Genomic DNA, 123,419 nt, shown 5'->3' with positions numbered 1-123,419 from the left:
CATATATATATATATATATATATATATATATATATACACACACACACACACACATACATACACACACACGCATACATAAACATATATATACATACACACATATATATATGCACCCTCATACATACATACATACATCCATACATGTACATACTTACATACATATATACATAAATCTAAAACGTAAATGCTGTTGTAGAGCACTCACCTCCCACATGATTAGGATGTCCTCGAAGGAAAACTCTCTTTTGAACCAGATGAGCAGCCAACGGAAACAGAAGCAGAGAGAACCGCTGTCCTGAGAGTCTGATGGACACGGGAAATATTTCTTTTTTGAATTTTGTTGAGTGACCAAGAGAAAAAGATTGAGCTGCTTTTAAATAAATAATATCGAGAGTTACATCTTAGAAGGCCCTGAACACCCACACGGGGTTTTATGTGAATCTGGCTGATATGACCCCTTCCCAGGACTGTTGGTGTTGGTGTGTCTAAACTGATTGTCTGACATCATTCTGAGCCACTTGTAAACCATGTTGCATCATTTAGAGCAGGACAAATTACAGCTTTACCATTCTCATTGATAAAAAGGATATATGACCAAATAAGTTCCCATCTAAGCTCCGGCTTTAGCCTGAGCCGAGGTCTAATCAGCCACATCAACTGATATCACATGTGTGGGTGTTTGGAGGCTTTAAGCTAATTTTGCATGCCCTATATCCTGGAAATTCAGGAATTGTCTCTCATTTAGCATACATTTTCATACTTATCATGCATATCCAACTGATGTGCGCCCCATCAGCAGAAGCTATAAATGTGTAAATTTCAATACATCATCATTAAAAGAGTGATGTATGTGCTTGAGGCTGCAAACTGCAATGTAAAATACCTCATTTGCTTTATTTTTTAATTTCTGCCCTACTTTTTGTTGCATTATCCTCAAGAATTTGTGCGCAGCTTTGCCTCAGGACTGCATTTTAATCTAATCCAATCGGACTGCTTGGGCATTTGCTGACTAACCCAGGAAGTCGCACAACTCCGGGTCCAGAGCCTTCAGCAGGATACTGAGCTGAAGGAGCTGCTGCTTCATGGCCTCCTGAGACTCTTCAAAGTTCTGGTGCTGCGGAGGAAAACAGGAAAGACATGTAATGTGACTGTGCAGATCAAACGTCTGAGTCACACATTTTTGTTTTGGTTTGTCACTGCTGAGCTGTAACCAGCTGTACTTGTCCACAGTAAAGCATGGTTTATGGTCCTGTGGAGGCTCAAAGCTGAGCTATCGCCGTAGCCTACGTAAGTGGCCTGATGTTTATACTTGTGCGCTGGTATCTGCGTAGATATCTTTAAGAGAATTGCAGGGCCGGCATGAGTGTGTGTGTGGGGAGTGAGTAGTAGAGCGAGTGAGAGAGTGACAGCGAGTGCAAACTATAGAGTCACAGTGAGAGAAAAAAAGTGTTTCCCCTCTGCTTTCTGACCACGGTGGGAAATGTAGTAGCGGGAAAGGTTAACGCTCTCCAGGAGTTCCTGTTGTTTATGGAGAAGGAGAACCAGGAAATGAGCAACACTACCAAGCCACAGCCAAGCAACATGTAGTTACATTTACCAAGATGTGCACGTCAGGTCACGTGGTGTCTCCACGTACCTACGCACAAAACCATGGCGTGGATTTAACACAGAAGCATAAATCACACTTATCACAGCTGTACAGCCTGAAAGAAGGTAGAGGAAGGAGCAACCCAAACTAAACTTGTTTCTGAAATTCAAAGATCCTTAGAAATAGAGAATTTCTACTCACCACCAGCTCCATGAAGCCGGTCAGACACCAGAAGGACTCCACCTCGTTCTGGGTGACGAAAAGGAGAGGAGACAGGAGATCACTCATCCCCTGGACATAACCTGGGCGGATGGAAACAGATGTGTCAGGGTGACATGGAGATCATGGACAAATGCCTGAATGATCATTAGCTACTTAGACGATCTGCAGCAGAGGTTTTCATAATGGGAGGCAGGCCTCCCCAGGGGGACACCAAACTCAGTATTTGTATTACTGTAGAAGGTTGGTATTATTTTGTGGGGTAACTTACGATACATGTATAGGTACTGAGCATGTGTGTGTAATTCAGGCCTGTGTGTAATAACAACACAGTGTAAAATTGTAATTTCCCCTTGCAGGATTAATAAAGAATACATTAGTATTATTATTATTTGGTTCAATTAGCGCCTGCACTAAGCTAATAAACTGATAATCCTAACTTGCCCAATGTTTGACCCAGGTGAAAAAAGCTTCAGGGGGGTTGTTTGGCTCGAGGTCGTGGTGCAAAGGACCCTAGGGTGAAATTTGAACAAATATGCTTATTGACCGATAAAGGATTTTTAAGGCCGATACCAATACCGATAAAAATCAGATATTCTGAAAAAACATCCAGAAATGGTTTACAAAACATAAAGAGATTTCCCTTAGTTAGTTTTTTGTAGTTATTCATTAGTTCTCACTAAAATAATATGATAGTCATTTGTTTTATTGTCACAACAGAACAGAGGAACATCAAAATGTATTAAAGTTCTGATAAATAAAATCTATAAAAATCCAAACTTAAGATATGAAACTTAAAGTCCTTTAAACAAAAACACACTAACAAAAAATGAATACTTAAAAAAAAAAATTGAACAGTATATATTTTTTATCAGCCATTATTAATGCCGCAACCGATAGATTGGGAAATGCCTAATATTGGCCCATAATATCGGCCCGCCAATATATCGGTCGGCTCTAATGATTTTTGAGATTATTATTAGGCCCATGTGAACCCCTAATCTGACCAAATAACTAAATGGCACCCAGACCTTGGCCAAGGCGTGCCCTGTTTCACGATGTTAATGCTGTGTGAATTGCTTCCAGTTAGAAAAGCATTTTTCCGATAATTCAGACACCACATATATATATATATATATATATGCATATATTCAAGACCAAAACCTCAAGTTTTTTGAGTGGGGGCCTCACTAGCAAGACCCGGGACCCCCCATGACATTCAGTATTGGTGCACCTGTTCGCCAACAGTTCCGACATACTGTACCTACCAAGATCAAAGTTGTACATGCAGTATGTCATCAGCACATCATGCAGCAGAGTCAGTCCCGGGTTGTCGTTCCCAGAGAAGAATGTATTGTGTCTGTCTGTCCTGCTGACGTCTCTCTCTGTCACAACAGAACAAAGACAATTTAAAGTTCAACATCTATTATTAGCTGCCTGATATGATGAACACATCTTCTGTTTCATGCCAGATTGCGGGGCGGACCTATCAGGCTTCTGTATCCTCTGAGGAGGGAGTTCCTCATCTCCTGCTCTTCACTGACGGACTTCCACTGCACCTTCATTCTAAAGTACTCGTCCCTGAAGACAGAGAAAGGAGTTTAAGTAACCGACTGCCTTAAAGGAATAGTTGAGACATTATACATAGTTAGATGAGAAGATTAATACCACTCTCTGACATGGAAGTGCCAATTCTCTGCAAGAAAACAAATAAGAATATATCCCAAAATGTCAGCCTATTGCTTTAAGCCTCAAAAAGAAATACTAACGTCTTGGCCCGCAGAATGTCCTCTCTTTCCTTGAAAGTGCTGTTCCATGGATAAAAGCCCAGGAGAAACTTCCAGACCTCCTTCCTCAGGTGCGGTGTGACACCCTGCAATGGACAAGAATGGCATCAAAACACAGCCGTCAGGTAGATAGAGGGTTGAAAACAAAAAGTATATCTTTCACAGAGGAGGTATAATGTCGCTGTATTCACTGTCTCACCCCTCTGAATATGAGCTCTTTGATCTTTTCTGGGTTCTCCACTCGTCCCTCTGGGTCCAGAAACTCTTGCCATTTGTCCAGGGGTTGTCCCCTGGTTACGTCTGGTCTGGGACCAAGCTCTACCCCCTTAATGAAAAGACAGACACAAACTAAATTCTCATGTCTCTGAACATTGTAACAATCTGTAGTCTTAATATATTAGACACGACTGCATGCTTTAAATTGTTCTTTTTGTTTTCCTTTTCTTACACAGTTAATGAGTTCGAAGCCGGGCTCTTCATCAGACTGCGGAGGCAAACTAGGATCCTGAGCAGTTCGCAGGTGACTGGGGGACCCTGGAGGCCGAAGTGCCGCCCTGAAGAAATTGGTGACTTTGGAGAATCCACCAAATGTAGTGGCATAAGGGTCCTGGATAAATCTCTGTGCAGGTAGACAAAGGACAGGATCAGGATTTTTATTTTTACATTGAGTGAGAATTGCAACAAGAACAATAGAGTTCATCTACTCCCAGTGATTGTGAGTGGAGGTGAGGAGTGGCAACGTCACTGATTAGATTGTACATTTGAAATCCAAAACAGAGTATGGGCTGGAGTGGGACTTTGATCAGTCAGTCATTGGTACCGATCAACAAGCTAATAATAAAGATTTTATGATCAACAATAAAAGCCAATTACCGAAACGAGATCCGAGCCTCCATCATCGAAGAGCTGGAGCTTATCGAAGGACTGAGACAGAGCACCGGAGTCAAGAGGGTAGGCGAGGAAGAGCCGCCCTTCAACCGGCGACCTGGCGATACCAACAGAAACGGTGTGATGTTTTTCATGCTCATGTGATTCATCAATAAAGATGTAAACAGCTCTGTCGGAGACTGTACGTCAGTTGTTTCACAAAAACAGCCATTAGATAAATTCTAACATGTTACAAAGTGACAACAAGATAGAAACTGCTGCTAGAAAGTAGGGTGATGATACATACTGGTCCAGGATGATGTAACGTTGCAGGGCCCTGAACAGCTCCCTGGTTCCTCCTCTGTGGAAGTGCAGAGGGGGCAGTGGGTGGCCCCCTCTACTAGTCAGCACCAGGAAGTTTCGGCCCAAGGAGAACCGAGCCCTCCGAAGAGAGTATAACTCTGACAGAGGCAGAGAGAACGACCACTGACCTGCGGGCGAAATAGGCAAGATTTGGTTTCATGCACCTTTTTGTGGAGGTAACTATTTGGCCAAAGTGGCAGACGCTCAAGCGGCACCTGAGTGTTTGACTGGGACGTGTTCTCGATCTTTCTTCACTGTGCTGATGACTGCCCAGTCTGGCTCATACCCAGGATCAAAGTTTGTGTCCTCCTCCCCTCCTTCTCCATCCTAATTAGGATGAAGGGGTGTCATGGGAATTATATTTAAGCTAGAAATAAAATACTCTTACTGTTCATGTGTAGCAGATGATGACTGACCTTTTTGGTGTAGAGTACAGCGGGGGCACTGCGACCCTCATCCTCAAGTGGGCTCCACTCTAAAGCTGGCACACCAGTCTAAAACAAGCACGTCGTTAATATGGTTTGATTTTCCTCTTTGTATTTGAGAAACTCACACAGATGTGCTTACCCGCTCTACAATTCGGATGAACCCTGGGATGGTGGTGTCCTGGTTGCTCCTCTTGGCATTTGTGTGGAGGTACACTCCCTCCTTCTCAAATATCAACTGAGGGAGGAGAAGGAAAAACCCACATAGATGTCTCCAAATCAAACAGAACATGTAAGATGAAATAAAGATAAATAATTATTTTCAAGAGAATCTTCAAGAATCCCTGAAAAAAAAAAAGAAGCATGGCTAACAACATGTTTGGTACGTGATGATTACTTTTATCAACAACGTCCTTAAATCCTATTTCTTCGACCGCAGAGCTTTAGATGAGATCTTCAAATCTCTATGACGTATACTGTATATGACAAAGAAAAAGCAACACATCCTCACACGTGTGACATATGGGATGGTCCCTGGCCAGATTTACTCTGGCTTGTGCTACAATTATGTTATATGGTTTAACTACTATCTGAATATGGTGAACATAAATCTGGTCATCTGTATGGTGTGTAACATGGTACTGATTACATAAAACAAAAGAATAAGCCTAGGCCTAAAGTGGCACATCAGCTATAACCTGTGGCAGGCGAGTGAAATCACATAACAAAGAGCTTGTAAATGCCTGCAGCACATCATGTGATTTCGGTGTGTCAGGTCAGTCGTTGAAGATAAGCCAACCAGATACACTACATAGGTACAGTGAGCTAGTATCGACTCACTTTGCTGGCAAATGTTAATGTCCGTATGGTTATAGATACCGACAACAGAGTCCGACATCTTGTATCCAGCCAGATGAAAACACAAAGCTGACTGAGTGCTTTTCATTATCGAGCGATATTGAAAACCGATAGCTAGCTTGAAGTATTTGCAATAAGCTATCCCTGACAGCAAGCTCGAGAGGTTTCACCGACAGTGTCACAGACGAGTTCTAGTTAGGAGAAAATGTCGACATTCAGAAATTAAATTGATGACAGTAAGGTGTTGTTTAAAAAAAACAACCTGTGAATACCTTGTATTCCTCAACGTTTTGCTCCATTATTCCCGTCACCTCTGTGTCGACGTCGTTTTACCAAAATAAATTACGTCAGACTTCCTGCTTCTGGATAGCCACGCCCCTCCAAGCAACGTCAAGACAGAACCGCGAGCCAATCAGACTGCGTATACTGCTTTGTTATTACATTACGTTTTTAAAAGACACTCGAATACGCTTTGTGTCAGCACAGTATATTTAAATGTATGCCTATGGTAATAAAGTTAGAAAAAGGACTACTAATTTCTGTTGCTTCAGCTTAGCCACATTTGTTTTGACAGAAGCACATCACAGCGTGGGTATTTATCTTATATACTATAGGAAATGGTGTTAGTTAAGAATCAGAATGAGGTTGATGAAGTATTTTATTTTATTTTTTTCATTTTTTACATGTAAGACATTTACCTTGGTGTTTTGGTGCATAACAATAAACAGAGTCTAAAAGTGTACAGTGTATCTCTCAGATGGTCTCTCTGAGGTTTTCCTTATCTGAATCAAGGGTAGAGTGTCACATGCTGCACAGATTTTTCCACAGCACTGTATGTGTTTGTATATATATATATATATATATATATATATATATATATATATATATATATACATAAAAACAAAGTGTATGCAAATGTGTTTCATGTATAATTATATATGAGACAAATTTGTGAATTGCGATAAGGCCATGGGAGTTATGGAGCTGTGAGTGACTTGTATTAAGAGAAAACAAAAAAAGCAAGCGCTGCAAAAGTAAAAAAAAAAAAAACGGCTTTGACTCCTGCAGTACACTTTTTCCTGCTTTCAACATGTACATATGAACAGATATTCTTGGGGGTTTCTGCCTTTAATTCTTGAGAGGACACTTTGCCACCCTGGACCTCTGTGTTGAGGCATAAACCCCTCAGAACATGTGTGCCTGCTCCACCACAGACCAGCCTGGCATCCTGGATTTTCATTGGGATATTTTGTGATTACATTCTGAATCTGCCACGTTCTCTGTCAGGTGAAGACAGTAGCCCAGTCAACACGTCTTCCTCTGATGTAGACGTAGACTACACTGTCAGTCAACAGAAGGCTAGGACAGCTGCACATGAAGTGGTTTTGGGTCCTTCTATAAGTAATTTTGATTTTGAAGAATTCTTCAAGCAGCATTATAACACAGGCCAAGCAATCGGCCCAACAGGCACTACTAATCTGTTTTAAAATCAAAAATCTGTAGTAATTGGGGGATGTGCAAAGATCTACAGTATGAAGTAGGCCTAAAGAACATGTGCAACGTAAAGAAACAACACAGCGAGCTACATGACGTTGGGAAATCATCTAGGCTACCACTGGATTTATATTTTTTTGAACATAGCTATGTCAGAGGGGTCTTGCATGAAGTTTTATTACTACTGGAATAGAATTAGTGAAAAACTTGATTTTGAAAGAGCATTCCCGGTATTATTGCAGGGCAGTATTTTTGGAATTAATTACTCAAATTGTTTAAAAACAAAGTGTATACAATTAATATAGATAGGCCGGCTAGTATTATTAAAATTACTATTGATACCATTCTTACATGACTTGTGAGGAGGTGGGCTCATACATATGATCATGATTGGTGTGCAGAAGTAGGTGGGGACGTACAGTTAAAGAAACCAGAGAAGACGAGTGAGAGAGCTCGTCCATGGAGCTCAGATACGTGTACGACGTGCGTCCGATTGGAAGTCAGTAACAGGTGACGTCAGAGCTGCGTCAAGTTTGAGCTAGTTAAAACACAACTGGATAAGAATAGATGTAATTTACTTTCAAATTAAAAGTCAATTCAATACAATTCGGTTCAATTCAATTCAATTAAATTAAATTCAATTCAAATAATACAACTATTTAATACATTTGGTTCTAACTAAATGGAATACAGGATTTTCTTACTACTTTTGCATATTCAGCTGACTAAACTCCACCTGGAATACAATAGTTGATCCCTGCTCACATTATTGCAAAAAAGTATCACTAATTCTTTCAAGAATTCTTTTGGAACGTTTTTAGAAAATAAATCAGACATTACATTGAAATTACAGACCTAATGTTCTGTAGATGCCTGATGACAACAGAACGTGTATCATCATCAACTGTCGCTTCAGACACAAAACACATATTAATTAATAGTCAACTAACTGCCACATAATCCTCACTTTAATGTTACACTTTCCTTTAATTATAGCTTTGCCCTACACTTTGTGTTACTCCACAAACACTGTGGAGACGTACTTCTTGCAGCACACAAACGCATTTATGGACACGCTTTTAGTTTTGAAATTCCTAACCGGAAACGTGTCGTTATTAATCCTCGCCAGCTTGCTACTGTGTCGAGTTTAGCTAGGGGAGAGAAACCGTGGGAGAATGTAGATTATGTTTTGACCAGAAAGAAATAAAGTTTAGGATTGATAAACATCTGGCAACGTGGAAGAAAGAAACTGGAAAGGTAGGTGAACGTCTTTCCTCGTTTCTGTAATTTATACTTGCGCGTCTCGGCTCCAGCTAAAGCCTGAAAAATGGAGGTGAAATGTGGTTCCATCGCAAGGAGGTTGCACACAACAGAATAAACAACAAGATGAACACACAACAGCTGCAGTAGCGACAGTAACCGCGCAGGGAAGTCCGTAGAAGGCAGTTAGAGACGAGACAGAAACGACTGCAAAGATGGCAGTAAAGGGGATCAATAGGGAGCGGAGTCATTCTAAAGCTACAGCAGCTAGCTGACGTTACAGGGACGTTAGCTGTGGTAGCATTATTTAGCAGAGATTGGTGTCAAGCAGCTGAGGGAGGTGGTGAAGATTAAGTAACAATCCTGATAGATCCTTTTAAGTAGGTGGTTTTTCGGTGTCTATCTGCACATATTTACATTTGCAATGTCTCTCAACTCATAAATATTCCACCCATTTACAATAAGTAATATGTAGTGCCATTTTCAAGCTAACTTTGATTTCTTTTTTTGCTTTTTAATGTTGTACAGGTATCACCAGCAACTTGGAAACATCTCTTCTCTCCCCTGGCTCTCCAGTGTGTCAGGACAGGGCTCAGCGTATCATATCTTAAAGTCACCCAGTGCCTCTCCACCCGATGGATCATTATTTTACCCTGTATCTTCACCAGTGCTAAAACTAACACCAGCAGGACAGAGGAAACGCGCATAAAGAGAATTTTTCAACAAATTCAGGTACACCGCAGCTACAAAAGTTACCTGTTAATATTGTATTAAGTTTGGTAACCCCCCCCAAATTCAACAACGCTTCTTAAAAGTCTAAACCTCAAAACCCATCATTCATCAGCATTACTCAGTTCTCTCATCAGGTCAGTCCATATTAGAACGCTGTAAACACTACTTTGCACCATTATGGCCTCCATCGCCAAGTCGTCCGACCCTGAGATCCCAGACAACCACAAAGAGAGCTGGCTGGAGCTACTTTCTGCCGCTGAAAAGTATTGCCAAACATCTGGCTGCGACCTGGCCATCCTAACGGCGTGTAAGAAGTTCCGGTCCTCGGCTGGAGGCGGAGACGGGATGAGGAAACCGGAGAGCAGCAGTGCCTTTCCAAAGGAGTGTGATTTCTCCTACAGCGTATGGGGCCAAGGGTTTCTGGCCGAATCGGCGCGTCGCTACATGGATGACATCGGCGTGCTGCACTCCATGACCATGCTAACAGCCCAAAAGCACACACGCCAGGCGGGGGGAGAGGGAAGAACCAAGCTGGTGGGTGACCTGACCTCTGACCCCACAAACAGGGGAGTGAGTGCTCATTCTCATGATACGCATTCAAAATGTCCACATCCATAACATGGTGGATTTTGTTGTTGTTCCAGAGCTTTACAGGAGACGGCGGGGTGGGCGGAGTGGGCGGAGTCAGTCCCAATAGCAGACTGTATTCCCAAAGCTACCCGTCAATCTACAGCTCAGGAGCTGTGATCGGGCAGGGCGGCGGGCCGAACGGCAACGGGGAGAGGGAACGGGAGAAGAGTGCACTGGAGGCCGAGCAGGACAGACAGAGGTCTGGGATTGAGGACTTGGAAGAAGAGTGTGAGGACGAGGAAGAGGAGGAGGACATGGATGAGAGGAGACCCTATGGGAATGAAAGTGCTGGTGAGGGAGGGGCGACGCGAGTTAACCTGTGGATCTAAATGCTTTGATGTGCAATCCAGTCATTCAGAATATTTATCGTCTTTGTGCCTCAGGTGTGTTCTCCATGGACGAGGACTCTCTGTCTCGGGACTGCGAGCCGTTCTTTGAGTCCGACGGGGAGGAGGAGAGTACTGATGGTAAGAGTTTGCTATGTCACATGAGAGCACTCATCCACATTAGCGCACCATCCACATGGATTGTTTCTACCTGTCCTAGGCTCTTTGAGCGAGGACGCTCCTCCGCCGACGCGTGGCATGGCTATGGGCCAGGCTGCGTACTCGGCTCGTTACGCCCACTCCCACCCCATGGCCCTGGCCCGCTCGCTACCCGTATCTGTGCCCGTGTGGGGCTGCAGAGGGAACCGAGCTCAAGACAGCAACAGTGGAGAGCGGGTGAGCACACATAACTGTACAATAGGACAGATGTGTTCTTGGAGATCTGTGGGTTAGCCAGCTGTCTTTGGGGTCAACTCAAGTTAGTATATTAGTTTTTAAATTCCTTCATGGTCTAGCTCCCTCTCCTTTACAGGAATATATAGAAAAAGAACTCAAACAGCTCAACCCCAGCCTGCTCCATAGATAACTGCACTGTTCCATTTAGGAGAAGTGCTTTTGGCCAGACCCGGGACTCATCTGCTCTCACCTCATCATCCAAACAGTTTAAAAATCCAACCTGTTGTCATTAGCTGGGATCATCTGTAATTTGTCCTCTGTTGTTGATATGTAATTTATTTAATTTTTTTCTGATGTTTTACGCTGATTTGTTTTATTTATTAATAATAGTAATACATTACAATTTACACTGTGTTGTTATAACACACAGTCCTGAATTAGACACACATGGTCAGTATCCATACATGCACTAAATAGAGAGATGTCAGAGTGGGGGGCTGCCCATGGAAAGCCCCCCCCCGTAAATGTACTTAAGTTTTCAGATAGCAGGAAGCTGCCTTGCTTTAAATGGTTGTAGAACACCATGGTAACCTATTCTGCGTGGCTGACCTACTCTGGAGCAGTGTAACTTAAGAAGTTAACAGCCTGACTATTGACCAATCAGAACACTGAAAAAATGTATAAAATACTGTATAACCAGTTTCCATCAGCCTGATTTAAATATAAAAGCAGACTTTGTGAAAATTAGAAAAAAGAAGATAAGATTTGATATTTAAGTGAGTTATTGTTGTTTCTGGATGGCAGTTGACATATTGCATGCTGTCTGGAGACAAAGGAACTATTCAGGTCTCAGTATTCTGACGTGCCAACTAATGACCGCAGCGGCTCCATCGGTTCATGTGACCTTTTTAAGTGTGTGTGACAATTGTGTGAGGTCGTGCCGGGCAAATATTTTACAAATAACTTTTCAGAATGTCAAACAACATTTTCTTAGAGAACAAAAAACAAGTCCACAGGAAGTTGGCATCACTTTCCATGTTTGTCCAGATTACACCTTGTATATAAAAGTGCTTGGATGTATCTCTGCCAGGGCTTGTGTTTTCCCTCCTGCTAACATACGGCCCCTGTGTGTCTGTGTCTTCAGGTGGGCTGCGCTGACCTGGAGCACATCGCTGCCAGTATGAAGGCCCTGCTGGTCCCCGGAGCCAATGATGGGACGGAAATGTTTGGGGCCCTGCCTCGGCCCCGTCTCAACACGGGGGACTTCTCCCTCAAGCACTGAGAGAAAGAGAGTGAGTCGAGTGGAGAGTAGGAGAAAGGGATAGAGGGAGAGATGAAGGTTGTCATGATGAAAGGAGAGCTGGACTGGCTGGCAGATGTGGCGTGCAGTATGTGAAACGGTGTCAAAGCTAGTACCGCCATTTATTTCTCACTAACGGAAACGAATGCTTTGAGGAGAAAACAGAAGTTGTTATGAACACTAACATTTTCAACATTATACCCCCCCCCCCCACCACCACACACACACACACACACACCTTGTCACTTCACATTGTCACAATACCAGCTACTACACATCACAGAACACTACGTTAGATTTGGACCTCAGTGTGTGTGTGTGTGTGTGTGTGTGTGTGTGTGTGTGTGTGTGTGTGTGTGTGTGTGTGTGTGTGTGTGTGTGTGTGTGTGTGTGTGTGTGTGTGTGTGTGTGTGTGTGTATATATATATATATAGTGCCCTACTGTACTGACCAACAAGGACACTAAAACCGGGTGTGTAGGAGTCAAACTGTCGCGGCTAATTGCTGCGCGCCTTTCGTGCTGCTGATAAAAGGTTCAGAGGTTTTGCCCTTTGGTAAAATTACCAAGAAGTGATGAGAACTTGGGGAGCAGCCATCTGTACCTGGGGGGGTCGTTGGCTCCTGTGCTACATGCTAATGCCTTAGCAGACACTGTTTTGATCAACTTTAACGTTTAGTAGCTCTAAAGCTAAATGCTAATCTACCCTAGACGACATATGGCTAAGAGTGGTGGTTTGGTCCCTATTCTGGAACATGGTATACAATTAGCTTAAAAGAAATAGGCTGACCTTTGACTCTCTTATGTCTGTGTGTGAAGTCTGGAGCTCGACCTGGGAGATGGTTAGTTTAGCTAAGCGTCGGATGGGGGCAGAGGGAAACAGATATCCTGGCTCTCTCCGAAGCTCAAAAACACACCTGCCAACAACTCTAAAGCTCACCAATTAACATGTTGCATCATGTTTTGGTACACAAGCAGAAATGTCAAATAACAAGTTAAGCTGTTACTCTTTCTTGACAAACGGTCGTGTCTCCACCCAGCATCTCCTGCTGCACGCTGCATTCATGGAATGTGGGACAAATTTGGTTATAACAAGAACAACCCTCCCCCCACCCATTTCTACTATTACCACTTAGCTACTTTTGCAATGTTACATACTTTTAACAAGTTAAATTAGACACAAACAAACAGTGTGTAGCTCCTTTAAAAAAAAAAAGCAATACTACTTCTTAGTCCGCTTTAAAAGTGTAGGTAAGTGTATTTCAGAACTTTGAAGAGAACCAGGCCAGCTGTTTTCCTCTTGCTTCCAGTCTTTATGCTAAGCTAAGCTAACCATCACTAAGCTATAGCTCATTGCCCTGCCTTCATTTGGCTCAGTACATGGTTACGTTTTAGCATGAAGCACAAGAGCCAGCCATCTCCCAGGACCACGGATGTTTCCCCTGCATGCTCCCATCGTTTACAGGCTAAGATGACCCGCAAGCCAATCGTTGATGTTGCCCCCCCGCAAGAAACACACCAATCTATTCCTTAATGGGGTAGAAACCACAGAAATGGTTGACTTAACATGAAGCTTGTGGCTTTTCAAAGTGTGAGGAGGAAACCAGCACCTCCTCACAATCTGCCTACTTATACTTTTACTTTTGCCAATGAATGACTGACTGATAGAATGATTGTAAATCAATACTGAGTTATAGTGTTTTCTTTTCTTTTTTTGCTTTAGATATCTTGTTGAAATGACTGAATGAATGACAGTGACTGTGTTTGTGAGAGAGAGAAATGGGTTGAATTAAAAGAAACAAATGTCCATCTCTGACATTTAAAAAAAACAGATACATATTCCGTTAAGTACTTGTATGTTTCAAATAAAGGAGCAACACCAAGAGGAAAAAAAACAACTTTGTGTATTTGTGTGATATTTGAGTCTGAGGATGTAGTATAACGAAGGCCTCCGGAGGGCCTCAGCACTCTACCGAAGTGAAGATCAGCTTTCTGCTCAGCCCTTGAATGCAGCAATGCAACAGTAATGCAACCTCAGTGTTATTACACATTAGTTGAATTTATTGACTACATTCAGCAAATAAAAAAGATGCAGGCTCTTAAGTTAAACAAGCACTCTGGTGTATGTAAAGTCCTTCGTGTTACAAAAACATACTGACCGCCTAAAAGTCTGAGTTAAATCCAATAAATCAACAGATACACCAATAAAAATAACTAGCAGTCGTTGGATATAGTATGAATAAGCTTTCTTCATGCAACACAGTCTACAAAGGTGTCACAACAACTCCAACACTTGTTCCCCAACAACATTAGCGCTCCATCTTCCGCCCTGACACCCCCCCAACCCATGCTCAGCCCTCCACTTTGTCACTGATCCCTTTTCCGAAGAATGCAATAGGAATCTGAGCCGATCCAGAACCCGGGGAAAACCTTCTCCTGGGTATTTGCTTTGAACTTGTAAATCAGCCGCACCTCCTTCTTGTCCTCTCCCTCCACGGCGAGGAACTTGATGATGCCGGCGGGCTGGTCCACGTAGATGCCCATAGTGGAGGACAGGGGGAGCTGGATGTCCACGTTCTCGCTGTTGTGCCAGACTTGGTAGCAGGAGCCGGACCAGCCAACGCCCCAGGAGCCGCTGTTCTCCCCGAGGCCGCAGGGTCCGCGCCCTTCGTTTCCCTTCCTGGGTGCGCTCTCAAAGACCACCCCGACCACCACCCAGCCACCGTAGTCCACCTCCCAGTAACCCCGGTAGCCCATCACAGCCTCCTTACTCAGCACCTAAAGAAGGGGGACACACGTGGATTTGCTGATTACTTGATCAACATGAAATGCTGAAATGATTGATCGATTCTGTTTCAGGCAGAACTTTCCCTCGTTCCATCTTCTAAAATGGGAGGGTTGGTTTTCCTCATCCATATCCAAATATGGCAGTCAGCTAAATACAGTTAGTTTTTAGACTGTTGGTCAGAAAAAAGACTTGCAAATTGAATATATCAATTTATCTTATAATAATATATATTTTTTATAGATATTTTACAGGTAAGTAAGTAATTGACGAATTAATCCGTATTAATTAGTTTACTTATTAGTTTACTAGTTCAATTAGTTTAAGTACTGTACTTAAGTACAAATGTTGAGGTACTTGTACTTTGCTTGAGTCTTTTCACGCCACTTTCTACTTCTTAGAGTACTTTTTACTCCACTACATTAATCTGACAGCTTTAGTTACTAGTTACTTTACAAATTCATATTTCTGCACACAAAATGTGGTACCAAAATAATGTAGTTTATAAAACCCGAGGTTTTTATTATACTTTAAACTACCTAACAATATAAACACTTGTTACAACAGTTTGGATTGTTTCCAGTTTCTAAAATGTGAGGAGTTTTCTACATTAGGTACTTTTACTTTTAATACTTCAAGTACATTTTCCTGAAGATACTTAAATACTTTTACTTGAGTGACATTTCAATGCGGGTCTTTTACTTGTAATAGAGTTTTTTTTTACAGTGTAGTATTAGTACTTTTTACTTCTTCCACCACTGGTAATGGGATGCCAAATATCTGCATAGCAGTGTAATACAGATTATTGAGGAGTGAAAATGTATTCTCAACTCATTGAGAATACATGTAGAAAATGTATTCTCAATTCATTGAGAATACATTTTCATTTGTTTAACAGCTGTAGTTACTATTGAGTATTTTTACATGATTGTACTGGTACTATAAGGACCTGAGTACTTCTCCCAGCGCTGAAGGAGCTCCTCATGCTTGAAGAATGACTTTTTGAACTGAGGATGTCATACATACAATTCTGTATATAATAACAGCAAAAAGAGCATGCATGTCTATTGTGTTTAGCTCAGTTGTGCTGTTTTGTGTTGTGTGAAAAAAAATTCCCATACAAGAAAGATAACTTATTTCTACGCCGGCCAGGCCTACCTGTGGAGAGTGTTCGTATCTCTCAGGCCTGTTGGGATATGGGCAGACAGCGTCTGACGTACGGGCCACTTTGGACCCCCCTTCTGAAATCCACAACAGCTTCTGTGCAGTTTTATCATCCAGAGTGAGCGGGAGCCAATCTAGGAGAAAAGCAAGCAGAAAGTAGGAGACTGGAAGTGAAGGAATTGTTTACATAAGGATGGGATCTGAAGAGTAGAAAGCCGAAAGGATGGGAAGAATCCAGTAAAAAAAAGGAATAGAGTCAGTGTAGTAGTCTCCTTATCTTCATAGACAGATTACTGAGTAGCATTGGTGGCGGTTGCTTTGTTACAGGTGTCACAGTGTTCATGTCGACTTTGTTATTTACAAAAAAAGGACTCCAAAATGCTCCACTGTACTAATCATCCTACAGACTGCCTTATTCTACCTTAATGGATTTATTCTAGGAAGCTAAGAAGTTTAAGCAAATAATTATGATGGAAGATCTTTAGTCCAAAAAACACTTCTGTAGCTTGTCATCTGATCATCATAGATGATATTAATGTTATGTTATTTACTGGTGAATTTTATAAACAGATGAATTTCACAATATATTTAAATTTAACTAGGCTTATTAAATTTATGTTTAAATGACCCAAGAAACAAAAGGTTATTGGTAAATGTATGATACGATATGATATGACATGATATGATATGATTTACATTAAGTGGTCTGTTCCACACGGAATTGCATGATACATATTCAAAAGACATATCATCGAAGGCTTCCGGGCCGATGTCCACACACGACATACTCTACTTAGCACAAAAGGAAGAAGAAAGAATATGTTTCACGACATCAACATCATATTGTAACCCATAAATTGTCCAGCTAGCACTTAATATTTTATAAAACAAAACTACAGCCACAGAAAAAAGTAAGTAAGTAAATGTAAATAAATGTGTGAAAAAAGAATTTAATTTCAGTATTGTCATTAATTCTCGATTTGTTTTTAATTGTTTTATTATCTTTGCAAGTATTATTGTCTTTTTTATTAATTGTGGCTTTAAACTTGAATTGAACGTTTTGTTTTCGAAATTGTTTTAATGAACTTTGTTTGTATGTTTCATATTAAAAGACTCCACACTCAACTCCATTTCTAGTTTGAATTCATATCGTGTTGCATTAATTAGTCTCAAAACTGGTTTATTTTTCTTAAACATGAGACATTTAACCAAATAAAAATAAAAAAAGCCTCACATTTCATGAAGTCAGCTCTGGTGGTGGGTTCAGGGATATTTGGCTCATATGGGGGGGGCTTCACTGAGGTAACAGACGGGAGAGATAAGAAGTAGAATTATTTAATTTTATAAATGATATAACTTCCCAATTAATACAGCATTTAAAGGTGTTTACCTTCCCCAACACTGCTGTTTTTTCTTCCTGCAAAAGAAAAAGGTAGTGTGTTATTTCACTGCAGTAATATAACATAAAGGACAAAGACATACTGTATATGTACAGTGGTGAAAAGTACCTAAGTACGTTTACACAAGTACTGGGCTTAAGGCCTACAACCATTTTTAACATTCAAGTGACCTCACTGCAGCCCAAATAGTCTAATAACCCAGTTTGTCCTGAAAAACTAACTTTAGACAACAGGGTTGATGTTTTACAAGCTTTTTTATAAAATAAATCCAGACAGACAATGATCTGTTAAAATGGCCTTAGGGTTCAGAGGGTTAAAGGGGAACTTTGCCCATTTCATAAACTCATACATGTTATTCATATGGTCAAAATACAGTGGAAACTCTTCCAAATCCAAAACCTAGAGTGCTAAAACTCAAACTGCTCCATAGACAATGAATTGGGAAAGATGTCATAGATGACACAGGGAGTATTTTGTGAGTATATGGGTACATTCATTCAACAATTCACTTTAAATCAATTCTATTTTTTTATAGTGTCAAATTATAGCAGAAGGTATTTCAGGACACTTTACAGATGTTGTAAGTCCAGACCACACTCTAGATCACATCGATAGAATAAAGCTCATGTGGGTTTGAAAAGAAAACATTCTGTAGGTCCTCAAGGATCTGAGTACTTCCTCCATCACTGTATACATAAAATATTTCTTATGGCCTCTTCTTGCAGGTTCTTTTCAATCTCGACACTCTTCAGGGTGGCATCAACCAAAGAAACTGCAGCCAGCTACTTTAAACCTTCCCATTTTCCTCTGTAGCCTCTCCCTTCATCAATAAGGCTTCTGTCAGGTAAAACAACTGCTCCTCTCAACATAAAGTAGATTATACAGACGTATGTGTGCTATGTCGGCTCAGCACTGATTTATTTAGGTCGTAGGATTCAACATAAGGAACCCGGAGGCCAGCGCACGCATCTGAGGACACACATCATGGCCGCTGACAGCGGGGTGTCTCATTCTAAGAATGATGCCGTTACTTCACACCACCGGAGGCATGTGTGTCATGTTGTGGGCTGGTGTATGATCTCAGTTTGTTTGCTCCTCCTTCAGCGTATGAGTCTTTTGACATTCGGCGAAAACTGCTATCCAATTCTGGCCAGTCAGGTCATCCTTCCCCCTCTCTGCATACGTAAGTCATCCATGCTCAAGTTACTGTTCCTCACATTTATCATTCTTACTTTGATATCAGACCGTTACATCCCCACATTAGCACATTTCAAGTGTCCTTTGTCAAAATTAGACAGAACAGCCTCAATTTTTCTGATTCCATATAAGGGCGTTTCAAGTGGGATTTTCACATAGCTCGTGGCTGTGTTGTAACACGCTTTGTAATCTTAATGTGTGACTTTGACCATGTAAATATCGTATTTTTCCTCATATTTCTTTTACTTTCACATTTTTACTCTGATAATTATATACTTCTCTATATTTCACTATCTCTATTCATATTCCTTTTTGCCCTTTGTGCAATGTGTGCAACTGCAACACAGAATTTCCCTTTGGGGATCAATAAAGTAGAATAGAATACAACAGAATGCCTTCATTGTCATTATACACAAGTGCAACCCATTTACAGTGTTGACACAAAATATAAAAATATAGCATGTAAGAATATAGAATATAAAAATGTAAAGTATAGGTTTCTGATTCTGATTTCTGAAACATTTGGCTCCACTGTTTCCCACATGTTTTCCCTTCAGTGTTAAAATACCATTTTCCTACTAAGTTCAAGAACATTCGACACACATATTCTGTATCAGCATGTTCAAACTCATTGAGGTTTCATTGAAGAAATATGTTGATTCAATTGAGATAAATGTTACTACATTGCTACATTACAGCAAATGGAAATATTTGTTACGGTGTTGTCATTTTATACACTTCTCTCTACTTCAGTTGGACAGAATTGATATATATTTATGAACTATTAAATGTATATAAAGATTTGGGGGTTTAAACAGTGTTTGGGCCATTTGTTGGCGCAGTGCTGGATTACCACATGGTTCAGGGTTGTTTATGGAGCTATAACTATGGTTGCTTACAGTTTGTTTGTCAGTGATTTGGTAGTCTATATCCACAACATTCCACTACCGAGATTGCTCCGGTGCCGCAGAAAATTCAGCCGGATGCATGTCTTTCCGGAATGATTTATGAGGACAATGGTCAACTGCTCCTCAGATCTCTGCAGGATAAATCCAGACAGCTAGCTAGACTCCAATCTGAGTTTTCTCTCGCACGACTAAAATCATTTTTGAACCTACAAGATTTCCACCAAAACCAATTCCTTCCTGAGGCTATTTTGCCCCGGCTCCGTGCAGAGCTTAGGACAGCCCAAGACGATTGGGATGTGTTTAAAGAAAGGCCTATAAATCACGTTTTTCTCCCATTCTAGAATGCTGTGTGGATTTGGCCAGACCCTCCTCTGCCGCACTGTGGAGGAATGTCTGGCCGTGTGAGACTAGTGATTTGGTAACTACAGTTTGAGCTGAATGGAAGCAAATGATAATCAGGACAAAATACCATTATATAAAGCTTTTTCTCAGGAAGAGCAGATGGGAAGATGGGACTTTGAAAAGCTCTATGACCTCTAATAACCCTGCAACACCAATCGCTGAATGACTACATGACAATTGGCAGTAACCTGGTCCCCTACAGAAAACCATATCCCAAACAGAAAGTAAAATAAAGAAATAGACATTAAAGTATAATTTTACAGATCAACACAAAGGAGGGACGATCTTTTTTCCTACGTTCTTGTAAAACACCAAAGATATCTTGCAGTTGACGCTGAATGCATCACAGTAAATTTAAAGCTTTAGAAGTCTATTAATGGACATGCCTTCTCTATTCACCTGCATTAGATAAGTGTTGTAAAAAACAGTAAAAAGTAAAATTACACAAGTGATATGAGTGAACGCGGCATTTCACTGTTTTAGTAGGTGTTGAGCTGATTTAACTATTTTACACACTGTTGGGTATTTTAATCAATGCATGATCATGTATTTCATATGTAAAGTCTGAATTTGGCATGTAACTGGTAACCATTTTCTAGTACAAAAAAATATTTACCTCTGAAATTAAGTGGAGCAGAAGTATAAAGTAGCATGACATTGAAGTACAAGTGTTTCAATTGAGTACCTTATGTACAGTACTTTAGTAGAGGTACTTACTCAATATTAAATTGGATGTGTCATCCTTCAGCTTCATGCAGAACACCTTGTTTATGTGACATGCTATTTACAGTTTTATTTTGTATTTTGTGTTTCTGCATTTTTTGTTGTTGTTTTTTTGAGTGTTATGTGACATCTTTATGTTAATGTCTTTACATACAGTATGTAAAGTGTGACCTTTATATGGTGCTATTGGATTATTAATATGGATGTCCATGCACTGAATGCAGTTTTCAAACACGACGGCTGGCCTTTGATCACAGCGCTGCTTGTGCTAATATATTTATGTCATGACATGGCGCAGCCTGAGGAAACATAACCTCCCCGGCCTGCATGGCCCCCCCTCCGGGGACGCCAGCAACATTACAACCAGGAGGATAAACTTGGAGTCCGGTATAACATCTGCAGTCATCGGATGCGATTGAAGGAGTGGCATGGCTTTCCCTGAATTGTGTTGGCCTGTGGTTCTCCTAAGTGTGGCTAATGTGTTGTGAGAGGGCCAACTTCCAAACTGTTGGCTTTAAAGGGAGAGATCCTTGGCTCCACCTTTAGAGCCTTAAATACTGTGCTGTGATTGAAAATCTAAATATATACACAGTACTGTTGTGCAGGAGACCATTATGTCAAAGACAATAACCTGACTGAAGCCAGTGAGACCAGACAATTTGATAATTGACTGGGCATGTAGGATTATTAATTGGACCCTACTGAGGCTTAGGGTCTAATTACAGAGCAGATTTGAGTTGGATATGGTCCCCGTGTCCTCACAGACTTCAGAAACAGGTCCACTGGAGCTCACTCTGACCAGCAGATGGACAGAGTGTGAGGAGGGGAGGACAAATTTGGCAGGACAGAAAGGGGCAGAGTGAAGGTCATGTGGTCGTCTTTTTGAAATTGGTGGAGCAGAAAGTCGGTGGTGACAGATCACTTCATTTGTCTTTCTCCCCCTTCCTTCTCTCTGAGTGTGTGCATTAAAGAGCACAGCAGGGGAGATGAAAGCAAAGCCTTGTGGAATAGTGCTGGGTTCAGAATAGATTAGAAGACAGACATATATATCATCTTGAAATCTTTAGGATGTTTTTTGGAGGGAAATGAAGCGAACACCTTGGGTAACCTCGGAGTGAGATAACAGGCTGGCAGTGAGCGCGGTGGGTGACTGGAGATATGCAAGCTCTGGGAGCAACAGGAAAGCCCCGCAGAGATAAACAGAACAGTCAAAAAGATTCATCACTTCACAGCAATAGAGACATGGGAGAGACGGACAGGGATGCAAGAGTGGGGTGAGAGGCATTGAGATATGTCAGGACAGAGGGACCAAAACAACAGACTCCGTGAAACGAGTTGGGAATATTGGAAGAAGTTTTCTGACGAAGCTGTTGGAGTTTGAGCGAAAACGGTCAAAGACTGAGCTTGGGTTGTGTTGGATTTCCAAAGGAAGAAGGTGGGTTGGATTTTTGTATGGATTCACACCAATGACAAGACACAAAACATGAGTTTTGTACTCCTGAGCACATGTTTGAAGGAGTCAACAGCTCAGCAGTACCCTGTCAAAAGGTCAGTGTTGGATTTTGTTTGTTTTGGACGCCCATTTTGGACTTTTTCCCTTCCCCGGTTATCTGTGCAGATCAGGTTCGAAACATCCCACTGAGACAGCACGATCAAAAGACAGAGAGAGGAGGTGGAGGGGGATAGATGAGCACATTTGGCATGGGCCCAGGGTCATCCCTCTGGTTCCTGTCAGGACTCCCTGGCTGGAAGGCCTGCGCACATGAGAGCTTGGAGATGGGAAGGGAATAAAACACAGGGATAGAGCGATAGATGAAGGATTCTTGGCAAAAGGAAGAATTCAAGATGAAAAGCCTCTTAAAGAGCCTGGCGCGATTTATAAAACTCTCCTGTGGGCTTCTGCACGGAGTCGTCACACTAAATGAACGTTATTCAATAATGGTTAGGAGATTTAATGGAATAGGAAACACTGAGCGTGGATTAGAAATATCCAAAAGAAGCAGGAGAGGGATGAAACTACCTGCAGTAGTGACAGAGCTGAGACAGGTGTGTCGTGTTGAGTGGACGGACAAAAATACGAGCTCTGAAATTGCAGCTGGCTTTGACATTAACGGGAACTCGGTAGGCGACGGCGCAAGTGTAGAAGAAACCATAACCACCCCGCGAGAGGATCATTCATGCACTTTGTTGACATGAGTAATGATCCAGGGAAAACTGACAGAATCCAAGGTGAGACAGAGGTTTTGGCTTGGTGTTGACTTCCAAAGATGGTCAGCATGAGGTAACTTAACAACATCAAATCAACAACATACAGAATATAACATGTAATAAGTATGTTCTAAAACACTGTGACAAGCAGTAAATCACTTGTATCTGCTTGAGTGGTGACACACTTTCCATACAGTAAAAATGGCTAAAATACCACCGTGTGGTACGTCTCTATGTCCTGTAGTTATTGATGTAATCTTAGTGTGACATTTGGAAAATAGAGAAAATAGAGAACAAAATAAATGATGATTGTGATTTTTAATGTGAAAACCCTAATGGTTAATGCTGCTAGTAGAGAGCAAATAGTTCTCATTTGTAAATGCATTTCAGTCATAAGGAGAAGGAGAAAAAGCTCCGAAAGGCGAAGTTTAGAGGCCACATGCTGCTGAGCAATCAAAGGCTAATTCTTTTCAGATTCAAATTGCAAAATTGCAATATTTGAATCACTGAATAAAACAAACAAAGGTATTTCTTTAAAACGAAACAAAGTGTAATAGATTTTTACCTCTGTATTTGCAAAGAAATATCAGTGCAACTTGGTTGTACTTTGTGTGATGTACTAACAAAGGCAAATTATAATATAGTTTCAGTGATAAATGACAAACAGGTGAGGCTTTTACTCTCATGATGCAATGGTCCCCATAGAGACTCAGGTGAGTGGTTTCTTACCTGCTTTCTTGGGCACAGGCATGATTCCCTTGGTGCTCACGGGTCTGATTGGCATCAAACGGGGACGTCTTGATGGTGTCTGTGCGTCTCTGGAGGCTCTTTCTTATGGACTCTCTTTAATCCTATTGGGGGGGGCTGGGGGACCCTGGGATGCAACGGCCACCCTAGGGGTCGGTCCTGCCACATGACACTCCAGTTCCTTTCTAGGGTTCAGATAGTTGGAGACAAGCAGACACCCGGTACATCCCAAGTATGCATGCTCATCTGCATACACATGGGCTGAGCATGTGCCTGATGCCCCTAGATCTGAGCAACACATTCATTAGAAATGTTTATTTTTTATTTTTTATTCATTTCTTCAATCAGGACAATGCACATTGATGAACAAGCACAGCAGTACACGTAAATATGCCAGATTGTAGCCCGAGAGCTAATTTCTCTGCAGTCCAATAGGCAGGTGGGAGTTACAGTAAAAAAGACATAGGATAGTCACAGTTAGAGTATATAAAAAAGGATCAACAAGAAAAGAAGAAATGACTAACTAATTTGAGTCATTGAGGGAAAGTTGATTTTCGCAGCCATGTGGGGGTGCCTATGTTTCTGGAATACATTTTAGCAACTGAATTCACATATGTGCAGTACATGTACTTTTGCTTTGTTTTTGTCACTTCAGCAACAGGAAGACCCCTTCCAAAAAACACGGCCACAGATTTTAAAATCGCAACTTAAAGGGACCCTGTCTGCATGAAAAGTGCATGGGGGATCGGTCCGTATTTAAGATGGCGACCGGTTACTCACCAGAGCGCTGTCATCAATCTTAGATCTCATCAGTCAGCAGCTGCTGGGAGTGCACTTTAGCAGATAAGTTGGGGCAAAGTGTACCGAAGTGCTGGTGTGGTCAGAGCATGAAAATAACTGTAACCAGTCTGTCTGTTCGCACAGAGGCTGACATTTTCATCTCCAGTAACTACTTTTTATTTGAGCACAGATTAATCTATTCTTTATTTTGTATGCAATCAGGCCATTCATTTAGAGTGAACAATAAGACTTAATTCAACTGCATGAAAAAAAGATTTAGAGAAGAGTCTTATGGGAATTAGACCCCATCGTGAGTTGTATCCAGTAAATTATATATTTAGGGGGGTAGTGATGCCGTGACTAGTTCAGGACATTTCCCAGCACCAGTACCACCTGTGTACTGGTGCTGGTTGGGGGGGGGGGGGGGGGGGGGGGGGGGGGGGGGGGGGGGGGGGGGGACTTGACCTGGATGATGGAATGTGGAGCAGGACTTGTCGCTGATATGAGAAAGAGGTGAAAGTACCTAGGAGGGCATACTCAAATGACAACTGACAGCAGCGGAGAGGAGAGCTGATTTTTAAGGTTGACAGCAAGGATATGATTGGATAAGAGAGACTGAAGCAAGCTCTGGTTGGACTGCTTACTAGAGGGAACGCCCACAGAGTAACAGCTGGAGAGAGATGAGAATATATCAGTAAGGAAAGTGATTCTTCCTGAATGAACTTTCACTCAGCTTCATGATTTAGCATTTGCTTTTTTACTTGTAAATCACTTTATCTCTGGTTTTGATCAGAGTTTCATCTTTCTTTAATTCAAATTATTCACTTGATCTGATGCAATGGTGCTCCTGCCCTTGCATTAGGACATTACATCTTGTGCCCACATTATGTTGTTGACATGGGTCAAATGTCTTGCCTAACAAAATCCATATCGATCCATATTGTGTTTGCACCACATTTAATAATATAATCAAATGTCCAGCAAAAGCATGACTTTGCAATTACTTAAACAACTGCATACCTGAGAAAAAGCTTTGCAGTTAAGCCTTAAGAATCAAATAGAAAACAGGCAATCAGACATAAAAATGTGCTATCATGTGCGTTCATTACATTTCTCTCACTCTCAGTGAAATGGATCTAAAAGTATTATCAAAAAAGGAACTCAAAAGTAAAAGTATTCATGAACCAGAATGAAACCTTTCAAACTTTTATACTCCATTAATTATATTGTTGGATTACTACCAGGAGGAACAGAGTGGCAGAACCTGACAGGAATCAGATAACTGAAGTGGCTTTTGGGACATCATACGTGTGATCTGTAATCTGCATTTTAATGTTGTGGGTTGTTAAATTGTAACTTTTTCATATACTGTTTGGTAGTTAAATCTATAGCACAATGTAACATTTATTTTTGCATTTCATTTCCTATGTTCTTCTTCTTCTTTTTTTTTTAAAGTGTTTTTACATTTCCTTTAACAAATGTTTTAATTGTTTTTAACCACTCTTTGATGGTCTATGTCCAGCATTTTGAATTGCTGTTGCTGAAATGGGATCCTTTACTTCAGTAAAAGAACCCATGCATCAATGTAAAAAAAAAAGTACAATACCGGTCAAAAGTTTGGGGTCACTTATACATTTCTATTGCACTCCATTATAGACAGAATCCCAGCTGAGATCAGTTGCATTGTTTTTTTTTACCAGGGCAGCAGTTTTCAGATTAAATTATGTGCTTACATAATTACAAAAGGGTTCTCCTAAAGTAGTTTTTTTTTTTAATTATATCAGATTAGTGAACAGAATGTGCCTTTGGAACACTGGATGAATGGTTGCTGATAATGGGCAATGTAGATATTGCATTAAAGATCAGCCCCCCACTCAGATCAGCTGGCATTCTGTCTATCATATGGGGATAGATATTCTGTCTATCCCCATACTTTTGACCGGTAGTGTATTTCAACTAACTGATACAGTGTTAAACACTGCTGTTGCCGCTTGAGGTGGAGCTAGTTTCAATCATTTTACACATAGTTAGTTTAGTCCAGTGGTTTCCAACCTAGGGCTCGGGTCCCTCAAAAGTGTCACCAGATAGATCTGAGGGGTTGGGAGGTGATTAGGAAGAAAATAACATGTAAACAATAACTTGACGTGCATTATTGTTTTTAACCAGTCCTTGTTTTATGTGAAGTAATGTAATGTGATGTAATGTAATGCATTTATTCCAAGACAGGGACAGCGCACAATAAAACATTAGTTTTGTATAACAAGGGAACATATGCGTTGTGCCAGGTTATAACAGATTGCTATTTTCCGACTGTGGTCCATGGGCAGGTTGATACAGATATACATAGAAAGCACATTAAATTGCCTGTATCTGAAATGTGCTAGATAAACATTGCTGTCTTGCCTTGCCTATAGCTCTATATCAGTCACATACGTACGTATGTATTTACTGTACATGTATACATACTGTATATATACATACAGTTTACATTGTAAATTTACATTGTAAATGTTTTTAACTGTCTGTGTTGTATAACTTTTATAAATGTAATTGATTGTGTTTTTGCCTGCCTCTTGGCCAGGTTTCCTGGTTAAATAAAGGTTAAATAACAAAATAAAATAAATACATATATACATATATATACATATATATTGTATACGTGTTTGCAAAATCTTAATCTGCAAAGTTATTAACTATCAGGTAAATGTATAAATGTAGTGGAGCAGAAATAATAAGCGTAAGTATTCAAATAAAGTACAAATATGTCAAAATCGTACTTTAGTACGGTACTTCAATAAATGTCTTGTTCCCTTGTTATTAGCAACCACAGGCAGTAATACATGTTCACCAAGTGAAAAGCAATAAAGAACCAGATAACGTTTGGAGGGTTTCCTTTACTGGCGCGTCTTTATTGATACAAGAAAATTAACTGCCTGTCATGAGACACTGTCTCACTGCTATTAGAAGAAGAATTTTAATGACGTGTAACTACCTGCTTAGCGCTGGCTCTCACAATACCAGATATGGTCTGTGTGAGGCACGAAAAAAATCTCATCACCTGCTGCTAGCTGCTGTCAGTGAGAAGGCCTGAATCGTATTGTGGCCTGACCTTTGGGTGTGTTTAGTGGCGCTGTGCCTCTCATTATACAGTCAACCATCTCTATGTAATATCCCAGTGGGCATTACCTCCCAGTTTGGCCATTGAATGTCCTATTGTGTTACTTCAGTACATGTTAACGTGGTGGTGCTGTGGTGACATGTATAGCATGATTGGGTGCGGGGGATACAATAGGTGTGAGGCTGTAATCTGAAGGCCTGCTGGGACGCTTTTCAGGGACTTTGGAGTTTGCCAGGCTGTCCTCTGATTGACAAGACAAGGTGCTTTCTCCTTCTCACACCCCTCTCATTGTTTTTGTCGTTTTCAGTTCAGTTCAATTAACAATGTGGAGTGTGTTTATGTCACACGTTTGTGTTAGGTCCTGTTATGCCAGCAAAAAAGTGTTTCCAATCAATCCCCTATTAAAAAAAATAATTAAATAATAGATTTGAACAGTACTAAAAAACTAAACTCCACTCCAGCCGGATTCACCTGTAATTCTTTTTCTTTGTCCTTCCTCTCCTCTGCACCTGTTTCAGATGCACCTTTAACCATCCTGTGACCAATCCTGAGCTGTGGAGGGGCTGTGGTCCAGGCAGTCACAGCTGATCCTCATCACCTTGATTCCCAGTCCAACAAACAATTAAGAAAACACAGAAAACAGCCAGAAAACAAAAAGTACAAGTACCTCAAAATTGTTCTTGAGTAAATACTTAAGTAGCACTCTCTTCATTAAATCACAGCAGCTCTGAGAAGCAGCATTTGTCATTTGGATGTGTTAACTTCATAAAGCAAATGACAGATTCGTGTTGCAAATCATCTTTAATAAAGCATGCGTAGTTAAAGTGTCTGGATTTACAGTGTGATAATGACAGGCTCAAATCAACTGGGCCCCCACAGCTTTAGTGCAACATAAACCTTGTAACTGCTCCTAAATCACAAGATGTCATGGGGGGGGGGGGGGGGGGGGGGGGGGGGGGGGGGGGGGGGGGGGTTCTGCCTATCAGGGTGTTATGCCATCCATGACATTGGTCTCCAAGCGACAGAGAGCCTGAGATTTATGAGTACTGTAGCTGCTGCTATGCACGCGGCAGCCTGTTTCATGGTAAGCTCCCCTCCAGTCCTCAGCCCCCCCCCACTCTCTGCCATCATGTTTTTGTCGGCAATATTTCTCTGCATTACATCATTTACCTTTTATCCTCCCTCTGTGTTGTTAAAACCATGTTAGCACTTGGTTTTCTTGTCAATTCACTGTTGACAGGTGATACGTAGCATCATATCAATAAATCATTTCAAAGGATGTACATTGCATCATTTAACGTTCATTTTCTTCAGCAAAGCCAAGGATGCGATGGCAGGAAGGAGAGACACAGTTTCATTTGTGTTGTAAGAGGAGGAAAGAGACTTACCCATGATAATTCTGCCTGTATGAACAAGGCTACCAGCTAATTTAACCAATATGTCATTTATTTACAGTGGTCAAATGGTTGCACAATGACTCAAGGCCAAATTAAATGACTTTTCTTTTTTTGTTTGCATCCACAGTGACTGAAGATGTGTTCTGGTGAAGGTAAAGGGTTTCCCTTAGTTCCATAGTACCGAACCCTCTGAGAATCACCAGCCATCTCTGCAGACCGATGCAGACAGAGGAACATGTTGAGTCTGAAGAGGCGACAACAACTGAGTTGGTGCAAAGAAATGGAGCTCAGCCAAAATTCTTTCAGAAAGACTTCTAAATAACTTCATTCACCACTATCTCTTCCTAAAACTATTCAGCTGTTAAGAGGCGTTGGCCACGAAATTCATGAAATCACAGCACGACATCCTGCTTTAAATGTCTTCTCTCTTGCTACCAGCTGTCTTTTTTGGCAAACATGCAACCCTCCTCCACCTCTGATCGTTGTCACATGTCTAGCTTCTCTACCCCCTTTTAAAATATGCTTAACAATGGAGTCTAATCCCCCAACACTCTGTACATTTCGTGTCATGCTTATGTGCAATAAATCTTTGCAAATCTGCAACGAAGTCTCCTCGATTGAAATAGAACATGAGCAGACATTGAACTGTCGGCCGTGGTTATTTAATAGTAAGAAAATGGCGATTGTCGTTAGTTGTTATGTTGACAACACAAGCCAGTGGGCTGTAAAGTGTGTCCCAGCCAGTGGGGTTTGATGACATTTCAATAGAAGTGTAAAGCAATTAAACCCAGCAATCCTCAGTTCATCTCTAGCACCAAGCTTCAGACATGGTGAACAAAACACGCCTCTCCATGCTTGGTCCTACTCCACTGCTCGATTGTAGCAAAATCTCACCTCAGTGAGTCTGTGACTTGCCGCAAATGGGTTGATATGGAAGTTTATGCACAAGTTGGCCCATTACATGTTCTAAAGTAGACTACACATGAAAATGGCTGCCACTCTGACCATCCTGCTCTGTGGATTTGAATGGGAATGTCAGTCCTACTCTTATCATTCTATTTCACTATAGTTGTTAACTGAGCTCAAAGTTACAATCTTGAAGATCTCCGTTTGGTTGTCTTCGGTAACATCTATGGCGATGAGCAGTAATTGAAGGTGTGTTTTTGGATCTCACATCCCAAAGATCCAAACAGGGGTTAGGGTGAACACCTAGATCATAACACTGAAAATGCAAGGGCTTTAAATCATTCACCTTTTTGTTACTTCATTCAGAGATAGATAGGAACGTATAGCAACAGTCATTACTTTAAATAAAAATCTGAGATTAATTCTTTAAAGACTTTAAGTGAAAAAAGTATTCTGACTGCAAAAGTCACCCTGGGGGAGACGGTGTACAACTATCATGAATACAGACTTTGGTTGGAGCATTGCTTACCTTTCATACATCAGGATGTTAAAATACAGAACTCCAATCGATGTGTCAATGACTTACCTCAAAGATATGTATGGTAGTAAAGTCAGTAAACATGGCTAGACAGCATGGTTTTTATCCTCTGTTGTAGCAGTTTCTGTAGAACTGACATGTCAAAGAGAGATTTGTTTTTTAGGCTGTAAATGTTAAAGCATAAGGAGAAGCTGTGGCAGAGCGGTAGGATTCAAGACGAGAGGTTCTTCCTAGATGATAAAACAAAAACAGAAATCCTGTCCATCAGAACAAGGGTCTTTAACAAGCCAAGAACCCCAACTGAAGAGACAGAACAGGGACCCCCTGCTACTACATATGTATATATAAAAGTTGCAGTTACGTGTGAAACTAAAAGTTGAACCCAACCGCAAACAACGAAAAGACAAGTGACAGTTTAACAAGTTTATTCCAAATGTCCAAGTTAAGAAATGCAAAGTCCAAATCTAATGGATATCCTGGGTACAGAGCAAGAGTGTTACAGTGTTCTTTATTCCAGAGATCCAGTGTAGAGAGGAGTGGTGGAAGGCAGGAGTGAAGTGGCAGCAATTGAATTTTATTTATAGTATCAATTCATAACAAGAGTTAGAGACATTTTACAGATAGAGTAGGTCTAGACCACACAATTTACAAGGACCCAACCGTTCTAGTAGTTCCCTCCAGAGCAAGCAACAGTGCGACAGTGGCGAGGAAAAACTATTACAAAATCCACCGCAAGACTAACATTGTCATCTTGACTGATCTGACAAAGAGTGGTAAGTTGACCGGTATTTGAAGCAGAGGTCTTTAGTGTAGATGAGCTGCAGCTGGAACCCTGACTCCCGCACACCAGGCTTTACTCCTGAAATTAAGGACAGACAGAGGGGACGGAGAGAGCAGAGACAGAGAGCTACCCAGCAGCAGCAGCAGGCCAAACAGCTGTATATTAAACTGAGCCTACAACAACGTGTAGGGTTGCCCAAAGCCTTCATGCTAGGGATGAGCAACTACAGCGTTATCTGTATCTGTATCTGTAACTGTTTACCACATGAATTATCTGTATCCGTATCCGTACTCGGACTGGGCGGGGCCTAAACCGGAAGAGGTCAGATTTAACCCGACAGTTGGTCGGGTTCTCTTGAAATGTTAGGGTCTTTAACCGGTATGTTATTTAAGCATGCAATTGATATGAGTTGATCAAAAATTGTTATATTTATTGCTGATTTGAAAACTATTTACATGACAGCATCAAGCTTCAGATCAATGGTGTTGGTCATGGTAACAAACATACGATATACAGAACGTTTTGCAACAATGAATACAACACATGCAATTGCAATTATGAAGTAAAATGTAATGAAAAAGAGTTTTCATACTCAATATAACTTTCTTTTTTTAACTTTTTATTTTTATGATCAGTGTGATTTTTTTTGTTTTTGGTTCTTTTTTATTTTTTATATTTCCACACCAGGTATATGTGTGTGTGTTTGTGTGAGTAAGAGAGAGACACAGAGAGAGGGGGGGGGGGGGGGGGGGGGGGGGGGGGGGGGGGGCAGCTGACGGTAAAAAAAAAAAAAACTCCAATGGCAGAGACGCAACGGGAGATGCATTTAAACCAAGCAGCTTGTCTGAAACCCCCGTTCACCAGAAACCTACCGGTGACTATGTAAGTACTATAAACCGAAGTTAAAAACCAACCTGAAGCTAAAGAAACCCTAAACGTTAACGGAACAGATCCGCAGACCCGATTGACTGCCTGCCTGACGGAGCGGGAGCGAGAGAGAGACAGAGAGAGAGAGAGATAGAGAGAGCGAGAGAGAGCGAGAGAGAGAGCGAGAGAGAGGCCGAGGGAGCGCATTTCTCCGTGTTCTGTGTGTGTGTGTGATTGATCCGAGCGGGTTTGTAGGGGGGTGGGCGCTGTGTTTATCACAGAACGCTGCGCGGCCAGTTGAGAAGTTGTATTCAATCCGAGCACGGATATTGACTCATATTACTCGTATAATACTTGTACTCGGCAAAAGTGCTTTATCCGTACCGGATACTCGTTTCAGCCGGGTACTCGGATCAACCCTACTTCATACTAAACTTTTTTTGCATGGAATACTAAGCTTTTAAATGAACAATTGTTGGCTTGATTTTATAAATCATCTTTTAACATAAACATACATGTGGCACAGTGAATCCTCATCCGTATCTGTGAATGGTTACCTTAGTGACTACCCATAGTAAGCCAATCATCAGCGGGGATTTACACCCGCTAGTAATATGTTGGATTCACGTTAAAACCTTAATATTTTTGAAAATACGTTAAAAATACATAAAAAAGTAATAAATATGCATGCCTTTGTAATACTATAATTTGTCATTGGGTCCATTTTACTATTGTTTACCTGGCTCTAATTTAATTTAATATTTTATAAGCGAATGATAATTTCAGCCTGCAGTCTGTTATACACTTGTTAAAAGCAGCATGTGTTTACTGTATGTGTGGCCTCAGTGTAACTGCACATGACACACATGATTCCAGTGTCAGTGTCCTCTGGCTTCCTGGTAGAAGAACATACATCACATCTCTGCTGAGAGGCCTCCAATGAGTCATACCTTTTGCGGAAGGTGGAATAGCTGAGTTGTTGAGGTTTGTCAAGTAGATTAAGGAGCTGGTATCTTTTGGTAGGAAACCTTTTAAAACATGTTCTCACGGCTCACCATGTTACTCTGATGATATCACATGAAAACACACAGACTCCTCTCACGGCCTCACCTCTGCATCCACGTGACAGAAGCAGACCTCTTTACAAACGGATGACTTTTGCCATCTGGCTCACTTCAGTCTTACTCTCCTGTTTCCCTCAGCTGTTATTATCACCTAATTTCTCACATTGTACAGCGAAGCAGCAAGAGGAAGCGATTGAAGAGCAGTCACAGAGTGTGGGACTTGGGTCATTCTGAGAGGGCCTGGCGGGTGATTGGACGGGGCCAGAGGGCACTCAAGTGTTAAAGCTCAATGCTGAGCCTCCTAAAATAAGAGGATTTTCCTCACACTTTAACACTGCGACTAAAAGCAGCCAGACTGACTGAGTGACATGAGGAAGAGGATAGGCGATGTTGACACATGGACTTTGGGACATTCTGTTTCTAAAGCCGTGCTGTTTTGAATCCATGAGCTCTCTTCCTGACTCATAATTATAAATACACAGATAGGTGGCAGGAGGATGCGGTGGAGACACGGGTGTTCACATTGGCTCCCCAAAATGGATATAGTCAGGATCCCAGGCAGGCCGGTGGCTGCCCTTTAGTTCGGACTGTGAGCTTGACTGTAGGATTTAAAATGTGAGTGTTTACCTTTATGACCTTTCATTTAAACGTTTGTCGTCTTAAAGGAGAGTTATGGCCAATTTTTAAGCTAATCTTGATCGCTATAAATAAGTTAGTGCAGTCGATAGAAAAACAAATGAGCCGAATCGGTGCGGTCAACACAGAGTAGCCGCAGCTATGTCCACGAGTTTCCACTCAGCTAAAACAAGACACAGCTGCAGCTACTCAGTGGTGACTACACCGATTTGGGTCACTTTTTTTCCGACTGTCATCGCATATTCATAGTGATCAAGATTAATGTAAAAATTGTCCGGAATTCTCCTTTAAAGGTATGAGGGTCAATGCTATTTTTTCTTCTTCGGGTGTTTACTTGTAATTTTACTTGTATATGTGCATTCTCGTGTTTTTTTCTGCACAGAAACCTAAGAGTAAAGACAGTGATGAAATTGCCGACAAGCACACGGTACGGCCCTGTGTGGCTTCTGGTTTGAAAGAAAAAGTAAAGCAACAACAGATTTCCCCTTGAGACTGTGATCTAGTCTAGTGTGTTTCTATAATTCTCTTTGAAATGTTTTGTATTTTCTATAAGTCATTTTACAAAATCAAATACATTTAAATAACTGATGTACTATATATTTAAGTACATATGGAATACACTCTTTCAAAATCTCCATCAAAACCATCAGAGGATGCTGAATAAAGGAAGGATGGGAGAGACCACCGCGCTTCAGAACAGGAAAGTAGAAACAATCTATATACATGATTTGAAGCATTTAGAGGAATATTAGGACATTCTGTTGATATAAACAATACATACTCAATACGGACAGCCACAACAGTTGACACTTGTTGGGGGGACGTAGCAGCTGCTCTTATCCCAATAGGGCACAACTCCTTGTGGCTGTATTAAAAAGGATTAACAGCTGAGTGGAGTCTTTCCAGTATGAATGTGACAAACACAACGTGACACAGAAGTGGTCCAGGTTTCCTTCATCAGTGGGTCCAGAAGAGGCCTTTTTATTTCATTTGCTGAATAAGGAATATGTGTCATTTTTAAATGTTGTCTTCATACTTTTTCCATTTGCAATATAAGCAAAACTTTTCATTTTGTACATGCTTAAGTTTTTATTTTTCCAAGGAGAAAAGATTTTTGCACATATTAGGGAGTCTTGGGTGGAATGGGTATTTCATTTAGAGTTTTATATTACTGTACTGGTGTTAAACTAAATCCGAGCATCAAAGGACAACAGGAACTGTGGCTGAGAATAAAGAGTCTGAAACTCTTCAGACTGAGTGACACACAAAAAAGGCCGTTCAAGTAATAAATACTTTATTTTCACATTAGTATGAAAAATGCAGTCATCTGCAGGGCACAATATCTCCTCTATGCTGTACAAGTTTAAGTTAAGTGTGTGTGCGTGTCTGTGTGTGAGACAGGTATACTACTTAAATAGCATTATGTACAGCAATTAAAATCTGTTCAAGAGAATTATTGTTCAGGAAATGTTCACCAAAAAAAGAGAAAAAGAAGCTGTTGCGTGTTGATCATCGGCCGCCTCCATTGGCTGCTCCGCCCCCGGCTCCTCCACCTGATTGGTCCTGAGCCCCAGACATCATGAGGAAGAGAACGAGAGGCACGATGTACATCCACTGGAAAGGACAAGGAAAAAAAAGGTAAACGACAATATCTGATTTACAAGACAGTTTAAATTAGACAACAGATCACAGAGATCAGTCCCAGATTGCTCATCCCAGATTACGGTATACTGTATTTATCTTCTTAACAGAACAGAAGAAAAGTTAAAAGTGGGTAAGAGGGTAAACACAGACAAAATCTCAGGGTCAACACCAAACACACACTCAACATTTACACACCAAGAATTAAGAGCTAGGACTGACTGATGGTTTAGCATGGAGGCTTTCTCATGCAAAGTACTTTGAATTCAGAAAATGTAGACAGGCATTTATCATGCTGAAATGTATTTGGCATTGAACCTGAGGGGAAAAAACATCAAAGATTGCATAAGAAGGAACAGGAGGGAAACAAGGTGGTGGGTTTCAGTTAGTCATGTTGCTTAGAAGTTAGAAGAAAATAAGTTGACAGAGGAGGAAGGAGGACAGAACAAGCCACAAGTAAGAGAACAGTACTTCAGCGGGAATCAGCTCTGCTCTCTGCCTCCCCCTGCTGGGGGCTGTGCTGAGTTGGTGACCATGAGGAAGATTGCACCTCCCAGAATCAAATACCACTGGAACACAGCACAGCACCAAGTCAACACACTGTCACTGGATGCGGCACACAGCACAGACTCACCACAGGTCACTGAACACCGCAAGATACACAGAGATCATAAAAAAAAGAGCTCAGACGAGCCTAGCGACAGGACTGAAGCCCCGGGTTCTCCGTGGGAATGTTTCAAAACATGGAGCTCACTCAAAATGTCAAAAGACAAACAAAATCTCACTGCTGATTTTAAAAGAGGGCTGATTTTCAAGTTTAACTTAATAATCTTGGATGACTACAGCAGCATAGCAGGACAGAGCTGGGCTTGGGCTGGGGCGACAGCTGTCAAACAAACTCTGGTGCGGGGCCCCCTTCTTGAGCCCAAGGCCACCTTAAAAGGCTGGTCTGGCACCGGTTCCAATCGGACTCTGATGCAATTGGCTTATGGTGTGAAAGCCAAACAGACCAACCACTGGACTGTGTGAGAATATATATATATGTATAGCCTGTGTTACTACAAGATTATTTGGTTACCACAGTAACATATACTGTACATTACATACATGAGAATGGGGATTTTCCCTAATAAGCCAGAAAGTGTAATTGGAGGAGAAAAAAGAAAAAAAAGAAACTGATTTGACTTTCTCTGAGATATTCGTCCTTTTCTGCAAAATATAATGGCAAATGAAACAGAAGGGAAAAAATCACCACAGTACTGATGTGCCCGGGACACTATATTTTAACACATGCTGCAAGCATAGAAAAAGTTAAGGTAGGTCTGGTGGAGCAAAAGAAAATTAGTTAAATATGCATTTTCATGTATCCATTAAGTCTATGGGCCATTGCAACCGAAAGCAGAGGGAGTACATCTTAGTTTAGACACAGCCTGCAGGCCTTATCCGTACGAGTACTTACATATTTAGCAAAGAAAGATTTCTGCTCTTGTGGATTCTTCCCTTTCTTCTCAGATTCCATTTCCATTCGCTCAAGGAACAAAGCGGTCTCAGGTCTGGAAGAAAGTCGGCGATTAGTATTCAAAAATACCCCAAAAAGTAAGAAAGCCGAACAGTGCAGAGAGAATGTTTCTACCTATGGGGAAATCATGTAAAGATGCCTCGCCAAGGCAAATAGAAGTGAATCAAAGACATCTGAAAAAGCTACCCAGGAGTCACTCTCACTCACTAACGCACCGACAGCTACAGACATGGATGCTAGCAATGTGCTAGCGTAAAGCTTCATCAAGACGTTGAGATGGGAAGGAAGAAAACCAAAACAAGAAACTGAAAGGCAGCAAGAATAAATAAATATAAATAATCACAACAAAGCTAGATTTAGTACTGACCCTGGTGCATTGACAGGAGCCATGATGCTGAGTGTGGTGTTGAAAACCTCAAGATCCACTTCATCCTCAACCTCAGTGCCCCTGCAGGCTCCAGGTAACGTCACTATGGAGACACCGATGAGGTAGCCAGAGACGTCAGTGTGGAGGGAGATGACGTCGCTCAGATGGGACTCAACCATGGCACACTGAGAAGCAGAGCAGAATGAAGGTTTGTGTTAGAGTTACACCAATATTAACCAGTTAGTATCACACACATCCAGATTACATGGTGCTTCTTCTGAATTAAGTGAATAACTAGATACTTCTGATTTCACACAAATTCTAATGATTTTCATTTTCAAATAAAGTGGTGTCTACACATATATAATTGAATAAAGATAACACTAAATAATAATTGGCTGGCTATATAATAGAATACAACTTTAATGTCTTTGGTTTACCAAGACATAAAAGCTGGTAGAGCCCGTTATTAGGCCTTTCCCAAACTATTGGTATTGGCCTTTATAATTGACGATGATTTTAAAGAAAACTATTCATTTATCAGAATCATTTATGACAAATACATGGATCTAATAAATTAATATTTAAAAAATAAAATATAAACGGATGGTCACCCATGTTGTGAGTGTTGTCATTGAATGGTTTGTCCACCAGAGGGCGCTCTACAACTTCCCTGTTGGAAACACACTGATTATGTCTTTGTTATTCTGTTTTTGTTCAAAAGGACTTTTAGTTTCATATCTTAAGTTTGTATTTTTCTACATTTTATCTATCAGACCTTTAATATATTTGGTTGTTCCTCTGTTGTGACAATACAAATTCTTTTCATATTACTTTAACTACAAATAACTAATGTTAGGGAAATCTGTTAATTTTTATCCTTATTTTTATTTATTTTTTATATATATCAGCCGATATATTGGAATATCTGATTTTTTATTAACCAAGTATTTATATCGGTATTGGCCGAGCTCTACCTGACATAACAGTCCAAGGCAGCTCGGGACCCTGTTTTTATCAGTTTCAATTAGTCCCATTAATGGTACATATCTTACACAGAGCAGAGAGTGTTTTAGAAATACTGATGAAACTCTTCATGTACTAATACTCTCAGTTCCCTAATACAGTCTGATTGGGCAATTTTAAGTCAGTATTTTAGTGAACATTTTTTGATGGCGAAGGTAAGTGAAATACATACGGCTCTGACAAATGCTGTGAGGTAACCTTCCATCTGCCGCTCTGACTGTCTGTCTGCCTGCAGGAAAACACGAGGCACTCGGACTCTGTACAGCCCGTCCACTGCAGCCACTTCCTGGGGTTCAAAACAAACCGATGTTAGAGATGCAGGTTGAATCACACCATACCATAACAGCATGCTGATCACACTGGCATCCTCTGGCTCTCGGACCAAGGATTTTATGTCTGTTACTCAAATCTGTTCATTTTAAAATTGGAAACAACTTTTTGCTGCAGCACTATTTGGTCTGTGGTTGTCCGTGAGCAAAACATGTCCCAACAGAGCTCACATTTGTTTTTGAAAAAAGAGGAAACGCACAATCTCTGTGCTGTTTTGGTAGTATTTATTTTGGACACAACTAAACTACAGTACTTGTCAGTCCACATCCTGTAAACCGTATCATATCATCTTGCCTTCAGTTTGGTTCTGTCTTCCTCTGATAGCTGGCTCTGAGTTAGTGAGACGCTGGGCTCCCTTCCAGCTTTTAAAGCCAGTGCTCCGCGCACTCGAAACTTTGCTACATCATCTGAAACAAGGACAACAGACAGAACAGAGCATGAATGATAGTAGCTATATAATGTTGCAGTTTACTTTGCATGCCGAATATCAAAGAACCCGCTGGCAGTTCTGAAGATCTCCACTTATGTTGAAACAGGTAAATTAACGTATCGATATATTTCCTAAAAGATTCAACTGACAGATTTTTGAATGAAGTTTGGTGTGTGGGTTTCATCATTCGGAAATGGCGTTAGCGCTGGTAGCACAAGCCTGCTTAGTTAGCTTGCTAGGTAGCTATACTGTGTCTTACAGCATTATGAAATAATAACACTTTCTCACCGACTTCAAATGAGTGTTCAAGAGGTACGGAGAAACCACTGAATTCAGTGTCCATGACATCGCCAACCTGCCATAGAAAGCATAGAAAACATATTGTTAGCCTTCACCGAGTCCAAGCTAATGCTAATTGCTTGGCTAACAGGTTCTGTTGCTGCTTTACCGTAATAAAATGGTAGTGTTAAATTAATACATTTCTAACTTACCTTTCTACCGTTATTACAACATACAGAATTCATGCATACGATAAACAAAACACTGGAAACAACGGCAATGTTAAATGGTAGTGGACGAGCCATTTTGACAGAAATAGAAACCCGAAGACAGTCAAGTGTTCTACAACAACATTAGCACTTCCGGAGTGTTTTCACAACAAAGGCTCAAAAGTGTCTAAAATACATGACATGTAAATCGTGTTTTCTTTTCTTTTGTTTGCTTTTCTCTTCTTTTCTTTGTTTTTATAATGCTCATTCTGGAGCTTTTTAGGTGGTACAACACCAAATTATTATTGATTATTAAGTCTCCTTAAAAATGTTACCTAAATATGCATTATAATTGTGAGAGATTGAACAAACGTTTTTGTTTTAAGTTGAAAGTTACACTCACTCACACACACACACACACACACACAGACACACACACACACACACACACACACACACACACATTTATAGTTCATTGTTGGTGGTTTAATATCATTCAGCCAAAACAAAATACGTCAAACACACCATTTCACTCTCCTGTTTCACAACATCAGAATTCATAAATCCAGGATAACCGATAAGGCGAGGCTTGACTTAGTCTGATCCTAACCCTGAGGAGGAGCGACTAGGTCCAGCCAGGCTGAAGTAATTCATATAGATGTGAGTTCACGGCTTTCATTAACAGACTGCAAGGTCGATCATATATTTGCTGAAGCTAAAATGGAGACTACGCATTGTTTATACTTTTTACAGAGTGAGCAGCAGCTTCTTCTGGAAGTATGACAATGTGAAACACAATATATGTAAAAAGAAAAAAGAAATGAAACAGCGAGAGAAAGTGTGGCAATCAAACCAATTGCAAACAGACTGTGTATATGGATATCGCAAAGAATGACCCGGAAGAAATTGGACTCTGAAATCTAGAAACTATAAAGATGATTAAGTGATAAATTCCATGCACACTATAAACATGAATGTAATATTTCCCCCCAGCAAAACATAAGGTCAAAACAGCCATGCATTGAGGTGTCCTCTCCCTGTTACATGAATGTACAGTAGCCTACAACACTATTTAGTTACTGGTCCAGTGAACTAAGACTGTAATTTGGGACGATTGTACAATTAGGATATGTTGTTAAAATTGTAAAATCCTCTAAAATGATAGTCCCAGTTTACTTGACAACACAAATTGTGTGCAAATAATTGCAAATACAATGCTGCTGAAAGAGGAACATACATGGTCCTTTATTGTTAAAGAATACACAAAAATAATTTAAGTTGCATTGGTCCACCATAGAAACATACATGTGTTATCCTTAGTAACAGACATCATTTCAAACTGCCATTAAATACTTATCAAACCTTTAACAACAATATGAACAGAGGTTTAATCCAACAATATAAAAGTAACAATGACTGTCACATGAATAATTATGAAAAAAATAATGGTCAGAACTTTAAATAATAACAGTACTTAACTGAACAGCAACATTGCACCTGTTGTATTGTGATGCAGGCTGATAATGATAAGCTAAAATCCACTGCTGAGGGAACAGAAAAGCCTCCAGGATTAATAAATACTGGCTTGCTGCACAGAATAAGTCCCCAGGCTAACTTGAGCCAGGATAACTGGGAAATCCTGGCTTAATTCATCTAGGTTTTGTGAAATAGCCCTCTGACTATTGAAAGATGAACCGGTCATAATGCAGACCTGTTGGGAATATCAACGGATCTCCTCTTGGTGGATGCAGGGACACATCCAGGGCCAGCAGAGGCTGCTAACAGACCAGAAAAGACCCTCAACCTCCCTCTCCACCCACCCCTCTCCATGGCCTCTAAATTTAATTTAGAAGAAGGGTAGTTGGGGTGTTTTTAAATTCCTAAAATCAACATTCTATGTTCTACCTTAGCCTGCGTTTATTTACCTAAATGTCCTAAATCTGTACTGTACTAAGTCACACAGACAGACACACAGAACGAAACTGCAGTTGCACTTCTTATATTTATTTTGTGTCGTCATCCAACTAGATTGCAGTGGCTGTTTGATCTCTTGCCTCTGACTCTAAAAAAACCTGTCTGAGTTGTCTAACAGAGGCACATCTACTATAACCAAGTGTGTCCGAGAAGCTTGTAATGTACGCAGGAACCTCCTGGTGGCCTAGGGCTTTAGATGCTGACCATGTAATCACAATTTTCCCTGTTCGAATCCAGACAGGGCCTCTCTGAGTCTGCTCATTTTTTGTTGTTTCACTGCTATCCGAGTTAAATAAAAAAAATAGCAGAAAAAGAAAAAAAACATATACAAGATTATTGATATTTTTGCGCTTATTTTGGGATGTGTTTCTGAAATAATAAAGCATCGAAGCGCCCATATTATGCTCATTTTCAAGTTCATAATTCTATTTTGAGGTTGTTCCAGAATAGGTTGACATGGTTTCATTTTCAGAAAACACCATATTTTTGTTGTACTGCACATTGCTGCAGATCCTGTTTCCCCCCTGTGTGTTTAGGTCTTGGAGAGCTACAGAGTAAGACATCTCACTTCTATACTATCTTTGTTGGGAGTCACACACGCACAGTAACTAGGTAAGATCACTTTAGCTAGATAACTCTTTCTCCAACTTTGGTCAGTACAATGCAGGATTAGCTGGGAGACTTCTTCTAAACGAGGGACACATGTGGAATACCTGCGGAACAGGGACATGGAAGTAGTTCTTTAGTAGGTCCATGGTGAACTAGTGTGTGTTGTAGCAGTGTTGAGAACAAGCTAGAATGCTAGTGCAAGCATATGCTATGGTTAGCCACCTCGTCTCGGTTAGTGATGTAGAAAAGTATGCAGATTTTGAACAGCTCACCTAAAGACTGAAGGTGAAAGACGTTCAGAAACCTGGATCTCACTCAAAACCGCATGGATAGTTTTTTCTTCTTCTAGTTTTTATCTCTGTGGAAGCACCAGAGACACAAAACAACAACCAATATTCCAGAAAAAGTGATTTTTCAGTTCAGTTGCTACCCCTTGACATGTTCTTGTGCTGTGTTTTGTCTCCAGAAGGTTAGTGTCTAGCAGAGCTCGGCCTGCAAAATAGATAACAGGTCTCAGACTGCTACTGGAGAGGATCTTCACCCAAACACAGGACGTGTCCCTAACCACCCTTGGCCCTGCTTTTCAGAATTGACACACTCGGCAGAGCTATGGTTGGACACATTGTACCAAAACAACTTATCATAAGGTCACAGTAAACTTATGAACTATATTCTTCTTATTTAGAAGTGAACCTAATAATCACACTGAAACCATCAGACTACGTTTAATGCTTTTGCTCTTAAGCTCAAAATATAATGAATTTAACACACGTGATTAATATAATGCACTACGTGAATATAATGTGTATGAGCACACATGATATGAATACATATTTATTCCAAGAATAGCCAGTTTGGAGAAGCAGACAGGAACCCAATGTGTTCCCAGTGGTTTTGGGGTATTTAGAGCTGCCTACGTGGGCAGATCAAGACACATTTTAGTACTCAGACAATCCGTTTTAACAATGTGAATGTACCAAATATCATTAGAATGGGTATCACATTCACATCTGTGGTCTGCACGGACATGTTTTCTCCTCGTTATATGGCAGCGACTCAGGCCTTGTTTGTTTGCAGCATTCCCTGAGCGCAACAGGTTCAGTGAACATGGCTCCAATATTTTGCACCTCCAGACCAGAATCTGTGGATCGTTGTTTCTCTGGACCTGTGTGCAATGGATCCTTGCTCAAGTTACTAATTTAGCTTTATTTCCAGGCGCTAAATCCCTGTTAAATGGTCCAAGGGTCAACTAAGGGGCAGAACGTTTGTAACTCCACTTATCCGGGGTTGTGGCCAGAAGAGCCCAAAAAGTTAGACGTATCAACTGAGAGAGAAAGAGAAGCAGCAGCTGCAGGTTTCTGCCAAATGTGATTGATGCGATTTATTTCTCAATGCTTATTCCTGGCTGAGGAGATCTGCTGACGTGCAAGAAAACCTCTGTGGATACAAGTGAAAGGCATCCATCATTTTAAACTTCAACATTTACCCATCAAAGTGCTTAAAATAAGTTTTGAATCCAGTTTTAATCCTTTAAAGTTTAGAGAATCAAGAAGTCAAGACTTAATGTGGAGAACTACTTTGTTTGAGGGTGTTGCATGTTCTCCACTAACTTCTTTCCCAACATTTAATGTCAATCTGGCTCACATTAGAGTCACTGACAACATATTAAACACTTTTAGCAATGAGTAATGTCCTTGATGAATTAAAAAGAAATGTGCACAAAAACACCTTTCCACATGTCCTAAAGTTCTTTCTTGACTAGATTTAGTTTAAAGAGACACTTCACCCCAAAATTCCGAGCTTCTTGGCCTTGATTACACTTCCCTCTGTTTGGTGGGTGTAGTTTGGTAGAAAGAAAGTAGTTCCTACATGGAACCGCTTACATCCAGGTCTGTGAATTATCTAACCGGGTCATGAATAAGTACTGTGTCTGGGTCATGATTTCTGGAAAGAGACATTGCTGTTGAGTGACGTTGATTGCTGCAAAATAGGCTTGGGACGGAAGTTGTTTTTGTTGTGCGAGAGAAAACTCTGATTGGACAGATAGTCTCGCTAGTTGTCTGAGATTTACCCTGCAGAGATCTGAGGAGCAGTTAACCATAGTCCTCAGAAATCAACTGGAGATTAGAATTCTAACACAAAGAAAGCTGAATGTACCTTACATGCTGCTGAAAAGAGTGAAATACAGGTGAATTCCCAGAAGTGGAACATTGTGGCTATAGACCAGAAGCACCACAACCAAATACCATCTAAAGTCATCATACTTGAGAGAAGGCAGACATCTTTAAGTCCGATATCTCTAGACAACTCACACCTGAACTATCTAGATTGATGAAGAGAAGGTAAAAAGGGAAAAACAGATAAAAAGGAAAAATATGTATTTTTGATTTTAGGGGTGAACTGTCCCTTTAAACTACAAACACTATTCTTAAAGTATTTCCTCCCTTGAAGTTCAAGCCCCATCTCCTCTTGAGACTCGGTCATCAATAATAAAACAAATTATAAACTAAAAGAAGACAACAACTCATAGTGTCAACATGATATTTTTTACACATTCAGTTACACTTACGTGGATATATCTTTTGTTTTTGATGCGCATCATTGTTATCATGATACTGTCTGTATGAACCAGTGTGTCTCTCTTTAAGGTGGGGGGTGCTTTGCATGGAGCATATGGTGACTGTGGCATGTGATTCCCCGGGGCGCTGCCTTTGAAACTATATGCAGGCCTATACAGTATCTATCCCCCTTACTGGGACAGCCCATTACTCTCTGTCATCACCCTAAACAACGGTGTCACCTTACTATTCTTAGTCAAATAGGAAAGCATGTACAGTATATTTATGTGAAACCGTGACTTTCACTTTGAAGGAAGACACTGTCATGTCGTGTCTGCCTGTGTGCTGTTTAAAACAGAGCATTCTGAAATATGAGACAGAAAGTCAACAACATATTTTCAAACACGTCCGGAATTGGGATTAATCACTGAAAAATCCTTTTCTCCTCAGCCTGTGTGGACAGAGGTCTTTGTTAATGCATTTCATGCTGTAGGGTCGACAATTTATCAGATGAGTCAACCAAATACTGGAATTAACATGAAATTGTTTTAATTATTTTATCAAGGTCCAGAAACGGCTTATGTATCCCATTATAGTTTTTATTTTCTTTACCATAATGACCCCAATTACATTATCAGGGACAAACTGAACACTTTAGGTCCCATATAACCCCTAATACGGAAACTCAAAAACACACCCGTCTGAATACTTGCCTTTTTGTTCATTTTTAAACACCTTCAGTAATCCGATCGTAGTTTTGGCTTGATATAAACCACAGATCCTTCGCCATATTAACTATGCTGTACTACAAACATAATTTTGTGAAATAAGGTACAGCTAAAATACCTTTGCTCACCTAGAATAAGGAATTTTAAGTGTATATCTACTCAATAATATGCAGATGATATTTAATTCTACATCTCCTTTAACTCTCAAAATGTAAAAAGGGATGGCTCTACATTTACTTCAGATTTTAGCTGTGGTACAGTAGACACTTTATTTTTGGCATTGTTGGGCAAAAATTCCATAATGACCAATCAGTATGTTGTAATTCAAGTGGTCTGAGAGAAATCTAAACAGCTGCATCTGCCCTTGGCTATTTTTTCAGGCTTCATAAAATCTAGCCTGTGACGGGAGACTTTGGCCAATCACAGGTCATTTCAGTGAGAGAGATGCTGTTTCCTCATTTGCTCTCTCACTATTCCCTATATAGTGTTCATTAAATAGTGAACTATATAGGGAACGACCAAATGAGATTTCAGACATTGACTGAAAACACATTGTTGCGTGACCTGCGTCAGGAGATGCCCCCGTTGTTTGGGTTGTGACCGAGGCAAACCGAAACTAAAATACTAATATGTCCCTGAAAACAAACATAGCGTCTTCATTTTTTGTGATGATTTCTGCATCTTCTTCCTCTCTAGGAAAACACGGCCACGTTGCATTGTGTTATGTGGGAGTAAAATGTAGGGTACAAATCAGAGACGGTTTAGAACCGAGACATCCCAAAAATGTTTCCCTGCTGAGGAATGTTACTGACTTCAGGCCTGTTGTGTCTTAATAAGAGATGGAGATGATAATTCATCCTTTCATTTCATATTGTAACTCCCTCTTCTTCCCTCTGTCTTAGCAAGACATCCCTAATCTTGATCCCTTTAAACTTGCTCCACCTCTAATTCAGAATCCTATTGAAGACCAGTTTCAGAGCTCTGCAGGGTCTGGTATCCAAGTCTCTAAGGTCCCATGATCAGGGTGCTTGTTCCTCAATCCAGACTGAGACTAAGGAGACTGTACTTTGGGACTCTCTCCAATTTAAGATCTGTGGACACCTTTCAAAAAGCAACTAATTTCATTAATTTCTAATTTATTACCTTCTGACTGTGTCTCTATCATTTTTTTAAATCTTTTATCATGAAGCACTGTGTAACATCCTAACTGCATAAATGAACTTTACTGTTGCATGGAGCTGTCCCAAGTCAGGCCTATTATTGAAAAAGTTTGCCTTGGTTTTTGCAAAAAAGTTGATTCACCATATTGATTTGTTATCTTCCTTTTAACAACTACACTATAAAAACAAATCCGTTTGAATGCTGTTGAATGCAGTTGACTCAACCTGTACTGCAGTGAAGCTTAACCAATGCAAGCGTTAAATAACTCTGGTGTCATCGGACAGCGGATCACTGGATCATGTAGGACACCTAAAGTTAGTCTCCTGTATCCCCTTTAAAGCCACAAAATATTCTGAATTTTAACATTTCCAAAAAGTCACAGTATAAATCACCAAAGATGAACTGTGATTGGATCAAAATGACTTATTAAAGACAATTCAGTGTAATGTAAACTTAAAATATAAATTAGGTCTAACAGACTCAAGGACATTTTATGTCCTATTAAAAAAAAACAAAAAAAAACTCTGTAATTATCCTTGAGGGTATTTTGTCCTCCTTTAACATCTGAATCTCAAGTTTCACTTGCCTTAAATAGCCAATCTCTCTTTCTGACTTTACCTCTCTCTGCCAAATTAAAGTATCAAAGAATGTTTATTGTTGTCGCCAAGGTTATGGCAGCCCGGGCAACTTGTGCCGCAAGAAAACGAGCGCAGAATTAAAAAATAGGGACGTGTGTATGCAGACAAATGGAAAGTAAAATGCTGCTTAAATGCATGATTTAACACTGATGTTTGTAATGACCATGTTGGGTCTGCCTCGTCATTTGGACTCAAAGGAAGGAGGATAAAGGCCGCAGTCGTCCATCTAACACTTGAATGTACGATGCTAGTTACACTGTTTATTTACTCGACAACAGATATGAAATATATGGCAAATAAACATGCGTGACTGTGTCTATAGTTATGTTTGTGGGTTAGGGATTTTGTATTGTACCTCTCCAGGAATTTATAAGGTCGGCGACCTCCTTCTACTGTCTTTGACGGTGTTCCTCACATTGCTGCAGAGGGCTTTGGGTCCCATATAAAATACTCCCTGTTGACAGCTAGAACAAATGGGATTGTCAGAGCCTAATGGAACGCAAGGCTGCTGCTGCTTGGCTCTCGTTTTTATTTCAGAGTTCTTTTTCTCATCATCTTCAGAAAAGGACTGCACAAAGTTATTGGGGTTGGAATTTTTACCCTCCTCAGTGTTATCGATAGTTGGGTTGGACATGAAAAAAAAACACAATTTCCACCAGTTTCTCTCCTCAACCCTGATTTCAAGCTTTGTGTTTTAATACAGTATATATTTAAATATTTATTTTTAACCCTAATGCAGTGACATGATTGTTTTCTTCTGCATCTGATCCATGATGCAGAAAAAATGTGAATGCATCTATTCAACCCTTTAGCCCCAGTATAGGATTAATTAAAGACTCCTCTGCTCTCCCAAAGAAAATCAGATTACCGTCCCTTTAGCAACAACAAAAATACTCACATTAACTCTGAGGCCCCTTTCCTTTCTAACAATGCCTGTGCAGTCCACTAAAGAGATTTAACATGTCAGTGAAACGCTAAACATATCAGAGCACCTTCAGCCGCTGCTGCATCACTCCATCCAATTGTCAGTCAGGGGTGATTAACATCAGTCAGTTTGTTAATGTTCCGACTCCGGGGCCAAATGAGTCAATCAGTTGGCAGGTTTCCTCGAGGGCTGGACTTTTTTTTCATGACTTTGGGCCGCTTTTACCCCTCACGGTGTATTTCTTCTGCTCCTCAAAACTCTGCAGCTCCTGCAAAGGTTTCAAGTGACAGTCACTCTGTCACTCTCTTCCTTCCTTGTTCCACTTGTTGGAGGTGAGGATGAAGTCACTGACAGTGATAGTGTGATGGGGTGGGGGTGGCGGGGGTGCGAGCGGAGGGAGGGTTGAGGGGGGTGTTGCAGTGATAAAAAGGGATGAAGGAGGAAATGCAGGCAGATCCACAGACAAGGAGGGAGGAAGACGCTATCAGAGGAATCTTTCTATAAACAGACAAAGACATGCCTGAGCCCCAGAAGCCAGGTAAGATGGTCCAACCTGTAGGATTATAGCTGGAAACCCACTGGGCAAAAAGCTAAAGTGGAAACTGACGATGCTGTGAAACGTTCAGATGAGTCAATAAGAAAACTACAAAGCAATTTGAAACCATTACTTTAACATACACTTGATAAGAAATGCTTGGAATGTGAAAAAAATGAGAATGAAATTGCATCATGATGCTTTAAACAAGTTTTTATAAGATCATTAGTAATTATTTAGTCTATAGTTCACTTGTAACACAGACTTTTTGTACTACATCTACTATTGTCAAGCTATATGTCTTATGTAAAATTCATTAGTTGCCATTTGAATCAAAGCTGTCCAGCACGAGCGTTACTCTGTGGTATGAGTTTTAGCATTCAGTAGTCAGTGACAAGCTCATGTCTTCGTAAACTCACCTTCAGAGTATCTTTGTTGCTCAAGTTGTCTTTTAAGGGGTCAAACTCTCAAGCTGTCTTTCAAGTAATGAAGACATAAATGCAAAAGGATGAAAGCAGCATGTGTACAAATGAATAATTGACCAATATTTCTAATGCTAATTGGGTGAAAAGATGATGTGAGTGGTTTAAGTATTTACTCTGTGTTTGTATCATTTAATTGAACGTTCTTTAAAAAGTACAGATCTCTCAAAAAAGGAGCTATAATGGTAACGATTGTTATCTTTTAGGCTCGTATGTGTGAGGGGGAATCCTCTCAGGTCTTCATGGTTCATTAAGATGAGGAAAGCAGGAATGGTGAAGGGGCAAAAGTAGGCATGCCTACTGTAATGTCTGTTGTAAGGTTAAGGTTTTAACTGAAGAAATGTGATTAACCTAGTTAATTATTTGTGTTTGTATCTTGTAAGTAGAACTGAACATGTTTGAATAACCCAATGCTGCAAAATTCACCCAAATGACCCAACATTTGCTAAATGTGTTGTGTGGAAAAAGCCACATTGCTGATATATGCATGCAGTTTATAGTTTTCTGTTGACCTAAAGTGGTAAAAAACATTTCAGTTGAATGAAGTTTGAGAATTAAAATGTGATAAAATGTAATACTGGGGTATACAAGTTAGTAAACGCCTTTTTTTGTCACTGATACGCCCTGATACGCACTGTAAACTACACATGTGAGATTCGAGCAGCCTAGCATAATAACGTAACCAGACAATGTGCCATTAATACAACACCGTAATATGTGGCATTAAACTGTACAGGCTGTAGTGTGTGTCGTAATGTTTGCGTCAGTCTGAAATATGCTCTGTTGCCTTTGTGAATGCTGACCTACCAGCACTGTAAATCAGCTGTTCTCTTGAAACCCGAGAAACAAATGCATGCACGAGGAGAGGTTGGAACGAAGGCAGAGGGGAGAGGAGAACAGAGGAGAGGAGGAGGTAACAGATAAAAGACGATCAGCGTGATTTGTTAGAGGGACCTCTGGCAAGTCAGGTGTAACTACCTTGCGTCGTATCTCTGCACCTCAGACACCTAATCTATCTGACCCCGATTGCCTCCCTCATTCTGTTAGGCTGTCTCCTCCGCTGGCATCCATCTCCCCTTGCCAATCTGCAGGAAGTTTACCGTATCACTGTTATTGTGTGGAAAAAGCCAGATTTTTCTTCTTGTTGTGGATATTAGTTGAGGTGTCACATTCTCTGTCATGGGCTGAAAGAAGTGCAGTGATCTTTTTCTGCTTAGGGAGCAATTTCAAACTCCGTTGCAAGAATCCGTAACACCGGATACAATCAAAAGTATATTTTTTCTTTAAACCTTTACATTGGAGACACATGTTCATTTAATAGACCTGAAATCTTTTTCCTGGCCTCATGACTTTGCGTAAGTTGTCGCGAGAAGAATGTGTTATTGAGAGAAGAAGACTACGGTTGAGTTCAGGAAAAGAAGAATGGGGTTGGGCTTAGTAAAAGAAGAACAGGGTTGGCTTTGGTAAAACAAGACCGGGTTGGCCTTAGTAAAAGAAGACCGGGTTGGCTTTAGGAAAAGAACAGGGTTGGCTTTAGTAAAAGAAGAAGGGGGTTGGCCTTAGTAAATCAAGACCGGGTTGGCCTTAGTAAAAGAAGACCAGGTTGGGTTTAGTAAAAGAATAACGGGGTTGGCTTTGATAAAGAAGAACAGGGTTGGCTTTAGTAAAAGAAGAACAGGGTTGGCCTTAGTAAAAGAAGAGCGGGGTTGGCCTTAGTAAAAGAATAGCGGGGTTGGCCTTAGTAAAAGAAGAGCGGGGTTGGCCTTAGTAAAAGAAGAACAGGGTTGGCCTTAGTAAAAGAAGAACAGGGTTGGCCTTAGTAAAAGAAGAACAGGGTTGGCCTTAGTAAAAGAAGAGCGGGGTTGGCTTTAGTAATAGAAGAACAGGGTTGGCCTTAGTAAAAGAAGAACAGGGTTGGCCTTAGTAAAAGAAGAGCGGGGTTGGCTTTAGTTAAAGAAGAGCGGGGTTGGCTTTAGTAAAAGAAGAACAGGGTTGGCCTTAGTAAAAGAAGAACAGGGTTGGCCTTAGTAAAAGAAGAACAGGGTTGGCTTTAGTTAAAGAAGAGCGGGGTTGGCTTTAGTAAAAGAAGAACAGGGTTGGCCTTAGTAAAAGAAGAACAGGGTTGGCCTTAGTAAAAGAAGAGCGGGGTTGGCTTTTGGGTGTTATACCCATCCCGACCAACCTCCCTATCATACCACTTGCTGCGGCCTAAATTCACACGTAATCGCAAGGTAATGTAACTCAATGGAGGCTAAACAGCGTTGATACAGACGCTAAAACGCAAGTATGCGTCTTGATAACACGCCAATAATGGCATACAAATTGGAGTGTCATGCATGCGCCATTTCATGAGATCAGACTGCCCCTCCAGAGCACTTTATACCCTTTGCCTTTTCATTTTCCATCATGCGGTAATTCCATCCCTACATTTCATTATATCTTACCAATGTGTCGCCAATCCAGCATCCTGACATCACACATATCATATTTCCAACAGCACATTAGTCCTTCTCTCAGGCTTCTCTTCTTCTTGTGTTTCCACCTATCCCAAATCGTTGCCCCTTTCTTGAACTTCATCACACTTTAGAGCCCCTCTGCCCCTGTCTATCAGCTGGTTGCAGTCTCATGTGACTCCCCCCCATGGCGTCTTGCTCTTCATGGTTAAGGCCGTCCTAGGACGTAAGGATCAAGAAGAAGCACGCATCCCTTATAAACAGTCACGAGAATAGTTCTCAAGTGTAGTGGCTGTGGCCTTGTGGATCCGCGAAGGAAACGAGGCCTCTGGGTTTGAGGGTGTGTATCTACTAGTTAGTGGCAAGTTGACCCAATAAAAAAGAAAAACTAAAACAGCGCAGCAAAATCATTCTCAAAACAGCTATGGATTATTGACTTGTTTTTTATGATGAACCGTAGGGCTTATTGGAACGAGCCAGATGCACAATAATTAGACCTCATGCCCCAGTGTTGATGCTGGTAGTTGCAAGGTGCCAGGATGGCGGCTCGCTGGCGCTGCTCCATTGCTGAGCATGTGCAGAAATAACAACCCAATTTTTAATTACCAGTAATGCTGCTACAGGCCAGCATCTCTACCCAAAACACACCGCCCTCCCTCACTCCCCTCTTAAGACGGGGCAGAGCAGGAGCCAGTTGTACAAAGACGGACTTTAACTATGGCCTTGATAAAACAGTGAAACTGAAGACGTTTCTTTAGACAACATGTTGGCAAACCACAAATGCTGAACCCTGTTAATCAATTTTTTGTCGTTTGGTGCCACTTGTCAGCATGCAATGATGGAAGTACTGAGATCCTTTACTTAAGTAAAGGTACTACCATGCTGTGAAAATACTCAACTACAAGTAAAAATCCTGCAGTGAAAATGTTACTTGAGTAAAAGTGTGCAATTAGGAAAATATAGGAAACTATTGTTCGAGTATGTTATCACTATTTGTTACCGTGAAAGCATGGCTCTTAGTTCTGAGGTTGGCTAACTTCTAAGGCTTTAAAATAAGTCAGTATTGTTTGCCTAGACCAGATATCTTCAACAGGGGGTCTAGTGGGTCTTCAGAGTGACTGCAGGGGGGCCACCATTTTTTTTTTTTTTTGGTTGTCAAAACCTAAAACATGTCTTAAAATATAGGCTACATAAGCATAAGTCCGACACATTAATAGCAAAAATAAATTGGCCCATTTGTGCTAAATTTTTATTAACACAGTATTGATGACAGGCTTACTAGCCTGTAGTTAAGGTAGCCATCCACAGGTACAGTTAAGCTTCAATGGTTCACTGTGCTACATGCATGATCAACATTAAAACATGATGGACAGTATAAATATATATGAATATGTCAATAATTCTTATTTTAATGGATTAGTATTGTAGGGCACTGAAAAAAGGTATGAATCAAGGCTTTAGGCCGCCCTACACATTATTGCAGTTTATTATGCAACCCATTTTTATACAATGTATGTAGGAAAGGGTCTATGCTCTGTCTCTCTTTCAGTTTAAAGCGCTGAACCACTTACCCGATAATCGGCCGTCAGGACTTGAGTCAGTCTGGTGTGTTCTGTTGCCGTCAGCTTTAATTTGGGCTAATTTGACTTGTTGAACTAGCAGGTGGGCTGTCGGACTCAATCACCAATCTGATTGGTGGAGTGCTAGCCCTTGACTAGCGAATCAGTAAACCAATGTTAAAACACTTCCGGAAATGACAAGTGGGATGAGTGCAACGAACGCCTCTCAAAATCTGAAGAAAATCTTTCAAACTGACCTTTGTCGATTAAAAAAAAACAGACAGATTCAGCAACAGCATGGCCTATTTCTCGCCTCAAATGTCTTTTTTGTAAAATACAAGATCGTATTCCGAATGAGCTGCAATTACAGTAGGCTTCGGTATTAGGGACAAGCCAGAACCACTTGACACTTCTGTCCAATAAGCTGCCTGTTTTCATTTTTTGGGCGACATTACAGATTAGCGCCTCCTGCTGTTATGTGTTTCAAGGCACTTTTTAGACCCACAGGAACAAAATGATCAGTCCGACTGCCGTTTCTTTTGATAGTCGGCTGTTGGGTTTGTGTGTCAGAGCCTTAAGGGGTCCTTGGCCTAAAAACAGTTGAAGACCCCTCATCTAGACTGATCTAATGGTTCTAAGTTCTGAAAGTTAGACTGAGGCTGGTTAGAACAATATTTAAGACTGTTCTGTAGTGATTTCAGCACTGGGTTGCACCAGCACCAGCTGTGTAAGTCCAACTAGTTTTTACGTTCTAACTTCAGAGTTTAAGTGCTGCTAACATGCTAACCTGCTGGCTCGTGGACATGGGTTAGATAACCTTCTACTTAACAACTACGGATCAGTTTGATCAATCAACAATCAGAGACCCCTGTGTCAGGGACACCTGCTGACCAGCTGCCCCTCATGACGAAAAATACCAGAACATGGCTCATTATTTGTGGTTTTCTAACAATTTTGTGGAGTAATCAGAAGGGAAAGAGTTTTTAGAAGCCACAGTAACCTGTTAGAAATATGGCAACAGCAGGTCTGCTACAAGTCTTCACTGCTCTGAGAATTTATACTACCACATGTTTTTTTGTATTGTCACAGTCTTCAATGAGTTTTACCAGTAAAATGTTCTTGCAAGTGTTGAATTCTTCCAATAGATCAACATTCTCTGCTTGAGTGGTCAGAGCCGAGGGGATTGACGCGGTTACTCCGTCACCAATGGGTTTTGTTTTTTTAAAAAGAGTTTTAATTTACACTGAATGAATGGCAAATTAGTCCAACATGAGATCTAGAAGAACTAGAAAACTTCAAATCAATGAATCTAGACGTCTCTCTGGAGTGAAACTACCTCTGTGACCCCCCCAACCCTTTAAACCACCACCCCCCCGCCACCCCCCAAATAAAAAATAAAAAAACACCATCTCCCTACTGGTCCAGTGTTGCATTACCTTATACCGAGGCTATCATCAAGTTCTCACAAGTATGCACCCGCTACTTGATGGATTACAGACAGATGCAGAGTCAAGCAACTGTGCTATGAGGTCCCACAAAGAGAGGGTGAAAAGTGAGCCCCGATATATCATTAACAAAGTCTCTCTAAACACAGCCTAAATAACATGTTGTGCAGCAGATACACAGCCAGAGTGAGTTCCTTATTCCAAAAGCATCCTCTGTGATTAGAGAGAGGCCTTGGCCTATTTGCAGTGCAGGCTGCGTTAATGTGAGTTGGAAGACAATTGGAAATGAATTGAAAGCTGAAGTGAATGATGGTATTTAAAGCTGCCTTTGTTTACCAAACACCACGGTTTCCTTATCCTTAAATTAGAGTTGCATTTAGCAACTGTTTTTTTCTCATGTTGAGACTGCTCTATTCACATGATGACAACTCATTCAAATGGCCAGGAAAGTTTACAGCAGTGCCATAAAATTGAATTTTCAGTTTTGCAACCCTTGTACCAACCCTATTACCAAATCCTTTTCTTTTCTCCTCCCTGGTTCATCCATGAATCTTCCTCCTCATGTGTGGCAGAGAGGAGAGGGAGGGGAGGGAAGGGGAGAGAGACATCACTGGTGGAATCCAAACAAGCCATAATTCTCACCATCATCACTATAACCAGTGTTATATGCAGCCGTCCAGTCTCTCACTTTCCCTCCATGGGCTCGCATGTCTGATCCCTCAGTCCTCAGCCACAACAGGCTCATTGCATGACAGTAACAGCATGTATACATGAAATAACAGCAATGTCAACACCTTTAACGCTTTATCAACTTGTCTCAGTGGGACAAACATGACTGACCTTTTTTTTTGAGAGGTGTCTGTAGAACTCAGTGTATTCTTCTGAGATCACCATGAAACAGAGTAGTATAGTGTCATATGTTTGGGATTCTATCCCTCCTGCAACAATAAAATAAAACAAAGATACCGGCTCTATGAAAAAGACAGCAGAACAATCATCTGAAGACTGAACCTCCAATAAAATCTTTGGGCTGCGACAACCCTTTTTTCTATTATTACTTCCTCTGGTGATTATGTTCTGGATGAATTGATGTATCATTTGTCTACACAGTGTCTTCAGAATGCTTGTTATGTTCAACCAACAGTCTAGTCTAGTAAAAGTCTACAGACACTAATACCATAGAGGGCTCAAAGAAACAACAAATGGTCCCATTTGTCACATTTGGAGGCAGACTGAAGAAATTCAAAGCATTTTCATAAACAGCAATTGTGACATGAGCTTGTTTGTCTGACAGTTCCTCACATTTTATCTTCTCAACCAATTAAATCCTTTAAAAAAAGTGGTCCAGACTGCCGAATTTGACCAGTCACTGCAGGTTTTTTAAGCTGTCATTTGTCATGAAAGAAATTATAATCATAAACTGTAAAAACTACATCTCTGTTAATTCTGTTGTCAACGAAAAAACGGTCTAATCCACGCAGGATCAGAGTGTTTGACCGGCTCTACCAACATGTTTTATCATCCAGCTATGCAAACACTTCTCCTGTTCCATTCCTGGTCAGTGTGTTTAAAACCGGGAGCTCTTACACTGTGAGCAGCTCCCTTTACCTTGCAGGTAGTTATTGTTTTTGATGTTTGACAGGAATTACTGAAATATCTGGTTTTACAACAACCATATCGAATCTGCATGTCAAGCTACCATTTAATCGTGACTCTGAATGTGTCCTCCTGCAGGCGGTGTCATGATGTAAGTCACATCATCAAGACTGTCAAATTAACTTGGCAAATGATTGAGTGATAGAGAGGGCAGAGGCTTAAGTGTACCCGATTCTGCCGACAGCACCGCTCTTCATCCTCATCATAAAATGGTGAAACTCCATCAGTCACGCATGCCCCCAGCATGGATGCCAGCCAAGTACCAATAATACCATTGATACTCATCCACACACTCTGGCTTATAAATAGAGTGTTTGAATATTAATCTTCTCTTTATGCTCCACTGCCAATACTCCCCATTTAGATGTATATTTAAATCTTATTCAAATACAAAAACACATCTCAGTCATCGCGTGGTTTAAGTACAGTAGCAGCAGCAGCAGCTTGGCCACATGTGATCACGGGTCAAAATAATGAAATGTGTTGCTTTTAAAGTGGGATTAAGGTGCTTAAGGCATTGAGGGATTCCCTGTTGAATAGCTCTGCTAAATGTGCGTATAAATTGGAGCGGATGTTTTGTTACTTAAAATATCACTCAGAAGCAGAGCTGCTCTTAATGCGCAGCAATGTGAGTTCAATCTAAGTAGGAGGAGACAGTTTTTGAGTTTTTGAAATCGTATTCTGAAATCTAACCAGTTAATGGTTAAATTATATATAAAAGACAGGCGAGGCAGAAAAGGGCTTCCCAGCAATCTAGTACTGTACTTCCTTAAAGTTCAAGGACTTGCAAGAGATAGAAATATTAAAACCAATGTGGTCCCTAGTTAAGCTCCAAAAAATGCTGGACCTTACACCTCCCACAATGCAACTTGATAGCAGTCTCCAAGCTAAGATGATCCTGATGACACATTGGTGTTATTTTTAATGACTTTTGAATGCTTGCTCAGGAGAAATCAAAGATTTTTTTAAACGAGCTGTTAATCTTGATTTGTGGAGTGTCCCTTTAAAAATAATCCTCTCTTACAATTAATCTTTTTTATTGGGCTTCAGTTTACTTCAATCTAAAAAAGAAAAAGAGCAGCTGGATATCGATTCTCAAAAGCTGATTCTGTGTCTTCTTGGAAAACTAACTTTCATAGAACATATGCGCCGACCGACGTGTGTATGTGAGATGGTTTCAGCTTGATGGTGTGTGATCAGTTAAGATGCACAGATGTTTATTTTCCTGCATGGTTGAAAAAGACAAACCCCTTTTTTGTGATATACCTCAGGGCTTCTCTTCATTTGGCTTTTCTGAGTTGCCATCTGCCGACAAATACATTTTTAGCATCTAAAGGAAATACTAATATTGGTTCTTTGGCTGTGCACTTTGAGGTTTATCTCAAACATTTTGCCTCCGGAGCAGATCGGACTCTTGAAGTAACTTCAAACTGAAAGCTGCTCCTTGTCGGGTCTGCATGTATACAGCTACACATTGTAACATGAGCTTATAGTTTCACCTGGGACTGTCACACTTCAGTTCAATTTAGAGGGCAGCCTGCAGGCTGCATTTACAGAGTGTGAGCCGTGCGAATATGTTACCACCAATTGGCGTTGTGCTCAGCCAGAGAGGAGGCCGCGCTGGCCCCACTCTCTAGTTAACACGTCTGCTGCTGCCATAGCTTACGGTTGTAGACACGCTTAAGTGACTTAATTTATTCAGCAGTACTCCAACATCAAGCTCCAGCAGAAACAAAACCACTTCCTAAGTGGTGCATTCCTCAGCAGCAGCATTAGACGTCCTTTCAAGACAAGTGCTCGGTACCAAAACACACATTCAAACGAATGCACATGCCGATGTTGTGCCCTTTCTTGGCCTCCTCGAACGATGAGAGACACAGATTTCAAGTTTCTAATGTTTGGCTTGGGCCGACTCCTTTGGCTTAACCGACTGAACAAGCAGGAGACGTACGCAGCAAAGGAAGACTGGGAAATGTCAAGAGAGATTAACGAAGCACATTCCACAGAGGTTACCCTTCAAATGCAAACCGGAGAGAGAGCTAGAGGAGGAGAGAGGGAGAGAGGGAGAGACTGTGGAGACGATGAGCGCACAAATGCAAATCTACTCTTTGTTTTTCAGTATTTGAGATGCTGATGTTTGTTTTCCGCCAAGATAGTCCAAAAGAAACATGATACAGGTTGTCGGTTGTCATGGTTATCAGCTCTGGCATGATAATTCACAAACAAATGCCTGTTGAGCTGTACAGTATATAATATGATGTGTATATGATTGTAACATGATAGAAGAAATAGTGTTGACTGAAAGTTGGCTGTAGAGACTTTGTGCCTGTTGCTGACAGATGCATTTTGGGAAGCAATGGACAGCTAGGGGCATTTCTAGGACTTGAGGAGATTCAGGGCTTAGCTGGACCCATTTAACTAAACTGAATGGAATGCAAAACGTGGTTTGGCTTGACCAGATTGTTAATAGGCAGTGCATGTTTATTGTAGTGGTCCAGTTTGTAGATGTTAGCCAAAACTGGCCTGGCAACAAGGTTTTTCCTCCGGATTTGTGTGGTGAACTATGATGTTGGGGGTCTTGACGTCCTGCATTCTGGTGAAGTCTTATGCCCCTAGTTCTACCTTTTTCTGAATCAACATATGCTGGAAATATCTTTATGTAAAGCAAAACATAGATTACAATCCAAATATAAAAATTATAATGTATTGCTTTACTATTTATTCTCCTTTACTCTAATTATATCTGAGTCAGCACACATGTAGCCTAGCATAATTTATTCTCCCTCTTTTGCATCTTTTGTCGGGGATGCACTTAAACGTGCGTATGACTATTATTGAACTCAATAATAAAATAATTCATTTTATTGAATTAATAAACCCCTGGACTGTAATATTTCAGATGTTTGCGCAAGATTTCTGCTCATGTTCAAAATTTTGTAAAAATTCACAATATAACTCATCTGTGTTCTCTGAGATTTGGAGGTGATATTTTTAGAAACATTAATTTATAATAGGCTAGATGTGGTAGATGTCAGACCTTCTGACTCAGAGCCCTGTTTGCGTCTCTGGTCTCTGAAAGAGACACAGTTTAGGGAAATGTCTGTACGCTGCTATACGTCGGAGGTGGAAAGCCAAAACTACCACAGAAATACACAGAGCACAAACGCAGCATGCCCACGGCAGAGCGTGTCTATTACCTGAAGCACAATGAAATAAGGGATCTTATGATTTCAGGGCTACACTCAAAACATTCGGGGCTGAAGCCCAGGCAAAAATCGTCTGACTCCATGTCTGTGAACAGCTCTTAAATATGTTGGTTTCGGGGTGATGGGTTTTTATGTGGCAGGCCACAGCTGGAAGTAACTTCAATCTTTTTCTATATTTTTGACAGTTACACGCTGTGATTAGAAAACATTTAGAGAATCTGGTTAGAATGAAAAATGCCTTCTGTCAAACACCATTATAGCATCATAAATAACGGGGGATATGTTGGTTTCCTAGTGAACCAACAATAATAACAGCTCAGCGGATGTCAGGGATTCCTAAAGCGGCTATGATCCATATTTTAATATCAACAAATCTACACAGAAAGGTCTTTCAGCTATAGGTAAGAAACAAATCCTCAACCCAGGGAGTCTTTTAAAAACCAACACGTACTTATTTTACAAAAAAAACTCCCCCTATGTCTCTATTTTGGTATTATTACTTTATCTTAATCAGTTCATGGCTGGAGTCATGTTGCAAGCCCTTAAAACCCTCAAGTTTAAAATGATATTAGTGATAAGCTTTTGGAAATAAAAAACGGTCTATAATTACGGTGCAGAGAGCATCAAGTAATATGTGTATTTAAAGGCAGTATCGAGAGTGGTGGGATCAGCAAAAACTGAGGAAATAAAATCATCTCACATATTTGTTAAATATAAACGGTCTCATCTTGCCCACTTAAGAACCCAGTCCTCCTTAACGTGAGACTTCACACCATCCTTGACCCCTTTTGGCCCTGCTCATTTTTCGCCTGTCTCCCCCTTTTTTAGTTCCCACCTCTTGGCTCACCATCTTGCTTAACTTTTTTTTCTTTTTTCTTCTCTTCAGAAGTAAGTTGAGATTAAAGTAGGACAAAGAAGTGGTGGGTCAAAAAAGTGCTGAGAGTAGGGATTTGCATTAAGTGAAAAAGAAGAAGGAATGGAGACTGCATGAGCCATTTAACAGATACCTAGAAGACAGGGAGACAGACGGCTGAAGAGGGAAATGATCTAGGCCAGGGAGGACTGTCGATGAAGCGTGGACGGAAATAAGAGAAGAGATGGATCTGCTCAGACGCCGTGTTCATCAGCTGGGCATTACCTTCAGTATTAGCACCAAGGGGTGAAAGGGCACAGTTGTCGGGGTTCTGACTTAGCGGCTGCTCACAGGTTTTCTCATAGAGCAGGACAGACAGACAGGCTGGTGATAGAGGAAGACTTTAGAGAGAGGACCTCATAAAGGGGGCTGAAGGAGAAACACTCCTTATGGATAATTACAGGGAAAAAAATACATTTCTGAAATACATCTTATCAACCTCGAGTCAAGATCAAGTGGAGATAGATAAGAGTAAGGAGCTGATGAAACTTACAACCAAACTGTTAGCCCTTTTCTGATCTAGATCATAACTTTCTATCATTTCCTTTCCTACTGGTCCATCACTTTGGTCCAGCTTACTTAATTATTATTAAAGATTGGCTGGATCGTGATGATGTTTTCAACACATTCCTTTTCCCCAGAGGATGAATCCTACTGACGTTGTTGATCCCACAACCTTTCCTCTAGCACCACCAGCAGGTTAACATTTTTGATTCTGAGTGAAATAGCGTGCAAACATTTGAATGGATTAGCATGCAATTCGGTACAGATATCCATTGTTACTATATTAACATACCCGACATATCCTGATATTGCGGTTTGTATGATATCTTATGAAAAATTATGCACAATTTTCCATGCATTGCTGTATCCTACGAATGTCTAGCAACATAAGGGATCAGGGTGGCCCCTAACAGTTACTGTTTAGGTTTAGGAAAAGATTGTGCTTTGGGTTCAAGAATTAAGTTTGTTGACTCACGTTAGTTAAGTAGGCTACGTGAGGTATGTAACAAATGTAAGTTAAAATAAGTAAATGTTGAGTTTTCCTTGCTAAGCTAATATATATATATATATATATATATATATATATATATATATATATATATATATATATTTCCTCACCACTGTCGCACTGTTGCTTGCTCTGGAGGAAACTACTAGAACTGTTGGGTCATTGTAAATTCTGGAGTGTGGTCTAGACCTACTCTATCTGTAACATGTCTCGAGATAACTCTTGTTATGAATTGATACTATAATTAAAATGTAATTGAAATTTAATATATACATATATATATATATATATATATATCTGTTTAAAATCAGCACGTTGGCATTGCCAAAGTGAACATTCACATTTAGTAAAAGTACAAGCATAAAACAAAAACACACTGTCCAAAGTTCAAAAACCAAAGGCAGCCAAAGCATGTCGTTAACATGTTAACTAATGAGCACGACACAAACGTTGTCGTACACAGCAGAAAACGAGTTCAGGGCCAGACGGACTCACCATTGTAAGACTTTTGTACCTCTCATCCCTCGGCCATCCTTTTATAAATACAAGTGTTTTGTGTGCATTTTACCTCACATCTTGTCCTTGTTATTTCTGAATATTTAATTTCATTTTTTTTCACACACTTGGAACTGCCAACATAAAATGGGCCTTGAACGACTTTAAATATTTCCTCTGCGTGGTATTTTTGATGTTGCTTATTAATTAGCATTTTATTTTCTCTTGTCATTTGCATAAAATCTTTCACCTGGGACATACAGAACCTCACGCTGTAAACTATATAACCAGAAGAAATAGACAAGACTGTGCAGTGGAAATCTTATTAATTAAATATGAAAGGATGATCCCGATGACATCTATAAAATCCATGTGATATCATCTGCAGAGGAGGTAGCCGCAACGTTGACGTTCTAAAAAGTATTCTGTGGAAACTCAATTTACTGCACACAAAATGTTGCTGGAAGTACGGCACAGTGACTTCAGAGAATCTCACCTTATTTATCTTATCCCTTTACAGTGAGACAATGCCCCGAGGCATGGTAAATGGTTTGTGATGTTTTCTCATCATATGTTTAATTAATTTTAAGTTGTAAAGAAAAAGGTTGTCAGTTGGAATATGAATTAATCTTTTTTCACCATCTTTCAGACATTATCTAATCTCCCATTGACGCTTTAAGGTGTTTTTCCGGTTTATTGCGTGAATAGAATAGTTGTTTCATTCATGTATTGAATTTTGAAATATTGGTTAGTAGAGCTTGCACTGGTTTTCGAGACGGCTGAATTTTGCCATCAGACACAGTAGCATCACACACCACATACACCATTCATAAAGTCAAAGACAGTCGAATAAGAGTTTCTGAGCGTTAATAACTTTCTCTCAAATCTTGACACTGACATTTGAGATGTTATATCGACGTGCAGCTGCTCCACTGACAATGAATGAGGCCCTGACTGGGTATTCATGACGATTGGGACTTTTACATGGAAAAAAGCTTAATAGAACCAGTTTGTGACAGTAGATAATTAGACAGATGGATGTTTTTTTTCAGTTGTCTTAGGGTGAGGGTGTTTTCAGTAGAGAGGTGGGATGGATGCTTCAGCAGGAACCTAAGAAAGTTTTTACTGCCCGGTGCGTCACCAATCCCCTCTTGGATTGAAGTGCTGACAGAGGCATTAACAGATTGCGCCCTGAAAAACAAACCTTATCCAAAATAGAAGTGTTGCCCCCCCCCCCACCCCCACCTCCAGTATGCCAGACATTGTGCCAGCCTGGAACCCATGCAGAGTGCCAAGGCCGGTCCTTGATATCTTAGACCCACTGATAAGTAGGCTCATGGGGACACTTGCTCTGCAGTTGTGGCTTGTGGTCTGTGGTTCGGAGAGATGATAGCTAAAGAAATATGTCCTCCGTCATTTCTGGGGCTCTGCCCTTTGATGCACGTTTTACTTTCCTCTACAGAACGTCCCAAAACAGGGAGGGATAAAGGCACTAAAACCTTCTTTATTTATCTAATAATTATTGAATTAGATGGTTAAGATGTGAATGCTGCCAAAGTTGAATTATTACTCAGCAGCTGCAGTTTGTCTGGCAGACAGAAAGTCACGCCTAATCTGCCATCTCATTAGACACCCTTGAGCTTCTAAAGTAACCTAGATCTGGGATCCTGGAACTTTGATGTACTTATCCTATCAAAAGCATTTTTGTCTTGAGGCCGCATTTTTTAAGCCCAATTATTCCTCATGATCTCTGAAAAATGTACTTATATTTATCTCAGCCTCACTGTTTCTGTAAACCTTGCCTCATTTGAATCATGCACTATTCCCCTGCTGGAATCCAGTATTCTCTCTTTTGCCAGAGGCAAACCCTACAGAAATCAGCAAGAGATGCATAAAGCAAGGTTGCCTTAATGTAGTTTCCCTGTGCGGGTACTTGTCAATGTGTGTTTATGTTACTGAAATGAACCTGTTCATTGTAACGTGTATATTTTGTGCAGTTTTGCATTTTGAACAGTTTTGTATACTGATAAAGGTGCCGGATTTCTATTTGTAGATATGAAGTGTCAATATGTTGTATGCCCTCTCAGATTATACACTATATATATATATATTAATATATTATTATTTTTTGTCTCCTGAGGATTCAGATCACAAGATGCGTCTCTTCAAACAGTTTACCAAGTCTCCGCTCTGGAAGCCATGACTATCCAAACACTGTGCTGCTGGTGCTGTGTGATATGAAATAATGAGGATGTACAAATAATTTTACATAATTGTTGTTTAATTGCAGCAGCCAAGGGCGATAAGGCTGCAGCAGCCCCTGCTGGTAAGTACCTTCATGACATCTAATCTGAGGCCACAAACCGTGCTCCAGAAATCCATTTTAATCCTGAGTTACGCATAGAGTAATCAGCTATTATACAATTGAACTACAATTAGCCCTGAAAAACGAATACTTTAATAAAAGCTTCTTATAGAGAGTGTTTAATGTTCTAATAAATGGTTCTTCTTTTTCTCTTTTTCAGACAAAACGGGTAAGGATACCACTGCATTCAGTGTCTGTGTGTCTGTGGGTCTGAGACTGTCTATAGATCATCATCATCATCATCATCATCATCATCATTTTCATCATCACTGTCATCATCCTCATCCAAAAAATAATGCGTTTTTCCCCTCATTCAGAAAAGCCAGTGGAAGAGGAGGGTAAGATTTGATGAAAAACACAGAAGCAGTAAACTTTTGTGGTGATGGGACTGAGTGTGGACATATGAATCATGCTAGACACACACACACACAAACACACACAAACACACACACACACACATACACACACACACACACACACACACTCCTCCTTGCACCAGAGATGATAATTAAATTAGGTGGTATAGGAGCAAAATAGAAGGTGTTTAATTTATGTGTAAGCATCACACTGCATGCTAGTACAGCATGTATGCACTGTATGATATATGAGGTACTGCATGTATGTGTATTTGACTTTCCTGTTTTGTTCCAGTTGGGTATACTTGAATCTTCACAGACCCACAGATAATGCAAATTTTTCACATTTGTCCTTTAGCTATCATTGTAAAATTGTCTTGTTAGCAGTGTTAGCTTTCTTCATTTAAACCATGGGTGCTGACTACAGATCATGGCTTTTGGCCAATTCTTAGTTACAACCAGGTGCAATTTATAAAAGTTGCTCATCACACTGAGACAACGAGTTATGCACTGGAGGGAAAAACTCTGTTTGTACAGCTATTTATTTATAAAGCATATTTTAACCACATTTCCCGCTTTAGTGAAAAACTGTCTATTTAAAATCTTGTCTTGAAAAACGACTCTTTTAATCATGACATTAAAATCTGACTTACGTTTTTTTTATGAAACATCAGTACTAATTGAATTGGACTAAGAGATTTGTCTCATTTCCCTGAAATGAATTAATCTGACATGCCAGATGCTCTGCTAACAGTGAACCTTCTGAGAAGCCGTCATCTGAAAGTGTTTGGGAAAGGGCAGGCACTTTCAAAAAATACCTGCCAGGTGAATGGATAAACCATCCGTCTATTACATCCGCCAGTGTTGTTTTTAATGATCAGGTGTGGTAAACAGCGCCCGTAACAGCCAGTAGTTCCTCCCTCGATGCTGATTGGTGTGGTACACGAACACATTAGGTTTGAGCTTGGCAAGATCAATCCATCCATTCATCCATCCATCCATCCATCCTTCCATCCATCCATCTTCATCCGCTTATCCGGTATCGGGTTGCGGGGGCAGCAGCTCCAGTAGGGGAACCCAAACTTCCCTTTCCCAAGCCAGATCCACCAGCTCTGACTGGGGATCCCAAGGTGTTCCCAGGCCAGGTTGGAGATATAATCTCTCCACCTAGTCCTGGGTCTTCCACGAGGCATCCTTACCAGATGCCCATACAACCTCAACTGGCTCCATTCAACTTGAAGGAGCAGTGACTCTAATGCAAGCTCCTTTTGGATGACTGAGCTTCTCACCTTCTCGCCAGCCACCCACCTGAGAAAACCCATTTTGGCCTCTTGTACCCTGCATCTCATTTTTTCGGCCATGACCCAGCCGTCATGACCATAGGTGAGGGTAGGAGAGCTTTGCCTTCTGGCTCAGCTCCCTTTTCGTCACAACGGGGCGATAAATTAAATGCAATACTACACCTGATGCTCAAATTCTCCGACCAATCTCCTGCTCCATTGTCCCCTCACTTGCGAACAAGACCTCAGAGTATTTAAAGGCCTTCACTTCAGATGGACAAAATGGATTTCAGTATAATACGTGATCCTATGATTCTCGCGTGATCCTGTGTTGCAAGAATTTAGCTGCCGTGCAAGGTAAGTAATTATTACCAAATTGTATAATTCTTTCCAGGTTTCCAGATTCTTTCAACTCTTAGGAAATCACAGTATTGAGAATTTACAGAATGTGTAGAATGAACCAATCAATTAAAAATGGATTATTTTGAAGCATTCTGATTCTGACGATGTGGGACCATAACAGCTCTAATGATACGGAGGACTGATGCTGCCAAAATGTATTAAAACATATCCATACAGAAAGAAATAAGGGGAAAATGCAAAGGGAAAATAATACATTAGTAAATGCATTAAATGTTAATTTTATGTACAGTAAATACAATTTAAAAAATAAATGTAAAATAAACAATCTACATTTTCAAACATAAAGCTTTAGTTTGAGTAACTTTTTGAGTTGATTCTTAGCAAAAACCTTTTTGTTCTTTTACAAATATGTGCTCATTCATGTGTAATTACTACCACCAACCAATCAAAGTATTCTCGTAAGCGTAGACTCTGACATTAAGAATCATTCAGAAAAAATTCGAGCAACTCGCTCGTAAGTATTCTCCATCTTTAAAATACGTAAGCCAAAGAGGGACATACGTCAGCGTGTCATGCGTTCACATACTAAGAGCTCATTTATGTTTCATTGACATTGATCATACTGCTCAGAGAAATATATTAAAAACACAAACCTCAGTTGCGTCTCTCTAACGCTGTAAAGATATAACATTAAAACACTATTAATCTGGTACAATATACAGAATAACAATAGCACTGAAACTGTAATAACATTAGCTTGCATATGTTTGGGAACCTGATAGCGAATGTTAGCAATGAAATGGTACCAAAATAATGCAAAACTATAGATACACGGGAAGGAACTCTCACAGATTCTAATTTTACATTTGGCCACCGCAGGAGTTGAAGCGCCCATATTATGCTCATTTTCAGGTTCATAATTGTATTTTGAGGTTGTACCAGAATAGGTTTACATGGTTTCATTTTCAAAAAACACCATATTTTTTGTTGTACCACACATTGCTGCAAATCCTGTTTTCACCCTGTGTGTTTAGTCTCTGTTTTAGCTCCAGAGTGAGACATCTCACTTCTAAACTATCTTTGTTGGGAGTTGCATATGCTCAGTAGCTAGGTAAGATCACATCAGCTAGATAACTCTTTCTCCAACTTTGGTCAGCCCTAGGCAGGATTAGCTGGGAGACTTCTTCTAAACAAGGGACACATGTGGAATACCTGCAGAACAGGGACATGGAAGTAGTTCTTTTGAAGATTATGGTGAACTAGTGTATGTTGTCGCAGTGGCAGTTTTGCCATTGAGAATGAGTTAGTATGCTAGCGCTAGCATGTACTATGGTTAGCCACCTGATCTTGGCTAGTGATGTAAAAAGCCGTGCAGATTTTGAACATCTCACCCCGAGACTGAAGAGAGCTGGCATTCAGAAACCTGAATCTCACTCAAAACAGCATGGATGTTTTTTTCCCCCCAAGTTTGCATGCATGTGGAAGCACCAGAGACACAAACTAACTTTGTTTTGTACAATGTGGGCACTTTAAAACATGCTCGGAATAGGAGGGGGTAGATCGCAATATTCAGTTAGTTGTCACATACAATTTCACCGTTAGATGGGAGAAATTCTTACACAATGTAGCTTTATTATCAGTTTATGTCCCATTTTATCAAAAAGTTAATGACTATATCATATATTATACTATATTATTATACTATATATTTTAATATTATTTTTGGTCAAAAGATGGCATGTGATGGCGTCATGACCAATTAATTATTTATGACATTATGACCACTTTATTATTATTATCATTTTTTTGGCAGCTTCTCTGCTCCACACAATGATCCCACAGTCAACACAGTGCCAGACATTTAGGAGAACTGACATGGAAGTACTGGCTGGTTTTTGGGACATTCACCAGAAATTGGTTGTGCGGCCACTTCACAATCGGTGTGTCACTGAGTGTCAATATTTTCATAACCTGCAGTAAGTTGCACGGTGATATTCTTCTGTATGTGTGAGAAAACAATCTGAGATAGGTTCAGAATGGCCGATTGCTCCTTGCATTTCTCTTCTCTGGGCTCCTAAACATCCTGTTCCCTCCATAGTTGAGAGTGAATGTTCAGTTAAATGTGTGAATTAATTGTGTGTGGGGGTAGTAGCCCACAGTGAGTAGCTACGTGATATGTGATGTGTATATATATATAACAACACTGCATGCTTGTATAGGATATAGAGTATGTTTATGGAGATTTCCTCCCCCAGTAGCACACATTCAGTAATAAGTAATGAGTCCCATGAGAGAGAGTAAAACGTACTTTGTTGTACATTTAGAGCCTATTTGTGTACAGTTTCAGTTCACCTTGTTGGATTAAATGTCACTTCATATTATGGAGCAATAGCAATATGGTACGTGCAAGAAAGATGAACACACGCTTCTGTGTGTGTGTATTTTAGTGTATGAGCAGGCGCTTCCATTCAAGATGAGTTATTGCATGAACTTTAAGTGGCTCGCTGAGAGTGTGCAGGTGCAGTGACGAGGTAGAGCATTGAGTTATGATAATACTGCTACTCCATTTTGCACAGTTCCTGTCTTTGAAGGAAGAGGAACACTGCCCAATAGTAATATCCCCAAAAAACAACCAGAATCAATAAATAACATTTGACTTGAAAGAATATGGTTGACATAACTTGCTTTTAACACCCTGGCCTGGTTTAATCTGCTGTACTGTGTTCACAGCCCATGTTATATTCCAATGAAGTCCTAAACAGCTAACATGTCCCCTTAATCCTCCACTGTGTTGTGTCCACTGCGTTGCAACAACCTGCTGCCACCCCCCCCCCCAATCAAATCTACAACATGTTCTGCCGTCTAGTTGCTGGCAGCCCTGGACGCGTTACATACAAATCAAAGACATTAGCTCATAGTGACACACACACAGGGTTGGCGGTTCGATTGCCAGCTCCTCCTGTCCACATGTTAAAGTCTCATTGGGCAAGACACTGAACCCTGTTGGTCAGCCAGCCCCTTTCCTGATGGCTTGTTGCCATTGGTGGGTGAGTGTTAATGGGCGAGTGTAAAGCAAATTATTCTTTGGATAAAAGCGCTATAAAAATGCAGCCATTTACCATTTATATACCGGAGCAAGACGTTTATGATACAGTGTAAGTGCTGGCTTAAACGATAAGAGCTACTTGACCACCAATCACCGGGCTACACGGCAGAGCATTTTGTTAGCGAGTTTCTATATTAGCTGTGTAAGTGTAAATTAGCTGCAGTTAGCAGAGCTACATTTTGGGCTATATGAAATGGACCAGAAGAATCTTACATGACATTTGAGTCCATAAAATCTCACACTTTCTTCTTCTTCAGTGAAGTTGTAGAAGGGAGGATAGTGTGAACAGAATGCTGTAATATTAAAGCCAGAAGATTAACTAAACTGTGGCAACACAATGTGACCCTACCCAATTACCTGAATATAATCTGGATCTAGCCTGACTCGGGGTCCCAGAACAAGTATCAAACACCAGGATCAAACTGCACTTGGTGCAGCAGTCTAGAGAAAACACAAGACAGGAACTGTCTTTGTCTCGAGGGAAAGTGGTGTGCAGCAGTTGCAGTACAAAGTAGGAAATACAAAATGTCAATAGGTACAAGGTACAAGTATAAAAATATCAATAAACAGTGGACAAAAGCCAAAATATAAACAAGGTCAGGGATAATAAATTGCTCATATCTTAACAGAACAGTAAATCTGCATTAAAAAAAAAAACATAATTCACATTTGAACATACGTGTAACAGGAAAACCACTTCATTAGATTGGAGTGATTTCAGGAGGTCATTATGTTGTTTGGCCGGATTTGCGCTGTCTTGTCTGGATAATTGTGTGTATGTGTGTGTGTGTGAGTGTGTATGCACACTCTTCTGCTAAATGAAACACATTGATTTATCTCTAAAATAACCAATATAATTTACAGAACTATTGCTAAGCATTTTCCTGTCATAGTTGTGTGTGTTTATGTTCAGTCTGAATATGTATGAAATACTTACATTAATTATATCTACATTTCCATTCATTTGGTCCTCTAATCTGCTTAACCTATGCTTATTCTTCATTAACAGATGTCCAGCCTGCTGTAGGTAAGCGCTTTGCTTTGTCTTAATTGTCTGTGTGTAAGTGTGTGTGTGTATGTATGTATGTATATGTGTGTGTATGTCTACAGAGTTCCAGTTGAAGATATTATAACAGTCTCAGTGAATAGGCATATACTGTATTGTCTTTAACCCGATCTTTTATGAACAGCTTTGAACACACACGTGCACACACATGCGCACACACGTGCACACACACATGTGCAATCGCACACACACACACACGCACGCGCACACACACACAAACACACTAACACACACATGCACAAACACAGGCGTACACACACACACACACACACACACACACACACACACACACACACACACACACACAGTCTGAGGTGATCAGCGTCACTGTAGGAAGTGTTTTAACCCTTCATTTTCCACACTACTAATTTCCATGTACCAACTGTTTCTTTTCATTCAGCAAACAATGAGCCTAGGGATGGTAAGGAACACAACACCCTGTTTCCTAGCTTGCTTGTGCTTCCCGTTTCTTTGCTTGTTTTGTGTCAACCACTTTGTAACTTGTATATCTGTTACTGAGTGTGACAGACTGGCGTGTTGCTCCCAGAAGCCTGGGACTGCTCTGGTGACGGCCATCATTGGTGGTTAAGATCAAAGGCTTACTCACAGCAGATGGTTTCATGATTGCTTATGAATGTGATAATTCTTTTTTTGCAGAGATTTAGCCTTCAAGATTTCTGGACATTGAGTATAATAATGATCACAGTAATAACTTTATTTATGTAGCAAACAAAAGTGACAAAGTGCCTCACAGCAAATAGATAAAGGGACGTAGAAGAAAAGAAGGAAAACAATGCAAAGACACAACTTGAAAGCAGCTCGAGCCATCAGACAAACTGTCAGATGAAGCAATTAAATAAAATACAAATATAACAGACAACAGAGAAGTTTATGACAGAGATATAACCAAAGTGATTAAAGTGGTTAGATTGCTTCCACCAAAGCATCCGAGAGAACGTTTGAGAGTGTTTTCAACGTGAAATGAACTGATAAGGTCTGGTTTATAAAAAGTGATATATCCTGCCTATACTTGTGTTGGGTATATATCAAATGTGTGTGATATGTGGATATACTACAATGTGTGTGATATGTGTATATACTACAATGTACTACTACTGACTGATATAACAGTGCAAGACTGCTGGTAACCACACTGGTAAAATGATGTATGTCCAACATGAGACTGAAGGAGTTTGAGACACTTATCTGGTGGTGCTCTGACCATAAATGGAGAACATACTGAATAAGTAATGACTGTGAAATTAAACTATACGTTCTATGAATAGAGTATATTTTATGGACGGAATGGATAGATATGTTACTATTTTAGTACAGTACTTCCCAGTCAGGGATAGAATATTTAATAATCTCTGACTTTACGGGTCCATAAATTCCTAATCATTTCCTAATAATTCTCTAGGAAGGTTCTAAGAAAGAACTATGTAATTTGGCATTAATTATAATTAAATAATCATTTCTATTTGAATGTTTTTAGTCTGTGGGTAGCAGGTAAAGCTGAACAATGTGCAGTTTGTCGATAGGCCAAGTAACAAAGCAAGTACAACAGGGGTCATAACGCATATGTATGTAAAAACATTACAAATTAATTCAAACAGACAAAAAAGTGAATAAACAAGCAATTGTCCTGGTTAAAGAAACAACTACTTGGTTAAGATTAACATCTAGACCCATCTATCCACTTGAACTCCTCTCAATGTGAAATTTGCCACTGTGGTAATTTAACCTGACTTCCACTTTTTGCCAAATGGATTAAAGAGTCACTAAAGGGCTTTGTCACCTTAACAGAAACATAATTAGTTTTTCTTGGAAGGACAGTCCTGAACTAAACTAGTCCCAAACTCTGTCTCTATTTTTCCTAAAATAAGTTCCAAATAACATTTACTATTTCCAGAAACGTTTCTAGAAAGGATAAGGAAGTTATGAGGACATTCTGGGCCTGTAAAATGAAGTTTTACTGAATACTTTAAAGTGCTCATATTATGCTCATTTTCAGATCACAATTGTATTTAGAGATTAAACAGAATAGGTTTACATGGTTTAATTTTCAAAAACACCATATTTTTGTTGTACTACACATTGCTGCAGCTCCTCTTTTCACCCTGTGTGTTGAGCTCTCTGTTTGAGCTACAGAGTGAGACATCTCACTTCTATCCCATCTTTGTTGGAAGTCGTGTTCGTGTGTTACAAGGTAACTCAAAATGAACATAAACATCCAAAAGTGTCCCCCGGGTGCGATTCCAGGATCGGCTTTACCCATTTAGCATTCTAACTGAAACCTTTTAAATCATCCTGAACATCTGAACTTGGATCTGTCCTCGGGGGCACTTTTGATTAAAAGATCAAATTAACTGAGCCCATAAAAGCAGAGAGAGAGAGAGAGAGAGAGAGAGAGAGAGAGAGAGAGAGAGAGAGAAGGCAAAAGAGAGATGCAGACGGTGTGCCTCTCTGAATTTATGGAGGCGCATGACCTTTTTTGACACGTAACCCTGGCTCCATTCTCTCAGCAACTGCTCTCGTCCAATAGATGTCCACCCAGGGCCCTACTCACTCTACGTGATTGGTGGTCCGATGTTATCTTTACCTGCTGCTGTTCCCTCTTTTCCTGTAACACTTAAGGCTCATTTATGCTCCCTTACAAAAAAACGTACATCTATTTCAAACGATGTAACCGACACTACCCACATACTTCCACATCCACTAGAGGATGTGGAAGTTACCCTTGTTACTGTCCAGCTCACGTTTAAGTCCCATCCAATCTCCTCCCACCTGTTCTGTAGTAATGTTTTGTCAATGTGTCCAGGTGAAGCAAGGATAGATGTTATAAAATTCTGATCAATTTGTCCAGCGTCTCCTCAAAACGTTTTTAATTCCCCACCAATTCCCAGTGGTAGTGCTCCGTTTTGTCGGTAAGCTTTCAGAAAACATGCACAAATACTGACAAAATGAGCACAGAGTATGGACAGAAGTCTCCGTCCGTATCTAAAGTTGAGCATAAATAGCCTTTACGGTACGTTTGACCCTTTTTCCACTTGGTTTTAAAATGCGTCTAGGCTGAATGGATCACAAGTGGACAGTGCTAATTACAAGAGTAAATGACCAAAAGGCCACATTGCTATTCGATCCCTCAAACCACTTGTTGAGATGGTCTAGGACGCATTTGACCACGTATCTTTTGTAGGGTTTACCCTGTATGTCCTGATCCCTGTCAAGGATGTCGCAGGAAAATACCTCATTAATGCCGGACGGGTGGTTGTTTTGGGGACAGTGTATGACGCTACAGCTTACCCATTTTACGACGAGTTGGGTGGTCTTGGCTGTCTACTTGTGTTCGGATCACTTAAACTCATTTTAAAACCAAGTGTGATCAATGCTTCAATCAGGAAGTGAGAGAAACAAGAGTTTATGCATTTTACGTATAGTTAACAACCCTCCTGACTTTAGCACAGTCAAAGGGATTTTTTAACTAGATTGCCAAAGAAATAACTCATTAACAGTCATGTGTTTTTGTAAAAAAAAAACAAAAAAAACCCAGCATTTGTTAATTAGACTCCGAGAAGGAAGGATGTGTTTTTTTTTGGGAATGTGAAAGCACGTTGATTGAACGTGTGAGTGTTCCTCACCTGAAGTCAAGATTATCACTGGGCCTATTAACGCTTGTGTTAAACAGCACAGAGACTGTACAGACTGACGTGTCCCCCGTTCTCTCTTTCTTCCCCCTCCATCTGATGCAGAGTTGCCTCCTGATGGTAAGAGAAATGAACGCATTAGCGTATCTGTAAAGCAAATCAACTGACAAGCAAACACCTTACAGGGGTTTCATCAATTTACCTGCAAAAGACACAAGTGAACGGATAAAAGAGCAGCTCGTTGTATATTTTTTATCACCAAGATAAGAGTGTACAGCCTCCGCTTGTGCTCAGTCACGGTGGCAGCAGATTGCAGAGTCAATCCTAATGTAACGTCTTCAGAGGTGATCTGAGGAGTTTCTTTATTCCCTGGGGGCCATTCTGTTCCAGGGGACTCCTTGTTAGCCTTCCATTTATCAGAGTGTCCCAAATGGTGTGTGCAGTGTAACAGCAAAAACATTACATGCTATATATTTTTTTCTCATGGAAAGACTGTTGCTCCGTTTCAGTGCCAGAGAACTGTATAAAAGCTTCTGAGCTCAGCGGGTGGAATTTATTGGTTTAGGACGTCTCATTAACAAATTGATGATAATTAAGAAGACTGCTGAATAGGTGGTTTGCTTGGTCGACTTGTCTCCTGTTGTCATCTATTTGTTGTGTCTTTATGTGATTCATTGGCCGGCACCCATCATGATTTCCAGCTTTAATTTGTCTTCTGTGATTCATCTATTCACCACCCTTCACAGAAGATGTAGCAGGGGAGGATCTTCAGATGTCCGAGCTAAGCGGCATGTTTGTGCTGAAGCCGGAGAGCGCCACAGCAACAAAAGGTCTGGAGTTGCCCACTTAGTGCCGAATTCCCTCTGGAATACAGACAGCTAATCTATTTCAATTAATTACTGTGTCTAATTCTTGTTCGTGGCAGGCAAGGACATCACGTTTGTGGCTAAAGTTGACTCCTCAAACCTGCTGAGGAAGCCGAACATGAAATGGCTGAAGGGGAAGTGGCTGGACCTAGGCAGCAAAGCTGGAAAGCACCTGAAGTTCAAAGAGGTCTATGACAGGAACACCAAGGTGTGTGCGTGTTCACACTGTATGTGTTCGTATAACCTTTTTACATTCAACGTTACAGAGATTAGAAGCTGTGCTAACACTGTGGCTCAACAGCTATGGGATGGAGTGTCATGAAGTTTACTGCAAAGCTTACTGACTTTGGTGATCCTCTGACTTTTCATCTAGTTCCATCTTGAGATCAACATTTTAAATTGGCAAATACTTTAGTTTATGAGCAAATACCTGCATACTGATGACATTATCATCAGCCTTGGCTGTGGTTTGTGATTGTCACTACCTAGTCTGGCTTTGCCAGATGTTCCTCCAAAGCGTGCCGGAGGAGGATCTGGCTCTCGGGGGATAGGAGGAAAACGTGCTTTGGTATATTGGCATTTCTTTGAACCGATTAGAATTTTCTTGGAGAAAAGCAGCGGTGCTGCTGCTAAATAGCCGCGGAAGGAACTCCTTTTGGTGGAACATGTGTACGTTTTGTGGTGTTCGAACAACAACGGTGTGATGATGTGTTGATAAGGAATAAAGATTTCGGCGTCAATTTACAAGCTCTGCAGTAGCTCGAAGAGTGACCCAACCCAAATGTACACTCTGTCTCTCATTTCAACAAACCTAGTTTATATAAGATATGTTAGGTAATATGTTAGGCAACATAGAACGTTGAAAGTTGTGGGTTGGCAGGTTAAAGTCTATAGAAGAGGCTCCAACGCTAGAGCCACAACACTAAACATAAAACACCTCCTTCAAAATATCACTCCACTAAGATGTAAATCATTAAACCTTTTCATTGGTACATATGACAGTGCTTAATTTGAACCCTTATCAGAACATGATTCAAATTTAAAAGGCATTAGATTCTATATTTTTCACCCCTTTGAGACCAGTTAGGTCTCAAAAAACAAAAAGAAGAAACCATACTTACAAATTACAAAAAGCTAACAATTTTTGCAACACATGCTTGCATAATAATATATTTAGCAATATAGCAATTTCATGGAGTGTAAGAGCAAAAAACCTGTCCGGCAGCCTTCTTTCCAAAATACCCATCTAAACAATCTAGACTAGATCTAGTATCTCTCACAGCCCCTCTGTCCTAGGCGGCCACACATGGTAGCCCAGATCAATTAATAAAAGAAATCTGTATCAGTCTATTCATAGATATGGTTTAAGCCAAAGCAAGTGAAAACCTCAGGAAATAAAATGAAAACAATGTCCAAATGCAGACTGGTCGACCCATCGAACCCTTTAAAAGACCTTTCCCTTTACCTGTCCCTAAGCAGCAAAAAGAAAAAAAAACTGAGGTCCCCATATGTTTACCCCATAACAAAAAATATCATTCTTCAAAGAATTATTCCAAAAATAATATGATATTCATTCAGTATTATACATGCAAATATGTATATATACATCAGAGCAGACATAAGAATGTTTTCCACTGCAGCTCCTCGACTATCAGTGTTTTGTAGTGTAATCTGGACATTTCCACACCGTCTTTGGTCAGAGTCCATTCACATTGTCCATATGTGAGTATCTGAATGCCCCTCTGAACATTCCCCTATATACTCTGGAATAAAAGAAAACACCAACCAGTAACTGTTGCAAAAATAATACATTAAATACAAACATCAATATCAAAAACACAATATTTACAGAGTAATATCAAGAATGATATATGAAAAAAGTCCATTTCCCCCCTTAGATTAATAAGAAAACACTAACTATCACAACAATATTCAAAGAAATTTGAGAATTAGCACGTTCAGATGTTCACTCAGATCTTTCCATCATTACTCCATCTGTAACGTGGACTTCTGGGTTATGTTTACCATACCCTTTGAAATCAGAAAAGTTGGAGTTGGTGTCTGCGTCACATTTACAAAAGTTATTGCCGTCGTAAGATTTATCTCTTTTGAGGTTACTCCTAAAATAATTGCTTTAGTTGATGTATTAACACTCTTAGTTGTTTCCAAGGGCAAAGTGACAAACGTCCTCTGTGTATTGTTCACTCCTGGAGTGACCACTGTAGAATAGTGTTCCAACACTCCTTTGGTGACTGTGGAAACTTCAACAGGCTTTAAATCTTTCATCATAAGCATCACCTCACGGGTCACATAACCTTGTATTCCTTGTATTTGGAAACGGAACAAATTTAAACTTTGGGTCAAACGAAGATGTACAAATGTATTCCCCTTGATCTTCCCATGTAGCATTACGCAAAACAAGTGAACAGTCATCCATCCTTGACAGCATCTTAGTCTAGCCATAACTGTTTATCAACTGTAGAAGCGGCTTCCTGCATCAAAATCACATCATTAGGCGTAATTTTGTTTTCCAAGTCCACTCCATGAGTGACCAGAAGAACCTTGCTCAATTTGTCAGCTCCTGTGACGGCCTTAGCAGCTTCTTCATCAGCTTTTTTCCCTTGTGTAGCTTTTGACACATCTGTTTTATGAGCTGCACACTTAGCTATCGCTATCCCTTTAGGCTTCAACCAATGCTAGTTTACTGACGGTTATGTCAGGCTATTTACACTGATAGTTATACAATTGTCCTGAGTTATTTTTTAAAAACACTCTTGATCTGCTGTTTTTATCAACTTTTCATCAATCCAATTTGAATTTTATATGAGATCACGTCCCAATAAAGTATCTAGGCAGAATTGAATCATAAGAGTTAAATGTACTTTAACATTTCCTGAACCACCAACTGAATTAACATAGTTGCCACTAATATTGCTAGAAACTGTAACAGGAAATTCAATGCAAATGTTACAGAATTTATAATACCCAATTGTTTAATATTCGAGGCATGTCTTAACCCGTCATACATGTGGGTTTACATGGACGTAACATTATTTTTACAGTAAAAATAAGTAGTTCTAAAATATTAGTTTTTCACAATATTATATGTGCATTTTCAGAATGTGAGTCTGTAGGTGCAAACCTCCCTTCACGTGCGTCCGATGTGCCAGATTAGGACGGTCTCTCGCTCCCCCCTCCTCCTTCTCAGTCCATCTGCTGGCCGTTGGTCCGCACCTCCAGATAAGATCGAGTGTCTTTGTCTTTGGTGAAACAGGCCTCGGGGCCACATGGACCTAGTCCACCACAGAATGCTCGGCAAGGCCCCTGCTAGGGCATGTGGACACCACTGCACACTCTATGTACAATATCAATAATCTCATATCAGCTTGAATTGGTTTCAATATTGTCTCAACCAACAAACTTAGATGAATTTACACAAAAATAATTTTTATTTTATCTTTATTTTTGATATTTTTTAATTTTGTGTGTTTGTGTTTGTGTGTGTGTGTGTGTGTGTGCATGTGTGTGTGTGTGTGTGTGTGTGTGAGTGCTTTTGTGTAAGAGAGACAGACAGAGAGATAGACAAAGAGAACGTGTCTCATGCTGCCTCTCAACTTTTAAATGAATCTGAGAGGGCAGGACTGTAGGTTTGCGTGCCATCACTTATTTTGTATTACAACTTCCTCATTCAATGGATTTCCCACTTCTGTGACACAGATACCTTGTACATTAACAATGAATGATGGCTTTATCAGCAATTCGATATCGGTCAAACTGTGTTATATGTTCGTATTGCACATCTGTGCATGCACTTGTGCGCGCACGGGTGTTCATTTAACTGCATATGTTTCTAGCACATCATACCACTCTCTCTCTCTCTCTCTCTCTCTCTCTATTTCTCAGATCTACACTTACGAGATGAGCATCATCAAAGTAGTGGACGGAGACGCAGGTGGCTACCGCTGCGAGGTCACCTCCAAAGACAAGTGCGACAGCTGCACATTCGAAGTCTCCGTTGAGGGTAGGTCTGGAGACAGACAATCTCATTATTGTCATCTTCCAATCTGCATATCCACCATTGCTATGTAACCGGCTTTGTCAGCCAATAACTCAGTGAGTGCGATCCACATTAGGTCCTATCATTTAGTGGCCCAGCGAGGTCATCAGTCCATTATTCCTTTGCTGCTCAAAGCCCGCTGTGTAATGAATTAACCTAGCCGGGCTCTCACCAGTCTTTCTCCTACTGTCTGCTTTCAGCTGTACAAGAGGAGCAGCAGGACAACATCTTGGAGTCGTTTAAGCGATCGTGAGTGTCAGTGTCGGCAAGGGTCTACTCAACATGTCACCAGTCACACTGTCTCCCATATGCTCCTCTGTAGATCGCTGCCTCTGGGCATCTGTCAGTCTCAAGGAGTGTCTCTGCCTGTGTGTCTGTCTTTTCCTCAGTTGTAGCCGACTTTGTACAAGTCTGCCTTCTCTCTCTTTCTGTCACGTCTCAATGCGTCTGCTGCCTTGGTGTTGCTTGCTTCACCTGGAGTCCCTCATGGTTTAGGATTTTATGCACTTCCTTACATGTCTCGGGGGCAGTCTCTAAAATACTTTATATATATATATATATATATAAGTATGTATGTATTTCTTTCCCTCACTGTCTATTTCTGTCTCTGCATCTGCATGTGTGAAGTGTACCGGAGTGTATATTATGTTACCGTGTAACAGAATACACAGGGTGGTTTTTCCTTTTTATTTCAGCTGTTCTCAGCCTGTATACTGTATGCGTTCTGTTTGATCGTAAATCAGCCGACACTTTTGCACTCCATGTTTCTAATCTGTGTTTAAAAATATAATTTCCCTCCCTCGTTAGAGCGCGAGCAGAAAGGCGCAGACAAGATGAGAAACACAGCAGGCTAAAAGACAGAATCTTATTGTGGTTTAGACAGAATGTCAGTGTGCTTATTTGCAGAATGCTGATATGAAGGAGAGCGAGGGCAAGGGGAGAGGTTGGTGTGATGAATGGAAAGTGAAAAGTTGGTTAAAACTCAAAATAGGTTGCTGAAAAGATAATGAATGAAACACCTTGTTGTGTGGAGGTCATGCAGCTCAAACTCCAAAAGGTAAGAATGGAGAGCACTGTCTCCTTTAAGATTATCTGTGTGTTTCTCTTAACATAACAGGATATTCACTTCTGTTCACTGCTTATGTCTGTGGAGTTTTTTCTGTCTTATGTGTTTCATGTCTGAAATAGCCCAAACTTTCAATCAAGCAGTTCAGGCTATTTCCTTCATGTTGTTGCTTGGCTGACTGGTTGGTCAGCTGAAAAGGCTACAAAGGGATACTGTACGCTGGCACAGCAGCCTGGGATAGTTTCTCACATTGTGTGAGGAACAGCTTTTCTTGCTATCATATTATGCCATAGTATGTTTATTCTTGATGGGGCGAAGTGTATAAGCATGTCAAAAAAAATACAGTATTTGTACTGGATGTCATGACAATGCTACACACAGATACAAGTAGCTAAGACAAACAACAAATTGAAAATCCATCAAATTCAACTAATAATAACGTGTAGTCTTCGTCACATCACCCATAGGTTTCTGAAGAGTAAAAAGTGAGCGGCTCCCGGTAGCTGCCGTTACCTGAGCAGCTAATCCAAAATTGGCCAATGAGGTGAAGCGTGGATGGAGCTGAGGCCGGCTGAATGAAGCCTACAGTCTAGCTCGCCTCCTGAAACGGCAGCCACCTGAGTTATAAAACAAATCCCCCTCCTCCCCATATAGTTGTCATGAAGGAAAAAAACTAGCTACAGAGACCAAGCTGTGAACGTTCAAGAAAGTGCAGCTTTTGGTGCCTCATTTGTTTCATAGACATTTAAAGAAATGGAGTAACAGATCTTGTTGCTCTGGACAGAGACCGGTGAAGGTGATTAGAGGCACTTTTCTGGTGAGGGCTGAGCGTTACTGCGCAGCCTCCAACTGAGCTTGACGACGTAGTTGTGACATAAGCAACGTGTCTGAAAGTTGTAAGTCTGCTGGTAGCTGTGCCAAGAGAAATCTCAATTGTTCCCTATCTTGCAGAGATGGAGAGCGTATGTACATGTTAGGAGATAACATACCCACAGGCTAATTATTGCTAACTAAAACTCTGTGAGCTTCTCCTGGCAATACGGTGATTTGTCGACTATGGGGCAGCAAGTTGTGTAGTTGTGACACAATCGTTAGCCTATTTTTACAAAAACGTCAGCTACGGAGCCATAACGTGAGATACAAGGTAATGGAGCCTTATATACATTGTTGTGTTTCTTCAGAAATAAACACTGGACAAATAGAGTTTTTAAATGCTTCAGATGTAAAGTTGTTTGCTGTCAAAATGAATGGCAGTCAATGGAATGCTAACGGCGGGTGATGGCTTCGTAGCATTAAAATGGCGCCCCAGGAGCTTCGCTTAGAGAGGAGAGGCTTACTCCCTTGATTTTTTTAACCAGGGAAGTTGCCACTTGGTTTGTTTTAGGGTGGGCCATGATTGGCTAGATACATGGCTGCAACACAAGAAAAAAAGAATGTTGATATATGTTCCAGCCACAAGAATGGAAGTCAAAGTGGTTCATCAGGGTAGAGGTGGTCATCAAGTATGTGTTTATGATTTTACAATGGGAGTAAATACAAGTTTAACACTTAGTGGGGGTTTTGACAGAAAACAGGCCTGCATTAAACAATGTGACGGACTGCTTTGGTGGGTAAGCCATTGAAAATGATTAAGGAAGTCTAATTTGAGTAGCTTTGGGACAGACCCTGCACAATGGTTTATAAAACCCAAGAGACAGGATCTTACAACCCCAGAAAATGATCACTTGCAGCAAAGATTTTATTTTTGGTTGCAACACTATGGTCACAAAATTACAGCATTCACGTTACAATGTAATTGAATTTTTTCCAGACGACCCTGCATCGACCCTTGCTCTTCTGCTGTTCTGGACTCATTCAAATAAATAATGTGGCTTTATTCTGAAACAGTCAAAGCATTTCATAATAGTGATATTTTCTCACTTTGGCCAATTACTTTGTTACGTACACTTTAAGGTTCAATAACATAGATATTCTTCTGAAAAACGGTATGTTTGTCCATCACTCTACATTAGCATCAGCTTGTGTGTGTCACTGAAAAAACACTGTTTGCATTTCAGTAACTGAGCATCACATTCCTGCTGCACAGCTTTATGAAGTATTTTGCATTGTGAGCAAAGAACATTTTGTCTTTTGCTCTCAATGCACATTAAAGAGACCTCATCCCCTGAGTCCCCTTTTAATGTGAACTCTGGTCCAACTGACTTTTCCCACAACAGATTTGGAAAATCAGTTTTTCCACATCGGTGAACTTTAGATGATGAAAAGATCCGTCAAAACTTAGTGTAAGAGCTTCCTGGAGTGCCCTTCTACCATCATTTGATGGTGCTATCTCAAAAATGCTCAAGTAGGTGGAAATGTACCAATTGTTGCAATTGCAGTACACTACTAACATTGATTTCATGCTCACCCGATCATTTGGTGATCACGTGCCGCCGTGCGAATGAGGGCATTATCAGCCTGGGAGAATACACTGGCTTAAAGCATGGCAAGGACAACTTGGATGGATGTTATCCTTGGATGAACCGTTCATCCATAGGATGAACACGATTGCTCGGAATGGCTTTGAATTTATTGGCATTTACCTTTGTCTCTGAGAGGTTCAATGAGCCTCAACAATGCCAGGAAACCTGTTCCAAGTGGAAAACAACAAGCACTCGAGCCTGTAGACATTTATTGGCGTGTGCCACACACAGTTTTGTCACCTTGTTGAGCACAAGAAGGTGACTGATGACTCGAGACCACGTGATTGCTTCTCATCACTTTGAAATGTGCATGTGGGGGAAGTAATAAAGAGTTTATGCAGTGGAACACAGCCGTAGTTTCCCCCTCTGGGAAGTTCTCAACGTACAATTCTGCATGAAAATGCCTTGAGTGTGTACGTCCATTCACTGATGTCTCAGACTTTCATGTACGTCCATTCACTGATGTCTCAGACTTTCATGTACGTCCATTCACTGATGTCTCAGACTTCCATGTACGTCCATTCACTGATGTCCAGACCATGATTTACAGTTTGCAAATTTTGTGTTTGACCAGTGTGTATATTGCTTATTGATCATTTCTGTCATGTCTGCTGCTTGTATGTGCGTGTCTGTTGTGATTTCTGTCTGTCACTTGAATTTAGGGCATGATGGTAGCTTGTAGTCCTCATCAAACGTGCTGCTCTATGTTGTCATTCATCCTGTTATTGCATCTATCTGAACACAGGATGAAAAAAGCTTGAGCGTTAACTACAGCCACTTATTCATTAGAACTCTGCTGTTGTATTTGCTTGTGTTGTCTTTATTGGGTTCATAATTGTCTTTTAATTTCTGTGTGTATTTATAGGTTGTGTAATGTGGATTAAAGAGGGGGATGTACTATTATAAATGTATATTTCCTAATGCTCTTTTGTCAGTAACCAATTCACTGGTGTGTAAATAGCTCAGGTTTATAAACATACTGTACCAAGATAACCCCCACCCCTCCCCCTCCACACACACACACACACACACCCACCCCAAATCTCTTTTCTTTTTAATTCCAGTGGAGATGCAGGTGAGGATGCTGGTGATCTAGACTTCAGTGCCCTGCTTAAGAAAAGGTAACGGCATCTACAAAGTACAACAGTCACAGGCATACATCGTAACTTACATTTGGGTCTCTTATATTTGGTTCTCTTCCGAAAAGGGAGAAGAAACACAAGGAGGTTGTTGTAGAAGAAGTAGATGTGTGGGAAATCTTGAAGGCGGCTAAGCCATGTGACTATGAGAAGATTGCATTTGAGTATGGCATCACGGACCTGAGGGGCATGCTGAAGAGGCTGAAGAATATGAGGAAGAAGGTGGAGCCCAAGAAGGGTGATGGTAAGAAGCGGCGGAGAAGTCTTACGAGGCAAAAGAAGTCTAGTGGGTGTAGGGGTGAGGCGGCTGGCAGGAAACGAGAGCTCTTAAATGCAAGAGGCCGTAAATATCAGCGACGTTTAAAGGCATCTGGGTGGGGTTATATTGCAGGAAAAAAGGTGGAATGTGTGTTAGCATAAACTTGCTGCTGGTTGGAACTTATCGATTATCTGGCTGTTAAAGCAGTGGTTGAACTACTGCATACTAACTGGATACTTTCTTGTCAGCTTTCCTGAGGAAGCTGGATCCAGCCTACTCAGTGGAGAAGGGCAAGAAGATTCAGCTGTCAGTGGAACTAGCTGACCCAGACGCTCCAATCAAGTGGCTGAAAAACGGACAGGAAATCAAACCATCAGCCAAGTGAGCCAATTACCATTTCAGGTGCTGCACGGAACAGCACATGTTTCTGTGTGATTGTGGCATTGCACCAAACCTTGATCATGTTAAAGAATATACTACAGCCGAACACTTCATTTTGAGGTCTGATTACAAAGTGAGGAACTTTGTGGTAAAAAGTTGTCGTGAAGGCCCTTGAGTGCTAGCTTTATTTTAAACTATGAACTATGAAATCATGGACATGTGTCTACGACGTTCCCTGTAGGGTTTCACGTTCGTTGCTGATGTTTTGATGGAGGTTTACCACTCACTGCCATCTTGGTAGTGGCCTTAGCCAGAAAAAAAACAATAACGTTGTAACAATACACGCCTCCTTAACTGAGGGTGATGTGCTGAGACACCAAATGCGTGAAATTTGGACGTTTGGACAGTGGCTGTCCGCGTCTGATGTCCGTGTGTGCACAACGTACTGGGTACCAAACAAACACAGGAGTATCACCCAGGAGAGTGGGGTTTGTGTCCCGCGTGTGTCCTTAACCGTCCCGTTATTATTGCATGTCAGGGAAGCGTCTTTCTTCTTTAACGGGCCCATTATTCCTGTCTGTCACCAAACTGTTAGCCCACCCACAAGCTTTTTCTTAACCAAACAGTGTCAAAAAGGGCACCAACAGTCCCGACCAAGCTTGTGTTATATGATGCCAAAGGTCTCCTTTAACGTCAATGACAACCACAAAGGCACCCGACCAAGCGTACTCATTTCCATTTATAGGAAAGAATTATAAAAAATGATATTTTATATTATACGATCACACATAAAAAGCAAATAAAAAAAAGAAAGAAAGGAAAACACATCAAAATAAAATCAATAGAGCTGGTTGATAATTATCTGAGTGCTCCTAGCTACAAGCGACCGTTTTGCTATTTCTTCCATTGTTAACACAGAATATTATCACAATAACACACTTCAGAGGTAGTAACATTTGTTAAGTCTTGTGAAGAGAATAGTGTATCCTTTCCATATCATCAGTATATGAAATAGTAATCATTCCTATACAGTCAATACAGGTGCTTCATGTAAAACTGTATTTCATGTTCACTGGAGTGATGGGTAGGTGATGTTACCTAGCAGCTGTCTCTTTTAGTGACTATTATTAAGTGTAACTTTTAAATAGTTGGACTAACTAACATAATTAGTGGCTTTTTAATTAGCTAGACTTGATGATTATTATTACACCTGGCATTGCATACGGTCTAAAAGCCCACTGGGATTGGTCGCAACAATGCTCTATATAGAGAAATAAAAAAGAACTCTGACTTTCTGACTAACAGTAAATATAAATGTTAGTTTTGAGACTCTTTAGCCTGCTGAGCTCTCCTCTGTGTCTCTCGCTCCCCTCTTTGCTCTTTCCCCTCCTTCAAAGGCTTCTTTTGGTGTTTTATTGAAGAGGGTACAGCTGTTGCGAGTGGTGTTTTTTCAATGGCTTCACCATCTGCCATTATGAGTAGCTTAATGCTGTTTATTGAAAGTAAGGCAGTGCCATCCTGTTTTTGATGAAGACAGTTACCATGGGAAAGGGGACTTTTTCCAGGCTCTTCACTGTGACCATCGAGAGCTAAACCAATTGAAGGTTTTGGGTTACAGAGTTAGGGATTAAGGCTTTTCCAGTCAATCTAGGTCTTATTTGTTTCATTTCAGACAAACCACTGCTGTGGTTAAGATATACAGCTACAACTAAACCAAAACCACACACATTTGGTGTGATTTAATAGGAATTTGGTACAGAGAATTATGTTGTATGTCATTTACCTAAAATGAAAAGATGTGCCAAGTTGAGCGCTGCTATTTTACCACTTGATGTTCGGATTAGGATTGAAAGATGAAAACGACAGATATTATAGGAGTGCAATGCTAAATTGGTGGGGTACTGAATTAATTAAATCTTTAATTCTGAATGATTTAAAGAAAAAGAAAATGTATACCCATAAAATGTATAAAAAAGAAAAAGAAAAAAGAAAATATATAACAAGAAAATCATAAAACTAAATTTCAACATAACACTTGACCCGCTTGAAAAGGGACAAGTAGAAGCCCTCGTCTTATCACGTCCTACCCTTCTATGTTATGGAGCACCGCAGTGTTCAAAATCTATGTTGTTGCTAATTACTGACATTTCCCACACTGTGACAAAAAATCCCTCTAGCTCTAGCTATACATACGTTTTCCATAGCCCCCCATAATATCTTCATTAGCTGCTATTTTGAGCACAAATACATTTTATTTGAATAAAGTTCACTATGGTTTGCTACAATTAACTTAAAGAACCAGATTTACAGCCCTTTTAAATTTAAATGAGCACTATAAACACCTAAATCAAGACCATGTCAAATATAACACCGCAGTCATCAAATATTTAGCTCTGCTGATGTGTGTAAAGATCCTTTTTGCATGAAAACATGCAACCAAATAAGGCACATGCATAAAAGAGTAGCTTCGCATACATAGGCTAGGTGGTGCAGGGGTGTAGGAGACTAGTTGACAGGTGTTGAAAGGGATTTGGATCACTCGCATGTCACTTAGCGGGCAGCACGGGCCCTCGGTGATGGGAAGTAGAGCGCACAGACCAAATGTCTTGCTAAATTGTCCAGCCGCTCTCTCTCTGCACTTCTTCTACAAACGCGGGCTAATTTAAGGAATCTAAGCAGCATGCTGGTCTGATGTGCCGTACGGGCCACTGTACTCCGGCCTTGGGCTGCTAGTGCACACAGGGTCACAGTTGTGTTCCTGTGCAGGGTGGCGGCACAGTGGCACAGTACTCCAGCCACCAGTGTGACAATATCAAGACATGCCACCCGCCAAAGTGGCTAGGGAGAGTGACCGTGTTACCCGCCATTGCCAAAATCTACCCGCATTTGGCAGGTTGGCAGGTGCTAACGTCAAGCCCTAGGCTGAGGGATCTGAAGGCTGAATGTCGATATTGCGGCGCTATTCTAGGATTGACAATTTGTGTTATAACTAAATATCTTCCCACTTAGATTTTAGATAAAAACTCATCAGTAATGTGGACATACTGTCTAAGTGGGGAAAAGGCAAACAATAAAACACCTAGATGTAGATGTAATGACTAAGTAGGTAAAGGTAAATAACAGAACACTTACAGTCTGGTACTTTCAAAAAATGACATCACTTTACTGTAATGCAGCCTGTAAAACCAAGAAAAGACAACACTTTTGTCATATCACGATATAACAATATCCAGAATCTTAGACGATATCTAGTGTCATGTCACAATATCAATATAATATCTATATATTACCCAGCCCAAGCCCTGTATGTATACTTTTGTGACGCAGGCATTTTTGTCCTCCAACTTTTTGAAAGTAATGCACAAGGATTAATACAGAGCTGGGCATTGTATCAATATTATATCAATATCGTGACATAAGACTAGATATTGTCTTATATTCTGGATATTGTTTTATCGTAACATGGCATAAGTGTTTTCTTTTCCTGGTTTCAATGGCTGCATTTCGGTAAAGTGATGTCATTTTCTGAATTTACCAGACTGTAAGTGTTCTGTTAGTTACCTTTACCTTCTTAGTCATTACATCTACAGTGCTAATGATTATTTATAAAACATCTCATTGTGTCAATATTTTGTTAAAGCACCAGTAGTCAACACTATAATATTGTCGCGGAATCAATGTCAAGGTATTTCATCAAAAATATTTTGATATTGGATTTTCTCCATATTGCCCAGCCCCAGATTATTATACTATTTTATATCATAAACACTTATAAACTTAAACAGTTTTACTGCCTCACATGCCTCATCTGTTGCTATTCAAATTAAACGTACTGTGAATGGCAGTCGCCACCTTGGGTTGTCCGATGATGTGAACACGTAACCATGGGAACATTTCCCATCACTACCTTCCATTGCGTGTAATGATCAGACCGTGGCGTTACTAGTCCTTTGATGTCTGTCACCATATTTGTACAACAACTCTGGAGTGTGTGTGTGTGTGTGTGTGTGCGTGTGTGTGTGTGTGTGTGGGAGCATAGTTGTGCTCTGAAGGTCTGCAGAAGAATGTGTAGACTCTTTGTCTCGGTCTATAACTGTGAGTCACTCTTGTTCTCTTCAGGCCTCTCTGCATCTGATTGTGGCCGGGTTTGCTGAAAGGAGTCATTCATTATTCTCTTTCTCTCTCTCGCTCTCTCTCTCTCACTCTCTCTCTCTCTTTCTACGTCTCTGTCCCCTTGTACGTTCTTTATCGCCTTTGTATGATCTTCCCCCATCATCCCTGTGCGTCCAGGTATGTGTTTGAGAGCGTGGGTAACAAGAGGACACTCACTATCAACAAGTGCAACCTGTCTGATGACGCAGCGTACGAGTGCGTGGTCGAGGAGGAGAAGTGCTTCACGGAGGTTTTTGTCAAAGGTACATGAGTCACTGTCTTTGGAGGAATCCTTTCAGCAGCAGATCTTTTTCTGCTTGGTTTAGCAAATGCTGTCATTTGAGCGTTGAGCGGCCTGACGGCTCAGTACCCTTCTCGTGTCTGTGTATTGTCGTCTGTAATCTGTTTATTTCCTTGCTTTTATAGCTCATAGCTCTCTGTTGTCTGCTCACTCATTTTTTATGAAAGGCTGATGTTTTGTTTATTGTCATGTGTCAATGTGTTAATGTGTCACATTAATCAGAGATTGACAGATATGTGTGTTTTTAAAGGACACTTTCATACATTTCAATTGAAATATTAATCGTTAGCATTTAGTATATCTAATTTTATATTTACAACCCAAAATAATAAAGTACAAGTATTAATTGTTTCTTGTACTTTTAATAATAATAATAATAATAATAATAATCAAAAGCACTACTATCACTTCTCTCGTTTTACTGGACAATCATTATATATTTTATATATATATTAATTATGTATTATATCATAGATGCAGTTTTTTCAGTCCAACTCTGGTGCTTCAATATGACCTCATGGAAAGGCATAGAAATAGCTCACCACTTTTAAGTTTAACTTTTAAAGGAACACGCCACCGTTTGTTAAAATACAGCTAATCACGGTCTCCCGTGGCTGTAGATAGGTGGGCTGACGTATTGTTTTGTCTCAGTGCATGCATTGTTTGAAACTGGTGCCACACCGACAGGGTCGCCGCTTGTTAGCTTAGCGTAGTAAATGGAATCCTATGTTGTCGGTTAGCATGTTGTGAGTAAAAGTGAGCCAACAAAAAACTACAAAAACCTAATTACTTCATGTGGCCTGCATAGTCACAACGAGTACAAATATGCAGATTAGATGATTTTCTAGGCAGATGTTGACTTGGGACTATATTGGGTGGAAGCACAGCCGTAGCACTGCTACATGGCGTTGATATATCACCGTGCCACCGTGCTAATGCTATTAGGCCTATGGTTGCTCCTCAGATCTCTGTAGGGTAAATCCAGACAGCTAGCTAGACTATCTGTCCAATCAGAGTTTTCACTTGCTCAACTCAAATAACTTTTAAATTAAAACATTGGACCAAAACATGAGCGCCAACCAAGACGATTTTGGGTTTTCCTCTCATCCCAATGCTGTGTGGGACTAGCCATACCCTCCTTTGCAGCTCAGTGGATGAAGGTCTGGCAATGCAAGACTATTTTCTTAAAGACTTCTATATAATCTGACTTCTTATTGGAGCAAGTGGAGCTGCTCTCTGCTGGAAATGAGATAGATTACAGGTTTAAGGACATTCCGCACTGGCTTTACTTATCAGACCCGGAAGCTTTGTCCACTTCTCTGTGGATTTTACGCAGAGAAACCACAAATTACGCTGTAGACATCAACCTCATCTCATTGTGAGGGCCGCAGTCATATTGCACATGTCTCTGTGGTGCTGTGACTGTGGGCTCTTCAGCTGAGGTTGAAGAGAATTGAGACGTCCAGAGAGGGACTGGATGCTGACGATGACAAATAGCTGAGGCTAGTGGAGCGTCGAGCAGAACACCATGTTGTTACACAACGTGACTCCCACCACCTCAGGAGACTTGAGGTATCTTCCATCTCTACAAGACGGTAGGGTTTGGTGGCATTGATAAGTAGTTTGGGAGTATATTATTCTAAAAAAAGGGCATGCACATGCTCTAAGGTGTGTTTGAGAACATTAATATACATGCCACCCACCACCAGTTCACAGAGGAGGGAAGACTACAAAAACACCTGAATTACAGCAATTTTTACTCAAACCAGTTTTGTCGCAAAATGTATTATTACTATTAAAATATTCAAATTAATTACCTGATTAATGAAGTTTTATTTGATGATGATGTCTAATGAATTCCGTGTACATCAGACAAAAGTCTTTTATATCTCGATTTGTTAATTTTTAATTGCAGAATGCTCGGAGTCATCAATTAAATTGAACTATCTATCCCAATATTTATCCCATTGGAGTAAGGTGCATTTCACCTTGAAATTAAGACTTGGCATGTGCTAGAATTCCAACAATTACCATTCTTGTTGTTTTGTGTCCTGTGCAAAAAAAAAGCCTTACTCACTTTACTCATGCACTGATACCTTCCAGCTCTGTTCATCCACCACACCGCTTTCATCCCCCGCTCATGTTCCTTGTCAGTTTTACTCCGGTGATTTAGATTCGTACAGTGTACAGAACAGTAAGTGATTCACAAAATACAGTGGTACTGTTTGTTAATGACTCAGTATCTCTCAGCATGCTGTTTCAAAGTTTGACTCAAAGCTTTGCGTTTTGTCTCCAGAGCCTCCAGTCACCATCACCAAGCTGCTGGATGATGTTCACACCGTGGTGGGGGAGAAGGTGGAGTTTGAGGTGGAAGTGTCCGAGGAGGGAGCCAACGTCAAATGGTGAGCCAGCATGTCATGCATTATCATATAATAATCTGTGTGGTCAGATTATTGTCTGGTTTACAAATCTACACATTGAGAAAGAGTGGCAGTACTGTCACAATCTAAGAATATGGCAAGAAGCGCATGGCGCAGGTGCGTTTAGGGCGTGTACAAATCCACTACTGCTAGTTTGATGCCAGAAAAAAAGGGTCTGTGCACCGGGCGCATGGTTCAAAAGGGTTGTACTTGGTGTCGTAATTAATTCACAGTTGTGTTTTGGGCGTTACTTGCAATAAACCAATCATAGTGTCATCTCCCATTCCCTTTAAAAGCCAGGCGTGTTTGTACCTTGGCGCATTGCTATTATGATGGCAGATTGCACCGTATTAGTTTTATATGTAATGTTTTGCGTGTTTATGTGCTGCTGCGCTTCCCTGTGTGTGTAACAAGCATAGTGTGCGCGCATTGTGCATAAGCCTAGACGCATTGTACAAACAAACTAAATTACAATGAAATGCTGCGTTACTGACCATGTTTTTGTTGGTCAATGCATGATCATTTCCCGCTGCCTCAATACGCCAATAATTCACCTGAACACACCTCCCTGTAAGACCAGCAGGCTCATGGGTGCACAGATGTGGTCAGGGCACTTGCATTTCATACACTGGGGTCGACACACTTGCAGCTTTGGATTGCGCTGCACCGGATGCAAGATAGGGACCAAAGACTTGCAGGTCTCTTTAAAACTCAAGTAGTAGATTATTCACCATGAGCACAAAGAATATTCAGTTAAGGTAATAACATTCACACAGTAAATGCCAAACATGAAGCCTTGTGATCCCTGACGGCTGTAGCCATGTAGACCATTGCAGAGGCATCTATCAGCTCTTCCTCCCACCTGTGTGTGTTGGAGTGTCACTGAAGCATGCGTGTGTTTGTCTCCTCAGGATGAAGGATGGAGTGGAGCTGAACAGAGAAACAGCAGGTTCAAAGTACAGGTTTAAAAAGGATGGCAAGAGGCACATTTTGATTATAAATGAAGCTACTAAGGAGGACATCGGAATGTATTACGTGTTCACCAACGGCGGAGAGTCAAAAGCAGAACTGGAGGTTGAAGGTACAGTGTCCTCTATTAAAGTAATTACATTACAACACAGTTTAACCTACACCAGGAGCAACATATTTATTTGTTCATTTATTTGAAAGAGCTTTTATTTTGTCAGGTTGTTGCATATTTTCTTTTATTACATAAGTTAATTTTATACAATTGAGGCGTAAGAAAGCATGTTCCTTAACCTCTGAGATTAATGTCTGAATTTGTGTTTTGAGGCCGGGCCGAGTGTCCTCTTTTTTTGAAAATCAAAATATGGTCACCCTGGTATAAAGTATAAAGTTAACAAGTATTTCAGACATGGCTACTCATTTAGGACGCTAACGAAAACATACACATCAGCACATGTTGATGTCTTCCCTCCTGACAAGCATGAAAAGCAATAAATTAGTCATTACTGAAGTCATAATTAATAGTACTTCATTAGTCCCCTGTATTAGTAGTTCACCACACTGTTCATTATGCTAATTTTCTTTTACACCTCCAAAATTGATGGTTGGATCCCGTCCCTCAGACATTACACCGTGTCAGACGCTGCATACTTACACGCCAGACGAGTTGATTAGAGTGTGAGGAAAAGTGTGTCCTTCCTCTTCAGTGGACACTACTGTAGCCAGGTGATCCATATGGACATGGTGTTGCAACCTAGAATGCTAGCCTACTCTAAAAAGGTGTTGTGTCCCACATGTGGCTTTATAGCTGACATCTGGAGTAGTAACAAAAACATAGCTCAGAGTGAAATTACCATGCCTTTTTTTCTTATAAGACAAGTCCTCAAATATTTTAAATATATTACTAATGTTATAATATATTGTTATATTATAACATAAATAAAAATGGCAAGAAAAAAAACTATACAGTGTAAAATAATAAATCCTTTAAAATAAATAAAATGAATAAATACATGTAATCTACAACAAATATTAAAAAGTCATTTTAAAGGAGCAGTTAGAAATGTTGGGTAATGCAATAATTCAGTTTCTTGCCAAGAGTTTTACACAAATATTGATGCCACTCCCGTGTTTGTGTGGTAAATGTGATATGGCCTGCTAGCTTAGCACAACGATTGGAAACACGAGGAACAGGCAGCTATTATTTTAGGAAGTTTGCCCCCAGCCAAATATGTATATATACAGTATGTATACAGTATATTAACATACGGCTGCATACATTTCTTGCCTATTGTTACACACATTGCCATCTGCCACCGCTGCACTGGTCAGAATAAAATGAATTGTCTGCATGAACAAACATCTGTATGCTACTTACAGATCTATGTTGGTGTCATTTTCTTCAGATAAGGAGCTGCAGGTTCTGCAGAGCATAGCTGACCTGACAGTGAAGGCTGCTGAACAGGCTGTGTTCAAGTGTGAAGTGTCTGATGAAAAAGTAACGGGGAAATGGTTCAAGGACGGCGTCGAAGTCCTGCCCAGTGATCGCATCAAAATGACACACATAGGAAGGTATTATATCTGACTGTTGTGGGTCCAAGTATTAATGTCAAAAAACTAAAAAAATTCTGAACCATCAGACACACACAGACACACACTCACGTGCACGGACAGACAGACAGACAGACAGACAGATACACAGACAGAATGCATAGCTATCACAATAAGCGCTGTCTGCCACACGGCTTGGCAAACTATTACCAAAGGGGTTTCTTAGTTATTTGACCCAGTTTTCGGATAGGCTGCAATCTGTAAAGCTCTACCCCCTTAACAAACACAGACACACACATCATACACACCCCTAGGTCCTGGGGTTTCTCTCCGTAATCCCTCCATCACAGCTGCCTATGGCAGGAGATACGCCAAGGCAACAGCGGTCACACAAGGTGAAAGCCATTTAGTATGTTTCTAACTCTGCAATATTGCCTCGTGGTGTATGTTGCTAGGGCAACTGTCTCATGCACAATCTTGGGTCACGAGTATTGTCTCCTTGGTTACATCTGGTAACACGTCCCCAGGACCCACAAGCTGATGATTGATGATGTGAAGCCTTCGGACGCTGGAGATTATACCTTTGTTCCTGATGGCTACGCACTTTCTCTCTCTGCAAAACTCAACTTCCTCGGTAAGAGCAACACGTACACGCAATGAAGAAGCATTTGATGAACTAAGCATTTTGAATAAAACTGATTCTTGTATTATATCCCTCAGAAATCAAGATTGACTATGTTCCCAGACAAGGTAAGTGATGTTTTAATACGTTTCTGAAATCGTATTCATCAGCTTGCATGTTTATGCTGCTGATACACTTCATAGGTCCAGTATTGATCTAAAGTTGGATATAGGCAGGACACCTGTTGCCAATAGACTGAGAGGGTTACTTTTTTTTCTTTTTTTTTTCTTTTTAACTGTACAACTTTAATGCTCTAACACTGTAAAACCTTAAAATTAATATGAGTTCCCCCAGCCTGCCTATGGTCCCCCAGTGGATAGAAATGGTGATAGGTGTAAATTAAACCGGGGGTATCCTACTCTGCCTTTGAGGAAATGAAAGCTCAGATGGGCTGATCTGGAATCTTGCTCTTTATGAGGTCATAAGGGGCAAGGTCACATCCCCTTTCTCTGCTTTGCACGTCCAGAGAATTTGGCCCACCCATGAGAGAGAGAGAGACCTCATGGCTTTCAAATGAGCAAAGTTACAGTTGGTCAAGGCTACACCCCCACCCTCCACCTTGCCCCCCCTCTCATTTGGGGACTGACACCAGTGGCTGTAATTCTGCTGATGCAAGTACCTGAAAAACTGCTCACAGTTACTGGGCTATACACGTAGGAGCTTGACAGTTCTCAGAAAACCAAAATCTTACTGAAACATTTCAGAGTCCCAACCCAATGTGCTTTCATAAGATGGCAGAGAAACAGCAGGTTCAAAGTACAGTCTTTGAACCTGCTCTGACAAAAACAGTGATTATACCGCATTCAGTTAGTTCACTGACTTTTGTGTGTAAAGGGGCTAATTTGGATTCACCAAAGTCACACATAAACAGAAACAAATGAACTGGCAGGCGGGCTGCAGCGGTAGACCATCGACTCCCTTGCGAGTGAAAGTTATTGTTTTTGTCGAAGGAGTTTTTGGTGGCTTTGAAGAAAGCACAGATGGGTAAAATGGCTTCAGTTCCCTGTCTGCCCACAGCAGTACATCACTTAGTTTCCTGTCGGCTATATTCAACCTGCTTCATCCAACATCACTTTAAAAAATTCCAAACTATCCCTTTAACACCACATTTTTCAGCTGCTGCTTCTCCCTCTTCAAAATTGAGAGGTCTGCTCAGGAAATGCAACACTCTATGAAAAAAGAAAAGATTAAAAATGAAATGGAAGTGCCTGAGGGTCACAACACACACAAAATGTAACATGCAATTTGAAAATATTAATAGCACTCTAAAAAAAAGCCCTACCGGGCACATGCCCCAGCTTGCTTGATAACATGTTAACATGCTGCATCAAATTTCATTTCAGTATTCTATCAAATGTATAACATTTCTGATCAAATTTAATATGCTCAGAATGTCGTCTTCAAGAAATTCTTCCCTCAAAACATATTATGCTGGGGCGACCTCCAGCTCACCCAATAAGAGTGAGCGCCCCATGCAGGCTGAGGCCTTGGCAGCGGCCCCGGTTCAAATTCCGACCTGCGCCCCCCATCTCTCTCCCACCTTTCCTGTGTATTCAGTGTCACTCGGAATAAAAGAGAAAAAAAAAACCAAAAAATTATGTTTGAAAAACCATGTTATGCTTCTCACCTGAATGACCTCTCTCTCCCCTCTCTCACAATGAAAGACCCTCCCAAAATCCACCTGGACACCAGTGGCACCGGCAGTAAGAACACCATCACCGTGGTGGCTGGAAACAAACTTCGCCTTGACGTTGAGATCACAGGAGAGCCTGCGCCCACTGTGTGCTGGATGAAAGGGGATGAGGTGAGGAAGAATAGAAGGGATTCTCACCATTCACCCCATACACACTCAAACATACTATACAACACATACTTCCTTTGTGCATGAATCAGAGTATCCAGCCGTTAGTCACTCAACAGCACAAAAGAAGACTGAAACATGAACTAGAGTGGGAAGGTTGAATCACCTGTCACCGTGGCAGCTGTGCCTGTGCTGTCGTCATGGGACACCATCCTCTTCAACAATCCCCTTTGTTCTGTCCGTCTCTCTTGCTTTGTCCCGCCCTGTGGGGTAGGTGGTCTCCGAGGGCGAGGGAAGGGTCCGCGTGGAGACGAGGAAGACCCTGAGCAGCTTTGTAATAGAGGGGGCGGAGAAAGAGGACGAGGGCCGCTACTCCATCACCGTGACTAACCCGGCTGGAGAGGACAGGGTTGAACTCTTTGTCAAGATAGTCGGTCAGTGGATTTTTTTTAATCTCTTTTGCCTTTTTGCACCTCTCGCCTCATTTTTATTTTAATTGTTGCTCCTTTTCTATTTTTCATGGTTGACTGAGAGCCACAGGAATTGGGTAAAGATCAGAAAATATTTAAGTCAAATTAGTGAAAAATTGTCACAGTTGGTGCCATCTTTTAAAACCCTATATCATCAGAACTTTAGGTTCATGCAGCACTTTTGCATCTTGTATCCAGTGTACTACAATTTACGTATACAAACTGTATGTATGAAGATTTCAAGGCGGCCATTGTTCTTTCATTCATTTCAATTCACAAATAAACTTTTAGAGCCATCAAAGGTGAGTTAGATTAACAATGACAGTTTGTTTTTATTAAGTTGTATGAAAGTTAGGTTATTGTGTTGCATTAATGCTGTTAAAAGTGAGAATGGGTTTTACACCAATGAAGCCAGACAAGATCTAGAAAGAATTTCAGTATCAGGGCTTTAGTCCAAACAAAAATGAAAAGAAAGTATGAAGAAACTATGCCTTAGAATGTGGTCAGCAGAAGTATAAATGTAGTAGATTTAACATGTAAATCATTTTACAATCTTTTGGCACCACATTCTGGGTCTTCCGTATCATGGATCCGGGGAATGACTGTAACAGTATTCGTAGCAGTTCTTGAGCCTAGAAGGTAGATCAGGGCTTGTTCCCTTTTCTATCCGTAAAAACCAATGCAATGAGAGGGAGGAGCTGGAGAAGGAGCTGATGGAGGAGTAGCCTGACTCTAACAGCACTCTAGCGGCACCTAGAATAGTTGCGACATCACAACTGTACGGAAGTCCTGACGGCTCGTTTAAAGGGACAGTTTCTGAATACCGACTGGGTGCATGTCTTTGTGGATTGAGAGCTTTGATACTTTGATGGCGGCTGTGGCTCAGTGGTAGAGCGGTTGCCCGCCAATTGGACGGTTGGTGGTTCAATCCCTGGCCCTGCAGTCCCAAGTTGAAGTGTCCTTGGGCAAGACACTGAACCCCAAGATGCCCCCGATGCTGTGCCATCGAAGTGTGAGTGTTTATCTGATGAGCAGGTGGCACTTTGTACGGAAGCCTCGGCCCCAGTGTGTGACTGGTGAATGCTTCCTGTATGATGCTTTGAGTAGTTGTTAAGACTAGAAAAGCTCCACATAAACACAGCACATTTACTTTCACAGCATTTATGTCAATTTGACCTGATTTCTAATCAACAATCTCACTTCTAGCAATATTCTAGGGCCTCTAACTAGAAAGTAACTTGACAGGAAATTGGATATGATCATTGTTATGAAAGACAAATCTAAATCATATTATTAGGGTCAAAACAAAGCAAAAAAAGAGGTTTAAATCCAATACTTACTTTTATCCTTTCTATCTCGGTTTCATCATTGCTCTTTTTCCATTTCCAACTGTAACTTGCCTCTCCAGATGTGCCCAACCCTCCTGAGAATGTCAAGTGCACATCAGTTGGCGAGGACTCCGGCACTATCACATGGGACCCTCCGGCATTTGACGGAGGAGTTCCCATTAAAGGTACCCCAAAACACACAGCAACTAATGTTCACATCTGATGTGTCCCTCCCTGGAATCCACTCAGTTTATCACATTGCAATGTCTAAACTCTTTTCTAAAGAACACTGATATTTTACGTCTTTTTCCTCCAGGATACCTGATGGAGAGGAAGAAGGTTGGCTCATCTAGATGGACCAAGCTCAACTTTGATGTTTATGAGTCCAACACATATGAGGCTAAGAGGATGATTGAAGGTGTACTTTATGAGATGAGAGTGTTTGCAGTCAATGGCATTGGCATCTCTCAGCCAAGTGCAAACTCAAAGCCCTTCATGCCCATTGGTGCGTTCCATTTATCATTAGTAGTAGAGGCTTTTTACACAATGCTCATTTTAAGGCAGCTTAACCTACCTCCCTCCCATTTACACTGGGTATTAACGTATTAATTAGCTTCTGTCTCTTTCAGCCCCCACCAGCGAGCCCACTCGCCTCATAGTGGATGATGTGACAGACACTACCTGTGCACTCAAGTGGCGTCCTCCAGACAGAATCGGAGCAGGCGGCATCGACGGTTACATCATTGAGTACTGCATAGAAGGAAGTAAATACATGCACAAATGTTGGCAATTTATACTAAGGCATATAGAGAGTTTTTAAGTTGTACAAGTAAAATACATTGATTATTAATGATTTATAGACCTGTGTGATTAAGGACATAATTTGGGTTTTTTAAGGTTGTAAGAAAAATGCATTTGTTTGATATTCATCCTCCTTCAGCATCTTTTCTGCTAGCTAACGAGGCAACAGCAGTTATGCTAAAGGAGAATACTGCAGCCAAATCATTTTTTATAAACCTGGCAACCCAAAAGTAATTTTCCCGATATATATTTTTATTGAGCATCAAAAATAATACAGAACATCTACAATGGGACAGCAGAATCACATAAAAACAAGGCTCAAAATTCAAATCCCATCCCGCAACCCCATTTATCACTGGGTAACCAACCTTACAATAAAAAAAGCAATAAAATAATAAGGAATATGAAAAATAAGGGATAAACCAACATTAAAGAAACATTAGATAACTTACAATTAAATTAACATTAAAAGTAAATAATAAAAAAAAAAAAAAATAGGAACAAAACGGGGGAGTTAAGTTATGACAATAAAAGTCTGAAAAAAACTCAGATAACTGACTCCTCAGGAATGACGTCACAAGACTCTATGATGGATAGTAAAGGGTTCCAAATTTGGTCAAAACTCTTCAGAGAGCCCTTAAGGGAAAACTTCACCCTTTCCAACTTTAGATTATATAAAACTTCCTTGATCTAACAATCTTGAGATGGGGGAAAGCTTGCTTCCAATTTACAAAAATTAGTTACCTGGCCAGTAGGGTGCAGAAGGCCATGGAATGTCATGCCTCAGCTGACAGGGGATTGTTAGATGCAACACCAAAAAGGGCCGAGAGGGGTTGGGGATCTGCCACAAAATCATAGGCTATTTGAAGAGTTATCAAATATTCTAGCCCAAAGATCTGTCAGCGTTGGGCATAACTAAAACAAATGCATGAGGTCGGCAGGGAACTGGTGGCATCTGTTACAAGCTTCAACCATTCTTGGGTACAAAAGTACTTTTTACAAACAGCTTTTAGCTAAACCCTTTCCCGAAACAGCGACTGCCCAGTCGTAGCTCAGCAACCGTAACTTGGCGCGGCAGATCTGTTTAGGATTTTGAATTCATAGAGTTTGCAGGTTGGTGTCTCTTTTTAGTCTATCCAAAACCCAAAATTACAACAGAAAAATTAGACAATAGCATCCAAGCATTTCTTTCATACCATTATCATCATCTCTTTGGCATCACCTATGGCAATAAACAGTAATTGTAGTAATTGTTTTTGGATCTATTCAATTCAATTCAATTCAATTTTGTTTATAGCATCAATTCTTAACAAGAGTTATCTCAAGACACTTTACAGATAAAGTATGCTCCAGAATTTACAAGGACCCAACAGTTCTAGTACTTTTCTCCAGAGCAAGCAACAGTGCGACGGTGGCAAGGAAAAACTCCATTTTAGGAAGAAACCTCGGACAGACCCAGGCTCTCGGTAGGGGGTGTCTGACAACCGGTTGGGGTTAAAATGAAGAGTGGCAATAACAGTCACAAATATAGTAGTTCTAGTAGATTTCACTTCCAAGACACCCAAAGAGTATTGCCTTTCGTTGGCATTTACTAGGAATGTCACCACAGACACATGGTTCCTAATACTGCAAATGCAAGGGTTTTCGTCAGTGGATTCATAGGCTCAATCACTGTTGAGTTACCATCAGAGATAGTGACTTAACAGACATTGTTTTAAACAAAAATCTTGAAGAATATTACTTTAACTACTATTTGTTTGTATGGTTACAGGTTAGGTTAAAAAAAATTCTAATTCACGACTATCTACTGCGTTGTATTTCTCAGTCTTAGCCTTAGGAGGAGTCATGGTCTTTTAGTATTATATAATGCATGCCATCATTATGTGTTTATTTAAGACCCCCCAAAAATTCTTATTTCAAAGCAAGTCTACTGGAATTAAAAAGTCAGCCATTGATAGTGTTTTCAATCAATGAATGGAGCTAACATTAGACTAATTAGCTAGCTTGATTGAAGCTTGTTTAAAATGACTTTGAATTCTGAGTGCTAATTCAGTAATGGCTAAAAACAGCACAATGTGCTGTGAGAGAATGGAAAGCTTGACTGTCGTAGCAACAGTAACTAAGGGGGGGCGAGACTTTTAGTGAACGGTATTAGTGAACAATATTTACACCTGATTCTTGATTCTCAACATTATACCGAGATCTTTGAATTGTTTCTGCTTTTCTAATCTGTTCCTTCGCTTCTTCTGCTGTGACTCCTTCCTCAGGTAATCAGTGGGTGCAAGCTAACGAGGAACCCGTGGGAAAAAACCAGTACAGGGTGAAGGGTCTCCCAGTAGGGGAGAAGATGCTGTTCAGAGTGGTGGCTGTCAACATGGCTGGGCGCAGCCCCCCCGCTACTCTTACCCAGGCCGTCACTATCAGAGAGATCATGGGTCAGAGATGTTTGTCACCTGTCATTTTTAACTGAAATTTTACAACCGCTCTTGTTGGAAGACATTGTAAATATCCAAACATGATAGCAGAAAACAGAAACACAGCATTGGTACCAGTCAGCCACTGTTCAAGAAGAAACTGCTTGGTGGTTATTCAGGGTTGTAGCTGTTGTAATGCAAACCTCATGAAACCTCAAGAACGTACAGTCCCCCACCACCTGCTCAAATTCTATTCATTGTTTCCTTCTCTGTTTCTCTTTTGTCCACCACCCAGAGAATCCCAAGATCCGCCTGCCCCGCAATCTCAGGGCCAAACTCATCACGTTTGTGGGCGAGAAAGTGAACTTGGTCATCCCCTTCCAGGTTAGTCCGAGTCTGGCCAAGCTCTTAAGTTAGGGTCCCTGGGCCCATACTGTACCTGCAAAAGGCCGCACCTCCTTTACAACATACGAGCAAGACAAAGACTTTGTGGTGGTTTTGCCTCTTTTTGTTGTTGTTTTTTTTCATCTCTTTGTAGCTGTTTGTGTCTTTGTAGTAATACTGTGTCCTTTTGGGCTGTTACTTGTCTCTATGTAGAGATGGGTCTGTGGTCATATTGTGTCTCAATGTAGTTATGTCTTTTTGAGGTAATTTTGTATCTCTTTGTGGTAGTTTTTTGTCTCTTTTTGCTCATTTTGCATCTCTTCTTGGTTCAAAGGTGTCTCTTTGAGTGATTTTGCAGGTAAAGGCCAGGGGGCCTCCTGACATTTTGGGCCCCAGGGCCTGTGCTCGGTAGCCTGGTTGACACCACAACCTTTTCAGTTGTAAATGAGAGCGAGTCTGGGGAAGGTTCATTCACAGCTCATTTTTTAAAGGGGCGTCACCAATGGACGCCGCTCAAATGCCTCTGGGCGCATTTGGATAGTCCTTCAACCAATCAGAACAACGATCCCGGTGATCTAGCAGTAACAGTGAAGCTGCCGCTTCGGTGGCCGTCAAGTAGACTGCAAACAAAAAGCTGCTTGCCGTTGCTGGGCTAGTGTCATCGTGTAAAGCTCGCCTCAACGGTTGTGATTGGTGCCTCAGTTTGGAAAAATTGGAAACGGGCTTGAATGGGCTCCTGGCCAGACTGACTTGCAGAGCAAATGTCAAATTTGCCAGAAGTTGGTCAGGGTTTTTCCCATGTGCTCAGTAGGCCTGTTCTATAATCCATCCATGTTAACTCTGTCTGTATAACATGTTTTTTTGATAAGTGTAGTAAGCAAATACATGCCTAAGATTTCCCCCGTGGCTGCTTTTTCTACTTCTTGTGAAATGCAAATCAGATGTGTAAAGTTTGCAGTCACAGAGAGAGCAGGAGCTCAAAGGGCACCGGGAGCATTACAGCACTTGACAGGAAATACAACATTTGACAGGACCCTGCAAATGATGGCATTGGTAAAAAGAAGGAAACCTTACAGTAAGGGGAAGCCATTGTTACAAATAAAAACAGACAAGAAAACATGATGTTCTCCTGGAAGAAAAGAGCACCCACAGCTCTGTCATCTTATCCAAGCTGAGCTGGAAGGAGTCTGTTCCAATGGCTGTTTTCACACATAGGAATATTTGGTGTAACTAAAACTGAGACATGTTTACCCAGAATAGGATGCCCCAAAATATTTCACGGCCAAAACATGAAAGAAATGTTCCGACACAAATGATTAAAAACACATTGCAACATAATCAGAAGTGTTCCGCAGAGATCGACTTGCATGTTGCCTTGATAATCACAAGCCAACTGACAGTTACAAATTTATTGCACCAGGTTATTCTGTTACTTCACAGATTCTTTTATCTTTTTTTCCCTCTCTTCACGGATTACGTCTTGCAGAACTTTATTTTGATTCCCTTCCATTACACTCACTGCAGGGTAAACCGCGCCCTGTCGTGACCTGGTTCAAAGATGGTGTTCTCCTGGAGGACAGTACAGTGGGGACTCGTACCAGTGAAGTGGACACCATCATCTTCATCCGCTCGGCACAGAGAACCCACTCTGGAAAGTACACTCTGTCCGTTCAGATTGAGAACGTGTCGGACAGCGCTGACATTTACATCCAGGTTGTAGGTCAGTCCGGTCAACGCACCAACACCTCTCAGCTTCACCCAGCCAAGCGTACCCTCCTGTCGCATGTTCTCGGTTAACACTTCACAAGGTACACCATTAATAACCTGTTTGGAAGGGGATGATGGCTTGAGCCCAAATCTGTGACATGTCAAGAGGTTTTTTTTCTCCTTCAAATTTGATGATAATTCCTAATTTCATACTCCCAGGGATCTGTAACTGTAACTGTAAGTAGCAAATCATCAAAGCACTGATTCCTCTATAATCCTGGCTCCTGCACTGCCACTGTGGCCGCCAGCTCATTCCTCATCTTACAGCTCGTCTCCGTGGGTCAGGGTTCGGGGTGGATTATTTGGCGGGGCTCTGCATGGATTATTTGCGTGTAGACCGGGATTAGGTTTGGATTTTGAGGGCTACTCTGTCACTTCCTCTGCTGAGAAGGTTGAGCTAATCAGAGGCTGCTGCTCCTCTGATCAGCACCCCCTCGGCCGATTTGTCACCACACTGTTCCAGCAGGAGACAGAACAGTAAGGATTAACGGGCAAAAACAGTAGCGTTGCTCCCTGTTGGTGCTGTACTCACAGAGGAGAGCCCGCAGAGCAAGATTAATGACAAATACAGTACTATGTTGTACAGTATTTCTATACAGCACTGTGTATAGTGCAGGCCACACAGAAAGATCGATGATAAGCACACTGCATTCTTCTGCTCTGTAATACAGGCAGGCAAAGCATATTATTTATTTCTTGAGTTTGTCAGTTCTTTGCCAACACAGTTTTTTTTTTTTTTTTGTCAATCTTTGCCAAATCTCTACCGCTGCGAATGTTGATTCTCTTGGTGCCACTTTCCTGCACCAGTTTATTAATCTACATCTCTCATCTCTCGCTCTCTCTCTCTGACTCTCTCTCTCCCTCTAAAGGCTTGCCTACATGTTATATCAACCAGCTATATAACAAAATCCTCCTACTTTATCTCTGTCTCCTCTCACAAACCCACCAGAAAAGCCCGGTCCTCCAATTGCTGTGTGTGTCACAGAAGTCTGGGGTTTCAATGCTGCGCTGGAGTGGAAGCCGCCCAAAGACGACGGCAACTGCGAGATTATCGGCTACACTGTTCAAAAGGCAGACATGAAGACTAAGGTTCGCACAGTGGGAGAGAACTGTATAAGAGTGTGCGGAACGGTTTCAGGGATATAACTCCCTGGGAGCCATGTTGGAGGTCTGCAACTCTTGAGCAATAATGGCTGTAAAGGAAATTGCGTCAGTAAATTATTTTTAGGCCAAGATCTGCTTGATTAGCACTGACCAAATACAAAGGCTGTCAGAGTTCGAACAAAGCTAAACAAACGCAATCCACGTAGCCTAATTCTTAAGTCTTTGTAGAATTAACAACGTTATGTACAAGATAACGGTACTGTAAGGCAGTTCCATTTTACATTTAAATCTGCAAACTATCCATCATTTTTGGTGTCAAATCCAAAATGCCTCGTCACATTTTCAGACAATCAGATTTTTGGTGCAACCATTGTCTGCTCAGCGAGGCTTGCTACTTTTCTACATTTTGAATTAATTTAAGAACAACAGCATAAGTTAGTGAAAGGACAACAGGGAATGCACTAGGTCAGGCGGACAGGCTTTTTTGCCTACCTAAATTAGTGTGAAGCTGTCTATCAATGTAACAATGACGTAAGCAGGTTTGTTCCAGTTAAAGTTGCAGTCTGTAACTTTACACATTAAGGCCTTAGATTTTTCTATGTCTTGGCTTTTCTTCCACTTACAAACTGGGTTTCAGGTCACTGAAAACTGATCTTTCGGAAAGGGTCTGTTTTAAGTGTTGATGTGTAGACGGGGAGGTTTAGGCTTGTGAGGTCAGAGTGTGCGTCACAAATAAGGCAACATTTTGTGTAATGGCAGACATGGCCTAAATAGTGCTGCTTCTAACCGCTGACAGGACTTTTAACATGTTTACACATGGATGTACAGTTACTCTTCCACTATATTGAAAGGAGCGACCATCATTGCAGCCGCATAGCCTTTTGGTAATAGCTGTTTTTGTAGGTTTCTGATTGGCCAACATGACAGTATCTGGGATAGTGTTGGTTCTGCACCTATTTTTTACTGTTGTGAAGACACACGTCAGGTCCCACCCGAGTATAAACAACATGATTTCATGACAGATTGGTGAAGTGTTTTGGAGTAGAAAGTGAAACAAGATTTGTTAACAGGCGCCCAGTGGACCTTCGCAGTGGGTGTAGGCACGGCTGCTGGGAGATTTGCCAAAAAACTGTAAGCCTCACGGTACTGTCATGGTCATCATGTTGTATGAATCGACAGGAAGGTGGACCCGAAGAACATGTTTGCTGGGGATAGGAGATTCTGCAGCTTATATAGATCTCAACCTCGGCTATAAGCCTCTTTGAACCTCTGCTTCTCCTCTCTCCCTCTCTGTCTCCCTCTCTCTATCTGTCTCTCTCTCTCTCTCTGTCTCTCTCTCTCTGTCTCTCTCTCTGTCTCTCTCTCTGTGGCTCTACCTCTGTCTCTCTCTCTGTGGCTCTACCTCTGTCTCTCCCTCTGTCTCTCCCTCTGTTTCTCTCTTTCTCTCTCTGTCTCTCTCTCTGTCTCTCTCTCTGTGGCTCTCCATCTGTTGCTCTCTCTGTCTCTCCCTCACTCTCTCCACCTCTGTCTCTCTATCTGTCTCTCCCTCTGTCTTTCTCCCTCTGTCTCTTCCTCTGTCCCTCTCTTTGTCTCTCTTTCTGTCCCTCCCCCTGTCTCTACCTCTCTGTCTCTCTCTCTGTCTCTTCCTCTGTCTCTCTATCTCTCTCTGTCTCTCCCCATCTCTCCCCCCGTCTCCCTATCTCTCTCTTTCTCCCTCTCTCTGTCTCTCCCTCTTTCTCTCTGTCTTTCGCTGTCTCTCCCTCTGTCTCTCTCGCTGTCTCTCTCACACAGGATTGGTTCACGGTCTATGAGCACAACCGCAGGCCCAGCTGCACTGTGTCTGACCTGGTCATGGGGAACGAGTATTTTTTCCGAGTGTTCAGCGAAAACATCTGTGGCCTCAGCGATAAGGCTGGCATCAGCAAGAACACCGCACTCATTACCAAAACAGGTAATGTAGTCCCCGCAGAGCCGCACACTGTAAAGTAAGGTTATCGCTTCGGATGCCAAGTAATACCTAATGCATGCTGAACTGTAGGCTACACTGTGTTCAGTTAAAACAACAAGAAGTCAACGTCATGGTTCTTTTTTGGATTCTATTAATTACTTAATGAAAATGAATTCACACTGGCTATGTTAAAGAGAAAGATTCTTGGACATGGTGTAAAATAACATTTAACACTGGCCGCAGATTATGAAAGCAACTAGGCTGGGAAATCAACACCTGCCACCAGCCAAATGCTGCTACTGTTGTGTTGTTGCCTTTGCTTACTCTACCAGAAAATGTGGCAGCCAACCAGCCAATCTCTTCTGTGTTCCAAGCACTGGTCTGGCCTGTAAAATTCTGAGGATTGTTGATTATAGTACCCACCTGACATCATGATGAAACAAAAGTCTGTTTCCTGTCTTGATAATTCAAGTGGTAATCTGCAAATTGAAACAGTTAGCTAGCATAGCAGCCTGTATGAATGTGAAAGGCCAAACAATCCCTAAGCAACTGAAAGACACAACAGTTGGTCTCTAATAAAGCATTTCACTTGATGTTTTACCTAATCCTTGAACAGATGTGACTTTAGGACCCTCTTTACACGTGTCGTGCATGGTTATTGTGACAAACTGAGACATTTCCCTTCATTTACACGCAAACGGAGAATTCGCCTCTGAAAACGAGTCTTTCTAAAAACTCCGTCCAGAATGGAGATCTTTGAAATCGTTTGCATGTAAACTGAGACAAAGACTGAGACTTAAGGCAGCCGAGGAAGTGAGGACGAGAAGAAAGAGCAAGTGATTTGTTGCTGTTGTTGCTATTTTGGTGATTCTGATTGGCTAACATGGGCTTGAGCGTCTTGTTACACTGCCACCTACAGGTTTGGCATGCTCTAGACGGCATTGATGACATATACACACGGGTATGTGTAAACAAACACTTGTCTGAAAACTGACAGCTGTGCACGCTGTTAATTTTGAAACCGGAGAGGTTGAAATGTCCGTTTGTTGAAATAGCCGCCCACGTGTAAACGTATAGTGTTACACGAACTAGCCAATTTGTTTGGTATGGCTTGCATTGTAAAAAAAGAAAAGAGAAATGTCCGTCGAAACATGTCAGAATGTCTAGGTGGTGTCTGAGGTTATTTTAGGTGTCCATCTATATAGTGATGTGACGGATAATTAGGCATAGACCGTCCCTGGCTGATTATAGGGCAGTTTTTGGGCAGTTGCCAGATTATGTGTGTTGGTGTTTTATTTGCTCGATAACAGATAAAGTGATTAAATTAAAACGTGTACTACTTTTGCTCGGCGAATCTCATCTGTGTGTGTCCCTTGGATTCGGATTCACTCGCCCCTGAGTCCGGCTTAATGTCCCGCCCACAACGCTATCTGACTCTCTTTTACTGTGTATTACGTTGAAAGTTTCTGTGTTGGAGTTTGTAAAATTTCAAAATCTTGATATTGATTAACAGATTTTTATTTCCACTGTAAATGTATATTGGTCCCATATATTGGTTATCAGTTTCATTGACAACTAATAATCAGTATCGGTCTAGAACAAACAGTATGGGTGGATGATCCCTACTGATAATCATCAACGATAGCAAGAATATAAAACAACATTATCAAGTTTGTTTTCTTCTGTTAAAATGCTGTTTACCATTACTCTTACTGGTTACACATATGTACAAGATAGTCATAATAAATACATAACCATCTTTTCAGGTTATTCTCAAACAAAATTGTTATTTCATCTTAACCCATCAATGAGTAAAACGGTTGAACATTAATGTTCAAAGCAAGGGAAGAAATTCTATCTTCTTTCAACCTCACACATAAGGAAACCAGAAACACACTAATGGAAGCAAGCCAAATGAGAATGTTTGGTGAATATAGGATGCTGCACTGGCCAACAGTTTTCATTTTAATGGATTTGAAGCTCACACTGTTCTGCACCTGTACAGCGAGGTGTAAGTGCATTTTTTTAAAGTAAGAAATACGTTGAGATGCATAACACATCTCCACCTGTCCAGGTTTGGACTACAAGCCTCCACCCTTCAGAGAGATGGATGTGAACCGTTCCCCAAAGTTCACAGCGCCCCTGGTGGACAGATGTGTGGTTGCAGGTTACTCCGCGGCCATCAGCTGTGCTGTCCGTGGCTTCCCCAAGGTATTTACATATTTACAGTTAACCAGTGTGTGTCAGTGAAATTATATTTATTTTTATTATTATTTAATAATCAGCTTGAGGGTTACTTTAGCTGGACCACAGCCCAAACACTCCTCTTCCAATTCACTCTCAGAGTTGTTTTCGCAACCAACTTAAGCTACGACCAATAATTAGTACTGGAACGCTGTTTGACTTAGCAATGCTGGTTGCCAGTTACTCATTTGGCTGATCTACCTTATCTCAAAAACGGTATGCCATTTTTCGGGCAATCCCAACATTCTCCAACCACCCACTTTTCAATTCTTAGTTACGTTGCTGCCCATACCTCCCACCAACTTCCCAGTCAGTCTTACAGCCCTAGAACGCCAGTTTCCAGCCTACGCAGACAGTTTTGGCAGGAAATAGTTCAGCCATAGCTAAAACCTAATCCTTTATCATCACTGCCCCCCCCCCTCCCCCCACCCAAACTCTAGCTAGCCCATTTTCTGCAGCAAGAACTGTCTTTACTCAAGACACAGTTCTCTCTTTCTTGTCTGCATACATCAATGTTTCAGCTGACTTCTTTGCTCCCCTCTGGCATTCTGAATTTACATCTACTGTACATCCCTGCATACATCAATGTTTCAGCTGACTTCTTTGCTCCCCTCTGGCATTCTGAATTTACATCTACTGTACATCCCAAGCCTAGCAGCTGTTCATGTTCTCTGGCTTTTAAGACCTGTGCTTCAGGAAGGCTTTTTTATTGGTCTGCAGTGCACGGATCCAATGGTAGACCCTTCCCGAGGCTTTCTCCACTCTGCGGCGGCCATCCTGCTCCACCATTCCTCCGTGGCATTCACTACTCATACGCTTCCTATTTAATTACCTATTCATTTCAATATCAGTAGATGGCGTGGTTCTTAAGTTTGGAGTTCATTTCTGCCAAAGTGATTCTAATTATTTATTATTTATTTGTCTGTTTGATCATTTGTTATCTAGTAAAACAAAAAAAGAATTTTGGTGGCAAGCTTGTCCATCGGACATGGAATAAGCCACAAGCTGTTGTCATAGAGCCAAGAAGGTTTTAAAAGATTTCTCCTGCATGAATGGAAAAACTGCTAATCAATAAGTGCATTTTTTGTACTATATTTGTACAGTAACATTGCCTGTTTAAATACAGTCAATGGGTAAAGTACACATCATATTTGGACTGTCACTTAGCATAGAAACCTGCAGAGTATATGCAATGTCCCTACTGTATCTGCTACTGTATCTATCTGTGAGCAAACTAGAAATTACAGCGCTGCAGCACTACCCATCTAGCTAACACTTACCTGTGTTGGCCCCTGATAGCTTTGCTGCAAGGGTATGCTACAGATTTCATGTTTTGTCTTTTTAGAGGGAGTGTTCAAGTTTTGAGTGTCAAACAGTGAATGTAGAACAGTCAGAGAGGATTTTGATGCCTTTGCAGCAGGAGTGTATTTTTATGTCTGAAGCTAGAACAAGAGGTGGAGCAGAAAGATCTTTGAACACTTTTTTTTTTATATCCCTCCGAATCAGCAAAGATTTGTCAAGCCGAAATGTTGACCTAATTTCACCTCTCCCTTTTCCCTCTGCTCTCCTCCCTTCCCAACGTGCCTCGCTCTGTTTATACACTCCCTCCTCCTCTCCTCTCCTCTCCTCTCCTCCATCCCACCATCACTCGTCATCCAACACGGTGTGCTTCAGCCAAAGATCATTTGGATGAAGAACAATATGATCATCCGTGAAGACCCCAAGTTCCTGATGCAGAACAACCAGGGCGTGTTGACCCTGAACATCCGCAAGCCAAGCACGTTTGACGGAGGCAGATACTCCTGCAGGGCCATCAATGATCTCGGACAAGACGAGGTGGAGTGCAAGCTGGAGGTTCGAGGTATGCTGAACTTCACTTCCATAGAATATCAGTGAACAGGGCCTGGGTCAGGGCCAGTCCTCTATAAAGCTCTGCATGACAAATCTCCATCTACCCAACCCGCTTTCAACTGATCTCTTCTCAAGAAACTTACATTAAAGCCGCTTGCGCTAAAAATGAAATCACCTTATTGTATTTGTCATAAAGTCTCCAAGCCACAGATGTTTCTAAGTGCTGTAGTTTTTTTAAACAGGATGATCTACTAGCCTCTCATGCTGATTTAAATTTTTCTTTTTCTCCCCAGTTGTAAAAGAGAAAGGAGTGGAGGCAAAGAAATGAGCGACAGCACGGAAGAGCAGAGGATACAGTCGAACACGAACAGTAATGGATTATGTATAATGGGATAGTCATGAATAAATATGATTAGAATAGATCACTGGTGAGGCTTTAAAGCCAATCCCCCTGCCCCCCTTTCGTCCTATATGCTTGCCTCTCATCGCTGCTATGACAAATGCCACATCAGTATTATGCCATAAATTCGTACAGCAAGCTGCCACCTTGTCACATCCTGACTGAGAGAAGCTGCTAGTAGTGTAGTAGCACTGCCCCGCTGTGACCACACACAGATGGATCCTTCTTATCTGTGAAGTGGACCTGTCACTGAACACACTTATAAAACAGCCTTTCATCCATTACGGCTCCCTGTGTTATCTGTTTTGTGTCCGGGACGTTTTTATAGGTTGGGATGAATTTATGATTGGGATGCAGCTGTAGCATGGAACCCTCCGCGGTGTGACCGACCAGCTGCACACCTCCTCCCATGCTAGGTGTGGGCTGTGTGTGCCCTGTGTGGCCCTGTGACGGTTAAACAGAGGGATCACAATTCAGCCAGGCATGGCCGACATCATGGAGTATCCAGGATTATAGGGGTTCTTATACACAGATATAGACCTGCTGCATCCTTCAGGTGCGTGCATGTGTGCACACACGCACACGCACACAGGCAGGCAGGCAGGCAGGCAGGCACTTAAGGGCGCCCACATGCTCGCATACTACATTCCTCATGACATGACCTATAGTGGTAGGCCTTTACAGATACATGGCTTACACTCATGCACATGCAAACACAAACACACACTCCGAATCAGGGTCTCATTAGCATCACACACTAGAGACTAATTAATGCACCCATCAACACTGCCCTAATTAGCTCTCCCACGTCATTACTGAGCAAACGAATTACCGCTAATTTACACACCCGCAAAACAAACACAGCACCGTCTCTGCTGGGAGAGTCCGCCGCGGCTCGCCTCGCACACTAAATTAAAGCCTCACTGATGTGCTGCAACCCAGACCGCCGTCCCAAGTGACCCTGCCGGGTCCTTACACCCACACCCCCTATAACTCCATCATCGGACAGAGGAAGACTGGAAAAAGGATCAACTCTGAGATATGATAGCCGAAGTTGAGATTGAACGCACCAGTTTGGGAAGTTGTTTTGAGTTATGTGCAGAATAAATACATCACCCTCCTCTTTACTCTTTACCTTTAGTCTCCAGGCCTGTCCCGCCACTGTCTGCATCAGGTCCTAGTCTCCTGTCTCTCCAGCAGAGGGGGTAAGAGAATAGTGACAAAGACCGTTAGGGTCTGGTGGTGCAATTGTGAGTGGCGGGTTATAAAGAACTATTACATTACCAATGCATCACTGACTGAAGCTCCAAACCTGGCTGCTTCCAAAATATGCCAGTCTGATCCTGACTCTTTACGTTCACTTCAAACATTCAGCACTTCGGTCTACAATAGATTGCTTTTCCTCCTTTACATTGCAGCATGTTGTTAAAGATGAGTTGAAATAGGGTGAGGGCATAAATGGCCAGATAAAGCAGCTAGGGGAAACCCTCCAGATACCTAAAAGTAGGCCACGATTGGTTGCACAGTAGACCTGCGGTGCAGCACAAATCTTAAATGTTGAACCCTGTGAAGCAGTAAATGACTCTGCAAGCGTGTGTATGTGTGGCTGTGTGGATTATGTGTGCTGTTGATATAATCTTATTGTCAGTTAACCTGAGACACAGCGTGGCGTGTTACTCTGCTGATTGACACATGAAAGCGGCGCTGAAGATACACCGCATGCTACTTTGCATGGAAGTTTGGGGAAAAACAGATTCTTTAGAAAAACAGCATGTAACCTCGATACTCCACCTAAGCTTTACGCCCTGTTCCCTCTCTCAAAAGTGATGTTCAGTTGCTAAGCAATCAAACTAATTGTATCTACTGGCATCATCCGCGAGCCTTATGAAACTTTCAAAACACAAGGTGCAGGTTTACTATGCTAGTCAGTGATTGTGTGTGCCCCCCCCCCTTCTCACACACAAAGCTTTAAGTAGTAAGCATTTAGTTTTTTGGGTTTTCCCTGTGACATACCTTAAGGCTCTTTAAGTTTGTGATGTGTGAATGAATAATTAATGAGGAAGCATGGCAGCCCAGGAGTAAAGCGTTGGCTTCTCCTTGCACACTGTATCTGCTCTGCTGTCTTTCCAATATTAGAACAGGCCTGCCTCAGATGAAGATGAGACAAACCAGAGTGACAAGACAAGTCTTACCACCGGGCGAGAGGGATACAGAATCGGTCGGGTGCGAGCACTGGCATGTCTGTGTGTGCCGAAGACTTTGTGTTCAAGAAAAAGACAGGCAAGAGATTACAGAGAGACAGAAACAGACCTCTTGAAACAGTAGGATAGAGGGAACTATAATTATGCTAGTAATTATACATGAAATCGCAGACTTGGAATGAGAAAGGAAGAGAGAGACTGAGAGAGAGAGAAGAAGAGCACTGGAGGGAAAGAGCCTTGCAGTGGGTCTCAGCCATGTAATTACAGTATAAGGAACTAAATGAAACCGAGGGAGAACACACACATATCATAAAGAACCAACAACGTGTTTTCTCTGCACCGCACACAATGTCCAGCCCCCTCCCTTTTGAGCAACAACCTGTCCATGTTACTGCACCTTTCATCGCGCTTGTACGCACACGGGCTTTCTGTCTTCATCTTCTGCTCTGTTTTGTTTCAGTTTTTCTTTTTTTGTGGGTGGCCATGTATGTTTTAATGAATACCAGTGTGACTTATACCCTGTGTCATCGTGTTCATTGATTAAAGAGCCCAAACCCTCCTGGAGCTCACAACCCATATAATAAGCACAATGTATCTAGGGGGTGGAGGTGTTAAAGGAGAGAGCTGCCCTCACATTTCACAATAATGACAACTTCATGACTGCATGTGGCTGACAGAAACAGTCAGCTTTGTCTACACTGAGACTCTGTGATGTTGTGCTACTGCCTGCGAACATCCTCCAAAGAGAAAACATTTTGTCTGGGTATCTTTATTTTTAACACGGAGCTGGTGAGGGTCACAAGACTTAGGTTTAAGGTGGAAGAAGGAGGGACAAGGTTGATGTTTTGCAATTCAGATGCAAAGCTCAGGTTCAAAATTAAGACTTTTTGGTATACAACAAACAAAAAGATTTAGCCGCATTAACATGACATTTACTCAATTTTTCCAAAATAAAAACAAAGCAAGGCTTTTGCACCAAATGAAAATCAAATAGAGAACTCAGGTTTGTTTTGACACTATTTATTTCCCATCATTCTTTTTAGTATATCCAACATTTTCCTTCCACTTAACATGTTCCAGGTCACAGGAGAAGCAGGCTAAGCAATTACGCCGAGACATCCTTCTCCGTAGCCAAATCCTCCCAACTCCTGGTGCTGATGTATCCCAAGGCATTCTCAGGCCAGATGGGACATATAATCCCTTTAATGTGCCCTGGGTGTCATCTGGAGTCTCATTCCACTCCACATGTCCAGAAAACCTCCCACAGTGCAGCATCCAGATCAGATGCCCAAACCACAGTTGGTTCCTTTAAAGGACCGGAAGGTTTTTCAGGAAATCTGAACTCCTGACGATGCCCCCAAGGCTGAGTTTTAGTAGTAAATTCAGAGCTTCGTATCAGTTCCTTCTTCATTCTAACAGTCCTGTACAATGCTATGCCTATGATCCCACACTGGCCTCCTGTCATTCCACTTCTCCATCTTACATCCCTCACTTATGAACACCAGAATTCCCTCACTCCCCCAACCACATGGAGGCAATTTAAAAATAATTTGGCAAATACTGTAAAATATTACTTTCTTTAGACCAAATCCATTAGATTTAGCGTGGGGTACTGTCCTCAAAGGACAGGTTGACATTTTTTCACTCTTAAAACTATACTTCAATGCCCATATGCAGGCTTCCCTGTTAAAGCTGTTGTACTGCAACATAAAACAAGATGGATTGGTTACAAGTCCTAACCTTCAAAGTACAACACCTACTACTAAAATGTCTGACTTTTCTTACCAAAGTCTCACCATTTGATTTGAGATAAAGCTCCCTATTCCTCACTGATCCCTAGTCTTAACAGGCTGCTCTTAAAACCGTGCATGTCTTATCCAGTATTTGATTGCTCTCACTGTAATGAAATGTCTGCTGAATTAAACATTTTGTCCAGAATTGATTAATATTATTGAAAAGGGTGGAAAAGATGCAAGTTTAGCCCTTTGGAGTTTTAGGTTGCTACGTAGCGGCGAAAATATGGTTTTAAGGACTAAATATAGCCAACAGAAGGTTCTCAAGTAACGTGAGTGGGTGTGCGCACAAACACACGCACACACACACATGCACATATGTGTGTAGGTGTTTAATGTGTTGGCACGCACAAATGAGCCACAAATTGTGTATGTATATCCATCTGCATAGTGTGAAAAGAAACCGTCTGGATAATCACAAAAATATGCAAAACACTGACAAACTGCACTGATAAAGACAAAGAGTGGTCAAGACAGATACTTTAATGGATGGCTGGTACACAGTACAAAACTACAACCACCGCGTATTTACACAACAGCAACGGCTCTGTGAAATGATACAATGAGCACTACATGTCTTCAAAATAGAAAAGAAAGATGGCTAACTCAATTTATTAAACTAAGTCTGAAGAAAAAGTAATTGCCATTTCACACTTTTGTGCAGTTTGAGAATCCCCAAAAGGCCCTGGATCAGTAGTTAACTGTGAGACATGATGGTGGGTCTGTAACAGCAACTGCGGTCAGTCATGCACTGGCATTTAGTCTAATGATTGATCTGCATGGTCATGTAACAGACAAGGTCTATGAGGCCATTTCAAATGGCAGATGCAGCCTGGGCTATAAACATTGCTCCATCATGATGCCTCCACACTCCACAAGACATCAGGAGGTACTGTCGCAGTATGTATCACGATCACATATCAGTGTTTGTATTCTGCTTCCTAGTTGAATATAAAGTGAATTGGATTGCATTCAGCAAAGGCTCAGATGATGTGATGCTATACAGTACACCAGTGATTCCCAACTATGGATGTGGTATATTAACTGGATACCAGATCCCAAAATGGCGCCTGTTCAGTTTAATGGAGTTGTACACCTGATACATACACCCATAAAGTTTTTTAAGCTTTCGGTTTACATCCATTGAATGCTGCCCACTGAATATGCAAACTAGTGTTTCTACTGCTAGCCCCGCCTGCGAGTTTCCGCTTTGCACATAGACTTTACTTTGTGGTAACATCGCAGGTTTTTGAATAGTTTTCTCGGCCAGAGGGACGTTTTTCAAATAGAAATTTTCATAACCAACCTTGCTGCAGTTTGAGGTGTCCTGGTAGCAGTTTAACAGATGTCTCTTTTTACAATGGTGGCCCATCGGGAAAATCCATTTCCTTGACTCACATTGGGTAGCGGCACAGGGTACATCTGCAGTTTCCCTGCTATGGACAGATTGTGGAGTGTAGCCGGTCTAATTTGAAAAATAAAGGAATTTCTTTTCTCCAGCTTTTAGCTTTACCACCTGACCAGTGTTGCGACTGAGTATGTGTGCTAACTACTTAGCAAGTGAGCAGAAAGTCTCAACACTTCAATAACTGCAATGGCTAAACAGCTAACAGTAATAAAATAGATAAATACAAATATTTCATAAATAATTGAAATAATAACCTACAACTAAAAAGTATTGGCTAAATGGATGAACCGTTCATCTTTTGCCACTCTTCCACAGTAAACCTACAATAAACCTTTTAGTGTTCACTTCTTATTCTTTCATGTTTAAAAAAAAAACATATTCGTTACTAAATCACGTTAGTTGTATGGGATCTGGGCAGTGGTTATTTTTAAGTTCACATGCACACAGTGGAAATTAGTTACTCTGATTTTTTTATTTTTGAGGGAAATGTTCTTTGCTGGACATTACCTTGGAGTAATTGCAAAATTATGTGTGTATTGCCTATTCTGTTAGAATGAACAACACATTAGTTGTGTTGTTCTTAAAATCATGCTGACTCAAAGGAACACATTTTTATAACAAAAAATGACTCCTCCAGTAGTGACAAGTGACTTAATATTTTTGTTGTCCATGTTTCTTTGAATGTTTAAAGCTGTAGAGAGTAGTTTATGTTGCCCCCATGACGAATTCTGAGCAATGACGGCAAAACTGTTGGCGTGTCGACATGATACAAGTCTTCCGTGATCGCATACCACGCCCACCCCTCCTCCACACAGTTGTTAGTAGCCAAAGAGGACACAGAGAATTAAAAAACATGATGGACTCTTCAGAAGAGGTCTTTATCTTAACTTTGATTTTCTGCACGCGAAAGTCGTTGGACGCCACCAGTTTTTGAACATAGTCTTAATTAGCTTTGTAGCAACTCATTTGGCAATGGCTCAACATTTATTAATATCAAAACGTTACGCACTAAAGCTTTAACATGCTTATTTTAGACAACATGTTATGTTTACTGATGATTTTTAGTAAAGACTACTAATGACTGATGACTACCACTGCATCAATGTACCGCTCTGTGTTACTACAACTTGACCTGTTAAGATTCACCTTGTGTAAAAATGTAGACGGTTTAAGGCACATGTGTCAAACTCAAGGCCCAGGGGCCTGCAAATCAATTTGGGTTCACAATAAATGTTGGCCTAGTGTGCGCCACACCAAAAAGACGGCAAACTGTTTTCAAACTGCAAGTATGTGACACTCAAAGCAAAACTTAGTAGGTTCTCCGACTTTGAGATGCAGAAATCCCCAGAGATCCAGAGCGTTTGCATATTCCGGCTGAGAAAGGCATTGTTTTGCTTGATGAGCTAAACTCTTTAATGGCTAAAGAACCTTTTTGCTAACATTAGAGGGCTTTATGGGGACCAAACTGTGAGTGAGAAGGCTATATGTGACATGCAATAAAACAGTCCAAAATATTGGACTTTTGATTAATAAAAGCAAGTCAATAAACTGTACATGTCTGGCCCTTGATATGATTCTCATTTTTCCACTGTGGCCCTCAGTGAAAATGAGTTTGACAGCCTTGGTTTAAGTTATGAAAAAAACACTATCATAAAAATATAATAAATTGTGTTAAACAACATCCAGTTTAAAATCAATTCAAATGAACACGTTTGGAACATGAGTGGTTGTGTTGATCAATGGGTGGGCCTATTGATCATTTGGCAGATATGAGGAATATGGTTGGGAATCATTGCTGTAGGCTATACCGGGAGGAAAATATGAAATCATCTATGTCCCTTTGTCTCGGTGTAAAAACTTAGGCCGGCTACACACTGGAAAGCGTCGCATGAGCGTGCCGTTTCTGTTGCGTGTCAGTTGCGTGGCGGTTGTTCTGTCTTCACACACCAGAAACGTGTGTGATGAGGCTCTGCTGCAGCTAGCCTTGTCTGAACACATAGACGTATTTTTCCCATAACCATAAACATACTGATTGATCATAGCAAAGACAACGTCGGCAGCATTGACGGCAAAATAGGCTACAGAATATTTTGTTCTGGATGACAGGTGCAATAGCCTGTTTGAAAATCTTTTTTTTCTCAAACATTTGTATCTGCATTGATGTCAAAACCTACAGACTTTCAGATAACAACATGTCATTTATTAATATTTATTTGTGTCAAAATGACATTTAAACATCTTTTCCTATTCGATTTTGCCTGGAAACGCTTCCAACACGCTCCCCACGGTTCTATGTCTAGCATGCACAAATTTTCACCGCGGCTTGAGCCACACGTGGGACGTGTGTGCCACGCAGGCAGTGTGTAAGCTCTAACCTGTTAACATGGGAGCAAAAATAAAAAAAGACACGCCACACAGCTGACACGCTTGCGTGACGCATCCAGTGTGTAGTATTTGCCCACTGGAGGCCAGGCAGAGCACATTGCCAACGCTATATTTAAAGAAATTACTTAAAGACAGGGGCGTTGGACTGGGGGGAAAAAGGGGACAGAGTACCAGGACCCTTATGTGAGGAGGGTCCAAAATGATGGTAGAATGAATAGCTGTGGATGCGGGGAGGGGCCCATAGAAAATGCCTTCCTACAGGGCCCATTATTTTGTGCTACGCCCTTGCTTAGAGAGCCTTGGACATTTTTCTTATTGAAACAACACGTTTTGAACATGAAACAAAACAATAAACTGCAGCCTTGTCCCAACCAGAAACATCACTGAACTTTTGTCAGAAGGTTCCCCCTTCCCTCGTCCCTTTCTTCCCCTTTTTATTTTATTGTTAGGGTGCCTCTGTTATTATGTTATTTTGTCTGTCCCCCCACGATTGTGTTCATTTTGTTCTCTCTGCATGTGTTTGATCATGATGTCCTCACCTCTGCTGGCTCCTCATTATTAACTCCCAGGAATCCTGCAACTGTTGAAGTTTGCCTCCTCAGCCCGCTACAGACCAGATTGGCCTGCTTTCCAATCCCACCACCCCCCTACACACACACACGCACACACACACACACACACACACACACACACACACACAAGACTCCCCAGAGAAGAAGAAACTGGCAATACTACCAACTAATCTCTGCATTTTGGGAGTTTTCTTCCACCCTCATAGGCTCCTCTGCAACGGAAAACCCTCGCTGTTGAATTAGATTTACTTTCTCAACCTCACCCATCTTCAAAGGACTCAGATAACTGAATATACCTTTTATTCATTTCATGCCGCTGTAATTGTTTTTTTCCCCTACTGAGCAAATCCTGAGCAGCTCTTTGGGGAACAGACTTGTGTATATGACTGTGCTTTCATCTGCATTATGTTGAGTAATAGTATTATAATTTTAGGGTATTGTTTTTAGTAATTTTTCTTCGTGCTATTTGTTATATTTTTCTGCTGTTGGTGTGGTTTTTGTTTTCTGCTTATCCTCTGATTTTGGGGACAGCTTGGCGCTTTAGGTGAGAGGGACTCATCAGCTTTCACAGGGTGGAGAAAAAAAGGCCTTGAGGTCTTTTCATTAAAACAATTACGCTAATTTCACTTTACTTGCAAAAAAAAAAATGGAAACGTTTTATTTTAAGGAACCCGGGGATTGCAAAAAATTGCAAGCAGAGAAAAAAGTAAAAAAGGGGAGGTGAGAAAGAAGACAGGCTGAACACAACTCTTAGATTGTCATGATTCAAGCAGAATAATGCTTTATACAGTATATGTTGCATGGCTTTCTTTGATGAAGACAATAAGGACAGCTCAACGTTAAAGGGATGCAGAGATTTCTCTCAACACATCTGCACTTCCTCCTGTATCATCAAGGATGGGAAGTGTTTTATCTGCCTGGTTTCGTGTTGAGAGTGATGTTATTAGTTTTCCTCAGCTTGTATGACCACAGCCTTACAATTAGATCTTTCAGATAAAATCAAAGCCTGCTGTCGCATCAGAGCTGTGGTGAGCTATCAATTATTACAGACGGATCTAAAATAGGACAGATTAAATTTCACAGTTATGGCGCTTTTTTTTCTTCTTTTTTTTTGCCCTTCCTTTTTTGGCACACAAGAGAAGTCACACAAAGCAGTGTTGGTTGCATTTCTGTGTAAATGTTTTTCTCACATCACACACACACACACACACACACACTTAACCTCAAGCTACAGTAAGCATCCCTGGCTCATCCGAAGAGGGATCTATCACAGTTGGTAAATGAGGCAGTAGATATGTTTGACAAGATAGTCAGTGGTGAAAGCCATTTCAACCTAAATGGCCCTGCTCCATGCGCTCCGCTGTCGTAAAGTAAGCATCGCCTTTCACTGGAACAACATAATCAGGTTCTCACACTAATTGGTGCTTTTAGGATGCATTTGGCAACTCGGCATATTCACTGATCCAAATGGAAACGGCAGGTCGGTTTTGATCTGTTTCAACTAAACAGTACACCATGTTTATAAGTGCACATAGCACCTTCGTGTTTACCTAATTGGTGCGCTTTCCATGGGAAAAATGTGCGTATACCTGACATCAAACTGTCATTTTGGACCACATGCAGGTAGATCAACATGCATATTAACAGGAACACTGACATCCAACTCATTAACTCTTTCTTTAGCTCTCTTTCTTTAAAGGTATTTGCTTAATAACATATTCTTGTCTACATATTTCTCGGTTTAAATCTTGTTTGTGTTCTGTACAGTTGACATACCACATACACTTAGATGCCAGTTTATTAGGTACACCAAGCTAAAACTAATGCAGTCTAATACTACAGTTCTGCTGTAAATCCTCCCTTTAAAAGGGTTTTAGAAATTTGTCCCCCCCCCCCCTTATTATCATTGAGGACAGACTACAGTAAACAGGCTAATACAGTAACAGAAACACTGCTCTCTATGACATGTACTTTCATGAAGCTAGGATTTACTGCAGGACTTATTAGACTACATTATTTTTTAGATATAGTAGAAATTTAAAAGCTACAGTGTGTAGTGTGTGCATCAACACAGCCATGCTAAGAAATGCAGAGAGAGTTTTGTGGAGCTGATAGTCTTAACCCTCATTTTGTCCACGGGTCAAATTGACCCGTTTTCATATCAATGTTCTTTTTAACTACCCATTTCTAACTACCCCAAATAACCTGATTGATTCCACACAACGCTCTTTGGCAAGTACAAATCATTACTTTCGTTATTTTTGGGGTGCCTTATTCAATTGTATAGCATTTGAAAAAAAAAATAGCGGTTTTGAAATAGTAATGAGTAAAAGTTGACGTATTCCAGTCTGTGATTATCCATCAACATACATTCCTTTAAATTTAGTCTAAATGATTCTTAATTTCTGCTTTTCTAACTCAAACATTTGGCACAATTTCCTATAAATGAGGTTAATTTACCACTACAAAAATAACTGTAAACTAAAGTTAGTAAGTTAGTGTTGTGTAGTGTTTAAAATTTCAAAATAAGTGACAAAAGTGTTGAAAAATGGAACAAAAACGTGAGAAAAAGTTTTTAAAAATTGAAAAAACCCATCAACAAAAGTGTTGATTTTCAATTTTGACGGGAAGGGTTAATTAGCTTAGTAACAACTCATATGGCGATGGCTTGAATGTAATGAATGCTCATTATTTAAAGAAAAAAGTTACGCCCTAAAGCTTTAATATTTTATATTGTCGTAAAGAATGTTAAAAACGCAATAAAAACACGTCACTTTAAATAGGGCAGATCTATGGTTTCTTACTTGATTTAGGCACTAACCCAACTTGCTGCAACTTTAAAATCAATCAAAAAGTCATAAATTTATACTGTCATTTTTGGTCGAGGTCTGGGTCTGGCTGGATGTACAGTATGTAGAGTAGCTGCAGCAGTGCCAGGCTAGTCAGGAGAGGGCTGCTGGGACTTGACTCCCAGGCAGCCAGTCAGATCAGTCCTACTCCGGTTCACATCGTCGGGCTGCATCCCGGGGGAGGAGTCAGAAGTTTGACTGACAGTCATGCTGCTGAAACACTTGAAAGGACGAGCTCAAGGTAAGTAGTGGAGGAGGAGAAGAGGCTTAGGCATTAGGCACTCGGCCATAAACATGTTTGGTTACTGCAGAGAATGCACAAGAGAGGATGCAACATACATGGACACGCATACATATGTGTGTTAAAGACAACCGGCTAACACGGCCAAGCGGCCAAAACCTCAAATCATTAAAGCACATCTAATCAAATCCTTGCATGTGGAGTTATGGACATAACACATGAATGTGTTAATGCAGTAATGACATGCCGGTTGCATACAGACACGAGTTCAGGTTAACTGCGACAACAACATTGTCCATAGTGAAGAGGCGATAAAAAGGAGGGAGTAAAGATAGCATGAGGAAGAGGGAGAAAAGAGGTAGAGGCAGGGGGACGAGTGCAGCAGTTTTGAAAGCGTTTGGCTCCGTTCAAATAGTTGCCATGGTTTCGTGATGTTTCCATGGAAATGCTAGCTGCCAATAAAATGAATTTGAGGAGGATCTTTGCAGCAGGTTGGCAGGAAGGTGAGAGCGATTCGGGAGGAAGGGGCAACAGGAGAGGCAACAGAGTTGGGGGGGGAGGTAAAGCGGGGGGGAACAAAGGGGGGGGGGGAGTGTTCAGGGGATGAATTTAGGGTAAACAAGGTGAGGCCGACATGCTACGCAATAAAAAGCAAAAGGCACTGAGACTATTTCAGTCCAAATGGGTTGTCATAGTAACCATGGCTTCACAACACAGAGACCAGGTAAATACATAGGAGCCTGGCTGGCCACTGATTAACATGTGTGTGATCACATTCACGCGTGTGTGTGTGCTTGCACGCGCGTGTTTGCGCACACAAACTCACTCGAAACATTCTCTCTCTCTGAAGGACAGAGGTATTCCCACATTTCTAGGTCGCCATGGCAACGCTGCAGCAAGAAAGAAAGAGGCCGCAAGAGGAAGGGGGTGGTGGGGTGTGTGTGTGTGTGTGTGTGTGG

At 41.0% G+C, this 123,419-nt stretch overlaps 5 protein-coding genes and 2 long non-coding RNA genes across 16 annotated transcripts in view; 3 read left to right on the top strand and 4 right to left on the bottom strand.

The window, feature by feature from the left end:
* Nucleotides 1–6,491, bottom strand: part of tbc1d17 (TBC1 domain family, member 17) — a 9,856-nt gene extending 3,365 nt beyond the window's left edge. The window contains exons 1-14 of the mRNA XM_034893421.1: nucleotides 6,380–6,491; nucleotides 5,392–5,487; nucleotides 5,241–5,318; nucleotides 5,040–5,151; nucleotides 4,769–4,952; nucleotides 4,468–4,579; nucleotides 4,043–4,213; nucleotides 3,794–3,919; nucleotides 3,577–3,680; nucleotides 3,294–3,388; nucleotides 3,076–3,192; nucleotides 1,790–1,890; nucleotides 1,015–1,114; nucleotides 206–303 (exon numbers count right to left, since the gene is read on the bottom strand). Of these exons, the coding sequence (XP_034749312.1) occupies nucleotides 206–303; nucleotides 1,015–1,114; nucleotides 1,790–1,890; nucleotides 3,076–3,192; nucleotides 3,294–3,388; nucleotides 3,577–3,680; nucleotides 3,794–3,919; nucleotides 4,043–4,213; nucleotides 4,468–4,579; nucleotides 4,769–4,952; nucleotides 5,040–5,151; nucleotides 5,241–5,318; nucleotides 5,392–5,487; nucleotides 6,380–6,406 (1,521 nt within the window). The 5' untranslated portion in view covers nucleotides 6,407–6,491. The remainder of the gene's footprint in view (nucleotides 1–205; nucleotides 304–1,014; nucleotides 1,115–1,789; nucleotides 1,891–3,075; nucleotides 3,193–3,293; nucleotides 3,389–3,576; nucleotides 3,681–3,793; nucleotides 3,920–4,042; nucleotides 4,214–4,467; nucleotides 4,580–4,768; nucleotides 4,953–5,039; nucleotides 5,152–5,240; nucleotides 5,319–5,391; nucleotides 5,488–6,379) is intronic.
* Nucleotides 6,492–8,710: 2,219 nt separating this feature from the next.
* On the top strand, nucleotides 8,711–12,476 carry akt1s1 (AKT1 substrate 1 (proline-rich)). 2 transcript variants are annotated; one of them, XM_034893452.1, is made up of 6 exons: nucleotides 8,711–8,858; nucleotides 9,390–10,127; nucleotides 10,238–10,514; nucleotides 10,607–10,690; nucleotides 10,770–10,945; nucleotides 12,090–12,476. In XM_034893452.1, the coding sequence occupies exons 2-6, from the start codon at nucleotides 9,771–9,773 to the stop codon at nucleotides 12,225–12,227; spliced, it is 1,032 nt and encodes a 343-aa protein (XP_034749343.1). In that variant the 5' UTR covers nucleotides 8,711–8,858; nucleotides 9,390–9,770; the 3' UTR covers nucleotides 12,228–12,476. The 2 variants fall into 2 exon arrangements, with proteins under 2 accessions (XP_034749343.1, XP_034749342.1); XM_034893451.1 differs by having other exon boundaries at nucleotides 9,390–10,163.
* A 2,095-nt stretch (nucleotides 12,477–14,571) lies between these two features.
* zgc:195001 (uncharacterized protein LOC567531 homolog) lies at nucleotides 14,572–23,893 on the bottom strand. The gene is made up of 5 exons (XM_034893464.1): nucleotides 23,760–23,893; nucleotides 17,583–17,609; nucleotides 17,427–17,489; nucleotides 16,187–16,326; nucleotides 14,572–15,021 (listed from the first exon to the last, which is right to left on the bottom strand). The coding sequence occupies exons 1-5, from the start codon at nucleotides 23,812–23,814 to the stop codon at nucleotides 14,611–14,613; spliced, it is 696 nt and encodes a 231-aa protein (XP_034749355.1). The 5' UTR covers nucleotides 23,815–23,893; the 3' UTR covers nucleotides 14,572–14,610.
* An 11,248-nt stretch (nucleotides 23,894–35,141) lies between these two features.
* emc10 (ER membrane protein complex subunit 10) lies at nucleotides 35,142–39,910 on the bottom strand. Of its 2 annotated transcripts, XM_034893462.1 has the most exons (8): nucleotides 39,669–39,910; nucleotides 39,466–39,532; nucleotides 39,042–39,154; nucleotides 38,590–38,703; nucleotides 37,392–37,576; nucleotides 36,965–37,058; nucleotides 35,977–36,074; nucleotides 35,142–35,478 (listed from the first exon to the last, which is right to left on the bottom strand). In XM_034893462.1, exons 1-7 carry the CDS (start codon nucleotides 39,759–39,761, stop codon nucleotides 35,988–35,990), a joined length of 753 nt encoding a protein of 250 aa, XP_034749353.1. In that variant the 5' UTR covers nucleotides 39,762–39,910; the 3' UTR covers nucleotides 35,142–35,478; nucleotides 35,977–35,987. The 2 variants fall into 2 exon arrangements, with proteins under 2 accessions (XP_034749353.1, XP_034749352.1); XM_034893461.1 differs by lacking the exon at nucleotides 35,977–36,074.
* Nucleotides 37,835–46,076, top strand: LOC117957614. Its single transcript, XR_004659545.1, has 3 exons — nucleotides 37,835–37,847; nucleotides 38,018–38,021; nucleotides 45,977–46,076. It is a non-coding gene; the product is annotated as an uncharacterized LOC117957614 (long non-coding RNA).
* LOC117957616 lies at nucleotides 40,488–55,636 on the bottom strand. The gene is made up of 3 exons (XR_004659547.1): nucleotides 55,624–55,636; nucleotides 44,406–44,413; nucleotides 40,488–40,627 (listed from the first exon to the last, which is right to left on the bottom strand). It is a non-coding gene; the product is annotated as an uncharacterized LOC117957616 (long non-coding RNA).
* On the top strand, nucleotides 48,671–111,295 carry mybpc2a (myosin binding protein Ca). 8 transcript variants are annotated; one of them, XM_034893391.1, is made up of 33 exons: nucleotides 48,671–48,796; nucleotides 64,305–64,340; nucleotides 64,540–64,548; nucleotides 64,697–64,717; nucleotides 70,494–70,511; nucleotides 70,951–70,971; nucleotides 74,303–74,317; nucleotides 74,944–75,027; nucleotides 75,123–75,271; nucleotides 78,967–79,084; nucleotides 79,321–79,369; nucleotides 83,713–83,769; nucleotides 83,856–84,031; nucleotides 84,295–84,427; nucleotides 88,718–88,842; nucleotides 91,177–91,282; nucleotides 92,212–92,381; nucleotides 93,673–93,838; nucleotides 94,345–94,451; nucleotides 94,538–94,567; nucleotides 96,164–96,303; nucleotides 96,575–96,734; nucleotides 98,179–98,283; nucleotides 98,415–98,603; nucleotides 98,728–98,862; nucleotides 101,167–101,334; nucleotides 101,609–101,697; nucleotides 103,222–103,417; nucleotides 104,414–104,553; nucleotides 106,360–106,519; nucleotides 108,591–108,727; nucleotides 110,435–110,621; nucleotides 110,905–111,295. In XM_034893391.1, exons 1-33 carry the CDS (start codon nucleotides 48,775–48,777, stop codon nucleotides 110,937–110,939), a joined length of 3,453 nt encoding a protein of 1,150 aa, XP_034749282.1. In that variant the 5' UTR covers nucleotides 48,671–48,774; the 3' UTR covers nucleotides 110,940–111,295. The 8 variants fall into 8 exon arrangements, with proteins under 8 accessions (XP_034749282.1, XP_034749283.1, XP_034749284.1 ...); XM_034893392.1 differs by having other exon boundaries at nucleotides 64,308–64,340; nucleotides 110,905–111,091; XM_034893393.1 differs by lacking the exon at nucleotides 64,697–64,717 and having other exon boundaries at nucleotides 48,672–48,796; nucleotides 110,905–111,091.
* The last annotated feature ends 12,124 nt before the right edge of the window (nucleotides 111,296–123,419 follow it).

The sequence above is a fragment of the Etheostoma cragini genome, chromosome 15 (assembly GCF_013103735.1).
Source record: "Etheostoma cragini isolate CJK2018 chromosome 15, CSU_Ecrag_1.0, whole genome shotgun sequence".
Lineage (NCBI taxonomy): Eukaryota > Metazoa > Chordata > Actinopteri > Perciformes > Percidae > Etheostoma > Etheostoma cragini.
Note: the sequence above shows the minus strand (reverse complement) of the source record. Positions and strands in the feature narration are given on the sequence as shown.

Coding starts and splice junctions, on each gene's coding strand:
- akt1s1 (XM_034893451.1), top strand. CDS start 9,771: ATGGCCTCCATCGCCAAGTCGTCCGACCCTGAGATCCCAGACAACCAC. Junction 10,164..10,237: donor CTGACCCCACAAACAGGGGA/GTGAGTGCTCAT, acceptor TTGTTGTTCCAG/AGCTTTACAGGAGACGGCGG. Junction 10,946..12,089: donor ACAGCAACAGTGGAGAGCGG/GTGAGCACACAT, acceptor CTGTGTCTTCAG/GTGGGCTGCGCTGACCTGGA.
- mybpc2a (XM_034893391.1), top strand. CDS start 48,775: ATGCCTGAGCCCCAGAAGCCAG. Junction 48,797..64,304: donor GCCTGAGCCCCAGAAGCCAG/GTAAGATGGTCC, acceptor GTTTAATTGCAG/CAGCCAAGGGCGATAAGGCT. Junction 92,382..93,672: donor AGCAGAACTGGAGGTTGAAG/GTACAGTGTCCT, acceptor CATTTTCTTCAG/ATAAGGAGCTGCAGGTTCTG.
- zgc:195001 (XM_034893464.1), bottom strand. CDS start 23,814: ATGCCAATCAGACCCGTGAGCACCAAGGGAATCATGCCTGTGCCCAAG. Junction 16,327..17,426: donor CAGAGCTGACTTCATGAAAT/GTGAGGCTTTTT, acceptor CTTTTCTCCTAG/ATTGGCTCCCGCTCACTCTG. Junction 15,022..16,186: donor GATACGAACACTCTCCACAG/GTAGGCCTGGCC, acceptor CCCCTTCTTTAG/GTGCTGAGTAAGGAGGCTGT.
- emc10 (XM_034893461.1), bottom strand. CDS start 39,761: ATGGCTCGTCCACTACCATTTAACATTGCCGTTGTTTCCAGTGTTTTG. Junction 38,704..39,041: donor AAGACAGAACCAAACTGAAG/GCAAGATGATAT, acceptor TTTGAACCCCAG/GAAGTGGCTGCAGTGGACGG. Junction 37,577..38,589: donor TCACAGCATTTGTCAGAGCC/GTATGTATTTCA, acceptor TCTGCTTCTCAG/TGTGCCATGGTTGAGTCCCA.